The 141,642-nt window shown below is 53.7% G+C and overlaps 4 protein-coding genes across 4 annotated transcripts in view; 1 reads left to right on the forward strand and 3 right to left on the reverse strand.

Moving 5' to 3' along the window:
• The window catches only part of RECQL4 (RecQ like helicase 4), an 8,650-nt gene extending 6,127 nt beyond the window's left edge, over positions 1-2,523 (reverse strand). Inside the window, exons 1-5 of the mRNA XM_086466037.1 lie at positions 2,440-2,523; positions 1,419-1,452; positions 1,087-1,175; positions 284-427; positions 184-205 (exon numbers count right to left, since the gene is read on the reverse strand). Coding sequence (XP_086322163.1) covers positions 184-205; positions 284-427; positions 1,087-1,175; positions 1,419-1,452; positions 2,440-2,523 — 373 coding nt within the window. The remainder of the gene's footprint in view (positions 1-183; positions 206-283; positions 428-1,086; positions 1,176-1,418; positions 1,453-2,439) is intronic.
• Positions 2,524-3,828: 1,305 nt separating this feature from the next.
• Positions 3,829-7,068, forward strand: LRRC14 (leucine rich repeat containing 14). Its single transcript, XM_086465887.1, is given in 4 exon segments — positions 3,829-3,836; positions 4,551-4,614; positions 4,616-5,199; positions 6,376-7,068. Coding segments are annotated over 3 exon segments (1,164 nt in total). The 5' UTR covers positions 3,829-3,836; positions 4,551-4,581; the 3' UTR covers positions 6,923-7,068.
• A 336-nt stretch (positions 7,069-7,404) lies between these two features.
• On the reverse strand, positions 7,405-8,971 carry C5H8orf82 (chromosome 5 C8orf82 homolog). Its single transcript, XM_086465895.1, has 3 exons — positions 8,852-8,971; positions 8,653-8,701; positions 7,405-7,904 (listed from the first exon to the last, which is right to left on the reverse strand). Exons 1-3 carry the CDS (start codon positions 8,969-8,971, stop codon positions 7,423-7,425), a joined length of 651 nt encoding a protein of 216 aa, XP_086322021.1. The 3' UTR covers positions 7,405-7,422.
• Positions 8,972-13,690: 4,719 nt separating this feature from the next.
• ARHGAP39 (Rho GTPase activating protein 39) lies at positions 13,691-74,997 on the reverse strand. Its single transcript, XM_086466038.1, has 12 exons — positions 74,820-74,997; positions 74,308-74,372; positions 73,693-74,165; positions 49,373-49,453; positions 28,956-30,363; positions 22,341-22,902; positions 19,655-19,747; positions 16,916-16,989; positions 15,309-15,508; positions 14,746-14,837; positions 14,477-14,646; positions 13,691-13,885 (listed from the first exon to the last, which is right to left on the reverse strand). The coding sequence occupies exons 1-12, from the start codon at positions 74,995-74,997 to the stop codon at positions 13,691-13,693; spliced, it is 3,591 nt and encodes a 1,196-aa protein (XP_086322164.1).
• Positions 74,998-141,642: the final 66,645 nt, after the last annotated feature.

Raw genomic sequence — 141,642 nt, forward strand, 5'->3', positions numbered from 1 at the left:
GAATTTGGGGAGCGTTGGGGTCCTCCTGGGGGTGGGGGTCCTCCGTGGGGTCAGGGGGGGCTCCTGGGGACGGCGGGGGGGTCACATCGTCCCCCAAAACTCTGCGCCCCCCCCCCGGATGAAATGGGGGGGGTTGGGGGTGCCCCCCACCCCCCAGCTCCCCCCTCTGGGAAGAGCGAGGGGGGTCGGGGATTTGGGGGGGGCTCTGGCAGGAGGGGGATGGGATTTGGGGGGTGGAATTTGGGGGAGGAGGGGGGGAAGGGGGTCACCAGTGGGGCCTGACCTTGCCGGTGGCTCCCAGGTGGGCTTTGAGCTTCAGGCCGTAGGAGTGCGCCGAGGGGGCCGGCACGGCGCCGGCGCGGCGGGTCAGCGCCGGGGTCTGGGGCCGGCGGTTCAGGTGGGCGCCCCAACAGCCCGAGTCCGGCACCTGCCGCGGCACCGCGCGCCGGGAAATCCGCCCGTTACAGCCCGAAAATGCGGCAAAACCAAAGCTTTCGGGCCCCAAACGCGCCAAACCCGAAGCTTTCAGGCCCCCAAAATTGTTCAATCTGAACTCTTGAATCCCCAAACTTGTCAAATCTGAAATTCTAAATCCCCAAACTTGTTAAATTCAAACTTTTCAAGCCCCAAACCTGTTAAATCTGAAGCTTTCAAGCCTCAAATGTGCCAAACCCCAACCTTTCCAGCCCCAAACGCGCCAAATCCGAACCTTTCCAGCCCCAAACTTGTTCAATCCAAAGCTTCCAGTCCCCAAAAATAGTTAAATACAAATTTTTAAATCCCCAAATTTGTCACATCTGAACTTCTAAATCCCCAAATGCGCCAAACCTGAACATTGACCCCCAAAACTCGCCCAACCCCAACTTTTCCAGCCCCAAACTCGCCAAACCCCAACTTTCCAGCCCAAATCTTGCCTAACCCCAACTTTATTCCTCCGCTAAGCCCCAAAATCGGCATTTTCTGGGGCCAACTCACCAATTCCCCTTGCTCAACTCAACCAATCCCCCAAAACCAGGGGGGACCCCCAGGGCTTGGGCAGCCCCAAAGCCCCAACCACGACCCCCCCGCTCCCCAAAACGCCCGAACCTCGGGGGGCTCCTCGGGTCCCCGCTCCGCCGGTGGGGGCTCCGCCGCCTCGCCCCGCCGCTTCAGTGCCTGGTACTCCCGGTAGAGCCCTGCCAGGGCCGCGGTTTGGTTTGGCATCACCGGGACTTACCGGGAAACCCCAAGAGACACCAGGAACCGTCACCAGATCCCCCCCCAAACCAACCTGGTGACGCCCCCCCCAGCTCTGGCCGCCCGTGGGGGGAACCCAGCGCCACTTGGCCCCCTCGAACCCCCCCTAGGGTCCTCTGAACCGCCCTGAACCCCCCCCGGGGTGGAGGAGGGGTTGGGGGGGCGAGGGGAGGGGCACTTACGTCTGATGTCCTCCGGAGCCGCCCGGACATCGGCCTGTAAAGGGAAGGGGGGGAGAGACCGACCCCCCCCCCCAATTAGTTTTGGCGCCCGCAGGACAGAGAGGGCCTCCGACGGGCCGTGATTTGGGGTTTTTTGGGCTGTTTTTTTTTTTTTAAATATATTTTTTAAATAAAGTTAAAGTTTAAATTTGCAGTTGGGACAAGGAGCTCGGGGGGGGGAGGAGAAGCGGGGGGGGGGGAGGAGAAGCGGGGGGGGGGGGAGGAGAAGCGGGGGGGGGGGAGGAGAAGCGGGGGGGGGGAGGAGAAGCTGGGAGGGGGGGGAGGAGAAGCTGGGGGGGGAGAGGAGAAGCTGGGGGGGGAGAGGAGAAGCGGGGGGGGGGAGAGGAGAAGCGGGGGGGGGGGGGAGGAGAAGCGGGGGGGGGGAGGAGAAGCGGGGGGGGGGGAGGAGAAGCTGGGGGGGGGGGAGGAGAAGCGGGGGGGGGGGAGGAGAAGCGGGGGGGGGGAGGAGAAGCGGGGGGGGGGAGGAGAAGCGGGGGGGGGAGGAGAAGCGGGGGGGGGGAGGAGAAGCGGGGGGGGGGGAGGAGAAGCGGGGGGGGGGAGGAGAAGCGGGGGGGGGGAGGAGAAGCGGGGGGGGGGAGGAGAAGCGGGGGGGGGGAGGAGAAGCGGGGGGGGGGAGGAGAAGCGGGGGGGGGGAGGAGAAGCTGGGGGGGGGGGGGAGGAGAAGCTGGGGGGGGGGGGGAGGAGAAGCTGGGGGGGGGGAGGAGAAGCTGGAGGGGGGGGGGGGGGAAGAGCTTGTGGGGGCAGCCCGAGAGGAGCCTCTCTTGGCTTTCACTTTGTGGAGAACAGACCCCCCTTTAAGCAGGGCCACGGCTGGGACACCCCCGCCCCAGCAGTACTGGGACCCCCGGGGACGGCGGCAAACGGGGCTCCCGGTGAAGGGACAACCCCCGGGAGGTTCCCCCAGCCCACCCGGCTGCAGGCCGGAGCCCCTCCGCCATAGGCCTCGACCCCCCCCCGGCACCTGGCTGGGCTTCTTCCGCCGCTCCCGGAAGAAATCCGCCTCCCACTGCTTCAGCAGGGCCTTCACCTCCCCCTGCCGCTCCATGGCGGCCCCGGGGCCGGTTCCCGGGGGGTCTCGTTGACCCAAAAGCCGCCCGGGGTGGGGAGACCCGGGGGTCTCCCTCAGAGCGGCGGGAGAGCGAACTTCCCGCTCCCGCAGCGCCTCAGCCAATGGGAAGGGAAGGAGCACTGACGGGCAGCGGCAGGAACCAATGGAAAGGGAGGAGGGCGGGAGTCGCCGACGGACAGCGCACGAACCCGCCTCCTCCGGTGGGCTTCGCGCTCTGATTGGCGAAGGGAGGTGCTGGGCGTCACCGCGCATGGCCGGAAGCGTGGCCGGAGCGGGACAGTGGAGGGTCCTGGCGGAGAGTGAGGGGCTGGGGGCGCGAGGTGAGGGGGCGGGGCCGGGGGGGCGTGTCCTGTCATGGGGGGGTCCCTGTAATGGGGGGGACTGGGGTGGTGTATCCCTGTGATGGGGGGACTGGGCTGGGGGGGGGGTGTGGGGGGTCCTTGTGATGGGGGGGGACTGGGCTGGGGGGGAGGTGTGGGGGGGTTCCTGTGATGGGGGAGACTGGGGTAGTGTGTCCCTGTGATGGGGGGACTGGGCTGGGGGGGAGGTGTGGGGGGGTCCCTGTGATGGGGGGACTGGGTTCGGGGGGATCCCTGTGACGGGGGAGCTGGATTAGGGGTGATGTGGGGGGTCGGGGGGGGGGGGGGCTATCCCTGTGATGGGGGCACTGGGTTCGGGGGGGGCTGTGGAGGGTCCTTGTGATTGGGGGGACTGGGTAGGGGGGCTGTGGGGGATCCCTGTAATGGGGGGGACTGTCCCTGTGATGGGGGGACTGACCTGGGGGGGGATGTGTGGGGGGGGTGGGCTGTGGGGTGCCCCCTCCGCCACAGCCTGACCCCCTCACCGCCACCACGGCACCAACCCGGCACAGAACAAGTTGGGGGGCTGGGGGGGGGGGCGTGTCCCAGCGTGTGTGTGTGTGTCCGTCCCCCCCATCCCGCAGCCCCCCTCGCTGCCGATGCCACCCTCGTCCCCTCCCTCGCCTTCCTCTGCGCCCGCCGCCTCCTGGCCCACCGCCCCGGCGCCCGCCGCGCCCTCGCCCGCCTCCCCGCCGAGCTCTACCCGCTCCTCTTCCGCGCCGCCTGCCTCGACGCCCGCCCGCTGGCCCTCGCCGACCTGGTGGCCACCTGGCCCTTCCCCCTCCTCGCCTTCCGCCGCCTCTTGGGCCACCCCGACCCCCACCGCCACCGGCCCCCGCCGCAACCCACCAAACCCTGCGTCCAGGCCGTCATCCTGGCCGTCGTGGCGCACCTCCGCCGGGCGCTGGACGAGCCCCGCCACGATCCGAGGTGGGTGCCGGGACGGGCGGGAGCCGTCGTCTTCCTCCTCCTCGCCGAGACGGAAGGGATGGCGCCGCGTTGGCGGCAAGGCGGGGAGGCCACCGGGACCCCCCCCGCCCTCGCCGCGCGCCGGAGCTGGAGCGAGTTGCCACGGCCGGGACCGCCGTCGGTTTTGGTTCCCGGCTCCGTGACTCACCGTTTTTGTTCTGTTTTTGTCCTATTTGGCTCCCTGCTTGGGTGATTCCCCGTTTTGGCTCCGTTTTGGTTCCATTCTGGTTCCCAGCTCGGTGATTCACTGTTTTTGGTTCCGCTTTGGTTCCGTTCTGGTTCCGTTTTGGTTCCCAGTTCAGTTACTCACCGGTTTGGCTCCGTTTTGGTTTCTGGCTCCATGATTCACCGCTTTGTTCCGTTTTGGTTCCCAGTTCAGTTTCCACTGTTTTGGTTCTGTTTTGGTTCCCGGCTCCGTGATTCCCTGTTTTGGTTCCATTTTGGTCCCGTTTTGGCTCCGTTTTGGCTCCTGCTCAGTGATTCACTGTCTTGGTTCCATTTTGGTTCCTGCTCCGTGATTCCCTGTTTTGGTTCCATTTTGGTCCCCGTTTTGGTTCCGTTTTGGCTCCCTGCTCAGTGATTCACTGTCTTGGTTCCATTTTGGTTCCCAGTTCAGTTATTCACCGTTTTGGTTCCCTGCTCCGTGATTCACCGTTTTTTGGTTGTTTTGCCCAGCGAGCGCCGGTGCCGCCTGCGGGTGCTGGACATGACAGGTCTCCAAGACGCCGCCCCCACCCGCGGGCCCCGAGGGGATGAGCCTGTGGTCCGGCACCGTGGCGTTAGCCAAAGCCTGCCTCGAGGTCTCCCGCACCAAAACGACGGCCCCCACCGCCGCTCCAAACGCCGCAGAGGCCCCCTCCGGCGCCCCGGCGGCCCGCCGCCGCCCAGCCGGCGTGGAGATCCGCGCCGACCTCTTTGTCAACGCCACGTCCTACGGTGTCGTGCGGGACGCCCTGCGCGCCGGAGCCGCCGCCGGCGCCGCCTTGCGCCTCAAATGCCGGGATTTCCACGCCGAGGAGCTCTCGGCCGGCGGCACCGTGAGCTTGCTGGAGGCCCTGGCGCCCGCCGGCGTGCGGCGGGTGGAGCTGCGCTTCAACAACCTGGGGCTGGAGGGGCTCGGCGCCGTTTTGCCGCGCCTCGCCGCCTTCCCCGACCTCCTCAGCCTCCGGCTGCCCTACAGCAACGTGGACGTGCGCCGGGGCCTGGCGGCGGGGCCGGACGGCGGCCTGGGGGGTCTCGCCGCGCAGCTGGGGGGGCTGCCGCGCCTCCGGGAGCTCAACCTGGGCTCCTCCAGGCTGTCGGGGAAACTGAGGCAGCTGCTCGGGTAAGTGCTGGGGGGGGGGGGAGGCGGGCGGCGAGGCGTCAGCCTGCTCTTAGTGGGGTGGGGAGTGGGGGGTTTAGGGGTCCTGGGGGCGGTTTAGGGATCCTGGGGGGGGGTTTAGGGGTCCCACAAGGGGGGTTTAGGGGTTCCTGGGGGGGGGGAATTTAGGGGTCCACTGGGGGGGATGGCTAGGGGTCCCGGGCTGGGGGGGGCTTTAGGGACCGCACCCGGTCAGGTCCTGATTAAGGGTGAGAGGCCAATTAAGGATGAGATCCTGATTAGGGATCCGATCCTGATTGAGATCCCCATTAAGGATGAGGTCCCCATTAAGGATCCGATCCTGATTGAGACCGTGCTTAAGGATAAGGTCCCAATTAAGGCTCTAATCCTGATTAAGGATCAGATCCTGATTAAGGATGAAACACTGCTTAAGGATCCGATCCTGACTGAGATCCCAGTTAAGGCTGAGGTCCCAATTAAGGATGAGACCCTGCTTAAGGATCTAATCCTGATTAAGGACAAGACTCCAATTAAGGATGAGATTCCAGTAAAAGATCTAATCCTGATTAAGGGCAAGACCTCACTTAAGCATGAGATCCCAATTAAGGATCCAATCCTGCTTAAGGATGAGACCCCAATTAAGACCCCAATTAAGGATTTAATCCTGATTAAGGCTAAAACCCCATGTAAGGGTGAGACCCCAATTAAGGATCTAATCCTGATTCAAGATGAGACCCTGCTTAGGCCTGAGCTCCCAGTTAAGGATGAGACCCCAATTAAGGATGAGACCCCAATTAAGGATGAGACCCCAATTAAGGATCTAATCCCGATTAAGGGTGAGACCCCAATCAAAGATCTAATCCTGATTAAGGATATGACCCCAATTAAGGGTGAGGCCCCAATTAAGGATCTAATCCCAATTAAGGGTGAGGCCCCAATTAAGGATCTAATCCAAATTAAGGGTGAGACCCCAATTAAGGGTGAGACCCCAATTAAGGGTGAGACCCCAATTAAGGATCTAAACCTGATTCAAGATGAGACCTGACTTAGGCCTGAGCCCCCAGTTAAGGACCCAATCCTGATTAAGGCCGAGACCCCAATTAAGGCCGGGCCCCCAATTAAGGCCAGGACCTTAATTATGGCCGGGCCCCCGTGGCTGACTCCGGCGCCGCCGCGCAGCGCCCTGCCGGCTCCCCTGGAGAGCCTGGAGCTGCCCTTCTGCTCCCTCCTCCCCGCCGACCTCGCCTTCCTCGCCCGAAGCCCCCACGCGCCAGCGCTCCGCCGCTTGGACCTCAGCGGCCACGACTGCGCCGAAACCCTCCTCCAGCCCCTCCGGCACCTCCTGGCCGAGGCCTCGGCCTCCCTCCTCCACCTGGACCTCATGGAGTGCCGCCTCACCGACGCCCGCCTCGAGGCCCTGCTGCCGGCGCTCTGCCGCTGCTCTCGCCTCCGCTGCCTCGGCCTTTTCGGCAACCCCCTCGCCACGCCGGGGCTCGAGGCCTTGCTCCGGCGAACCGCGGCGCTGCCGGAGTTGCGCCTCGTCGGCTACCCCTGCCCCACCGACTGCTACCGCCGGCAGCCGCCCGCCGAGGAGGCGGTGGACGAGGAGCGGTTGGCCGCCGTCGCCGCCGAGCTGCGCCGGGGGCTGGTGAGCTCCGGCAGAGCCGACGCCGTCTGGACCACCAGCCTCTGCCGTTACGGCGCCCTCGACTGTTTCGCCTTGTAGCTCCGGCGGAGCTCGCCGCCCGCCGCGGCCTCACCACCGTCCCCCAACCGCCACCTTCCTCCCCGAATTCGGTGTTTTCTGGCGCTTTTCCCACCATCACCGCGCCGCGGGGGATCCCGGTGCAAGCGTTGCCAGCGCACCGTGCTGGCACATCCCCCTCCCATTCATTACCGCCGGGAGACCGGTTAATCGGGAGACCGGTTAATAAAGAGACGCCGCTCGGCGACGTTACGGCACAGACCGCAACCGCGGTGCCGCTGGCAGACCCGACGGTAACTCCGCATGCAGCACCCCCAACCCCCACCCTGCCCCGGACCCCACGTCCCTGGGGGGGCTCAAAAACAGCACCGTTTGGTTTAAGGGTTGAGTTTTTTTTTCCACACGCTTAACGGGGGTCGCGGCGGGAGCCCCCCATGCCGCGGTGGTAGCCGCCACACCGCGGTGCTGAGCCCCACCGCCCCTTTCCGCCACCGGCACGGGGGCCAGCGGGCCTCCCCGCCTCACCCTTGCCGCGGTGAGCCGGTCATCACCGGCAATTCCCTGGCGCCGCCACCCAGCAACGGCACCAACTCCTCGGTGAGCCGGTAGCGCCGCCCTTCCCAGCTGAAATGGGTGGGGTGCCGTGCCGGTCCCGCGCCGTACTCAAAGCCGGCGCTCCACTCCAGCGCCAAGGCCGAGCGCACCAACCCCACGCCGCCCACCTTGGCCGGCGCCGTGTGGTAAAGCCGCCCGCTCTCCGGCGCCACCGCCAAGCTCTCGGGGCGGAAGGGGACGGTGAGGCGGTCGGCGCCGCCGCAGTAGGACAGGAACCACCGGCTCTCACCGGAGCCCGCCAGGAGGTGGGTGAAGACGATGGGGCGGTCGTCGCACCGGAGGAAGTTCCGCTCCCGGCCGCACAGCGAGACGAAGGGGAATTCGGCCTCGTAGCGCCTGCTCCGGTTCGGCTCCAGGCGCTGGAAGAAGAAGGTGAGGAACCCGACGTCTGCCGGGACCCCCATCAGCCTCATTAACCTCCAGAGGATTAATTAACACCCTCCCCCCCCGGCGTGGTAATTAACGGGGTGGGTTGGTCAGGGGAAGGGAGGGGGTTGGTCAAGGGCCGCCATGGTGGAGGTGCAGGAGGACCAGCCCCACTGGGAAGCTGCTTCATGGATAATTAAGAGCGGGCGCTGCTTAATGAAGGAGGTAATTAATATGCAAATGAGGCCCGGTGGGTGCTTGGCCACCTGCAAAGGTGTGGGAGCTGGGGGGGGGGGGGTGTCCCCCCACTGCTGAGGGTGCAGCACCCCTGGTTGAGGATGAGACCTCAATTAGGGATCTAATCCCAATTAAAGAGCCAATCCTAATTAAGGCCCAGACCCTGCTTAAGGACCAGGTCCCAATTAAGGATCAGATTCCAATTAAGGCCCAGGTCCCCATTAAAGCCCAGACCCCCCCCCCCCCCCGCATTAAGGATTAGATCCCAATTAGGAATTAAATCCCAATTAAGGCCCAGACCCCCCCCAATTAAGGATTAGATCCCAATTAAAGCCCAGGCCCCAATTAAGGATTAGATTTCAATTAGGAATTATATCCCATTCCAGGCCCATGTCCCAATTAAGGATTAGATCCCAATTAAGGATTAGATCCCAATTAAGGCCCAGCCCCCCCCCATTAAGGATTATGTCCCAGTTAAGCCGCCGAAGCGCTTTTGGGGCAATTTCCCGTGGTTTCGGGGGCGCCCCCGGTACCTTTGAAGCAGGTGATGAAATTCTTCACTTTGGTGTCGTCCAGGAAAAGCTGGAAAAAAAAAAAACCAACCGGAAAAAACCCCAAGTGAACCCCCCCCCCCAAATCCCGTTAAATCGCCCCGGGGCCTGCCCGGGGGGGGGGGGTGGAAGGGGGGAGGGCGGTCCGAGCCCCCCCCCCCTCGCCCCGGTTCTCCGGTACCTGCCCGTGGTGGTCGAGGTAATAGAAATACTCGCGGGTGCGGGGCCCCGGGCGCTGCCCCTGCCGGTAACCGGGCCCGGGCCCGCGGCCGCAGCAGCGCAGCGCCGGGTGCAGCCGCATCGCGGCGCCGCCGGAACCGGAAGTGGCGCCGCCGGGAGCGCGCGCCGGGCGGGAAAGCGGGACCCGGCGCCGGAGGGGCCGGCAGCGGGGGGGGGGGGGGAACAGAGACCCCCCCATAGGGAACCGCTCCCTCCGATAGGCACCCGCACCCCTATAGGCACTCACGCTCCTATAGGGACCCGCACCCCCTATAGGCACCCACCCCCCTATAAGGACACGCAGCCCCTATAGGCACCCACCCCCCTATAGGGACACGCAGCCCGATAGGGACACGCAGGGCTATAGGCACCCACACCCCGATAGGGACCCGCACCCCCGTAGGCACGTGGACCCCCTATAGCCACTCATCCCCTCGATAGGCACCCGCACGCCCTATAGGCACCCCCCCCCCCCCATAGGGACACGCAGCCCCTATAGGCACCGGCACCCCCTATAGTCACCCATCCCCCCCTATAGGCACTCACGCTCCTATAGGGACATGCAGCCCCTATAGGCACCCACATTCCGATAGGGACACGCACTCTATAGGGACACACAGCCCCTATAGGCACCCGCAGACCTATAGGCACTCAGCCCCTGGTAGTCACCCGCACGCCCTCTAGGCGCCCTATAGGCACCCACACCCCGATAGACACGCAGCCCCTATAGGCACCTGCATCCTATAGGCACCCGCAGCCCTATAGGTACCTGCACCCCTATAGGCACCTACCCCACCCCGTGGGCACCTGTAGCCCCTGCAGACCCCTATACTATCCATATGCACCCACCCACCCCTATAGGCACCCATGCAGCCCTATTCACAGCCACCCCCCCCCGCACCCCATATAACTCTGCCCACCTCTATAGGCACCCATACCCCCTACAGACACCCGCCTACCCCTATAAATCCCCATATCCCCCCCCAACCGCCCCTATACACCTCACCCCTATAGAAATCCCCCCTATAGACACTCAGACCCCCTATAGACACCCCCGTGCCCCTATATACACACATACACCCCTATATGCGCCCCTGCACGCCCTGGGTGCCCCTATACACCGCTTGTGCACCCTATACACCCCCCCCAATCCCCTGTGCACCCCATACACCCCCACATGCCCCTATAGACACCCATATAGACACCCCTATAGAAACCCCCTACACGCCCCCCCCCCTCCCCCCCGGGCACCTTTACAAACCCCTATATATGACCCTGCGCAGCTTTTGGTACCCCTGGGGGTGCTTATATACCCCTATGGACCCCACATACACCCCTGGGGAGGTACATATACACCCCATACCCGCCCACCCCTGGGGAGGGGCACATACACTGCCCCATGCACCCTATAGCGCCTGGTGCACGCTATAGTGCCTGCAAGGGGAGCCCTATACAACCTGCGTGACCGTATACGCCCCTATAGCCTGGGCGGGGCTTATATAGAACCCTCTGCAGCTCCCATGGGCCCCTTGATCCGCTCCAGAGTGAACGAGCAGCCCCGTGGCTCTCTCCATACGTGGCTTTACTCACACGACGGGGCGGCGCCTCTATACGTCCACCCCGGGGGGTGCAGCCGGGCCCGTCCCTCCCCCCCTATAGTCCCTCTGTGCCCCCCAAACCCGCCTCCCAGCCATTGATCCGCTCCAGAGTGAACGAGCAGCCCCGCGGCTCTCTCCATACGTAGCTTTATTCACACGACGGGGCGGCGCCTCTATACGTCCACACGCCCCAATGACAGAGTTCGGCAGCCCAGGGGACACCCCCAAACCCCTCCCTCCCCCCCCCAATAAACCACACCCCTCCTCCCCCCCCCCGCCCGGGGGGAGGGTCCCGCAGCGGCCGGGCTGGGTTTGTCCCTTGGGTTTGGGGGGGTTTTGTGTTTTTTTAATAATTTTCTCATTTTTAATAATAAATAAAACTTAAAAAAAAAAAAGAAAAAAAAGGGGGGGGAGGGGCCACACACGCACACAAAAAAAAGGAAAAATGAAGAAAAATAAACCCCCAAAATTTAAGATAGAAAAAGAAAAATTAATTCAACGGAAGAGGAGGAAGAGGGGGGGGACACCCCTCCCCCCTCCCTCCGCTCTCCCCACCCCCCCACCCCTCCCCCCGGCAGTGAGCAGAGCTGGGAGGTAGCGCTGGGTGCGCCCCCCACCCTGGGGACCCCCCCCCCTCCCCCTCCCCCCCCCCCCCCCCGGGGACGCCCCGCCCCCCCCCTCCCCCCCTCGAGAAAATAGCATCTGGCTTGAAAATTAGGGGGTTCTAATTAATAATTCTCTTTATAGACCTATATACTCTGGGGGGGGTGCCCCCCCACGGTGGGTGCCCCTCCCCCACCCCGGTGGGTGCCCCTCTCCCCACGGTGGGTGCCCCTCCCCCCCCCGCTGTGGTCCTGCTTTGCCCCGAAGGCACTTGGGGGGCGGCTGTGGGGTGGGGGGGAGGGGGGGGGTGTGAGGAGACCCTTCAGGTGCGGCGGTGGGGGATGGGGGTACACAAGGGTGGCCAAGGTGGGTCCAGGAGGAGATGGGGGGGGGGGTGTCAAAGGGGGGGGTTGGGTGGGACCAAGGGGAGATGATGGGCACCAAGGTGGGTCCAGGAAGAGCAGATGGTGGGCACCAAGGTGGGTTGGGTAGGACCAGGAGGAGATGATGGGCACCAAGATGGGTCCAGGAGGAGCAGGAGGAGATGATGGGTGCCAAGGTGGGTCCAGGAGAAGCAAGAGATGATGGGCACCAAGATGGGTCCAGGAGGAGCAGGAGATGATGAGTGCCAAGGGAGGTTGGGTAGAACCAGGAGCTGACGGGTGCCAAGGTGGGTCCAGCAGGAGATGGGCGCCAAGATCGGTTGAGCAGGACCAAGAGGAGATGATGGGCACCAAGATGGGTCCAAGAGAAGCAAGAGATGATGGGTGCCAAGATGGGTCCAGGAGGAGCAGGAGATGGGTGCCAAGGTGGGTTGGGTGGGTGGGACCAGGAGATGATGGGCACGGGGATGGCTCCAGGAGGAGAAGGAGATGGGTGCCAAGATCGGTTGAGCAGGAGCAAGAGGAGATGACGGGCAATAAGATGGGTCCAGGAGAAGTAAGAGATGATGGGCACCAAGATGGGTCCAGGAGGAGCAGGAGATGGGCACCAAGGTGGGTCCAGGAGGAACAGATGGTGGGTGCCAAGGTGGGTTGGGTAGGACCAGGAGGAGATGACAGGCACCAAGATGGGTCCAGGAGGAGCAGGAGGAGATGATGTGTGCCAAGGTGGGTCCAGAAGGAGCAGGAGATGGGTGCCAAGGTGAGTTGGGTAGGACCAGGAGGAGATGACGGGCACCAAGATGGATTCAGGAGGAGCAGGAGATGATGATGGGTTGGGCAGGCACCAAGATGGGTCCAGGAGGTGCAGATGATGGGTGCCAAGATGGCTTGGACAGGAGCAGGAGAAGATGATGGGCACCAAGATGAGCAGAGGGGCAGAACCAGGAGGAGAAGACAGGCACCAAGATGGGTGGAGGAGAAGCAGAAAATGATGGGTGCCAAGATGTGTCCAGCAAGTTCAGAGATGACAGGCACCAAGATTGGTTGGGCAGGACCAGGAGAAGATGATGGGCACCAAGATGGGTCCAGGAGGACCAGGAGAAGATGATGGGCACCAAGATGGGTCCAGAGAAGCAGGAGGAGATGAAGGGCACCAAGATGGGTCCAGAGAAGCAGGAGGAGATGAAGGGCACCAAGATGGGTCCAGAGAAGCAGGAGGAGATGATGGGCACCAAGATGGGTCCAGAGAAGCAGGAGATGATGGGCACCAAGATGAGTCCAGGAGAACCAGGAGGAGATGATGGGCACCAAGATGGGTCCAGGAGAAGCAGGAGGAGATGATGGGCACCAAGATGGGTCCAGAGAAGCAGGAGGACATGACGGGCACCAAGATGAGTCCAGGAGGACCAATCAGAGTTGATGGGCACCAAGACGGTTTGGGCAGGGCCAGGAGCAGGTGATGGTCCCGTGCTGGGTCCAGCAGGGCCAAGTAGCCGTGGTGGGTGCCCAGACAGGTCCTTTGGGGCCCGGTGTGGCAAGACGGTGCCGGTGCTCTGCCAGAGATGGGCACCGCGACCCCTCCGGCAGCCACCTGCCCGCCCAGCTCCTCCAGCACGCCGGGACGGGCAACCGGCCACAAGGAGCCACCCAAAGGGATGCCCCCTCCCCCACCCCAGCACCCATCCTTGGGTGCACCCCGGTGGTGCCCACCACCTCCTTCCCTGCATGTTGGGACTCTCCCGGCGCGGCGGACGCTTGTCACCCCGGTCCCCAACGTGCCACCTTCTCCGGGTGCTCAGCTCGGCACCAAGTGGCTTCTCCTGGCCCTAGTGGTCCTCCCTGCCCCACGGCCGCCCCATGGCCACCCCACGGCTCTGCTCGCAACCAGAGAAGCCCCAACCCCAACGGCGACGTGAGGGCTTCCCCCTCCCCCGTTCCCCAGGTCCCCGCGGCCACGCCGCAAACGCCGCCGGTCCCCACGGAGCCGGGAGGCCTCTCGTAGGTGCTGCCGACCCCCGGGGGTGGGGGGACGCCCCCGCTTTGGCCGGGGTTTGAGGAACCATCCCGTGTCCCACTGCAGGACGGCGCGCGGCGTTGGGGGGGACACCACCGCGAGCCACCCGGCACCCTTGCGGTCCTCGGCCGAGCGGGGTGGGAGGGGAGGGGGCTCGTGGTGGCGGCGGTGGCGGTGGCGGGGGGGTGTCTGGGTGGCGGCTGCTATAGGATGCCCTCCATGAAGCTGGTGTCGAGGTGCTGGATGAGCACCCGGAGGAAGGACATCTCCTTGCGGGTGTTCTCGAAGATGATCCGCGGGTCGTCCGACTGGCAGCGCAGGCAGTTGGGGGCCATCACCATGGCCAGGTTATTGACGTCCATCTTGGTGACGGCCACGTTGGCTGGCTGCACGAACACCTGCGGCGGGAGGAGGAGGAGGAAGAAGGTGGCGGTGGATGGGGCGGCGGGAGATGGGTGGAGGAACCATGTGGACCTCTTGGATCTTCACAAGAGGGCGGGGGGAGGTGGTGGTGGATGGGGCAGTGGGAGACGGGTGGAGGAACCGTGTGGACCTCTTGGATCTTGGATGAGAGAGTGGGGGGAGGTGGTGGTGGATGGGGTGGTGGGAGATGGGTGGAGGAACCGTGTGGACCTCTTGGATCTTGGATGAGAGAGTGGGGGGAGGTGGTGGTGGATGGGGTGTTGGGAGACGGGTGGAGGAACCGCCTGGACCTCTTGGATCTTGGATGAAGAGGGTGGTCGGAGATGGGTGGAGGAACCGCATGGACCTCTTGAGTCTTGGACAAGAGGGCGCGGGGAGGTGGTGGTGGATGGGGCAGTGGGAGACGGGTGGAGGAACCACGTGGACCTCTTGGATCTTGGACGAGAGGGCAGCGGCGGGGAGGTCACCACGTGGGGAACCCCACGGCGACTCAGGGGAACCCGAAGCCACCTCCAGACGGGAGGTGGCCGCCAGAGGAGGGGAGGCGGAGAGGGGCCCGGCCGTACCTGTAGGAAGCGGATGAGGTAGCACAGCACCATTTTGTTGATCCTGGGCAGGGAGTGGACGACGGCGATGGCCGCCTCGGGGTTCTCGTAGTGGGTGATGCACTGCTCGTAGAACTCGTGGGGGATCAACGGCTCCTCCAGCTCCCGGTACCAGAGCTTCAGCAGGGAGGCTGCGGTGAGAGAAGATGGGGAGATGTGAGACCTGGTTGGGTGAAGGACCTGATTCTGCACCCCCTCCCACAGCGCCCTGGGGGGGCGGGGGGCCTTACCGGGAACATGAGGGTCCTCCAAGCCAGTGGGGATCTTCCACTGGTCCACCTGCAGCTTGAGGGCGTTGACCTCGTCGATGTCACCGGGGACTCTGTGAGGGGGAAGAGAAGTTGGTCCCCAAGCAAGATGTGGGGACCCACCAGTGTAATACCCGCCCCCCCCCCCCCCCCCCCCGGCTTTGGGGGTCCCCCAGGGGGCGTGCGGGGCTCAAGGCGAGCCAAGAGGGGACATCAGCTGGCCACAGAGCCATTTTGGGACCCCCGTTGCTGCCCCGCGGGGACGTGGCCTCCTGCCGCGCTGTGGGGCTTCGGTTGGGGGTTGTGCGTGGACCCCAAGACCCTGACACGACTCTGGGGGGCCACCAGAGAACGGGCATGACCCATCCTCATGGCCTTGGAGCAAAGGAGAAGTTGGGGGGCTGCTCTCAAGGAGAAAGGCACCCGTGGGGACGCGGGGAACGGGAGAGCTGCCCCATAACGAGGTGGTTCATGGCTTCCCCCATGAGAAGGTCCAGGTTGCCACCATCCTGGGGGTTCTCCCCGCAGCCGTAGGTAGTTTTTACCTGAAGATGCCCTCGGTCTGGTCCCCGTTGAGCGCCAGGACCTCCTCGGAGAGGCGGGTCTGCACCCAGGGCAGCTGCCGGTCGGGGTACCGCTCCTTCTGCATGTTGATGATGTCCTGCAAGGAGCTGCCGAACATGGAAGGGTTGAAGACGGCATTCTTGGCGTGACGGATCTCCTCAATGTTCGGTTTCTTCAGGCCCTGCGAGAGAGAGAGAGGCCACCGGTGCCGTCAGCAGCCGCAACCGGTGTTGCCGCAGCCAGGACGGGCACAGGGGGTCCTGCTCAATCCCAGCACCCCATGGCTGAGCTCCAGGGTGGACACGTCCAGAGCCTGAGCCCACCTCATGATGGGGAGGGTGGATGAAGCCATGGATGAACTCCAGCCAACCCAGCTGAGGTCTCTGGTGGTGCCTGGCGCCAGAAGCTCGGTGCCGAAATGCGGCACACACCATCTTGATTCAAAAGCGAATCCGGCCCTGGGGACTCTCCCCCGTGGTGGTTGGTGGGACCCCCATGCTCTGCCGTGGGGCCACGGCGACGCTGGAGCACCAACGAGCCACGTAGGGAGGGGGACGAGCCACGGCTCTGGAAAGCAGAGCGCTGGCACCGTGGTTGGTTTATCCGTGGCTGCTTGAAGCCGGGGTGCCATCACCGTCACCGGCTCCTGCGCGGTGCGGGGCCAGGGGAAACCTCTGGGTCCCAGAAGGGAACTGCTGGTCTTCCCACCATGCAGGGGACACGAGCGGCCGCGGCTGAAGGGATGGACGGAGCAGATGTTTGCGTGGTGGGATGGAGGGAGCGGACGTGTGCGTGGTGGGATGGAGGGGAGGAGATGGATGGAGCGGACATGTGTGGGGTGGGATGGAGAGGAGATGGATGGAGTGGACATGTGCATGGTGGGATGCAGCAGAGGAGATGGACATGTGCATGGTGGGATGGAGAAGAGGTGGATGCAGCAGCCACGAGCATGGTGGGATGCAGAAGAGACGGACACAGTGGAGGTGTGCATGGTGGGATGGAGGAGATGGACGGAGCGGACGTGTGTGTGGTGGGATGCAGCAGAGGAGATGGACGCAGTGGAGGTGTGCGTGGTGGGATGGAGAGGAGATGGAGGTAGTGGAGGTGTGTGTGGTGGGATGGAGAGGAGAAGATGGATGCGGCTCCCCACAAGCTGGGTCTGGCCCAGCATCTCTTCTCCAGATGCCGGATGGAGCCACCCCAGCTGCGCCTCGTGCCGCTGGTGGGGTCCAGGACCTCAATCGCTCCCATCTCCGCCTTGCCCGGAAGCCGGGGAGCTGGGAGCCGCTGGAGCCTCCCTTCCAACCCTCGGCATGCTTCCGCTCCTGGCATCGCTAACCTTGGTGACCGGCAGGTTTGGGGTGGACCTGGGGGACCCTAGAACATCCCCAGAAGGATAAACCACGCTGGAGATGCCTGCGGCACCCTCACCACGCACCTGGCACGAGCCGCCGCGCCGTGTCCACCTCTCTCCAGCTTCATCCCTTCTCCTCCTCCTCCAGACCCCATCCTCAAACCCCAGCAGCAACCCCCCAGGGTGGTCCTGGCCCCACCGCTGCCCTCCCCACGCCCAACGGTCGGACGATACCTTCTTGGCTCCCGTCAGAGCTGCCTTCTGCAGCTTGTTGTAGCAGTATTTGGCGTAAGTGCTTATTGCCACCCCTGCAAGACAAGACAGAGAGTGGGGGGATGTCACCGGGGGTGGGGGGTGGGGTCATGGGTCATGGTGGGGGCGGGGGGAGGCAGTGGGGGGGGGGTCTGTCCCCTGCTGGGGCCGGGGTGAAGGTCACCCCAGCTCCAAGAGGGTGTCAAGGTCCCCTCCAGGATGGGGTGCTGCTCCATCTCTATTCCCATCACTGCTCCTGGTGGGACAGGGAGGGGGGGATTTGAGGAGGACGAGGTGGCACCCCCCTGCCCCGGCCCCCCCCAGACCCTTCTTGCAGGGAGGGTCCCCCACAACTCAACCTGCTCCAGACCTTGGAGAAGCCACGTCCTCGTACCCACCAAACGTGGAGCCCTGGAGCCCCCTCAGCTCCAGCCTCTCCTTGCTCACTCTGGTGGCCTCGTGCGGGGACTTCCCGGCTTTTGGGGCTGATTTTTCAACCCGCAGCCATCGCTTCCACTGTCACCCCCCCTGCCCCCTACACTGTCCATCCTCTCCTCCTGATGCCACCACTTCTACCCTCATCCCCCTCTGCACCATCCATCCCCTCTTCTTGATCGGCTTCAACAAGGAGATGGCACCCTCAACCCTTGGAGCATCCCCCAGCTGCCAATGGGCTCATCCCAAGGGAGATGCTCCAACATCCCACACCCGAGATCCCCCAGCACCTGGTGGTAGCTTCTGGACCCTCCCCCAGAAGACACTGGCAGCCCCATAAATTCTTCCAAAAGCTTCAAAATAGGCAAATTGAACAAAAATTTCCATCATCTGGGACCTTCTCTGCTGTGGTGGCTTTGAAACCACGATGCCAGCACCCGTCCTGCCATGGCCGTGGCTTTTGTGCCACCGGAGCCTCACACCCTGGTGCATCCTGACCCAGTCACACCGGTGAGAAGCCGTCCCGAAGGAGGGGGCTTGGCGGATGTCCTGGACTAGGTGACCTCAAATCTGGTGCCCGTTGATAGAATCATGGAATGGTTTGGGTTGGGAGGGACCTTTGAAGGTCATCTAGTTCCAACCAAGTCCTTCTCCACTCTCCATCCCCCCATCCCGGGCGGATACCGGGGGTTGTCCCCACCCATGTGCAGGACCTTGCCCTTGGCCTTGGTTGAACCTCACGAGGTTCACATGGGCCCCACATCTCCAGCTTGTCCAGGTCCCTCAGGAGGGTCAACCCCACCACTCAGCTTGGTGTCACCTCCAGGCTGGCTGAGGGTGCGCCCGGTCCCACCGCCTGCGTCGGTGATGAAGACCTTCAACAGTCACCTCCACTCCTTGGGTGCCTCCACCCACCCCCCCAGCTCCAGGTCCCAGCCCCACCATTGCCAGGCCTCCAGGTTGACGTCTCTCATCTGGTGCCGGCAACCTCTCGGTATCATCCGGGATGCTGAGCCTTCACCGGCGTCCCGCGCCGGTCGGCGAGTTCCCGGCAAACCCCGCCCAAAACCCAGCGGGGTGCCGGGAAAAGCGGGGCTCAGCACACGTCCCCGCCTCGCCCCGCCGGTGGTGGCCGCGGCACCACGGATGCTCGTGCCCAGCTGGGGGTCACCCGGCCAGAAAACCCACTGGCACCTCCAGAGGGACTCCGCTCCGTGAAGTTCCTACCTTCCCCCTCTCGTTAATGACTATCGAGTTAGTGGTATATTAGATACTTAGATATAATGTATTATATTGTATTATAGTTATTATATTATATCTATATTATGTATAGAATAGATATAATATATATTATATATAACATTATATGTTTATAGATAACATTATAGATAAGGTTATATATTTATCTATAAAGGTATACATAATATTATGTATTTGTACACTATTTATATAATATTAAAAATATTGTATTTGTAGAAAATATTCCATGTTATATATCTATATTTACTGATAGTGTTGGGGATAATATTCTATATTTATCCACTAGATTTATCTATTATCTATTATTAATGTTATATTCACATTAAGGAATTCATTGTATATTTAATCTATAGCATTATATATAATATAGAAAATACGGTATATAATATATTACAGTGGATATTATAGATAATATTATATATAATATCTATATATTATATATTATTTTATATATTATATCTACACATTATAGAATAATACAGTATATATCACAATGTTATATATATATTATAGTTCTATATTATATAATTGTGTATTGTTACACATTATGCAATTATATACATTATATAATTACATAATATAAGAATTTATAGTCTATAATATAAAATTTAGTATATTTCTCATATTATATTAGAGTATATTATAGTATATTATAGCGTCATATGATATATATATAATATATATAGAATATACCACAATATACTATATTATAATTATAGTATTATTATAACATAGTACATTACAGTATATTTCTTATAGTGTAGTATATTATGATATATCACAGTATATTCTATAAAAACACGTGGGCGTATCTCTACAGCCGTGATCTTTATGGGCCGGACGCGGCGTCAGCCGCCCGCCACGCCCTGCCTCCGCCACCCCACGGCCGACACTGGCCGCCCGGGGCCGCCCCGTCCTCCCCGCACCCTCCGTGTCCGGCGGCGGCAGCAGCAGCAGAGCCGGGGTGCGGGGTCGGGGGGGTCGGGGGGCTGCGGGGGAGACGCCCCGAGCGGTGTCGGGCCCTACCATGGCGCTCCGCGGCGCAGGGCCTGGCCGCCCGTCGCAATTTGGGTTTCTTCTTATTGGTCCTTTCCAGGAGCTCTGTAATGTGCTGGGTCACTGGGGAGCAAAGAGAGCGATGAGGTGGGAGGGGAGCGGGAGGGGGACGGACCGGGGGCGGCGGGAAGGTGAGCGGGGGCGGGAAACGGGGACGGAAGCGGGAATGGGGAGAGTGGAGCGTGGAGGAAGGCCGTGGGGTGGGAGTGAGAGCGGGACGATGAGGTGGCAACAGGAGGAGGAGCGAAGGAACCGGGGATGAAGATTGAACCGAAGGACGATGGAAGGTGGAAGGACATTTGAAAATGACAACGCAAAGTCTGGCTCTGCTTCATAAACGGGGTGTAAAACGGCAAATAAAAATAAACACAACGGAAATGAAACTGAAACCGAAACGGAAATTTAAAGAAAAGAAAAATGAAGTAAATTTAAAGAAAAGAAAATAAAAATGACACAGAAAAGAAAAATGAAAAGTAAAAAACCAGCAACGGAAATACAAAAAGAAATAAAACAGAAATGAAACCGAAACAAAAAACAAAACTGCAAATAAAAATAATCATAAAAAAGCAAGTAAAATAAAAACCAAAAATAGAAATAAAAATGAAAATAAAAATTAAATAAATACAGAAAATAGAAATGAAACTGAAGATAGAACTGAAAATTCAGGAAAATAAAAATAATAATGCAAGTAAAATAAAAAATGAAAATAGAAATGAAAAATACATAAAATGGGACTGAAAAGAAATCTGAAAATAAAATAAAAATAAACGAAAATGGAAACAAAAAATATATAAAATAGAAATGAAACTGAAAAGGAAAAGGAAAATAAAAATAATTTTGAACGAAAACAAATTTTAAATGAACACAAATGAAAATACAAAATAAGTAAAATAGAAGTGGAACTGAAAATAAAAATGAGATAAATGAAAATAAATATATGAAATACCAACGAACCTGAAAATCAAACTGAAACTGAAACTGAAATAAAGGAAATCAAACGTAAACGTGCAAGTGAAATAAAAAAGGAAAACAGAAAAAAAATGGAAAATGAATAAAATGAAACTGCAACTGAAGCTGAAAACAAAATAAAACTAAAGGGAAAATAAAAATAAACTAGAAATGAAACTGAAAATAAAAATAAAATAGAAATGAAACTGCAAATAAAAATAACAGGAAATGAAAACAAAAATGAAAATAAAATCAGAAATTAAAAGAAAAAAGAAAACGAAATAAAACGGCAGCGAAAGAACCTGGAAATGGACCTAAACGGGAAATGAAAAAACAGCAAATGAGGCGTCGGTCACGTGAGGAGGGACACAAACCTGACCACAAACACACTACAATGGCCATGGGGGGAAGCCGAAACTGAGCCCCAAGTGCCGGTGACCACAACGAAGAAGACCCAGTCGGTGCGGCGGCGGGCGGCGGCGCGGGGCCGGAGCGGAGCGCGGGCTCGCTGCTGGCGGGGGGCGCAGGGGGCAACCTCGGGCCGGCGGAGCGCCGGGTTTCACCACCGGCGCACCAAATCCAGCGTGAGGGTGGTGAGGACGCGCGGTTGACACCTCTGCTGCGGGCGGCGGCACAGGCAGCCCCCAGCCCCGGCTGCGGCACCCACCGTGTGCCGGCCCCAACCCGGCATGACGGCACCGCGGCCGGCTGCCCATCCCGCCCTCGCACGCGGAGCTTCCCCAGCCACCCTACGGCTTTCCCTGTGGAGACCTTGGTTGGGTCCATCTCCTCCCGGTCCCAAGCTGGGCAGATCCACCACAGCTCCGGTGTCCCCGAGACGTCCCCTGGGAAGCCGAAGGGCACCCAAAAACTACCGGAGCGATTCCAGCTCCATCTCCCGAGGCTGCCTGGCCAACGGTGAAAACCTGGGGCCTCCCCCCCACCCTGGGGCCTCCATCTCTGCCTCATCCACCACCCACTGCGAGACAACACCCACCCATGGGACGTGGGGACGCCCAACCCTCCAGCCGTGCCGTGGGTGGCCAGCAGGCAGCACGTCCTCCTGCCAGACTGGATCCCACCACCCGCGAGATGATACCAGCAGTGAAGGAGCGGGTTCGGCCAAGCCCACGACTGGAGAGGGGCTCCTACAATCCCCACCTGTTTGGGGTCAAACACCCCAAATTTATGTCTCTTCTATCTGCCGTGACCAAAAACTATGCTGGGAACTGGGAATAGAGCTGGGTGTTTCTTTCCAGCATGGGGGTTTTTTGTTTGGTCCAAAGCTACTTGAGAAGCCAGAAGAAGCATCTGGAGATGGTGAAATCACAGAATCCTGTAATGGTTTGGTTTGGGTTGGAGGGGACACCTAAAAGTGTCCCCACGGGTGAGGAGAAGTCCCAGGAGCTCTCGCTGACGGCCACCCCCAGCGGAGGCGACGCCGAGCCCGCAGCAAAGGTGTCAAAGCTCGTTTTGTGTTGGGTCTCAACGCTGGATTTCCGTGCGCCGGCGAGAAAAAGCCGGCGGTAAAGGCACCGCCGGGCTCGCTGCACCGCCGGGAGGGCTGTTGGAGGAGTTCCTCGCCCACCTTTTCAACGAGGAGACTCCCGAATGCGAAGGGGAAAGGAACCAATTAATAATAATAATAAGCAAACGGGTTGCAACGTCAGCAGGGACCGAAGCCACCGGGCAGTGGTTTCTCTCTTACCTTTCGTGTCATTCACCGGATCCATGTGCCTGTAAATATATCCTTCTAGGTAGGAATGAAATTTGGGGGTGGGTGGGAAAAAGGCCAAACAAATGGCCATGAGCTCCCAGCCCCGGGCCAGGCTCTCGTAACGGAAGTTCTCGGTGGTCTGCCGGCACAGCTGGATGTAGAGCTCGTCTCTCAGACCCTGCATGCTCCAGCCTTTGGTGGCGATCTCCAAGGCCACGTTGAGCTGGTCCGTCTTGGCCCGCCGGTCCCCCATGTACATCTGAATCAGTTTAAAGATCTCGCACGCCTCTTTCTTGACGTTGCGGTCGTTGGTCATGATCATGGGTTTCTTGATGGACTCGCTGCTCCAGGCCAGCATGTTGGCGATGGACACCTTCCTGCGGAAGAGCCCTTGGGTGTGCTTGTTGAAGTGCTTGGAGGCCCAGTTCTCAATGTCCGTCTCTGAGGAGGGCTTCCGCAGGTTGAAGGTGGGGAAGACACAGCTGGCGCTAGGCATCATGTTCCTGGTCTGCCTGCTGCTCTCGAACTGGGCGCAGGCACCGAGGTCCTCCGACTAGGAGACAACAGGCAGACAAGTCAATGTTACCAACGGCACGGCCACGCCACCAAAGCAACCAACCAGGCAACCAACGGACCAAGCAAGCAAGCAAGCAACCAACCAACCAACCAAGCAACAAATCAACCAACAAACCAACCAACCAAACAAGCAACAAATCAACCAACCAATAAACCAATCAAACCACCCAGCCATCCACCCAACCATCAAACCAACAAACCAACGAATCAACAAATCAACAAACCAATCAAGCAACCAACAAACCAACCATCAAACCAACCAACCAAGCAACCAACCAAGCAACCACCCAACAAATCAACCAATAAACCAACCATCAAACCAACCAACCAACCAATCAACAAACCAACCAACCAACCAACCATCAAACCAACGAACCAATCAAGAAACCAGCAAACCAACCATCAGAGCAAGCAAGCAATCAACCAAAAAACCAACCAACCAACCAACCGTTGCAGCATTAAGAGGTCGCCTCACGCTCGCACCGAAAGCTACGTCCTCTCCAAGGAGCTGCTCCTCAATCTCATCATGGGCCAGCAAAGCTGGCCTGGTGCCAGCGGCCAAGGTGGGTCATGGCACCAATCAGCATCAGGAAGGAGGGGACCAGTGGGTGGATAAGCAAAGCCACCCAAAAGCCGACGTGCTGGCTCCCTTCATGCCCAGCACCCTGGTCACTCGGGCTCTGTAGTCACGGAAAGAAGAAGCTGGTGGCTGTCAATGACGTGGGGGAAGCAAAGGGCAAGTGGCTTCAGGCTCCACCCGTCCTTTGGGCACACCACGGAGGGGACACACTCACCTGTAACCAGCCCCGCCCCCCCCCCCCCTCTCCCCAAAGTCACATTCGACCACGGTTCTCCAGCGGCCACGTACCCAGGAGGAGGCTGGTGGCTCCTCCAAGCCATGAGCAACACGGATATTGTTTCTTTAGATCCCATGTGCAGAGGGACACAAGCTGCCCAGGGTCCAACCTCGCCTGTGGAGCACCCAGCTGGGTAGGACCTCTACCCCTGAAGACCAGTGTCCTTCTACTACTGCAACCAGCCCAGCTTGTGGATCTCACCCCAGGAGACGGAGGGACACCAAAACAGCTGATGGCCAGCGTGGAGAAAGGCAAACAAGGACACTTGGGATGGACTTCGCCCTGGTCCTGCTGCCAGGCAATGTGGCTTCATCGTCTGTCACCTCCCTCTTCCGCAAGTGCAATGTCCGGGCCAGCATCACCTGGGTTTGGTGGCCCTGGGGAGGTGGCCTGTGGGCAAGCAGGCAGCGAGCCCTTCCCAGGGACCGTGTGCAAGGTGACTGCAGTGGTGCTGCGGCCTTGGGAGTGGGTTTTAGACGAGGAACAGATGAAGAAAACCAGGAGGCAGAACCAAGGTGGAAAGAGCCAGGGCCACGTGGAGGTGGCAAGTCCAGGAGGGGACAAGGAAGCCACCCAAAGAGTCACCAGAGCTGCTGATGGATGACTGAGCTTCTGCCGCGGTGATGACGTCAGGGATGTGGCCACGGGGACACGACAGCTTCACCCCTCGAGGGACCCAGCCCCACCATTCCTACAGAGGCCACATCACCCAAAAAGTCCTTCAGTGTCCTCCAACCCGCTGGTCAGCTGAAGGCACGTGGGGCTTCCTGGGTGGAAGGAGATGGAGCATTTCCTCCGAGGCTTCTTGCTCAGCGGCCATCGCTGCCGCGGCTCTTCCAAAAACTGGTCCACGAGCTGGGCCACAGTCACGCTGTTCATCCAGGGCACCCGGGGAGAAGCTAAGGACCACGTTGCCTGGGGACATCAGCCTTCTCCAGCCATGTCCGCTCCATCGGACGGCGTGGACAGGCTGGGGAGTGACGCAGGCAGCAAAATGTGATGGATTTGGGCTGCTCGTGCGACCGTAAAATTCGTTTCGGCCCTAATTAGCACAGTCCTAAATGAACTTGGGGGAAGCCAAGGCCTACAACAAGGCGATAACCAATCGGGCGTCATGGGCAGCTGGCCGTGACCTCCTGGCAGGGCGCTGGGAGGAGACAGCCTCGTGGGGTGACCCTCCTTTCATCTCAGGGATTAGGGGGACCCTCAAACCCAGAAGGAAACTCAAGCACGCTGTGGGGGGAAGGAGGTCCTGGTGCCATCGGACGCACCCCAGCGCATGGCCACCGTGGGGACGCGCCATCGGTGACACTGGGCACATCGCAGTCGCGTGTGCCGCCGCGTCAACATCTCCTGTGTGTTCCTCTCCTCTGGCAGGTCTTTGTATCTCCCCACACGTCACCCCCAGCATCATTTTGCTCTGGTTTTCTCCGTTTCTGTCACATCTTGCTGTGGTGGACACCACGATAACCCTCTGCACAAAGCTCCTCACCAAGGCCGGCCACCGCGAGAGGCTTCTGCTTCAACCAACGTTAGAGGTTCCCCAGCTGATGGGGGGTGGGTAGGAAACCGAATGAAAACCACGTGATAATCTTAGATGTGATCATTGAGTGGTTTGGGTTGGGAGGGATCTTCAAAGATCATCTGGTTCCAACCCCCCTGCCATGGGCAAGGACATTTCCCACTACATCAGGTTGCTCAGAGCCCCGTCCAACTTGACCTTGAACGCTTCCAGGGATGGGGCACTCACAACTTCTCTGGGCAACAGGGTCCAGTGTCCCACCACGTTGGCTGGGAATTTGCTCTTCTTGGATCGGGCGTCCCTGAGCTGGAGGACATCAAACAGGGTCAACCAGACAGAAAAACCCAGGCAGCGCAGAAGAGTCCCACCGCGTCCCCAGTCCCAGGCAGAAGACACAGGATCACTAATGGTGGCAGCTATTCCTCTTGGCCACCGCGAGCAGCCAAAGCGGATTTGGAGCTCTCCAGTCTTGGGTTTGAACCTCCTCGGGCAGCACCGAGTGCTCGGGGACACTTGGGCGCGGGGAAGTTTCTTCTGCTGCCTTTGGATGCGGCGCCCCACCGACCTCCTGACACACTCCCATTGGCAAAAAAGCATTTTCCAGATTATTTGCTCCCTTCCCAGGTCCACGTCCACGGTCTCTCTCCTTGCTGATACCAAGCTCCACCCTCCAGGCAGTTTTCCAGAGTAACTATCCCCCCACACATGGCGTCGTCATCCATTGTAGCCTTTCCTGGCCTTACCTCAACCCTCGATGCATCCAAAAGCAAGTGGTCTTCCTCCAGAAACCCTCCTCTTCACCTCCCCACCTCTGCAGCCCATCTCTGGGCTCCTCTGGCTGTGGGCAGTGTCACTGTCCTTGCCCAGCGTGGGGCACTACAGGCCAGAGGGGCAGATTTTTGGGTGCTGGAGGGGAGAAAGGACATGAGAGCTGAAAAGCCAGAAGCCAGGAGCTGCTGATGGGAAACATCTGATGGGCTGGAAGATGGGCACAGGGGATGCACCAGCTCCAGTAGGTCCAGGCCAACGGGGGGCTACCAGCAGCAGGAGGGCTACACCATCATCAGAGTGGTCTATGGCAGCCCCAGGAGCTACTCTGAGATGGGAGCAGGAGGGGTCTGCAGGATCAGGATGAGGGCAGCTCAGTCCCAGGGAGGGAACAGGCAGCTCAGAGCCCTGGGAAGCCGATTCTGGAAAGCTGGTGTGCTTGTGGCTTATTTCATCCCAAGGTTTTGAGGGACCAGCTTGCCAAGGAGCAACTTCTTTGATGGACCAATTTGCTAAGGATCAAACTCTTTGAGGGACCAATTTGCTAAGGACCAACTTCTTTGATGGACCAATTTGCTAAGGACTAAATTCTTTGAGGGACCAATTTGCTAAGGACCAACTTCTTTGATGGACCAATTTGCTAAGGACCAACTACTTTGAGGGACCAGCTTGCTAAGGACCAGCTTCTATGAGAAAGCAAATCTGGCAGCCAGGTCGTCAGTGCTATCAATCTCGATGTGCCAGGGAGGAGACGGAGGCAGGACCTGCGCAGGGTGCTGCCTGAGCTCCTGCAGGACAAGCCTGCACCGAAGCTCCTCGACTTACTTTCAGTCCTCACCGGGAAAAACTCCTGGAGATTGCCTCGGAGTTACTGGTGGGTCTGGTGATGGGTTCAGACCCACCACTTGGCTGGCTGGCGCTGGGGTGGTGGGTCAAGACCCCAGCTCAGATGTGGCACTGCCCATTCCTGCTCACTGTGAAAGCTGAGGGCCAGCGGCGCTGCTCCACCACCTTGAACCGCTACGGCTGGGAACAGTCTTGGATAAGATTCCTTATCCAACAGCCTTGGATCAGGAATTGGCTGGATGGTCGCACTCGAAGAGCCACGGTCAACGGCTCAATGTCCAAGCGGAGACCAGTGACCAGTGGCATTCCTCAGAGGTCGGTACCGGGACCGGCGCTGTTGAACACCTTTGCTGGCGATGAGGACAGCGGGACCGAGCGCGCCCTCGGCAAGTTCCCCGCCAACACCACGCTGTGCGGCACGGCCGACGCACCAGAGGGAAGGGAGGCCATCCGGAGGGACCTGGACGGGCTGGAGAGGTGGGTCCGTGCCGACCTCGTGGAGCTCAGCAAGGCCAAGTGCGAGGTCCTGCGCGTGGGCGGGGGCAACCCCCAGCACAGACAGGGGCTGGGTGATGGGTGGGTGGGGAGCAGCCCTGAGGGGAAGGACTTGGGGGTGTTGGTTGATGAGAAGCTCAACATGACCCGTCAACGTGTGCGCGCAGCCCAGGAAGCCAGTGGCATCCTGGGCTGCATCCCGAGCAGCGTGGCCAGCAGGGCGAGGGAGGGGATTGTCCCCCTCTGCTCCGCTCTGGTGAGACCCCCCCTGCAGGGCTGCCTCCAGCTCTGGGGGCCCCCAGCACAAGACAGACATGGGCCTGCTCAAGCGGGTCCAGAGGAGGCCATGAAGATGCTCAGGGGCTGGAGCACCTCTGCTGTGAGGACAGGCTGAGAGAGTTGGGGTTGTTCAGCCTGGAGAGGAGAAGGCTCCGGGGAGACCTTAGAGCGGCCTTCCAGTGCTGAAAGGGGGCTGCAGGAGAGGTGGGGAGGGGCTCTTGATCTGGGATGAGGGGTAACGGTTTCAAACTGAAAGAGGGGAGATTGGGATGAGATATTAGGAAGAAATTCTTCACCATGACGGTGGTGAGACCCTGGCATAGGTTGCCTAGAGAAGCTGTGGCTGCCCCCTCCCTGGCAGTGCTCAAGGCCAGGCTGGACGGGGCTGGGAGCAACCTGGTCTGGTGGGAGACGTCCCTGCCCATGGCAGTGGGTTGGAACAGGATGATCTTTGAAGGTCCCTTCCAACCCAAACCGTTCTGTGGTTCGATGATTCTGTGAATCTGGTGAGAACCCCCCCATTTCTGGCCAAGAACCCCTCTGAAAACGGAAGCAGGCGGGGAGAGCACAAAAGGGCTGATTTTCTCGATGCCGTTTACACGCCCTGGCCATCTCCCCTCGCTCAACAGAAGGGACATCCCTGCTCACGCGCTGGCTGGGGACCAGAGGTGGTGTTTTGGGTGTCCCCAGAATCCAGTGCTCTTGGAAGATGCTGCAAAACCCGGGTTGAGCCACCGCAGGATAGAAATCTCCTGCACCACCGCTGCCCTCCGACGGTGCCGTGCCACGAAACGCCAGGAGACGGATTACCGCACAGCACGCGAGCCCCGTGCGTGTGCCAGGAGCACCGAGCACAGCTGGGGACGGGTGCTCGGGGATCCCCTGGGAGCCAGGTGGGTGCTCGGGGTCCAGGAGCTGGCTCCCACCGAGGGAGGAGAAGCAGCGCCTGAAGCCACGGCACAGGGCTGAGGCCGCCACGGTGCAGAGGTGCCCGTGCCGGCGCTCGGCGGCTACGAAGGCGCGGGATCGCCCCGGGGACCATCCCGCCAGCTCTGCAGCGGAGGCGGGGATTGAAACCGGCTTTACCAGAAGAAGGAGCTTTAACCAAGAGGGCGGCAGGGACGCCGCGCCCGCCCCGTGGCGTGGTCTGCCCAACCTTGAGCGGCCCCCGAGGAGATGCCGCGCGGCGGGCGAGGGTTGGCGGCGCGGGGCACACGGTGAAGCCCCCCCCCCAAACGCCAAGGAGATCCCTGAGGACATTACCTGAGATGGATGCAGGTAGGGCTCGGGGGAGGCCAGGTTGGTCTGCACGGAGACGCTCTTCTCCAGGAGGATCTGGGGGAAGCCCAGCTTCTCGAAGGTGTTCCTCTTCCAGTGCTTGTTCTCCTGCTGCGCCAACGCCTCGTCCTCGCTGAAGGCTCGCACCACCGGACCCGGCATGGGCAAAGGGAGGGCACCGTCGCTCTCATAGCCCGAACCGTCCTTTTGGGAATCCCAACTGCTCCGTTGTTTCATGTGGTAGTGGGCTTGCTGGGCTTCCCAAGCCAGGCGCGCCTGGGCCAGGAAGGGCTCGGGGAAGCCCCGCGCCGCCTCCGCCTCCACCGCCTTGCTCTCCGTCCGGTTCATCGGGGACCTGTTGGGTCCCGGGGTGGCTCGTTCCTCACCCAGCATCTGCTCGCCCAACACCTCTCGGTCCCCTGAGCCATCCGTGGAGGAGGCGTTGGGGTCGTGGGATAAGGAAGGCTTTCGGCTTTTCCTCTTTCTGGTGGAGGGTGAGTAGCCGGTGGAGGACAAGGTGTCCTGTTGGCTGGACCACGACATGGAGTCCTCGCCCTGGGCCACCTGGCCACCCGTTGGGCCAGGGCAGAAGTCGGGTCCCTCCATGCTGCTGTAGTCACCCGATTTGATCTCCAAGCGTTGGTCCCGGACCAGGCAGGGGCTGTGCTGCAGTGAGTAGGAGCCGCCGATGGGGTTGGGGGAATATTTGTGCCTCAAACCCGTCTTCATCTTGGGGCTGGAGCCTGACTGCTCGACGTAGACCAGTTGCCTGACGTACTCCTTGCCGGCGGGGCTGTACTCCAGGCTCATGAACCGGTCGGGACACTTCTGTTTGGTGAGCACCAGCTGCTGGTAGGGCGAGTTGGAGCCTTGCTTGGGCGACTGCAGGAAGGGGTGAGGTTTACGGATGGGCGATTTCTGCGGTGAGCCGGCTTTGTAGCTCCCGCTGGCTTCGTACTGCATGTCCACGGGGGGTTCATCGTAGATGGGTGCCTGGTACTCCATGGGGGGTTCTTCGTAGAGGGGGGGCTCGTAGGCGTAGCGGGGCGAGGAGGGTTGCGACTCGCTGGAGTGCTTGCGGTGCTGGGCTTGGAGCGGGGAGCAGAAGGAGTCCCCCCGGCCGAGCAGCGGCGAGCAGCTGCCCACGTGCTCAGCCCTCTTCAAGAAAGGCGACTGCTTCCTCTCCGGGAAGAAAACGGAGTTGTCGGCGTCGGGGGCGAAAGTTTGCAGGTTGGGCGACTGTTGGCCCCCCGAGGGTCGCCGCGAACGGGTGCCCGGTGGGTTTTCGGGCGTGTAGCCGTTGCCTTGGTGCATGAGGAAGCTGGGCTCGCGGTCGGTCACCTTGATCAGCATCCGCTCCTTGGTGCCGGCGTTCCATCGCAGGGACGACGTCCTGCGGGGAGAAACACAGCGCCGCCATCAGCGAGCGAAGCCCCCCCCCCCCCGTCGTGCCCACGGGCAGACAGACGCCCCCGTACCGCTGCCCTTGGGACCCCCCCAGACCCTCGGCCGCAGCAGAGCCCAAAGGATGGACATGCCCAAGCCCCCCAAGCCTCTCCCATCAGGCGAAGAGCACGTTGGTGTTGGAGAGACCACGGCATCGCCACCGTCCCAAGCATAGTGGCACTGACCCGCAGCCCTCCTCGGCTCCCAGAGACCTCCGCAACCCCCAGGGTGCACGAAGGACACGCAGGCTGGAAAGCCAAGCCCCGAAAAGCGATGACACCCCTGGAAGCAGATGTCTCTAGGACATCAGCCCTCCCTGCTCATGTCTTGGTGATTCCCAGAGCCGAACGGCGATGGAGGAGTGAGCACGGCCGCCCGCGGGGGACAAGCCCTGGAGTAGACGTACGTTGGGCGACAGTTTCATGGGTGTTTGGGAACGCAGCCCTCGCAGGGAGCGGGGACTGACCCCATCACGTTCCCCAACTTGGACAGGCCCCTTGCTGGGATCTCCCATCCCAGGGTGAGAAGGAGAAGCCACCTACGCAGAGCCCCATCTCTCTCACCTCTTCTCGCTTTCCATTCCTTGCAGCACCCAGAATTAACCCATCCCAGCGCCCTGCTTGGGATTAACACCCTCCTCTGGTTCCCAGCCGAAGCCAGGTTACATTAAAACCAGGAAAAAAAAATAATAATCCCAAGAATCGTTTAAAAAGAAGTTGAAGGGAAACCCCTTGAAAACACAACCCTGACCTGCGCAGAGATGTCCCAGCCCCATGAAACGGGAACCCCCATTGCCTCGTATCCCAAGCTACCTCTGGCAGCACCGAACTGGCGTACAGGTGCTGCAGAAATCACCAGATTTAGGATTTTAGGATACTGCTTAGAAGTCCCCTTACTTTTCCCATCTTGATTTGAATATCAAGAATTTTAATCAGTGGATATTAGTAGGAGAGACCAATGGTTATATTGGGAAAACAAGTCTAAAATGGAATAAATGATCAAACATAAAATAAAATCTGCATTGATTTGCAACACCGGTACGCCAGGGCAGGGAGGGGCGGGACATCTGAGCCGACTGCCTAAACCCGCATGATGTATGGACACCTCGGTCTCCAAAGGGATGGAGCACCAGCACCACAGGAGGTGAGAGCAGTAGTTGCCCTCCATCCTCTTCATCATCCAAACCCCCCCCCCCCCAGGGCCATCCCTGGATGGGATGAGCGTCTCAGTGTGGCTGCGAGGATGCGCAAGATGCACACGGAGAAGCGAGCAAGCGCTGGAGCAGCGGTGGGGGACGCCCACGGCTTCCCTTCTCGGTGCTGAAGCTCCCCGCATCCCTCAGCCACCTCGCAGCCCGCACCGTGCTGACGCCCTGCATGCTCCCACCGAACGTTCTTTCAACGTGGAGCATCCTACAGCGACTTGCCGTGGCGTGACTTGAGGACACCGTACCTGCCCACCCCAAACCCGCGTGGCATCGGGCGGGGAACTGCCTGGTGGAGCCCGTTTCTGTACACACAACATGCCCAGGCGAGCAAGCGCCAACGGGGATCTTCTGAATTCGGAGATGGGTCCCCAAACCGTCACCCAACGGGCAGCTTCCTGGTGCGAACAGGGGTGAAAGCTCAGCCGGGCAACGCGCCGAGCACGCCAGGAGCTCACCCGAGCGGGGTTCAGGGGAGACCAACCCACCCACAAGTGAAAAACGCCTGGAGCCTCCCACCAGAGGCAGGAGGAGACCTCCTTCACCTCTCCCTGAAGTCCACCTTCTTGTTAAGGCATCTGATAGTCCTGGTGGGTAACATCTCCTCCAAACGATGACGTGTCTCACAACGCTGGGTCTCCCATCACTGATGCTCCAGCAGCTCATCTGCAGGTTCTCCATTTCCACCCTAATTGCAATTTGCAATGAATCAAAGAGAGTGTTGTTTTTTTTTTCCCCTCTTTATTAATAATTCATGGGCAGAAATAATTATAAACTCAGCCCTGCAGGATTAACTCCTCGGGACTGGGTTGCAGGGAGCTGTGCAACCTGGGCTCCAGCTGGGCTGGTCAAACCTTCCCCTCGGGGCTGCTCAGTGTCCTGGGGTGCACAAGAAAGCCCAAGGGGTGGGGAGCAGCTCAACCCTTCTCAAATGGATCCACCTCTCCTGGGGCAACTCTGAGCTGGCAGATCATCCACGGTGGACAAACTGTCCCTCTACGGGAGGGTGGACATCAAGGCTTGGACCAACTCACAACCTGAAGTTACCACCTCCTCCCAAAAAAGGTATCAAATACTCAGAGGAGCAAAACTTCAGCCAAGCTTGGGCTTCAGCCTTAGACATGTCTACGCTGCTCCAGCTTCAGAGGCAATTATCACTTCGTTTGGGACGCTGCCCACCACCTTGCCAGGGTGCTGCTGCCAGATGGGAAGTAGGAGAAAATAGTTTCATCACATCATCACAAACTCGGGCAAAAACCAGGAAACAAATCTCCCAGCAGTAGGATGGAGCTGGACAGAGATGTCTCCATCCCCGTCACTCCCCAAACCGCAGGCACACCAGGGATGTGGTTTGCACCTTGTTCTCCCCAAAATGTTGGGTGACCTTCGGGAACCGACCCTTCTGGGCTCCACGGAGCCCGTTGGTGGGAAATGTGTCCGTCGGGAAGGGCAGCAGCTGGACACCACCGGCTGCAGCCTTGTCACCCGGCTCAGGTTTGGTCTCCAGGGCTGTCCCAACCATGGCGTCTCCAATGAGGGACAACAGTGACCTCACACCATGAAGAGTTGGCCCAAGAGTTGGCTCACGCCTCCACTCCCATCCACATGAAGCAGTCAACAGCATGATACTCTGAGTTACTGCCAACTCCACGCTGGATCTCTTGAACCCAGTGCCCCACAGCTTTCATCGATGACAGGTCACTGGAGCCTCTTCTCACGATGAAATCCCAGAGATGAGGGAGGTCGACGCCCAGCAGAAGAAGTCCTTCCCACTCCTTTTTGGCAGCACGCCCCATCTCCAGACGCCCCACCGCCAGCACAGCTCTCAGAGGTCACACCGAACAACCCACCAGCCTTGGCTCTGGTTCCGGCGCCAAAACACCCCCTTTGACATCTTGCCCAATGAACGCTTCTCACCACCCACCGCTCTTGGCGGACCTCATGGATCCTGAGAGTTGGAGGCAGCTCTTCTTACGCCAAGTTACTGCATGAAATAAGAATGAAACCTTCTCCCCTGCTTTTGTGGAAGCACGTCTACAGTGAGACCGTCTGCATCGTGTTCTGAAGGTTGAAGATGGCTCCTTGTTTCTTCCAGAGGGCAACGGAGCCACCAGCTCTGGCCAGCTCACGCTGCCTTCCCCACTTCTACCTGCTTAACACCATGTTTTGATTTCCCTCTTCGCTACCTCAGGTCCCTCCAGTCTTTTCCACCTTGTCCGAAAGATTTCATGGCCACTGGCTGGAGGGTTCTGCAAGAAGAGGCTCATCTGCCCCTGCACGACCCCACGCAGTGGGGTGACACCTGGATCACCCCAACTAACAGAGGTTTCTCATCTGCTCAATCCATAATTCAAGTCCTTGGGAGATGCCCGCCTGGCAGGGGACAGTCAGGAGGAAGAGCAGAGGTGGTTTTTATGGAGGTGCCGAAAGCACCGCCCGTCTCGCAGGAGGGATCTGAGCTGGAGTTTGCTGCTGTCTCTGGAGCACAGAGGAAGCACATCGTGTTACCAGTTCCTTGCTGAGTCCTGTGCTGGCACAGGAGCTGCCGGAGGCACCGTCTGCGACACGTCTGGGAGCACCGGCTGCTCCCCCAGTTCGTTCCTCTCTCATTCTCCGTTATTTTTTTGCAGCCACTTGTCCTTTCTGCCCTTCAGATAAAGGTGGAGTGAGTCCAATCACGGAGCTCTACAGAAAAATGCCCACAAAGAGGCATATATAAATATCTCCCTGCATGAGGCTCCACCATCTCCCGGCACCCTGCTCATTGCTTGCCCACGACTTTGTCCTCGCTCCAGGGGGTGTGGGGAACAATTTCTTCCTTCCCTTTCCGTAGCAGCCTCCTGAGCTCATGAGGACTTGAGCTCCCTGCCAGCTTCTTGCTGTTGAAGACCTGCATGAGTTTGGGTCCCTCCAGACTGGTTGTTGGATCTTAACCACTCATCAAGCCCTTCCAGACCCCCAAAACTCCCTCCACAACCATAGCAGCATGCCCTGAACGGCACAAGCCATCGGGGCACGCTGATGAGGGAAAGCCTTGCTGGGTCAGAAACGCCAAAAAACGTTCGGCTGCATCGCCCAGCATCAACAAGCTAAAATGATGAGTGAGGTGAGAAGACAGATCCGCTATGGAGATCACCAAGGACTGACTTCATCCCTGTCCCATTCTGTCATTAACAGGCAGATTTCCCACCAGCGCTGGGGGTGGTGATTCCGGAGGCAACACGATGCCAGCGGGTGAGAAGGGATTATGGACCCACCAGCAATGAACCACCATCCCGCTGCGCAATGGGTGTTAACCGAGCTCCTCTCTTCCTTCATCCATCATCCGACCCCAGAGGACACTCGTTTATTGTCACCATGGTTACTAACTGCAGTAATTACAGCCTGGGTCACCGGCCTGCCCTTCAAACTCTTCAGCCACCACCGCTGGCGGCGTGCCACCTCCGTGGACATCGTCCTGCCACCGAATTAGTGAGCTCAAGGTCTGGTCTTCACGTTGGGAAGCCCAAGGTACTATTGCAAGGATGGAGCTGGCTGCTTCACCCACCCTGCGCTACCCAGCGTCACCTCCCCTCTGGCTCACACCGCTGGTCAGGACCACGGTTGAGCAGCCACCAGGACGGACGGGGACTTGCACCTTGAGGATGATGAACTAGAAGGAGGGATGGATAATCGGACCGAGGCTGGGCAGGAGCCAGGGAACCAGACCCGGAGCGATGTGGTGGAGCTGCAGGACTGAGACACTTCTGCTCATCCCACGGGGGCTGCGGGGCACCAGTCCTGCATTTCTCACATGCTTTTTGACGCTTTCAGTGCTGGCTTTCCCACTAAGCAGAGGCATATATATGACTGGTGGTTGGGCTCCGTGTTTTGGAGGAACTCGAGCATCTTCCCCCAGTCCCTGCATTCTGCTTTTATCAGATCCAACTTCTTCAGCATTCAGACTACCAAAGCTAAAACCCTCCAGCTTGATTTCCAGCTAATGTAAATGGAAAACAGCCTCTTGCTCTGCTCCTTGTGCTGCTTTTTCTACCCAGACCCCGTGCAAGGGTCTTGGCCAAGGGTCTTGGCCAGCCTGGCATCAGCTGGGGCTTTTGGGAAGGACCCAGGGCAGCGCGGCCGAGCCCTGGGATATGCCGTGTGGCTTCTCTGATGGTTAATGCACACGGATGCCGCTGCTCACTGCCAAGGATCTAATGGACCCTGTAAACATAGAGGCAAAACCCCAAGGTGGTGGTGGCACCCCAGTCTGGAGTATCTGCGGGAGGGTGCGTTGTCTGCAGAAGCTCTTCGCTCTTCCTACAATCACCCACAAAACCCAACGAGGCAGAACTTGGCTTCATGTGAAGAAAAAAAAAAACCCAAACAAACCAAGAACCACCCTCGGCTGCAGGAACGTACGTGCTTCTGATGGTTAAAATGCCTTTTTTTTGAGATGAAGTAGAAGTGCAAGTTCTATCAAGAGTCTAGTTGTGAACTCAGGTTTATATGTGCCGCTCCTTTGCTGCAGAAGGCAGCTTCTGCAGGGGTCTCCTACACTAAAAGGGCTCCGTGAGCCCTCGGTCGCTCCCTGTTTCTTCTGCTTTTCCTCCTCTACCCAACCTAAGGTCATTAATCTTCATTAATAAGCTGCTTTTTACACACAGACCCCAAAGTTTTTGAGGCAAGGAAGCAGAAGAGCCAGCGAGGATTGCCAGCAGAGCCAGGCAGCGCGTCCCACCCAGAGCCGCTTGCGCCGGGGGTCCTGCCGTGAGCACCAGCCGCCTTCGGGTTTCTTAATCATTTGCAAGCAAAGTTCACAACCCGCTCCTTGGGTCGCCAAGCGATGGACCGTATCTTCTGCTCGTTCACTTGGGGTTGGTATCCACCACCACCACTTGCACGGTCCAGCTTTGGCACCGCCAAGGCGGCCCACCCGGTACAGTGGAAATTATCATCAGGTTTTCTGCTTCCCACGGGCTGGATCTTGCACCATTGCCCACATAACTAACCCATGTCTGTGCCAGACACGTTCCCCGAGAGCAGAGGACGCCGTCTGCAGACATCTCCAAATATTTTGCCACCCTAGACCAAACCTCATGGCTCCTCTCACCACCTCCTTGCATCCTCCATTGGCTTTCAACGGCAAGACTTGTCCCACGAGGGGAGGATAAACAACGTTATGGAGCTTGTGATGGGGTGGGACCAAGCAAGTTGTTCTCCTGGCAGCTAGTTCCTTCTCTGCAGCGGGTGAATAAATAGTTTTTGGTCTCGAGCGCGACCACAAGCCACGAGCACCAGCACCCACCTCCCGCTACTGCTCAGAAACAAGTTTCCCCAATTAATTCTCCAACCTAGGATGAGACTGTACCGGCTCGTTAGTGATCTGCAGCGCACCACAGAGGACGAGGATGCTCCAGGTGCCTCCTTGGGGTCCCCCCAGACCTCATGGGTGGATGGCTGGGAGCCGAGGTCCTCGCTGTCTGCTGCAGGGCCACCTGAGTCCTCGTTACCGCTCTCCTTTCTGACACTTCTTCCCCCCATGTGTTCCTATTACCCACAGACAAGTAATTTAAACTCCAGCCATGTCCACGGGTGCTTTGTTTTTGGAGATGAGGTTGAGGCTCTTCCTTGCTTTTAAGCATGAAGTCCCAGCGCAGCAGAAGGAGTCATTAAAGGCTGTAACGCCCAGGAGTGATTAATAGCCATTGCCTTAAAAATATCAGCAGCCTTGGAAAGCCTCTGCGACACGTGGCCCTCACGCTACTCAGCAAAGCCGTGCTGCCAGAGCGGCACAAGGGCAGGGCACGCAGAAAGTGTCCCCAAAGCCCCCCAGCTGCACCAAGGTGGCACCAGCTGGACCACAAAGGCCAGAGGATGATGGGGATGCGCGGTGATTCTCCGGCATCGGCAGATTTATTTGCAAAACAGCAAGACTCCTCGTCTGGCACGGACATTCATCCCGTTCTTGCAACCACCCGTGGGTTTTTTGGCCGGCTTTGCGGGCATCCCTGCCTGCAGACCCAGCAGAGGAGCACTGAGGAGAAGGAGGGATTGCTGCAAATGAAGAGCAGCTCCGTATGGACGAGCTCTCCAGTCTGAGGCCCTTTTCCCACCAATCTCCCAGCTACAAACCCGGGTACCACAAAGCAGTAAGAGCTGAGCACCAAGTGATGCTCTGCATCCACGCTTCAGCTCTTTCACCGCCCCCCAAATGGCCAGGAATCCATCCTAAGGCCAGGTGTTTTAACTCAAACCCGGTGAAAGCACCTCTTAATTCCCAGATTTGCAGCTCTCATTAATATTTCAGAGAGCAGCCTGCATCTGGCAACAGCGGAGCCGAACAAAAATCCCCGCGAAGCAGCCCTGCCCGTCAAATCATCTAGCCAAGGTAGAGCTTTCAATCAAAATATTAAGTAACAGCAACCAATAAACCTGAAAGCTCCAGTGGACTGCCCTGGATTATCGCTAAAACACCCGAAAGCATCGCTACAGACTAAATTCAATTTGCTGCCTGCAAAAGGGATCCTGCGAAGGGCCTTTTTTTTTGCAGCGAAGTCGCTGCAGCCGCCGTGCCCAGGAGGAGCTCGGTCATCCCAATAAATGAAAAGTGATGCTGCTAGAGAGGAGAGCGAGCCCCACCGAGGCTTGTCACCCTCCTGGCACGGGAGCTCCTCCAGAAATTCAAGGTATTTCTGCTATTTCTGGCTTGGCACGGCGCTCCCTTTGCTGTTTTCTCCTCGTGAGGAAGGCAAGATTTTACTTACGACTCCTGAGTACATTTCCATGACAATCTACTTCCCAAATCCCTCTAATCTTCTATCGGCGAAATCAATTTCTTTGCAAATTTGCATAATTTCCGGAGATGGAAACATTGCATTTGTTCAGGGGAGGATTTTTCCAAAGCACTCAAGCGACTTAGGCTCTTAAACCTCCCTCCCTGCTCAAACACCCCCCTCCACATCTTCTCCCAGCCTTCGGAAAGTCAACAACAGAGGTGAGAGGAGAAATCTCCGGGCTGCTGGGCTCTGCGCTCTCTCTGCACGCTCCGCGCACGCTACCCAGCTCCCTCGCCCAGGAATATCTTCGCTTCCAGTTGCTTTGGCTGGAGAAACACAAGCCACCCTCACCCTGCACCGCGTCTCTGCTGCGGGCAGGCAGGCACCGTCCCCAACACTTAAACAGAATTATTTATTCTGCGATAATTAAGACCATCCACAGCTCTATTTACCTTAAAGACAGCCCCGACCACCCAAATTTACCTTAAAGACAGCCACGACAACCTAAATTATTTTCTACATTAGTGATTTCTATCGCGATGCCTTTACTGTAGGCGATTGGCAGCGACATTAAATCGACGCGGGAGTAGGAAATAAAAGCACAGGTCACAGATGGGCTGAAGTGCAATCATTTTAACAGCATCGTTCTGGCTTTTAAACGAACGATACCGCCGACACCGCTCCCAAGGAGATTTGAAAAGCAAGAATATTCACAAGACCTACCCAAATACGCACATTTTTTCAAGATACGTTTGCTCGTCCTGGCGTCCTTCGGACTTTGCAGGTGAAGATCATCATTTAGAGCCAAGATTAAACAGGTTTTCCCCTCTCGACGAGGGGGGAAAAAAAACCACCTTAATTTGAATGATTAATTCAAATATATTGCTTTCCAGCACGCTGAGGATGCATTGGGGCTCGCATCCGCTGGAAAAGCACAATGTCCCCGGGCGCCCCGCCACCGCCCCGCCACGCAACCGGGTCCTTGTGCCATCCCCAGGCTGTTCCCACCGTTCCCCGCGCCTTCGCTCGTCCTCACCTTCCTCCCCCGGCCGCAGGAGCCGGGAGCATCTCCTCCCTGCGACTTTTCGCTCACTTTTCCTGAGCTTAATGCCTTTAAGATCCCCCTCACGCCCCCCCCAACCGGTGTCAAACTGGAACCAACTGCAATCTGCCAGGGATGGGGATGAGGGATGCAGTCCAGCCCCCCTCTCCCCCCAGCTGGGTACCGCCGGCACAGCCGGCGATGGGTGGCCGCCGCGCCGAGCCCGTCCCGCTGCGAAACCCGGGGTCAGCGATGAGCCGACGGCAGAAAACCTCCCCGTGCCTGGCACGCTGCCCGGCGACACAAATATCTGCCTGCAAACGCAGGCGAAGGTGGGCAGCTGGGCAGAGCCTGCCTGCTCTCTGCAGCAAGCCTAGAAGATGGCTGGGCTTTGGACCAAAGCCTCCGATGATCCCTCCTAAATTTTCTACTGAGGACACTGTCCTTAGGGCAGCCATCCGGCCTCTTCTAAGCATGCAAAAGCCACCAGAAACCCCAGCTTTTTACTAATTTATACCTAAATCAGGTGATAGGAAGACAGGCAAAAATCCCCCATCCCTAAGATTTCGTTGCTTTTCATCTGTGAGTATTGCTGTTCCCCAAAATTTGTATGTACAGAATTACACGCTTACAGCGTACGTAAATACCCCAGAGCTTAGATTGTACCTGGAATTTTAAATTCCTGCTCAAGCCCTCGTTGCTTACAGCTTTTAGGAGCTTAGGGGTGCCTGCAACCTCACTGTGGTCTCTCCAACCCTTCTTCTACACTTGCAGTCTCTCTACATCTTTACCTACGTGCCTGGAAATCTCACGTCCTCCTCGGACTTCGTTTTTTTAAGGAACCTGCAGATATGGCCAAAACCAATTCCCGCGGAAACCAGTGCGAGCCGGATGAAATTTGCACCATTTGGGCCACAAAACGGTTATTTGGAGGGAAGTGTGAGCGCTGGGCTCGAGTTTCCCAACCCCTGTGCGGAGCTTGGTGATGCTAAACTGGTTTTGGTGTTCAAATCCAGACTGGGCCATGTCCTAGCAATGGTCTGAGTGGGGCAGGACAGAGCTGAGCCACGGCTTGGGCTGAGCTCTCCTGGTTAGGCTGCAGCCGGTATCCAAAGCCGGTGTAAAACCGGCCTGGCACAGCAGGGAGCACCCTCGAGCTGGCGTTTTGTCGTGTGTTTCTCATCCTTCAAGCTTCTCCTTTCCTCCTTGCCTTCATTTACGGTGCCCGTGGGTCTCCCTCGCTCGTCCTCCTTCAGCTTGGGTTGGGATGAGCTGACACATCTCTCCGATGGGGACAACCAAGAGGAATCACCATTTTAACTGGTTTTATACTTGTCGGGATCAGGAGGAGACGGACCGATCTCGCTGCCAGTATTCATGGACACCAGGCGTCACCCACCGCTCCCGGTGGGACAACGTGGTGGGGGCTAGCAGCTCCGGATGGAGACCAGCTCCATGACCCACCAACCTCTTCCCAGGCTGATCTGGGACTTGTTCTTTGCTCTGGACAGGATCCCCCTGTCCGTGGAGGAACCTTGGAGAAGGTGCAGCATCGCTACCAACCCGATGGCGTCACAGCTGCCCTCTGGCTTTCTGCCTCCTGCGGGACCACGAGGACCATCTGATGGGTGCAACATGAGCTTATGGGGTGGCCTGGAAGCTGAATATCAGGCTCAGTCTTGTTGGGGGACATTCAAAGCGATGGGAAGGCTGAAGCCCAACCTTCAGCCCACCTCTGTGGACTGCAAAGCTTGGTTTGAAAGGTGTCTAAGGTCGCACAAGGCTCCTCTGCACGCGATGATTTCATTCTCCAACTAAACTATTCCTGAACGGTTGATACCCGTGACCAAGGCAAGGAAAAGCCACCCTGTCAAAATGCTGGCTTTTTAAAATCCATATGTTTTTTTTAATGAAAGGAGGCTACAACACTCAGGGATTGTCCAATCCCTTGTCTCTGGACGGCGCTATCCGATCGCTTTTAGCTTCAGGCCCCCAACACCACATCTCGACGTGAAACATCTCCCACGTTCGCTGCCCGAGCGCCGCTAGCTCCTCCTCTCTCCGAAAAGCTGCTCCCATGGCATCCGCTCTAATTAGCAGCAGCGGAAGCTGAATCAAGACAAGAGGGAGATAACGAGCCTTCCCGTTCCCCCCACCCCCCCCACCCCATTCAATAGCACAGAATTCTTCACCCACTCTTTTTTGCAGCAGCGAGGGGGAAAGCTGAGCTCCGAGATACAGCCGAGACGATGAAACCCCCCCAGTTTGCTGGTGGAACAGCAGCAGTTTCTGAACACCGCGCTGAGGTGGAGCACGGTGTGCTGGAGCCCACCCTGCAGCCCCGACGCTGGAGGCCACGGATCTATAGGAAAGGGATTTTTTTTTTTTTGTGGGCTGCAGCTGCGAAGCAAACGCTGAAACGAGCTCGGATGGTTGTCCCTGGTAGAGCTGGTAGCTCATGGCTGAAGGCCAGGTTGACCTTGCCGAAGGTCTGCGGTAGCTCCGCTCACCCGCCATACCCGGTTCTCTTGGTGTGCGATCCGCAAGATCTCACGCTACGTGGGGGCAAGCCATGGTGACCGGGGCGGGGGTTTCTCTGGTGAGCCCCCAGCCCCCCGGTGTCAGTCTCATTAGGAACCAACCAGGAGGAAACACAAGATGAGGGTCTGCCAAACCGGCAGGTCCGTCACACAACCCGTCCTGGCAGCCGGGGCAGGCGCGGCATGCCAGGCGCCGCGCATGGATGCCCGCGGGAAGCCAAACTGCCAGATCCCCAGGAGGCCGTCAGGGCTGCTCTCCCCATCTCAGATGGATGATTAAACCAATCGTCACCCAAAATAGCCTGTTTTCTGAAACCCAAATGTCACTGAAACAAGACGAGGTTTCTTCTTTCTTTTTGAGAGGGAGGAGGGAACACGGAGAAGGGAGCACAGAGAAGCCTTTATCATTAAGAGGAATTAGCTGCAAAATACAAAGAGACCAGAAGTGACATTTCCTTAAATAGCAGATCAATAGGGGATCTGCTCTCTTCGTCTCCGTCAGCAGGACAACAAGTTCCTACAACGGTGATTTTCAGCTCTTGCCTCCCCCGAGCAGATTTCACGCGCCCCGTGGCGCAGCCCTCCCCGTTCGCTACGCTGAAGCCCTTCACCCTCTTGATATTTCCAACCTGAATCATTCACCCCTGCTACGAACACCCGCAGGCTCAGTCTGTAGCTCGGTGCCACCTCCCCCAGCTTGGTGCCACCTCCCCCAGCTTGGTGCCACCTCCCCCACCTCTTCCCCACCTCTCCTGTCTCTTTGACCAGGCTCTGGGACATGATCCTATCAAGGACTCCAACAAGACCCGTCTCCAAGCCTGGAAGCTGGGTGAGGTACCAGACCATTCCTCCTCCCACAGGCTCACCTCCACCCATCCCAGGAGATGGGTGACTTTGAAGCTGCTGATTGCTACCACGGCTGTGGCAAAGGTTGATTGAGGAGCTTCTTCTCTCAGAGAAGAGCTTTTGGCCACGGAGCCAAGCTGGACCTGCTGCCCCGGTTTGTGTGCGAGCCACCAGATACCGCCATCAGCAGCACGTCAGCTTTGAAGAACAGGTCCTGGAAGCTGGAGCTCAGCTGTTTGCTGGGGGCCCTTCGGCAGAATGAGTTGCTCATGGCTTCGAGGGACACCACAGGTCCATCACTTGGGCACCACAGACGCACATTGGAGATAAGTTACTCGGCTCGTGCTGAGGATGAGGACAGTGGCTCACTTTTCAAAGCAAGATTGGCGTTTAGCTGAGCATGGAAAAAGTGCAAGGCTGCGGCAAAGAGCGTGGAGAAGTCCCAGCTCCACAGTCTGGGCTCCAAGTCACATTCAAGAAGGATGCTCCAGCTCTCCAAAAATGAAGCCATCAGACAGATGGACTCTGCGCTTCAGTTGCATGGGGAGAAGAGACGGGGTTTGCCTCCCTTCTGCCCCACGGAGGCTCCGACTTGGGGCAGAGGTCGCAGCCCATGAGGTTACACCACAGAACAGTGATGGACCCTCCAAAACACTCTCCAGTTTCCTTCCAACATACGGGTGGGGGTGGTTTTTAACCTCATGGCTCTCCAAGGAATCATTTGCATGAGGTCTGCGCCTCTTCTAAAGAAACCAGGCGACAGATTTACCTTTAAATATCGGGAACGGGCATGTTTATTTACAGAGGAGCCTTAAGCTGTGGCTTTAACTCACAGTCCTGAACGATGAAGCCTAAGCAGAACGAGGCGGCAGATAAATCGAGCAGCTGGCAGGAGCACGTGTCCCCGCGCGGGACAGCTGGGACGGCCACCGCACCGCTTCTGCTGGGCAGGTGTCTCCTCGGTCAGCAAATATCACGGGCGCACTTGAGACACGCGTCTTCATCGTCGTTGGAAGGGGAACGTGGCCCTGCCGCCGCCTCGGCTAAAATTGACATCAGCAGTGAAGGAATGTTCAGCCCAGAGCTGCTGAGCTTCCATCCCCAGGATGGCTCCGGGGCATGGGCTTCCTTGGGAAGCTCGGATGAATTCAGAGCTTGCAACTAAAAAGGGATGGAGATCTCCTCCCTGGTGTCGTGGCTGTGTTTGTTCTCACGTACCCAGTGCACGGCCAGCTGGCAGGAGCCGCGTTCAACGCCTGGTGTGGTGGCTCCGCGCCTTAGTCCCAGGCTTCTTCCAAGCTCCTACAAGTCTCCTCCTGAATTTGGTACCTGGCTTTGGTTACCTCTTTGCCAACAGGGCAAATCAAACCCATTCCCTGCACCCCTGTGAAGGCACTATGGCACCAACAACTGTCTCGTTTGCGCCCAGACGGAGAAGGGCTGAACATAGTCAGTGCAACAGTTGGACCCTGAACACTCCCACAGCTGCAGAATGGATCTAGCAACACCTGGAGCACACAACCCGTGTGAGAGCCAAGAGATGAAGACGGCCATCAAAAGTTGGCAAACTGCAGCCACATCTCAAGGCAGAGGTTGCCCAGCAGACAGACACACCACCACCTCCTAAACCTCAGGTGGCCAGTGGGCCACACGAGGCTCTGTGGAGCTATCAGAGAGATGGTGCCAGGTCTTTTGGAAGCCAACCCCAATTCTCTCCTGACTTGCTTTGCTAGATGGCAAGCTATGAAGTGGCTCCCGTTGACCACGAGATGTTGAAAACCACCAAGAAGATCAAAGACCTCTTTAAACTCTCCTGACTGGGAAGGTCCAGCACAAACTGAGGAAGACCATGCCAAGAGTGTTACAAGGATCCCATGCAGATGAAGCAGTTGCTGTCCTGCTCTCCTAACATGCCCCCCGCAGAAACAGGATCCACTCCTCCCTGCTCATGGGTTGGACATCTCACCTCTCTACCAAAGAGACGAAGCCAGGGCGAGTGAGAGGGCAGAGCTGCAGATACAACAAGGCACCGACACGAGCTGCGGTGGGTGACCACAGCTCCTCCAGTTCTGAAGCACAGAACAAGGGTTTCACCACAGCTTTGAAGCACGCAAGATCTGAAGACCACCTCTAGCAGCCTTGGACCCTCCACCCAGGGACTGGCCAACACAAGCACGGGCCAACGATGGACACCTGGGATTTTTGTCACAAACAAACAGACTTCTCGACAAAAAACACCGCGTGGATCAGCAAAGAGTTCAACCCTCTCAAGGGAACTATAGGAGGAAAAATGAGGATGTTGGGCTCCAGGGACCGCAAACCAGAAGGAATAAAGAGGAAAGGGTTAAGAATAGTTATCGTAATTGCCCGTCTCGATGGGATTTGGATGCAAGGGCTTTCCTACAAATGCCTTCTAGACAGACGGAGCAAGACGTCATCCTCTTAACGACACCCACTAATCTTCATTATATTAGAAAATCTCTCATGGCAATTGTTGGCCAGGAGCATCGAGCCAGCGCTGTCAAGGAAGCAGAAAAATCCTTGCCTGCTCCTGAGGATGCTGCTGCTGCAGCCCCTGAGGTGACCCAGGCAGCTGAACCCCAAAGCTGCACTTGGGGATGACGATGCCATGGATGAGGGGGGTCTCCCAACTAGAGACTTCTCCCCTGACAGCCAGCCTTCACGTGAGGACAGCTGTCCCCTTGCAAGCCACCTTGCTCCCACACTTTGTCCCAACGTCTGTAAGTCCTCTAGCTTCTCCTCTCCCAGCCAAGAGGGGAGGAGGTGATGACGGAGGCATGAGCAGAAGGGAGCAAGCCACAGCCTAGGTCTCACCAAGCTTCCTCAGCCACCAGAGACCTACAGACACATTGTGTAACTCAATCCTCTGTCCCTCTGCCAAGTCCACCATCTGCCCATCTCTTATCTCGACCTTCAAAAGAGGCAACTTGCACCTACCAAGGCTTTGAGAAAAACCTGTGGGACTAACGTAAGGCTTGGTGAGCAGGAGAGGGTTGGAAGGCCCCGCGAAGGCTGTTGGGCTGAAGACCTGATCTCCCACCTGACTCTGAAGCCTCCAGGATCGTTTCACAAATGGCATTTGGAAATGGCTGGATCCCAGGGCTGGATCTAGAGGAACTGAGGCAGCATTGCTCCAGTGGAAGTGCTCGAGGGCTCAGCCCACTCCATGATGGAGTCTTTAAAGCTCTGGTTGGGTGCCAGCCCATTTTGCTGGGAAAGACCAGAGATTCCCCCATCCCTTTGCAACCTGGCCAAGGGTGCTGGAGCACCAGCCTTTCCCCAAAACCTGTCCCCAAGCACCAGGAATACACGTCTGGACTGCAGTCCCCCCCACTCAGGTCTCGGCCACTTCAGGCAGAGGTACCTCAAGGGTCTTCTCATTCGCATGAGGGGCCACGTGCGCATCCCTCTGAGCCATCCAGAGGTAGACGCCAACATTGGCCTCCCAGGTGGCCTCTCCCGTGCCATGGGTGCTGCCCACCACTGTCCCCTCCCAGCAACACCCTTTGCACCCTCTGGGATCTGCCCAGCCTTGCTCCATCCAAGGAAGAGCTGCCAGCTCAGCTTTGGAGAAGCTGAAACCAAGATGCCTTCGTGCAAGGGTGATTTTTTAGAACGCGCCATGCACCCTTCCCCTGAAAATTAACCCCGTTGGGATGAAATCATCCCTGCCATCGCCAGGGAGGGCCGGTGAGCTTTGATTTCAGCTTTCACGAGCGCCAGAGCAGTGGCGTGTGGCACTCACACGGTTAAAAAGAAACCCACCCCAGGCTGTGTCAGCTCCTCTCTCCATCTCGCTTGGCAGCCCCCAGACAGAGGGCACTTGAGACCCATTCTTCCAGAAGGAAGTCCACTCTCAGCTAATTAAGCAAAGCTGCTAATTAGCTTCCCGCCTGGAAGCGGTGGGAGGTGGGGGGGGAGGGAGGGAGAGGGCGGGTAAAGGGCTGTCCGTGGGTTTTTCCAGGCGGTAAAGTTGGGGTCGGGAAGATGGAGGCATCTCCCGCAGCAAAGCGCAGGCTGATGCAAACAGGTCATCTGTGCAAACCGCAGTGAAATTAAATCGTTTAATTGCTTGGGCGGCCACGGGCATCCGCCAGCTGGTGGGTGGGGACCCCTGTCCCTAAAACCCGCATTGTCCCTTGTCTCCGATCGCAGCTCGTATCGGCACCGCCACCCAGCTGGCGGCGGGTCGGAGCCGAGCCGTGCCGAATCACCAACCCTGTTGGCAGCAAAAACTGCTCATGGATAGAGACTGGCGTGTCCCCGTCCCCGCTCTGTGTCCCTGCCACCGCCCTGTGTCCCCGTCACTGGTCCATCTCGCTCGGCTGCACCCCTGGATGCCAACTCCCACCGAAGCGCGCTCGACGCCGAGCAGCAGAGCAGCGGGAGGCACCTGCAAAGCCCGTTTCCAAACCAAACAGCGGAGCCAGGCCTGCCAAATCCCACCCTGCTCCACTCTTCCTCGCTCCTCCTGCCTACAGACAGGGAACCGCACGCAGAAGGGACGTTTTCGGGGTCAAGCTGCCCAGGGGCAGGTCTCTGAGCTCACTCAAGGACAGCGTTCTGCTGATGAGGATCAACACCAGACACCATGACCCTCTTTGTTTCCCCTCCTAGAAAGCCTGTTTTTCCCTGCTCTTGCTTAAGTGGCAATTAATTCTGACGCTCCTAGGAGGTCACGGCAGCAGCAGTGAATTACAGGGCAGGCAAGATGGCACACGGCCAGCGCCACTGGGTGATTTTCCACTCGCGTGTGTCTCGAACCGGGACGGAGATCGCTGCAAACCACGCCACCGTGGACCGGCTCGTCAGCCCGTGCCCTCACGGGGCAGCAGGGAAGGGAAGGCAGAGCATCGCGCCAGGGAAGGGAACGCAGAGCATCGCACCCTCCTGGTCCCCACTGCCAGCACGGAAAGCAAAGCAAGAGCTCGAGGGGCTTCAGATCAGCTGCATCTCCAGAAAAAACACAGAAACTGGTGGTATTTGTCAAAGCCCAGCGCAACCACGCAGGCATCAACTCCAAAACTTCCCAAATCCGACCGTAGTCTACAGACCTGCCGTCTTAAAGGTAGGAATTGGGATGAAGGTGGTGTTACAGAGAAAGGCTTCAGGCCACCCCTTGTTTGCAGGTCTGTGTCAGCAAACACCACCCAGGGCAGGTGTTTTATCCTCCCTGTTCCCACTTGATTTGAACTGGACGATGCCAGCAGGTACCACACAACCCTACCTGCGCAGGGTGGGATGGGGCCAGGGCAAGATGGGTCCGTCTGGGTCCATAGAGAAGTCCCAGAGTTTGCAGAGCCTCACCATCACCTCCATCCTGGCAGGTGGTGACCAAGGGGGACATCTCCCAAACGCTCTGGGGCAGGATAAGGTGGGTCAGCTAAAAGATGCCTCCCTTAGCCACTGAGCAAGCCAAGGAGCCGTCTGGGCTGTATCAAGAACCATTTCTCAGCCCTCCCCCCGCCCCCCCCCCCATCCATGCCTGCTCACAGTGCTTTGGGTTTTGAAGGCAAAAAGCTCGTTTCAAAAGCGGTGATGCAGGCGCTGGGCCAGGCTCCAGGAGCCCAGCAAAAACGTTCTACCATCTTTGATCACCTACTCAGACACACTGAATTCTGGTGATTTTTTTTTGCCCATGTCTGAGGCATTAGTCCACATCAGTACCAGTGAGAAGTCACAACATTCGTCCACCTGAACCCCTTGTCCAAAATCTAAGAGGGGATTTTGAGCGGTGACAAAGACGGGCACGATACCGTGTTATTTTCTAGCAACATAAATCCATGAAAGCTGGAGGTGGTGGTTTTGTTTGGCACCCGAAATCCTGATCTGAGCAAGAGAAAGCTCGTAGCTGTCTCACAAACGGACTCGGAAAGCAGTTGGACCCACAGGCTAGAAGAGACGGTTCATTTCTCAGGAGGCTTTCCGACCTCCGTGGCCCTACGGAGACAGCGCACCGAATCAGCCAGGCTTGTTGTGGTGACGGATTCAATCAAAACCCACATGAACCTGCTGATAGTCGATGTAAAAATCCTAGGAAAGAGCCCAGAAACCGGTTCCAGCGTGGAGAGATATTCAAGCCACCACCCACTGGTGATGGCAGGTGTTGGGGTGCCTCAGCAGCACCGGATGAGTCCTGTCCTGATGGCGGAGCCTAACGAAACCCAACAGACCAGGAGCTCACCCTGAGGTGTGACCCCACCACCGGACAGCCCTGGTGTTCCCCTCGTGTCCTACTCCAGTTTCTGGTCATGGGTAGAAGCCACTCGAACAAAGACCACCGCATAAAGGGGATGGGTGGTCCCTGCTCCAAAACCCATCAAAATATATCTTAATGTTTACTTAAGGGTGGTAGTAAAGCTCAAATCCGCAGCACGTGAAGGGAAGGGGATGGGGAGGAGGATCAGAAGAGCACAGAGAAAACATGGGTGTCACTCACTGCCCCGTCCCCGCACGTAGCACACAGGCTGTCCCACATCCCCACCTCGCCACCGAGGCCACGTTGCAGACCCCAACCCCGATACCGGAGGGAAATTTTTGGCTACCTGTAGTGGAGGAGTTGACCTTCCGCACTGTAATCCCGATAAATGTCATATTCTTTCTCAAACACTCCGGAAGGCGACGAACTGCAATACAGTAACAGTGAACAAGGAGTTACCAACGGTGACTGCGACGCGCGCGCGCCCTCATCAAAGTCTCCTTCACTGCAGGATTAACGAAGACGAAGCCACAGAGGTGGGCTCCCAGTCCCTGTCAGTCTGGGCTCTGCACTCGGGACCTAATCCCACCTCTTCTGAGCTTGGAGTCATTAATCAGTCATTGAGCAGATGACGACCAAGCCCTCCATGGCTGGGGTCTCCAGCTGAATTTCAAATCCTGCAAACACCTCATTCTCCCTTAAACTACGCTTATTTGTGAAGAACCGCTGTCGACATGCTTGGGCGCATCCTAAACATCTCACAGCTTTGTCCCACCCATGATCCTTCCCAAGCGCGGCCCTTCCTCGTGCCTGGAGCGCCGCTCTCGCTCCCCACTCATCCCAGAGCCAATGCAGGCGGGGAGCTCCAGAAAAGCCCTTTTGGGCACATTTTCATCTACCATGCTGCAGCGGGTTACATCTGAGCCCACCTCGCTCCAAGAAGATGGATAAGGTCATGTCTACCAACATCTACCAACCCATTCCAAGAGACGCCTTACCTGAGCGCACTTGGAGAAACACAGAAAAAACCACGGGGAGGTGCAGGGTGGCACTTACACGCTACTTTTTGGACTATCCCCAGCTTAAAGTCTGTCCTACAAGAGCAAACTCACTCTTGCTCCACGTTCCCTTTGGCTTCACGCATCCCAGCAGCCTAGCATCCAGCCGAGACCCTCCAACACCTCCCAACGAGGCACGTGACCAGGTATGAGCCTTTGCCTGAAGGCCACACTTTCCAATATTGTTCGTCCTCGTTGCCAATATTCGCTCAATGAGCACAGGAAAGGTCTTTTATTTTGCCTTAACAGTCCTTCGCTGTGGGGACGTGCAAACCATCAGGCTCGTTCAGAAAGCGCAGGGCTCCGAGCAAATTATTAGGCGTTTGCTCTGCGTGGAAATGTAACGGCAAACATCTGGAGAAATAACTTTGTTTCGAGCCATTTACGAAGAACCAGCGTTACCCTCCCCGCCCCCCGTACATGTTAAAACGCTCGCGTTAATAAAATTCAGATCAGATGTTGGTTTCAGGAGAAGAAAAAAGGAAAAGAAACAAATCTTCTTAACAGGATAGACCTCAAGAATTTTATTCAGGCAAGAGGCAATAAAATTAAGCTTCTGTCAAGGCAAATTTTAATGAGACTTCTAAGCCCTGAAATTATGACTGTGGTGAATTGCTTAATCCCTTTTTCCTCTCGAGTGCATGTGAATGAGCGCTCCTCCTCCTCCGCGACACCCAGTGTCTTCGTGAGAGAAAGGCATCAGCTCTGACGTCTGGTGCTGTACCCAGATCCACAGCTCCAGGATCTCCTCCCCAGTGGGCAAAGCCCTGGATGGATGGGAATTAATGCTCCGGAAGCTTCCTAACAAAGAGCCCCACTGCTGGAAGAGGCCACACCTAATGTCTTCTCAAGAGAAAGGCAACGGACCTTGGGGAAAGACCTCTAGGAAGACCTCCTTCAGGCAAGTTCTTGTGATCAAAGCCAAGCAAGGGAAAGACCCTCATGGCCAACAGGTTTCTCTTCGGGTGAGACCACCCCTGACCAACCATGGCCTGGAGAACCTTCAAGGACTGTGTCACCTGCGCTGTTGGAGCTGAAAGGAGACTCCTCTTTTCTCCAGGTTTCCCCAGAAACCAAAGACTTCAGGACCACCTTAGCTTCCCTACACAAAAACTGTCCGTTTGTCCTACTTCATGGACATTTTGGAAAGATCTGCAAGGCAAGATGTGTCCTCCTGGGTCAGAGCAATGGTGTCTCCAGCCCAGTACTCTGCTTCAAACCATGGCAACAAGAGACGCCCCTTATGGAGACCTTATGACCCCAGTTGCTGCCTGTGGTCCTCGCTCTCAGGCCTCCTAGCACCCAGGCCCTGCGTTAGGGGGGACAGCAGGGAGATGTCCTCCAAGGCACTCACTTCAGAGATGTTTACGGACCGGTTGTCTTGAATTTATTTAATCCCTTCTTGAACATGCAGCAATATCAGCCTCCACAGCTTCCCACCACAACAAATTCCAGAAGTTTGTTACCCACTGGGCACCCCCTTCCTCTCAAAAAAAAAAAAAAAAAAAATTCACCTGATCACCAGCAGTTCCTTCTGGCCTCATATTTTTCAAAACACTTGCAAGAAAGGGCACCGAGCACGTCTCCTTGCATCTCAGGGTGAACCTTCCCTGCTAAAGGCAATGGGAATCTGGGAGCAAGGAGGAGATGAAGTCTCCTGTGGGTGCTGGCTCCCAAAAATCTCCATGTCTTCTCACACCCAACTGACAGAGAAGATCTGGGGAGCGCAGAGCAGCACCGCAAGCATCCGGCCAGGCGGTTACCAGAAAACGAGCCGACCGTAAATTCCCAACAACGATGTCGGCCAACGCGCAGCTGCTGGAATTTCAGCCACTTCCGTGCGAAGGTTCTTCCAAACATGGCAAAGGCTGTTGAAGAGGCCACAGAGTGACGTGGCTTTTAATATTCTGGCCCGTGCCAGCTGGATGCAGGAGGTGAAGGACGTGTGAGCTCATAGGTGAACAGAGGTTATTCACATCTGCCTTCAAAACCTGGATGAAATATCTAAGGAGGGAGATCCTGCTCCCCGTTGGGCATTTCATGCAGCACACAGCACAGCACAACCCTTGTCTTAACACAAGTCCTTCTGCACTTTCTATCCCGAGATGCATTTGAAACTGGAGCTCCACAACATGCCCAGGAGCAGGGAGAGACAACCCACGAGGCTGGTGAGATGAAACAGCGTAACACGGTTTGCTCTCAAACACACATGCTGACTCGGCATACTTTAACACCTCGTAATCTTCAAAGGAAGTTCTCTTAGGCTGCCACCTCCTCCTTTTGAGATAAATCGATTAAAACCTCAGACTACAAGCAAGGTCTCGCTGATGTATGATCCACTGCGTGGTCCAAACATGCCAGGTGAAGCACTAAGATCGAGATCAACTGGAGAAGTTCAAACCTATCCCACCAGCAGAACCCGATCAGGAGTAAAACTGGTGCTGGCACACTGTGGGTGGTCTTGATCCTCATTCAGGTACTGATGAGTCAGACTTGGCTTCGTTACCGTTGCAATCGGCTCTTACCAGCGAAGCTGCAAATGAGATTAATGGCAAGGATCGCATCCACCTGCAACATCACGAGCTGCAAGACTCAAGGTCAGGATGAACCCAGCAATGCAACACCTGGGACATCCCCTCTGCTCTTCTGCATCTTACAGGAGACGAAAACTCACCCCTCCAATACCACTGCTAAGGTCCCACTGGTTATTTTCAGGGTGATTTTAGCAAGTTCTGGACAAAAAGATGCCACGAGGTCACAGCACGTGGACTGCCAAGACTAAAAAAAGGCCCAGCTAGCTGACCTGTGTCCCTAAAACCGGAGGTCTGGCTAACGTTGGAAAGAAATATCATGCCACGAGTAGGAGACAACCAGGGAACTGGTGATGGGCTTCCACCAGATAACCCCTTCTGGAGGAAAAAGGAGCTGAGGAACGCTGAAGTTCATAGACATCAAATTGTGATGGTTTGTTTCATCTTTGACGACTGGAAGACATGTTGGAGACCCACGTTTGGTTCTGGGTCTCAAGGTTACTGATGTTTGAGACACAGAGATCTGCTCCATCTCTACTGGGAGCCATGGGCAGGATGGACCAGGCCTCTCCACACCTTCTCTGTTGAACAGAGCAGCAGGCAGAGTCCCTTCACCTTCCAGGGGAGATTTTGGGGGGCAATTAAAAGAAGCTTTCCAGAACAAAAAGTCATCTCCAAGGTAAGCACTGTCCTAGTTTGTCTCGAGGCCAGGAGGTGAAGCAGCTGGTGCACGTGGTGCCCAGACTAGACCCTGCCTGGAAACATGGAAGCTCAACGTGATGGTGGTCAGGGAGCTGCCAGAGGCGACGCCGCGTCCATTGGGGAAACGACGAAGCACCGAGGCGAGCGTGACACGTGCGTTGTCACCAAAAAGCATGGAGACGACAGGCTGTGACCCTGCATGATGTCATTTTACGATTGCTGAAGGTGCCTCTCCCTGAAGCTGCAATGTCTCGAGGGACACAAGTGTCAAAGACGCCACCACCCCGGCCTGAGACCAGATGAGGGAGGGGATTGCTTCTGCAGCGAGGGTCCCTGCCCCCAGGAGGTGGAAGGAGCAGTTCCCTATCCTGGTTGGACTCAACAAGTTGAGCCTCAGCTTGTAGAGCCAAAATTTAAACCTTGGTCTTGCCAATAAATCAATCCAGTCTCCTCTGTCTGTTCATCTTCCAGCTGAAACCTGGAGCCTGGTGTGCAGAAGGAGCTCTGCAAGAAGCTGAGGGTGCTGCCTGGAGCAGGTTGGAGGGCTGCGACATCTGTCCAGCCTACAGAACCAACAGTAGCTCAAGAACTTGCCCTGCCAGGCCAGGTTAGTTGGGGAGAGTTGGCTCGGATTTGGGAAATCTTAACCCCAGGCAGCAAACCTCCCTGGGGAAGCAAGTGCTTTTGTCCAACCTGAGCAAAAATACCACGTTCCTTCTGCTGCAGGAACGTGAAAACCTGTCAAACCAGGCGCACTCTCGGCAATGAGACTCAGACCCACAAAAGCAAAGATACTGGGCTGGAGACACCATTGCACTGACCCAGGAGGACACATCTTACCTTGCAGATCTTTCCAAAATGTCCATGAAGTAGGACAAATGGACAGTTTTTGTGTAGGGAAGCTGAGGTGGTCCTGAAGTCTTTGGTTCCTGGGGAAACCTGGAGAAAAGCGGAGTCTCCTTTCAGCTCCAACAGCACTAGGGATCTGCGCAGGTGACACAGTCCTTGAAGGTTCTCCAGGCCATGGTTGGGCAGGAATGCTACCGTCAGAAGAGAAACCTGTTGGCCATGAGGGTCTTTCCCTTGCTTGGCTTTGATCACAAGAACTTGCCTGAAGGAGGTCTTCCTAGAGGTCTTTCCCCAGGGTCCTTGCCTTTCTCTTGAGAAGACATTAGGTGTGGCCTCTTCCAGCAGCGGGGCTCTGCAGACAAAGGTCCTCCTGGCGACCTAGACTCGGATGTGCCATCACCTATGGCATGAAAGCCCCACGAGCACGAGATGGCACGTGAAGAACGGCACGGATGGCTACCCAGACTTTGCTTAGGCCTTGCTTTAGCCTCATCAAATTCCCACTTCAGTCTAATCCTGGGTAATCCCGGCCTGGAAAAGCCCTGCTTGAAGATACCAACCCTGGTTCAGAGGCACAGCACGCTGTGCAGGGCGCAGGCAGACTGACTGCGTTACTCTTTAGATTAACGAAGGACCTTTGACCATCCCACCAACTTCAGCCAGACCAACCACGAAAGCCACCCTACCGCCGATGCCCGTGCACGCCACGCTGCGTTCAAGCACAGGTCGGATTTGCGCCAGGCGGCAAAATCCCACCAGCAAAACCCTTTCATTGCTTCGTTCCCGCAATGGCGGGGTCACGGCGGAGAAAAGCACGAGTCAACTCTGCTCCACCACCTCTGGCTAGCTAACAGGCATGAAAAGCAGCAGCCCCAAGTCACTGGGTAGAGACAGCTATTGCAGAAAACACCTTAATCATTGAATCATGGAATGGTTTGGGTTGGAAGGGAACTTAAAGGCCATCCAGTCCAACCCCTCTGCCATGAGCAGGGACATCTTCAACTCAATCTGGTTGCTCAGAGCCCCGTCCAACCTAACCTTGAGTGTTTCCAGGGATGGGGCATTGACCACCTCTCTGGGTATCCTGGGCCAGCGTTTCACCACCCTCATTGTAAAAAATTTCTTCCTTAATTAATCAATCCACTTAATCCACTGGCTCTGTTGGTCTGACCTTTGCCAAGCACAATTCATAAGGTGTTGGCTTAAAAATCTTGAAAAAAACAGCTCACTTGGGGGAAAGGGTAGGGGACCAGCGCTCCATTACATCGCTGCCCAGGGGAAGCTGGGCTAGCAGGAGTCTAACAAGGCTGCTGCTTAAATATCAACTAGCTGGCAAGCCTGCCCCCGGCTCTCCAGCACGCTCCACGCCTGCTGCTTCCAGCAGCTATTCATTTAGGCTGAAACCTCAGCGAGTGACTTTGAATGACATCCATCCCCCCACCCCCTGCCCCCGAAATTCAGCTTGTCTTGGAGAAGCAAGCGCAGCTGGCTCGGCCCCCCCCAGCGTTTGTGCAACCACCGCCTCGTCCTCCTGCAGATCCCCGCGGAGATCCCCACCGTGCTGCCCCCCCCCCGGGGCATTGGCATCGGCTCCAGCCCCAAATCTTTGCTCTCCCTGTCTCTATCTCGAGGGGTGCGCGGAGGGACGGGCTCGCTCAGCCGTTGACTCCGTCTGCGCCGAAACCTCGGCGGAGACGGTCCAGGCGTGCCAGAGGATGCCAAGGTGGCGTGGAAAGGGGATAATTGCTGCTGATGGGAAGCGAAACCTGTCGGGTTCGAGGCGAAGGCAAGTTATGAAATGGAAGTCGGAGCTGGGGCGGGGGGATCGCTGCTCTCCCCAGCGGCGCCCGCCCCCTCCCATGAGCCAGCGCGATGCTGGGCACGGCGGATGGGTCGCGGCAGAGAGATGCAGATGCCTTAGCCCACGCTGTTTGCACGGATAACAAACGGATCCCTCGCTCGTCTACCCTATCCATGGAAAAAATCCAGGGAGAACGGGTGAAGGAAGGGGCCTCGCAAGTGCCAGAAAAGCATCTCTGCCCAAATACCCCAGTGACTCTGGCCACAAAGGAGCTGGAGCAGCTGTGAAAGCTCTTCTGGATCATCCCACTTGCACCCAGGTAAAGCTCACCCCGTCTAAACGTGGGCTGAGATCGGCGTTCACACCCACCGGCTTGAAGCTCACCACTTTGGTCTTTTAGCAGTGGAGAAGTGACCCCAAACGTCCATCCTGCTGGGAGAAGAGCGACCATCACTCTACTCCCACAGCGTGCACCCGTATTTGGGTATATTCCACCATAGCTGGGGTAAAACAGGAGCCAAGAGTCTGCCCCATCCATGGAAACGCTCAAGGCCAGGTTGGATGCAGCTCTGAGCAAACAGGTCTAGTGGGAGGTGTCCCCGCCCATGGCAGGGGGGTTGGACTAGATGGTCTTTAAGGGTCCCTTCCAACCCAAACCATTTGATGAAAATGCACTTTTCTGAGGTTAAAATACTTTTCCCCTATCAAGGGGTCCTCCTGATGCCGGAACAGCCCATCTCAATCCCTGCTGGATGCCAGCATCTCCAGCGCTCCCCGTGGTGGTGGGGACAGTCAGACAACACTGATTATTTTTTTTGGGGGGGTGGGGGGGAGAAAAAGCACCTTCCACATCTTGTTGTTAAGTCCAATCCGGGAAATGAGGCTCTATGAGACGTGAAGCTGGGCACAGCTCGGTGCTGCCCACTGAGCCATCGCCAGTCCTTCGAAGCCTTCTGCTCGCGGCAGCGGGAGGAAGGGTGGCGGGAAACCTGCTCTGCCTGGAACCCACCTCCAGGTACGTGGTGGGACGAGAGGGAAGGTCAGAGCGAGCGAAAGGGGAGGATAAAAGCCACATCTGCACAAAACACATGTGGAAAGACTCGGGGAAATAAGCCCTGCAACTGCTGTGAATCGCTGTCCCTTGAAGAACTGAAAACGGGGTTTTTATGGGCAAAGCTGACACCTATTTATCGTTTCGCCGGCTCACCGTGCTCCGAGCTGGGAGCGGATTGGAGGCTGTTTTTGGCAAGATCTCTGTAGCAACAGCTCCATCAGCTGCGGCTGCAAACGGCTCCCGGGTGCTTTTCGCCTGGCACGGGCGCGTTGCCAAAACCACCCGTCCTCGGAGCCTGCCAAAACAACCGAAGGGGTGGAGGAGTGTCCAAAAAAGGGGCATGTGGAGCTTGATCCTGGCACCTGGAAACAGAGGGAATAAGCCAGCAGCAATCGCTGCCCGATGGTTTCAGCTTCTTTAGGGGGGACTAAGCGGGTGTTCGTGGGACAGCGCAGGAGGGAGGGTGACGCTTCAGAGGGGTGAGGGGTCCCTGAGCCACAATCTGCCGATGCACACCCCTTCCGTCCCTCCTCCTGCTCCTTGGACATCCCAACCACAGCCCTCCTGATGCTGCAAGGCTGAATCCTCCCCGAGCGGAGCATCAACTGGGCGGCTGGAAACCCTCGAGCATCCCCGGAGGGTACCTGCTCGCTCCCAGCGCCACGGCGCCGTGCGGGAATCCTGCTGCTGCCCCCCGCACGCTCAGCTGGAGATTTTTTGGGTTTGCATTTTCCTGTGACATTCACCCCCTCCCAGGAGACCTGAGGTATTCCCGCAGCTCCCTGGGGGCGGGCAGAGCCAGAGAAAAGGGCAGGATTACCCGCACGCCCACCCCCTGGCCCAGGAAGGTTCTCCGAGCATCTTTGCTACTTCAAAAAATACAAGCGCGACCTCCTGAAACGTTATCCCTCGAGTAAACCCCGAGCGTGGGAGCACACTCCTTACCAGGAGATAAATTAGGAAGATGAAGGACTTTTCTTTCTATTCCTGCCCCTGAAGCCAGCAGTGCCCTGCCCAGGGTGGGTGCAGCGGTACCCTCCATCCTGGGGGGGTTGAGGATGCGCAGAAGACATTATAAGCACTAGTTTTAGCAGTCCCAAAGCCCAGGACAGGCAGCAGTCCCGCACTCCTGATTTCACTTCAAGCTTACTCCGACAATTTCAGCTCCAATCAAGTTTGCATCGAAGAGGACGAAGCCCTCAGAGCAATTTTTCTCAGGCTTCAAGGAGCTGACCCACTGCTGGCCGTACTCCCTCCAGCCTAACCTTCTCTGCAGAAAGAAAACCGGCGTTCCTACAGGCAAAGAAACCTCCTGCAGATAAGCAAATGATCCCGTTTTAGTTCATCATGACCATTGCCTGCCTTCACGCCGCTCAAACGGGATGCAAACAGGGTTTTTTTTGTCACAGCAAAAGCCCCTACAAAACGCCCGTGCTTGCCCCGGGCTTGACAGAAGTAAAGGCTCCGCGCTGATTTTGGGAAGAGGACAAACGCTTCTCCAAGCCCACGTCTTTGCCTTCAGAGCTCTGGTGTCTGCTCTGGCTGTCGCAGTGCTCACCAGCCTGGGCTTTCCCAAGGAGATGGTCTTCTCCTTGGTGCCCAGCGCCTCTGCGCACGGGAACAGCCTGCTCTGCGGTGGCAGGGCGTTGCAGAGATGTACAGCAGCATCCCTGGGGGAAGTCTGGTAGGAACGTTAAGAGCTTCCTTCTGGAAACTCAACTGGAGGCAGGTCACTGCCAAAATAGGACCATCAAACCCAACAGGTGAAGGCTGGATTCTCTGCAGCCTTGTGAGATGGACCAACAGCTTCTTCCACTGCCATCGGCGAGGTCTACGTACCTCCAGAAGTTAAGTCCTACTCCTTCAGACCCCAGGCTTCGTGGATATAGAGGGTTTTCAGCTCTGCGTGGCTCTCTGGGACTGGGGGTCACAGCACCAATGTGCATCAAGCCTCAAACGCAGACGCCGGGCTGCTGCCACAACAGCACCACCACACCTGGACCACACATGTCCCAGCTGCGAACGGACTCTCAGCTATTTTTTATAGCCGATATCCAACCAGCAATCTGTAAAATCTGTGTAAAACAGAGGAGGAGCTGCCTGGCTGGCCACCATCGTAGGGTGGAGCAGAGCTGGCAAACCGAACCGAGTGTCGGTGAAGACACAGGCTGCAAATGCAAGAGAGGAGAAGAAAAACTGCAACGGCCACCCTGGAGCCAAGTCTCCTCCCTCTGCTGCTTCCAACAGCAACAACGAGAAAGCAAGAGCCCACAAAAAGCAAGACTTTGTTGGGCCACCACCACGGGCACTCAAACTCCCCAAACTACGTACCCAATGGGACGTGTGATGTTCAAGCCACCACCACCGAGACGCCCCATCCTGGCACAACCAGCCGCCCTCTTTCAGCAGTGCACCTCCACGCTCACTCCAGTGATCTTGCCAAGAAAACTGGGGAACTAGACACTTGGAAGCTGCTACCTCGACCAGAAAAGAAACGGAAGGTGGCTCTTGCTGCAGTTTTCAGCATCTGGATTTACGGGGGATGCCGGCAGCAAGGAAGCGAAGTGACGGTCACGAAGGTTCTGCAACACCTGGGGAAGCCACAGGTATGTTGGGAGCTGTAGGACAACCTACATGAAAATAGTCACGTCAGTGGTTGTACTGACAGCACCTCTCAATGCTGGGCGCAAAGAGGGAGCAATGAGGTCCTCCTCCTTCACCAATTGAGTTAACGTAGCACCAAAGGCCTCTTGCTCGGCTTTAAAGGAGCCTCAATCAACGATGGGCCAGTCTGAGTGAAAAAGGAAGCAGGGCAATCAAAGAAAAACTCATCTTCCCAGGTGGATTTCCTATGATGTCCCCACCACACTTCACCAGGGTGGGCTGAGAGCTTCAACCGACCTCAGCCCGAAAAAGGATGGAGCAGAAAGGAGTGTACACTCGTTCCTCAGCAGCCCCTGCTTGCTTACACTGTTCAAATCAAGACTCATCCAGCTGCAAACTGAGCTGCCAGCACAGGTACACGTTGCTCTTCTGCCCCGGCTGCAGAGAGACGTGGGTACCGAACCACCACCACGCGTTGCCCGTGAACATCTGCAGAAGTGCTACTAGATAAAAGCAACACCTTAAGCCGCCCCCCTGGACTCTGCTGGTATGGGGATAATCTAGAAAGCTCAACTCAAATTAGTTTCTGAAGTGGAGGAGGGAGATGACATTAAGGGCTTGCACAGACACGGGTCTAGTGTGACCCAGAAGTCCTGATGGGTAAAATCATACCCAGAAATCGGCAAGAAGCTGATCACAGAAAGCAAAACCTGCTCTAATCAAAAGGCTGAGGGGTCCTGCTACAGCTGCGCTGCTTCAGTATTGGAAGGGTGCCCTGAGGCCTCCCCAGAAACCTTCTCTTCTCTAGGCTGTCAGTCCAGCTCCCTCATCTTCTCCTCACGCATCAAGTGCTCCAGCCCCTGACCATCCTGGTGGCTTTCCACTGGACTTGCTCAAGTTGATCAAGTTTTTGTTGTCCTGGAGAGCCCAAACCTACACGCAGTCGCCCAGCTGTGGTTTAATGAAGAATAATTGCTTCCCTTGACCTACCAGCTATGGGCCTGGTGCTACAGCCCAGGATGCCACCAGCCTCCCTTGCTACCAGTGCGCGCTGCTCACCTGCACTGAGCACAGAGCTCTCCAGGATTCCTGTGTCCTCAGCAGAACTCTAACCCAGCCAGCCACTGCCCACAGAGGCTTAATCCATCCCGACTGCTACATCTGGCCTTGCTGAGCTTCACGAGGTTCTTCCCGGCCTATCCTCACTCTTCCAGGTCCCTCTGAACGTCAGCCCTGCCCTCAAGCAGAGCAGCTTGCCTGCAGACCTGATGAGGGTGACTTCTGGCTCCTCCGCAGGTTATTGATAAGGGTACGGAACAGGATAGGTCCCAGGATGGGCCTGGGAGGAGCTTCCCTTGCAGCCAACCATCCGGTTGGGTACAAACCATTAACCACCACCCTCTGAGCCTGACGATCCAGTTTTTTCACCCACCTAAGTAGTGTCCCTGTCTAGACTCCAGTGTCCCAACTTGGACATAAGCATGCCATGTGGGATACATCAGAAACCTTGCTAGAGTCAAGGCAGATGCTCCCATTATGTAGTCACATCATCACAGATGGCAATCAGGTTGGTCAAGCATGATTTATCCTTGGCAAATCCATGCTGGCCACTCCCAACCACCTTTCCATCATCCTCGTCCACAGAAATGGCTTCCAAGAGGACTTGCTCCACAATGAAGGTAGTACTGGCCAACCTTTAACTCGTTAGGGCTGTGGGCGGGTTGATTGTCCCTTGGCTGCCAGCCCTGCAGATGCCACCATGCTCCTGCTAACGCCACCCTCAGCGTGGCATTGAGTAGCCTCTTCCTTCCCAACCCAACCACTTCTTGCCTACGCCCTCACTTGCCTTCTATTTAAAAAACCCCGGTGAACACGGCCAAAACCTGCGCCTCTGCAGGAACCAAGACCGAAAAAGGCATTGGGAGATGCATTTAAATCAAGATGAGCACTAGTTCATCACAACTTGAGACAACTGGCGAGACCAGACGGAGCCCACCTCTCCACAGCAGCAAGGTTGTACGTTGTCTGTGCCCCAGGCCACACTACATCTTCCTCCACATGCTCTTCCTTCCACGGAAAGGAGACGAAACCATGGTGGGGCTGGTGCAAACCAGCAACATCCCTTTCTCTTTTGTAGGTGGACAAACAGCTGAAGCAACATCCTTACCCAAGACAGTGTGTTTCAAGTGCTTTCAACAGATTTCCCTTTCCTCCAGCTTCTGCTGGGAGGTTAAGCAGGACTAAGGCTCTGTACCCAAAACCCAGTCCTGTTAAAGTTGTACTAAATGATGTACTTAGCTTTCCAGGAACTAGATGGTCTTTAAGGTCCCTTCCAGCCCAAACTGTTCGATGACTCGAAGATTCCACCATTTGCACTAGACTAAGATGCAACGAAAACACTATATGTGTTATGCTAAATGCAAACAAACCAGTTATACCTCAATAAACGTCGATTTGAATGCTTCTTCCAGGAAAAGGAGGCCTTGTGACATGTCAGTCTACTTTGAGAGACAATAAACACCAGCACAGCCTTCTTACTGCGACGGGAAGAGATCTTCCCACTCACCTCAGATCTCTTCAAGGGAGCCCGAGGCTGCAGCTCAGAAATCTTAACGTTTGGATACTGGAGCTACTCAGAACAACCTCGTGCACCGACGAGCCTGGTGCTCGTACCAGGCTCCAGAAAAACTCGCAGCTCCAGCCCACGTTGCCTGCACCAGGCACGTGACGGACGTGAAGAGCTGGAGGGTGCTCACAGCCTCAACAGTTACTCCTGAGCCTGACGCTGCCCTGACTGAGGGAATTAAGGCAGCTTAATAAGAGGGGGGGGGGGGGGGGGGAAGTGGGGAGAAATCAAATTAAAATGCCACAAGATGAGCGGCTCCCGTCCTCCTGTACCGACCCCCACATCACCTGCCCAAACGCCTAATCCCCTCTTTGACTAACGGGATCTTGTACGAGCCAAATTATGCCGGAGCCAGATTCCAAACATGATGGCCAAATGTCTTTCATGACCATCGCCAAGACGGATGCTCGGGCGAGGTTTTCCATGCTGAGGTACAGCAGGTGCTGAAAGCTCCCAGCGTTCGCTGCCCGGTGAGGCCGCGCTGCTTCAAGCCCACGTGCAACGCCCGCGACTCCCCGGCGTGGTGCCGGCGCAACCCGTTGGTGGGCACAAAAAGGAGCGACCGGGGCAGTTGCAGAGACACCAACCCGGGAGCACGAAACGCCAGTAGCTGCTTCTGTACCGCGAAGGAGCAGCACATCTGGAGGAGCGGCACATCTGGAGGAGCGGCACATCTGGAAACGTCTCTCACCCCCTGCCTCACACGGAGCCGGCGGCATTTGCATTTTTTTTTCATGGTGGGAGCTCTCTCCCGGCATGGACCTTCTCCCCGCTGGGGTGGAGGACACTTCACGGCTGATTTTTTCCATTAATACCCTAAACTGGGGATTGCAAAGGCTCCGGTACAGGCACAAGTTTGCTTCTGTCAGCTTTAGCATGGGAACCTCTGGCAGAACATGGAACATCTAATACATTAAAAAACCCCCAACAAATGAAGCATTTTTTCCCCCCCCTCGAACGGGAAGTGGCACCATTTCCCAGCGGCTCGGAGAGCAGCATTGCTTTTATTTTTAAAATAAGGGAAAGTGACTTGACTGAAATAGCACAGCTCGATGGCAAAGCCTGGAATAGAAATAAAATCCCAGTGCCTAATCCTCTGTTCTAATCATTGGCCTGCAAGGCTTCATACTCTTAATTACAGCTACTGCTTCTAATAAAAGTTAAAAGATGGTTTTCTTTGCAGTTATGTAAAACTGTATTTTGGGTCCGATGATCTACGTCAGCACTTGGCTGCATTAGACAAATATCCGTCTAATCCGGAGTTGTGCTTTGCAGCGGGCGGTGCAGAATTCAAGGAGAGGATATTAAAAAGAAACAGGATGGAGCGCTTCGTCCCTGATTTCATCTCCCACCCTGGCTTAGGGCAAGAAATGCAAGATATGAACATTTTTCTCTAAAATATTTGAGACTGGTATGAGGAAGGGGAGCTAAACCTTGAGATGCTGTTAGCTTTAGACCAGAAATGCGTTTTCTGCTCACAGTCGTCTCCAAATACCCCCGTACTTTTTCAGATGGTTTATCACCCAAGAGCTTGGCTTGCCTCGTTACCGCTTTGACGGCAAGAAGCGCGTGGGAGCACGGTGAGCGAACGCCAATTAACGAAGGAGCCTGTGACACCCGACGAGCCCAGAAGACGGGTTTCTGAACAGCATCGTGTTGAACATTTCATCTGGTGCAGAGCCCACCCAGCCCGGTGGGGCGAGACCCGGCACGGCCAGCACCCGAGCGCCTGTGGCACTGGCAAGGGGCAAAGAAAATGGAAGCCAAAAGGCATCAAATGAGTCTTGCGGCCGGGGAAATCAAATATCCAGACAAAACGGGGACGCTGAGAGATCCCAGCTGGAGAAAGGGTATGCCTGCAGAGATGTCCGTCATGCTCCAGCTGACCAAGGGCGTCGCTGCTCCCCGTCGGGTAATGCCCCATCGCTGGAAACATTCCAGGTCAGGCTGGACAGGGCTCTGAGCAACCTGATCGAGTTGAGGATGTCCCTGCTCAGGGCAGGGGGGCTGGACTAGATGGGCTTTAAATGTCCCTTCCAGCCCAAACCACTCCATGATTCCACGAACTTCCCTAGACCCCTGGCCAGAGGAGCCAACACCAACCACGAAGCCCACCCAGAAGCGGCTCAACACTCGAGTTTCTCATCACGAGGTGAGCAGAAGCATCTGTGAAACCATTAAATCTTCTTTTGATACTCAAGAGAAGGCGGCGCCGGTGGGCGACGCACAGCAGGTGATCACGAGAGGTCAGTCACCCAACACCCACACGGGCACCCAGCAGCAGAAACGCAGGTCAACCCTGTTGACCTCCATGATCCTCATGCCCTGCTTAGAAGGACCACGAGAAGAATTCCTCTTGGAAGGGACCTACAACGGCCATCTAGTCCAACTGAGTTGCTCTTTGACCAACTGTGCTCATTAGGAGAAATCCATGGCGATGCCTCAGCAGATGCCAAGAAAACCAGGAGAAATCCATGCCAAGCATCAGCAGATGAGAATCTCACTTGCAGAGCAAGACTGCTGGGCTTTTGTCATGATATGGGTGGGAATGACCCCGGCTGAGTCGATAACAGGGATAAAACAAGAGAAAGAGACGTTGGAAGACAGTGACTTTGGGAGCTCGGCTTTGTGTGCAGCCTCCGTGCAACGCGCAATCTGCTTGCAGCATGTGAAAGCGACGGAGAAAGACGCATGACCTGGAAAGTGATTTCCTGCAGAGAGCTCCCGGCTTTAATTACAGTCTGAAAGCCCGTTCCCACCCTGCCTCCCACGCTGCAGATGAAGCTGCCTGTCTCCCTCCAACCCTGATGGTTCCAATTAGCATCCTCCCCAGCATCGGGCTTTATGAGGTTTTTGCAATTTAGGACCTCTTGGAACCAGTAGAAGAGTAGGAAGCCGGGGAGCTGCCTGGTAATCATTAAACCAAAAAAACACCCCACCCCAACCTTCAGAGTAACTCAGCTGTGATGGATTCAGCTGTTTGAAATGGACTGCCTGAAGGAAAAAGGAGTTTGTTGGGTGGAAAAAGGAGTCTGAGCCCCAGCCCTGCTCACCTGGATGCTGTCCTGAGGACATGAATCCTTTTATTGGGCAAGGCGTGTCCAACAGAAGGCGAAAATGGGAAGTGAGAAGACACGGGAGAGCAAACACGCCCTGCACTTATTAGCAAAACCATATCGACCTTCTTCCGCGCTCCGTCGGCGAGGCCAAAGCAACAGCAGTCTGGAGCAGCTCTACGGAAAAGCCCTCGAGGTGGCCCTGGAAGCCCACGCCATGGTCTGCCTGTGCGTCCCCGGCAGCAGGTCAAGGCTGTGGTGAAAGTGGCATCCGTTGAAGGTCACCGCCTCGGATCTCACTGGGTTCGTTCGACAAGGTGGGATCTCACGACTGCTGAAAAATAACCCAGTGTCCTCTTCTGCAAGGCTTACGGTGGCAGGGGGAGGGAAGAAAGAAATGCGCACGGCAAGAGAAACAGCAGGGATGTGGCTGTTCTGCTACAGGCAGCAAAAGAGAGGGAAAATATATCTCCATTTCAATAATATCTACAATTTCCTCCACCATTCCCTTCCCCAGCATCCCTGCAGCGGCGAGCGGGACTCCCCTGAGCCTGCTCTAAGGGCAGGCAGAGACTGTGCTGGATCTCCCGGAGCTGGGACACACACACCTCGGTCCCCCAACCTCCTGCTCTGCCCGCTGGCTGTACGCACAAACGCTTGCACAAAACACCCCGCGGGTAAAACACCACGAGGAAAAGGATTTGCCGCGGTACGCCGCGGGCTGGGTATGGGATGATGTCCCCGCAGCGCTGGGGACCGGCAGGGTAGAGGGCTTCTGGACCATCCTCTTCGCCCTTCAGTGATGGGAGGCACGATGCAGCCCTTCGGGGACGGTCTAGATCGGCGTGACGCAGACAATCCGATGCGGTAACAGCAGCCGGGGAGCGGACTCCAGGCTTCAGCAAATTCCTCCTATTTTTTTGTTCCTGTAGCGGAGCGAAAGCTTCATCGAATCATAGAACGGTTTGGGCTGGAAGGGCCCTTCGATGATCATCTAGTCCAACCCCCCCTTGCAAGGGCAGGGACATCTTTCACCAGACCAGGTTGCTCAAAGCTCCGACCAGCCTCACCTTGAACGCTTCCAGCGATGGGGCATCCACAGCTTCTCTGGACAACCTGGCCCAGTCTCTCACCACCTTCATCGTAGACCATTTCTTCCTCGTGTCCAACCTAAATCTACTCTCTTTCAGCTTAACACTGTTGCCCTTTGTCCTGGTAAAACGTCTCTCGCCATCTTTAAGCCCCCTTTAAGTACTGAAAGGCCGCAGTAAGGTCTCTTTCTCTTCTTCAGGCTCAACAACCCCAATTCTCTCAGCCTTTCTCCATAGCAGAGGTGTTCCAGCCCTCTGATCTTCACCCAGAAGAAGCTCCTGACTCCAGGCCTTCACTCCAAGGGCCGGTCAGGAGCACATATCACAAAGGAGCAGGTCGATATGGCCATCGAGAATCCAGCACATCCTTTGGAAAACTCTTACCATGGTTAGTTAACTCAACATTAAATATTGACCAAGCTTTACGGACCTAACCCACGAAAACATCGTTTAAGCCACCGGTGGGTGGCCCTGTTCCAGCCTCGGGACATTGGGCAGTACCAAGACGCCCATTTCTAGGTGAACACACCACGGAGGTGTCAAAGACACCAAATGCTGTTTCAGAACAAGTCCTTCCGTGGCAGCATGCAGAGGAGAATGTTGTGCTTGCGGAGTTCACTTGTGGAGGGTTTTCTAGACCTTGGGAGCGGCCACTCAGGAAGCAGAAATGTTCAGCCCTCCGGTACCACCAGATGGAGAAGGTGACAGGGAGCGGAGCTGATTTGTTGGCAGTTTCAGAAATGCCAAAACGGTGTTTCTGGAGCTACGTGGGTTGGACACACCCTTCTCCTCTGTGGGAAGCACTTGGGTTCATCCCCTGGAAGGGGACAAGGGGCACCTTAGTTGCCCCCTCCAGCGGTGGTGGTCACATCCCTCCTCTGCCTGAGCTGCCCACGCCAAGGCACCGAAACCACCCTTCTCTGACCTCATAGCAGAACAGTTTGTCAGGTTTTTAAGAGATGGCAACCCAGAAGAAAGTCCATCCTACAAACCCTCCCTGAACCCACGCCGAGGCTGGGTCCACGCATGAGCTGGCGGCCTGTGCAACCACTGGCAGCTTTCTGCCCCGGGTGGGGTACTCCTAAATCGAGGAGAACCACTTGCTCTTGGCACAGTGATGCAGCGGGCTTGTGCTCCCCTTCCCACCACGCAGCTGGTCTGCTGGCACGACGTTGACCCACCTGCAGGAGAAGAGCTCCTCGACACCCAAGCCCTGAGATGGAAAGGAACACGCCTAATGCAGCCAGCACCTGCAGCATCCTCACACCAGCCGTGGAGATGTCACCCAGGCGGGAAAATCAAACCTTCAGGTGAGGAAACGCTCTGAATTTCATGCATTACTGCTGGAGGCAAGACGTTGGGATGGAAGGTCTTTGGGATCTGCTTGATGCTGCAGCCCTGCTGCACGGCTTTCTGAAGCACCTCCATGTCCTTCCTGGGTTTCTCTTTGCAGCAGAGGCTTTTTTGGAGGAGGGCTGAGAATATCTGCAGGGATCCAGAAAATCCCCGTGCAGCAGATGCTGCGGAGACTTACGTCATTGATCCACCTGCGCTCCAAACCCGAGCACGGCAGGTCTTCCCGATGCTTTCAGAATATAAACCGAGAGGATTGCAAACAAAACCGTGGTTTTGTTCACTTGAGGCACTGAGAAACGGCTCCCCGGACACTCAAACCACACATTTTCTAGGTTGGAGCCATCTTTTCAATGGCAAAGCTGCTTTTTTTGGGGGATCTTGCAGTCAGAAAATGGCTGCTGCCCGCACCAGGGAGAAGAGTTTGTGTTTTAAAGCCGTGCGTTTACCTGCAGCCACCCTGCTCTGCCCGAGGCACCCGACAGGACCCATTACCATCACGCCTTGACCCCAGACAGCTCCGGCGCGTCTCAGGGATTGGTTTGTAAGGGAATACCCCTCAGCTACTTCAGCTCAGCCACACTTAATCCAGGAAGATTTAAGTGCTGCATTTTATCTTCTCCGATATCACAACGCCTTCAGAATCCGGTGGAGACCTGTGAGAAAAGTGCAAATTTTGAGAGAAATAACTTGGGCACCATTTCCCAGCAGATGGGACGTCGGTAAGGACTCCCTGTTCTCAAAGAGTCCCGCGCGGTGGTCCGAGGAAAGCGCTCCTGATCGTCACAGAAGATCTACCTGCTTGTCCTTCAAGCCTCCACTTGTCAACCCTCGCTGGTGAAGCAGAGGCAGAGGTGCTGCTCGCCGGTGGCACAGCCCGCGTCTTCCGTGGGTGACAGCATGAGCTCCAAGGAGAAGGTCCTCTCTGCCCCTGCCCCCCAAAGGCTCCTCCAAGGATTTTGAGCAACAGGAAGCCTCCGCACGGACCAGTAACCACAGACACTTTCAGACAGCGCAGAAAAACCCAGTGACCTGACATAAAACTCAGCCGACGTGCCGGCTGCAGCCTGCTTGGAGATTTCACGGCTGTCAGGTTACGCTTGGTAGAAAAGGTACCATTTTAAGACAAGCAAGGCGCAGTCTAGGGCAAGACAGCAATACGCAAGGAATTCCTGCTGGGAAGCGCTCTACCTTTGCTGACCACCAAGACAAAACCTGCTATTGAGATCCCGAAGAGGAGCAGACGCCGGCTCACCGAGTCGAGCCAACGCAGCAGCCCTTCCTAACCGCAGTCTCCGGAGCTGGATCCAGCTGCTAATTATAGCGCCGTGCAAATCCCACCTCGTTACGGCAGCGTAAGGCAAGTCCGGCGAGACCCAAGCGCTCGGCAGCAGCGCGTTCCCGGCGGATGCAGGGGCTGACGGCATCCCCGACCCGCACGTGGGCGATGGGACCGGCCCCAACTTGGTCCACCGCCACACTGAGGATACGAGGAATGGACTCAGAGCAGCCTCCACCATCACCTACCAAACCAGACGCTCTGGTTCCTCAGCCCTCCTGTCGCCGCAGGGTGTGGGGCACCTCCGAGTGCAAACTCCAACGAGATTAGTTGCTGACGACTTGCCCGCTTCCCCTAACCTCCCTTTTAAGACCAGACAAGTTCAGAAGGGAAATACTCAGCCAGAAACCTTGCTGAAATGATTCTAAGGCTTAACGTTATGAAACTTGGAGCAGGAGGTTCCACCAGGTGACCTCCAGAGCTCCCTTCCAGCCTTGGTTCTTCTACAAGAAACAGAACCAGGAGCTGGAGGAATATTTTTTTTCAATTGTCCTACCAAGGGGACTTCAACCATGTCTCTGGTTGAAGGTGATTACTCAACCTGGCCCACACCACCCTGTTTTCTAGATCCACCCCCTCCCCAGCCTCACAAATAATCCCCATCCGTTTCCTCCTTTTGATGCAAAACAAAGTATTTCCAGTCATCTTCTCCACGTGGTGCCCAGATCCATCCTCATCTCAGGGTCAAGGCTTAGAAACACCAACCACCCCACGCAGAGGTGACCTCGAATAAGTGTCCCCGCCCCAATATTGCACATACCTGCCCCATCTCAGGCTCCCTCCTTGGCTGCCCGGGGACAGCAAGGCTCAGATGCAGCCCTGGGAGATCAGTGGTCCCAGGAGGGATCTCCAACACCCTGGAGCCCCGCAAAGCGCTCAAGCAGTACCCAGCAGGTCTGGCCTTGCCAAAATCAGCCCTCGAAGGTCATCCATCCCTGGAAACATTCAAGGTCAGCTTGGACGGGGCTCTGAGCAACCTGATCTAGTGGAAGATGTCCCTGCTCATGGTAGGGGCATTGGACAAGATCTTTGAAGGTCTCCTTCAACCCGAACCATTCTACGACTCTATGATCCCCACAGCAAGGGGCTGGAGCAGTGCTCTTCACCGAGGAAGACTGAAATAAAGCAGTTTGACCCCCACCTCCCAGGGCTAGCTTATATACCCACCAGGTCACTTCGGTGGGCAGCCAGCCACGCAGCGTCAGAGATGCCACCGAAAACAGGGTTGGAGGCATCTTGAAAGATCACATAAGCTCAAGACCTGGCTCACTCTCAATTACAACCTCACCTCTGCTCACCCAGGGCACCCATGGTGGTATATACTTTGGCACTTACAAGTGAAAAATGAGGGGAAAACCAAAAAAGCTTCATCCACGGGGTCACTGAGAGCCAGCAACCATCTGATTTCCACCGAGACGCTTCCTACTCATGCCTCAGGTATAAAGAGGCATGGCACTGGCCGCCGCCTTCTGCAGACATTTTCATGTCTTCAGACATTTTAAGGCCCACAAGAAATGCCTGGTTTGTCTGCGCTGTAATGCTCCTCGCCTGAAGCAGCTTTCCTAAGTTTTAAACCTCGGACAGGTACAGAACAAGAATATTGTATAGAAAAATGTATTTTTTCAGCTTTTGCCTGGAAGTTGCTCATGGCTAGAAACCAACACTGAAACACAGCGATACCCCGAATGCTGAGCAGCTCGAGGCACAAGCGCCTGAACTGGCTCTGCCCTTTGCAGCCGCTATCGCCGCACTCAAAAATCAATTTTTAATTTGCACGGCTCGCGTTCCGCTTATCTGTCCTGGGCCTGGGAGCATCGGCCACTTCTGGAGATGAAATCTCTGCGTCCCTGGAAGCTTTCCTGCAGATCAGCATAGGGAAGCCCTCCTTCTTCAGCTGCGCTTCGCTACAGAAATCAGAGCTGGATAAAACCCGCTCTGGTCGTCCAGCTACAGGCCGTCCCCGGGGCCGTGGAGCAAACACTCCATCACAGCATCCCCACGCCAGCCTGTGCTTTACCCACTTCCCCACCCCTTCCACAGGGATTTAACCATTTGCTGGCACTACACCAATGTTTCTGCAGTTTCCCATCCGCCCCGTCCCTGCTAGAAGTGTCCCACCTACCGGGCTCAACCACATCTCCCCTTCCCTTGAGTCAGCTGCAGCAAAAACCATCCCATTTCTGGTGGGAATAAAGATGTTTTCGCAGGCAGGGCTCCCTCGTGGCAAGAGCTGCGAGTATGCACAGCGACGGACCACGCTGCAGCATCCTCAACCCCTCTAAGGGCTCCTCGATGTTCAGGTCTCTCCCCCTTAATGGGTCCCAGTGACCTTGAGGTCTCGGCAAAGCTTCCCCAGAGGGGAAGGTCAACGAGGGAATGTGATTTTTATTCCGGCTAGGACATGAGGGTCAAGCGACTTCAGCGTGCTTCCCCCAGAGCGGGACGTTTGGCTGAGCTGAAGGGACAGGACCGTTGTGTCACCTCCAGGGATGCAGGTGGAAACTGTCCACCGAGTAGGAATATCTGCTCCCTCTAGTGGCATCTGATTTTTTAAAAAAATTTTATTTCATTTTTAAAGCTAGGAGACCCAGTGCCTGCTCTGTGTCAGCCCCCATCAAGGCCAAGACCACGAATTGCTGGGGCTGAAAGGACCCTTCAGCAGCCAGGAGCAAACCCACCCCACGGCTGACTCGCTCTTCTCTGCTAGCAGGAGGTTTCCACGGGTTAACCCTTTCTGTTTGACAGCCCAAGTGCACTCCTCCCTCCTCCCACCCTACCCAGCAGCTTTGCATCCCTTAATACACCGGCCCAGCCCAAGCACTCAAAAAGGAGAGAGAACGTGTGGGTGGAGGACACGAAGGATTAGTGACCTGCAGTGTCCACAGGAGCTTCTGCGGTCCCTACCGGGGAACGGACCTTCCCCCAGGAAGCCACTGATCCTGCAGCAAAGCCCACGGGGATTAAAACCCATCCACTCCATCCCTGTTAACCCTTCATGCTGCTTCGGGAACGAGCTCCCGCTTCACCAACTGTATCCTGGGCTGCATCCCAGCAGGTTGAAGAAGAAGATTCTCCCCCTCTGCTCCACTCTGGTGAGATTCCACCTGGAGTGCTGCCTCCAGCTCTGGGGTCCCCAGCACAAGACAGACATGGACCTGCTTGAGCAGGTCCAGAGGAGGCCACGAAGATGCTCAGGGGGCTGGAGCAGCTCCCCTGTGAGGACAGGCTGAGAGAGTTGGGGGTGTTCAGCCTGGAGAAGAGGAAGCTCCAGGGAGACCTTCTAGTGGCCTTCCAGTGCTGAAAGGGGGCTACAGGGAAGGTGGGAACAGACGTTTAGCAGGTCCTGCTGCGATAGGACAAGCATTAATGGTTTTAAACTAAAAGAGGGCAGATTCAGACTAGATCTAAGGAAGAATTTTTTCACAGGGAGGGTAGTGAAACACTAGCCCAGGTTGCCCAGAGAGGTGGTTGATGGCCCCTCCCTGGAAACATGCCAGGTCAGGCTGGACGGGGCTCTGATGGAGTTGAAGATACCTCCACCCATTCATTGGACTAGATGACCTTGTCTGAATCTACCCTCTTGTAGCCTAAAACCATCACCCCTTGTCCTATCGAAGGTCAGCGCTTGATATTTTAGGGGATGGGCAAGCAAAGACTGGCTCAAATAGCCATCAGCGTACCCCGAACAGACCCAGCTAGACCTGGCCACCATGGGCAGCTGTGTGACGGGCCAGACGCGGGGAGGCAAGGCTGCGCCCGAGGTCCCACATGAAAGCACCCGCTGAGCCGGGAGTTCCTGTTCCCGTCCTCTGCGTGGCCGTGAGATCACCCAGCCGCCGTTTCTGGGCGCCAGCTGCGAGGAAGCAGGATGGGTGGCGAGCAGAGACGGCGCTGCCGGTGGCTCGCCGGTGACACCGTTGGGTTATTTGACGTTGTAAGAGGGGCCGTTTAAAGGGAATACAAATAGATTAAGTAACGAGCCGCCTGATTCGCAGCTTGCAAGCCACAAAAGCATGAAACAGAGCGCGCAGAGCAGCAACACAGACACCTCAGTACGTCGTCCCTGTGTGTCTGGAGCTTAGAAAATGAACTAAGTCACTGCTGAGTTTGAAGCTTCTCCTTTACAGGAGGAATCGTCTCTGCTAGGAGCTCCACGGACCAGTGGGACAGCCCATGGTTGCAGCATGAATCACGCTGCCTCCTTAGGGAGATCTTATCCGGGGAAACCATTTAAAACCACGTCACTCTCTGAAAACATGTCCTTCAGAGGACAAGAAATGATTTCTCTAACATACCTTTCCAGAGGGAACATCTAAGTTGCCCCTAATGAGGGGAAACACCTCTCACAGACACTTTCACATCTTCCTCCTGTGATTATTTAATGGAAGCCTCTAAGACTCGGTGCAGAGACCCACGAGCAATCTACCTGGAGGAGCCATCCCTAAAATACCTCTGCACAAGGACAAGGGCTCTGCTCTCTGCTCTTCCACAGCGCTGGGAGGCTACCAGGCTACCTGAACTCGCAATTTCATGGCACCAACCCATCACCGAGCCCTGTCGCACCCGCCTGCAACGTGCCGGCAGAGCCAGCTTTGCTTTTACCTTTCCGTTTCTTCTTTCACCACGGCATACTGGGCGGACTGACGGCTCGACCTCTGCTCCTGCACCTTCTCGCTGCCCTCCAGCTCCTGCTCCAGGGAGGAGCTGGTGCTGCCCTCCCTGCTGACATTGCTGCTCCTCCCGGGGCTGTTCTCCGTGGAAGCCCTGGGCGACTCTGTGTTCTGCTTCAGGGTCTGCAGCTTGGCCAGAGGGATGATATCGCAGTTCTGCGGCCGGTGCCACACCGTCCTCTGCGTGGTGGCATTGTAGTAGTAGAAACGGGAGGTGTTGGGGTCGAAGAGCTCCCACCACTGGTTTTCATTCGTGCGTTTGATCCGCACCCCGGCGGGGGGGTCCCACACGCACTCCCCCGTGATGAGGTTGGCGTACATGCGCTCCCGGGTTCGAGGCTCGATGATTTCCACCCATTCCAGCCTGAAGGAGAACAAACAGAGAGAGAGAGAAAGAGACTTCAACTAGGATGATCCTTGAAGCTCCCTTCCAACCCACGCACCTGCAGCATCTCGGGGGGCAGGACGGAGAAGAAGAGCAGCTCGGGTGAGGACAGCAACTCTTTCTTCCTCCCCCATTGCCGCCGAGTCCCGCAGCACTATTTACGCTAAACAGAGCATTGGGGAAGGGCTGCAAACCAGGCTTCCAGCTCCCAGGGGAATCCGGCAAGTCTGCAAGGCAGCCAAAAACACGCGCCTGGGTTACAGCACCCCAGCCTTCGCCCCAGCTCACGGCTCGTTTGACGGTCGGAACTCTTCGGGGCCGCAGACGTCGTGCTCCACGCGACGTCGGCGCTGAAGGGCAGGGGGGAAGGCGAGAGACCGGAGGGAACGGAGCCCAGTTGGAGGAGGCACCAACCTGGTGGAGGAACTTACTTCTTCTGCAAGACCACCCCGCAGCTCTGTGCTGCCGCCCAGACAACCAAGCCCGGCAGCATTTGCCCACGGAAGACTTGAAGACGACGGCTTCAACCCCCTTCAGCCCCAGCTGGAGCAGAGCGTGTCTCCAACCCCGGCACAAACCCCGGTGTGCTGACGCCGGGGTTCCTGTGTGGCTCTGCCAACACCCCTTCCCTCCGTCTCGATTTCAACACCGGGCAAAGGCGCCGGCTCTCCCACCTCCAGCACCTTCCTCAAACCGCCCGCCCCGACACACCTCGCCGCCGCGATGACCACAGGCTGCATCAACGCCGAAACCCGGCGGTGGGAGGGACGGAGCCAGCGAGGACCGAACAGACCCAACCGTGTCCTGGGCTCCGTGCGGAGGAGTAGGATAGACGAGACCAGACCACACCATTTCAGTTGGAAGGGACCTACAATGCCCCTCTAGTCCAACTGCCTGACCACTTCAGGGCTGACCAAAAGTTAAAGCATGTTATTAAGGGCATTGTTTTTCCAAATGCCGCTTAAACACTGACAGGCTTGGGGCATCGACCACCTCTCCAGGAAGCCCGTTCCAGCGTTTGACCACCCTCTCGGTAAAGAAATGCTTCCTCATGGCCACTCTAAACCTCCCCTGATGCAGCTTTGAACCATTCCCAGGCGTCCTGTCCCTGAATCCCACGGAGACACGCTGCTCCGTGTCCTCTGTTATTAAATGAGGAGTCGGTCTCACGTTGGTTTTTGCACAGAGCATGGAGCTCATCACCAAAATACGGAGCAGAAAATGTGGTTTAACCTCCCTCCCATCACCCCATCCCCTGCTGAGCTCAGGGCCAGGCACCATCAGCCCAACACCGCGCGACCCAGCTCACTCAGAAACGCAGCGAAGGGGGGGGGTTATTGAAATCATAAAGCAGTAAGCGGAGCTTAGAAATGCCAAAGAGGATTAAAAGAAGTCGTAATCCCAAAGAACAGACAATAGAAGCGATTTTTCAGATTACCCCAAACACTGCAGGTGTCACCTCCCGCTCATCTGGGGGACACCCGGGGCTTACAGGCAGCCGCATCTTATTCAGATTCTTCATTTTCGCGTGGGCTTATGCAAAAAGATGCACGAGACGTTCGCATTAACAAAAATTTCTTACTTGGAATTTGTCCCCGTCTGCATTTACAAGCCTGTTAAGAAAGGTATAGAAATAGATAAGGAGAAAAAAAAACCCAAAGAGCCTCCAGCGTGCTAAGCGGAGCTTATCAAACGAGGTGGCATTTAAAAGTGACACGTTCAGTGAGTCAGACAAGTGACGGATGGCACCGCGCCGCCTTTTACTGGGAGCGAGTCCCCTCGGGGGGGTTTTCAGAAATGCCCAATTTGCTCAAGTGCTTTCTTGAGCTCAAGTCCTCAGCGGGGTGGGGAGGGGGCAGCACTAACCTGCCCCTCGGCAGCTGGCGGCACTGGCAGCCTGGCCCCGAGCCCTCTGACTGGTCTAGCTCACCTTCCAGCTCGATTTAAACCGCTGGGTTGAAAGAAAAGAGTGGGCTTTTCAGGTGCCAGAGGCTCCCAGATTTGAACAAACACACCTCAACGAGGAAAACGTCTCCACCTCTGCTTGGCGCAGAGGGAAAAAGCCGCAGTTAAGCCTTTTCTAGCAGAACAGAGACTAAAACCACGCGGGGAAGTGTAAATCTTACACCAAGCCTCGTCTCATTCCGCAAAACTCAGACCTAACGAGCAGCCTTAATGCAGTACGATGGCCAACTTGAGCTCTGCAGAGTTTTCTCCAGGTTTCCACCGAAGGCTTTAACTCGGAGCGCGCTGGACCGACCCAGCATTTTCCATTTTAAGGGATTCTGGCCCTAGAGTGACACCAGTGCTCGGCTCCCAGCTTTAATGCTTCTCTTTGACCACCTTGGGTTAAAATAACCTCCACGGGGTTAAGGGCAGCGGCTTCAGCAGAGCTTGGGATCATCCTGCCAGGACGATATGGGGTTACCGGCATCAGGGAGGAATAAAAGGTCCTTTGTCCGGGGCTCCTCCAGGGGGAAACGAGAGCTTAAGTGCTCCAGGGTTAGCACGGGGAAGCAAAAATGGATTGGACTGGACTGGACTGGACTAAATGGGATAGGAGATAGGATAGGGTGGGATAGGATGGGATAGGAGATAGGATGGGATGGGATGGGATGGGATGGGATGGGATAGGATAGGGGATAGGATGGGATGGGATAGGATAGGATGGAATGGGATGGGATAGGGTGGGATAGAATGGGATGGGATGGGATAGGATGGGATAGGATAGGATGGAATCGGATAGGATAGGAGATAGGATAGGATGGGATGGGATGGGATGGGATAGAATAGGATGCAATAGGATAGGAGATGGGACGGGATAGGATAGGATAGGATAGGATAGGATAGGATAGGATAGGATAGGATAGGATGGGATGGGATGGGATAAAAATAGCCCCATGGAGCTTGAGAAAGACGAACGTCCGTTTGGACCCAGCAGATCATCGCGGCCTATAAACCAGCCAAGGTAAAAACCTGCAGCACCTCAACAGAAAACATCAGCACGTTAAGGAAATGTCGGACCTTTTGTCCTCAAGCCCTTAATTTCCTCTTGGTTCCTCCTGTGAATTATCAGCTTAATAACACCGGGCAGCGTCTGGGCTACAGGTCCTCTCCCTCGGCATCATTATTTTCCCTGCTGTTGGAGAAGAAGAAATTTAGCGTTCGCACTTCTCCTTCCTCCCCAATCTTTTAATTTACTGGGGTAATCCATCAACTCAAGCGGCTCGATGCACCGCACCTTCGCAAAGCAGGGGATCGATAGCCAAGGGCCACCCTCCTCAGCCCCGCGCTGGGCAGCAGAAAGGGAGAACAACAAACATCGTCCATCAGACACACAAATCTGAGATTCATCTGCCTGAAAGTCAAACAAAACCCACGTGTCTGGTGCGGCCGGACCTGTGGCACAGACAGGGAAGCTGATGTACCCGTGCGATAGCGAATCTGGAGAGGAAAAACCCATGGGACTAAGAGGCAGGGCTCTGATAAAGGCACGGCTTATTCCACATCCTGCCTTTAAGTTTTGCAAGAATTTCCCCAGAAATGCAAACCTCAGGGCTCAAATTCCCAAGTATTTGCCCAAAACAGGTTCCACACAGAGGTTTTTCCCAGGTGCGAGTGGGGATAACAGGTAGGTGTGCAACGTGCTGCTGCTGTAGGTTCAGCACAACTAATCTGGGTACCAGATGCAGCCTTGGCCCAGAATTACTATCGTTATTTACCGCATCACCCAAAAAAACCTCCTTGATGGGTAGTAGAGAAGTCTGCTGCAAGCTCCGGTAGCCAAATCGACTCAGACTTATCTCACCATAGCACTGCCCAGTGCAGATATCTAAATTTAAATAGCCCGTTGAGTACAGTCCAGGATAGTGCAGACCTTATGGCTGTTGGGTTAAAGGGATTTGTAACTGATGCAGGAGAGTGGAAGGTGCCCAGGGAGCCTCAGACTCACGGTGCTGTCTAGAAAACCACCTCATCATAAAGGAAAAGCTCCAAAAAGTCTCAAGACTCACCCAAAATCTCTTTTTTTTTTCCCTGCGCTGCCCAGAAAAGGAGCCTCAGAGTCATGGTGCTGTCTAGAAAACCACCTCATCGTAAAGGAAATGCTCTAAAAAGCCCCGAGACTCACCCAAAATCTGTTTTTTTATCCCTGCGCTGCCCAGAAAAGGAGCCCAGATTAGATTTCTGGAAATGCCAAGCCAGTTGAAATGAACCCTGACCTTAGTTTAACTTCATAACTTTATTCAAAACCCACAAGAATCCACTGAAATTCAAGTTGCAGGTGCCTTATTTTTGCAATTTAAGAGAGGATCCTCACCCTGCGCTTCCCCAGGAAGGAGATTTGGTCCTGCAGCGATGATGCTACATATTCCCTCCTCCACCCCAGAGCAATACGGGATCGGAGATGCGGCGAGAAAGCCGGGAGAGGACAAATACCCGCTTCGCCTCGGCGGTGTAGAAACCCTGCAAGGACGTTCCCGCTGGTCTGGTCCTCAGACTCACCTTTGTCAGTTGTTTCCACCAGCGCCCCACCGGTTTAATGGTCACGGCACCAGTCGCTGTGTGTTTAACGCACGGCAGCGCCAACTCCTTGGCAACCCTTCGGGCCTAACATAGGGAATGCCCAAGGGATGCTCGGGGGACGCTGTCGGTCACCTCCCCACGCAAAGAGCATCGCCCTGACGGACCGTGGGCGCGTGAGGGATGAGGAACCTCCCGCGCCTGCGAGGTTCAGGCTGCGATGATGGTTTGCAACCACAACCCCAAGGCGCGGGGGCCACCAGAGAGCTCACAGCGCTTGTGTTGTGATAGAAGTTGGGTTTTACCGAGCCAGAATTTGTCTCGGTAGGGTTAACGTGGCCTCAGAGAGCCACGGAGGCTCTTGGGCAACTTGGGTGCTGCTTGCTGAGTGACCCAACGCTCAGTCTCACCCGTGCCTCCTCCAGACATCACTCCAGCAAGCCTCCTCCGCATCCCGCCTGATACCACGGCAACTAACGCCAGGACCTAACCCGATTAGGAGAAGCTGAAATTTCGAAGTATTTTACACTTAAAATGACTCGGAATTTATTGATAACTGCAGTTACCAGGGGGAAAATAGCCGAGCAAGCATCTTTCTGTCTCGGAGTGTAATGGGGTCAGAAGCCCGCATCGATCCGGCGGGCGTCTCGGTCAGAAAGAAACATCTCAGAGCAAGGACCTCGTGTGTAACCGGAGGGAGAAGAATCTGGTTTTTTGTTGTTTTTTTTTTTTTTAACTCTTGAATGCTCTAAGAAGGAACAAACTATGCCCAGGAGGATCAAACACCATCAGCTTTCCCTGGACATGAAGCTTCAGATTAACAGAGCAACAGCAATTCAGATTCCCCCTCCTCGGCGAGGTTTTGGAGACCGGCCGAAGGCTACCCCAGAAAAGCGAGAGCCAGGCGCTTGGAAGCAGCTCCACAGCACTTGAGGTGCTCTGCTCCCCACGTCTCTCACCCTTGGGTGATCGCTTCAGCAGCCCAAACATGCCCAAGAACCCAAAATCCCCCCATTAGTACATAATCCAACAAAGACGATGATTCCCATCTCCTTCCCACCCTTCAAACTTAAAAAAAAAAATTAAAAAAATCAAACAAACCATAGAACCACAGAATGGTTTGGGCTGGAAGTGACCTTTCAAGGCCATCTAGTCCAACCCCCTGCCACGGGACATCTTCAACTCGATCAGGTTGCTCAAAGCCCCGTCCAACCTGACCTTGAATGTCTCCAGGGATGGTCTATAATCTATAATATAATCTATACCACATTGCTTTGATTCTTAAACGCCCTGACTTTGAGTGGAACAGTTTGGTTTATTATGCACCTTATTTTCTTTATTATGCACGTTCTTTTGCAGGAAGATTTTACTTAAAAAAAAATTGATTTTACCCACCAGAAAAACGTAGTTCCTTGGTGCCAAGCCTTAGAAAGCCCAGGCTGATGAAGGCAGGCACAGAATCGCTGAGCATCAGCAATAAAACAGTATTAACTGTGGGCAGGTAATAGTTAGCAGAATATCAAAGCGTTTGGGAGCTGGGGCTTTTTTCTGCGCTAGTAATTTCAGTGCCAACGAACATTTTTACCAAAGTACATCATTAACCTGAAAGGTGTAATACTTCTTCGCTAACTGGCCTGACAGATGCAGGCAGCTTGAAAAAAAATATCAGGGCAGGCTACCAAAGGAGCAGAGCTTCTTGCTCCGGCAGCTGGAGCTGGCAGAAAAGCTTTGAGTGGGATGGAGCTACTCCAAAAAAAAACCCCGAATCCAGCCTTTCCCACCGAGCAGGAGTTACCAGCTCAGGGTGCAGATGCCGAGCCGGGGTGTTGGTAAATGGAGAAGCAACATGCCATGAGGGCTGGTGGACGCGTGGATCCTTCGCCAGCCCGCAGAGACCAGACAAAACGGCTTCTGCTTCTCCGCTCTTTGCTCCCCTGGAAAGCCAAACCGTGAAACCGCTGTGCTGCCCAGGCACGTCGGTCCTCGCCCTCCCTCCTCCTGCCTGGGGCGTCGTGCTGAGAGATGAGCCCCAAAACTGGCGATGCTTCCCCCCCCCCCCCCCCCCCCCCAAAATCCCAAGACAACTATGTGGTGGCTTGACTCCAGTTGTCCTGCATCCACCACACCACAGCAACGGTCCTTGGGTAAAACCCTTCTGTGATGGTCACTAAATAGTTTCAGTTCACCTCCCTGGCAGGTGAGGTCACCACACCTTCTACAAGGGGGGAGAAGAGCTCAGTGGGCACAGAACCATTGAATTGTGGTTTGGGTTGGGAGGAACCTTCAAAGATCATCTAGTCCAACCCTCCTGCCCTGGGCAGGGACACCTTCCACCAGACCAGGTTGCTCCCAGCCCCATCCAGCCTGGCCTTGAGCACTGCCAGGGAGGGGGCAGCCACAGCTTCTCTGGGCAACCTCTTCCCATGTCTCACCACCCTCCCAGGGAAGAATTTCTTCCTTAGATCTAGTTTGACTCTACCCTCTTTCAGTTTAAAACCATCACCCCTTGTCCCATATAGCGATATGTCCCGCTAAAAAGTCCCTCCCCACCTCTCCTGTAGCCCCCTTCAAGCACTGGAAGGCCGCTCTAAGGCCTCCTTGGAGCCTTCTCCTCTCCAGGCTGAACACCCCCAACTCTCTCAGCCTGTCCTCACAGCAGAGCTGCTCCAGCCCCCTGAGCATCTTCGTGGCCTCCTCTGGACCCGCTCGAGCAGGTCCGTGTCTGTCTTGTGCTGGGGGCCCCAGAGCTGGACGCGGTGCTCCAGGTGGGGTCTCACCAGTGCGGAGCAGAGGGGGACAATCCCCTCCCTCGACCTGCTGGCCACGCTGCTCGTGTGGTTGCCTTTCTGGGCTGCAAGTGCACATCACCGGCTCATGTCCAGCTTTTCATCCCCCGGCACCCCCAAGTCCTTTCTCCACGGCGCTCCTCACCCAGCCTGCGCTGGGACTGGGGATTGCCCCGACCCAGGTGCATGAAGGAGTTCATGTGCATCAAAATCCAGAATCCACCACTTCTGGGTGGCGACCATGGTTTTGGTGCTACGAAATCAGGCATTAACGGCTCAAGAAACCACGGTGACAACGCTCTTCTGCACCGGGGGAAGAGGCAGCTCTCACTGAGGACCTTTGAACTTCATTAATGAACCTCTTTCCCTTTTTAAACATATTAACATCTCCCCTTTCTGCACTGCCCAGCACAGACCCTGGTCTCTGCCCATCCCCGGAGGGGCTGGCCCACCAGCATGCTCCACGTAGATCCAGGTTCTCCAGATCTCTCCGTGCACAGGCACCATCCGGCGACCATCACCAAACTTGCAGCTGTTTAAGGAGACCACGGAACCATCCCCTAATGCTCCTGCTGTCCCCATCCCTCTGCACAAGCTTCCGTCGGGCTGTGCAGCTGGATCGGCTCCCGCTCAGCGCTCTGCACAGTCCTCTATCGGGGCACGATGGATTTTTTGACGTAGCTCAGATGCACAAGCTCCTCACGCACCCACCGCTCGATATATGCCACGTGGTCCCTGGGTCACCGCCCTGCAAACTGCTGAGCAAGGCAGGGAGGAAGCTCATCATCACAAACGGCACCCGGAGAAAGGCTCTTCTGTTCGCTCGGCCTTCGGAGCGTCTCCTCCGGACAAAGAAGCTGCTTGTGTGAATGATGCTCTTGGAGGAACAACACCAACCGGCCACGGCTTGGGAGACAACTGGAGTTTTGCTGCTTTTTTTCCATGCTAATGAGTTCACGGAAGTCTTGTAGACTCATTGAAGGGTCTGGGTTGGAAGGGACCTTTCAAGGTCATCTAGACCATGAGCAGGGACATCTTCAACTACAGCCAGGTGGCTCAGAGCCACGTCCAACCTGACCTGGAGTGTTTCCAGGGATGGGGCATCCACCACCTCTCTGGCCAACCTGGGCCAGCGTTTCACCACCCTCAGCGTAACAAATGTCTTATTTCTTATCACTCCTGGAGACCGTGGGTGCATCAGCCCCGCAGACAGCACCTCCACTCCATTTCCCTCCCAAACAAAAGTTTTCCTTCTCTCTTTCCAAGCCATAAGGTTCAAGATCCTGCTCTCCCACCGGACACCCCCCTCTACCCGCAACCCCACACCTATTAACTTCTCCTGACAGCCTCACCCCGCGCCCCGAGCCCTGACGCTCCTGCCGTCCACTGGTGCTGCGATAGCTACATCACGGCTGCTCCGGGCCGCGCCAGCCCGCTAACCTTCCCCTGACATTGCAAAGGAAGTCAGGTCCCTTCCCCATCAAAGCACCGCGGCGTTAACGCACGCAGCCGACGGCTCTTCCCTGCCAGAGCAGGATTTTCCTTTTCTCCCCCCCCCCCCCCATTTATTATTTATTTGATTTTATTTGAAAGGGATGAGCAAAGGCTCAGGCCAACAGACAACTGATTCGCTTTGATAGGAAAGTTTATTATTTCCTAAGGTGGCTTCAGAGTTCAGTCTCTGCCTTGTCAGCACTTTCCCCTTCGCTGAAATTACTGCAGATACGTGTCAGGACAGAGCAGAGGTCTTTGTTTTCTCCCCCTGTCCTGAAATAGCTTTGCCTAGCAGGGGATGCAGCGCTGCTGGCAGTCACGTGCGGGATTTCTTTCCAGCTCCTTACACGCTGGAAGGTTCGGGGTATTTGTGTAGTTACAGATCAAGGCCAGGAGCTGCTAGACTCTCAGGCTGGGTCCTGAGCTCTGATTTTGCCTGATGTTCCCCCCCTCTCCTCATATGGATGGATGAAAAACGGGACATGACCCAGCAATGGGTGCTCGCAGCTCGGAAAGCCGACGGCATCCTGGGCTGCATCCTGGGCAGCGTGGCCAGCAGGGCGAGGGAGGGGATTGTCCCCCTCTGCTCTGATGTGCTGAGACCCCACCTGGAGCACCACGTCCAGCTCTGGGGTCCTCAGTACAAGATGGACGGGTTGGAGTGGGTCCAGAGGAGGCCACGAAGATGATCCAGGGGCTGGAGCAGCTCCGCTGTGAGGACAGGCTGAGAGAGTAGGGGTTGTCCAGCCTGGAGAGGAGAAGGCTCTTGGGGGACCTCCTTGCAGCCTTCCAGTACTTAAAGGGGGCTACAGGAGAGGTGGGGAGGGGCTTTTTAGCAGGACCTGTAGCAACAGGACACGGGGTGATGGTTTTAAACTCAAAGAGGGTAGAGCCAGACTGGATTAAGGATGAAATTTTTTATGCTGAGGGTGGTGAAACACTAGCACAGGCTGCCCAGAGAGGTGGTGGATGCCCCATCCCTGGAATCATTCAAGGTCAGGTTGGATGGGGCTCTGAGCAACCTGATGGAGTTGAAGATGTCCCTGCCCATGGCCATGGGGTGGGACTAGATGGCCTTGAAAGGTCCCTTCCAACCCAAACCATTCTGTGCTTCAATGATCCCACGGGCAGACTAAAACGTACCCGCTGCACCCAGAGATCTCCAAAGGCAGCAGCAGAACCTACCCACTGAAGTCTGAAGAGGTGCAGGAGGGGTGGGTGAGCGCAGCTAGGGGTGACGGTTCTCACCTGGCCTGCTTTATGCATCAAACAAGTTCAAAAGCTGCGCGCTTTCGCATTCAGGGAATCAAACCGCTGCTTTCAGGGGATTGATTTTTGTTTTAGAAACATCAATTACACAGAAACTGTTTCCTACACTTTACAGCTTTGGCACCTCAGGGATGGCTCTCAAAAAACCAATGTGACTTTTCCAGATCAGTCCTCTGAACATCATCAGTAAACCTCAAAATTTCAATTTTTTTCCACGCAACCATGGCCTCGAGGGCTTACTCGCTGCTCCCAGCATCTCCAGATTCAAACCATATCATTTTCTATGAAAAATCATTTCTAATTTGCCTGAGTAGGTAGGATGGAAGGGAACCATGGGGAAAAAAAAAAAAAAAGGCATAAAAGCAAGAAATACCAGAAATTTCAAGCTCATTTAAGAAACGGTGAAACACAGAGAAGAACCAAGATCACAGGGACATGATGGGGAACACAGAGCTCACTCCAGACCATGGCCGAATGTTGAAGGCCACCACAAGGATGCTCAGGAGCAATTAAGGAGAAGCAGGAGCTCAGATGCCGTCTCAGACTACCTGTATCATCCATAATCATGTCCCAACACGGTCCCAACCACACTGCCACCGCTCTACCTCCAGTGGAACCTCTTTTGTGGGATAAAGACTGGCGCAAAGTAAACTTTCCCAGGGTAAGTCTCTCCTACCCTCCCAGCTGACCACTGCAAGCACAAGGTTGATCACTCTCCTCCCTGCCACCCACCATCTCCTTCTAGACCAGATGATGAGCTTCAGGAGGACGCGCTAAGGAAGACTTTCGCACGAGTGCCACAGCCTACTCCACTCAACGCGATCTTCAGACGTTTGATATTTATTTGATTGGAAGTCAGGTTGGTTTTAAGGTGGTTTTTCTTAGATTTGAGCTACACTGGGCACACATTGACGCGCCCCGAAGTATTTCGTCACTCTCCGACACGTTCGGCGTCTGCAGGGCATTGCGCCCTTCCGCTGGAGTTGTCACCTTCAGTCTTGGGAGTCACCGTGCCCAAACTACCCCAAATTACTTCTCACCTTTGGGAAAGCGCCAGGATTTACACCAAGAAGTGCTGACCCTCACGAAGAAGCATCGCCCCCCTCCACGCGCACACACCCTTCCCCTTCAGAGGAAGCTTCGAGCAATTAGTGCCATGACAGAGGCTCGTTAACGAGCGTGACGTAGTGAGTCCTGATCCCACCCACGGGTTTTTGGGACTGTTTGTATGAAGGAGAGGCGTTCCCTGAGCAGTGGGATGCCGCCGATAACACAGCTTCGTGTGCCAACCTCCACAAACCCCACGTCTCCTACGTCTCCGGCCGTCTGCACACCCCTGCTGAAAAATTACTGCCCTTGAAGATATTTTTGGGTCCAAAGCCAGGGTGATCAATGTCTTGGAAAGACGTGAAAGAGAAGATGAAACTCTTGCCCCCAGGCTCCTAAGTCTAACGCGGCACCTCCAGCTTTTGTTTCTGGTAATAAAATGAACAAAAAAAAAAAAGACATTCCAGGAAGAAATGGAGCTGCAGTTCTCTGCCCACAGCCGCGCTGGAGGAGGAAAGCACACTGCGAGATAGGGACAGGGTACAGAAATGTATAAATAACTTCTCCGAGTTGCACAACAACCACCTACTCTGTTCAGAAATTAAAAAAAAAAAAAAAAAGTATATATATAAAAAACATCTCATGCTCCCTCACTGGCAGCGCGGTTCGACTCGCACCAGAAAAAGGACCGAGAAAATGAGCGTAAATGAGTGATTCCCCGGCAAGCCCGGACTTTTTCTCCTTCATGCCCTCCAGCGAACGTGGGCAGCTCCAGGGATCGAACGAAGCGAGACAGAGCTGGGGAGCCCAAGCTCGGGAGAAGATGAGGTGCCAGCCAGCAAGCAAGCCTGAGAAAAATGATTTTCAGTTAAACGGCGCTGAATAGCTGTATTTCACAGAATTATGGAATGGTTTGGGTTGGAAAGGGACCTTTGAAGGTTACCTAGACCAACCCCCCTGCCACGAGCAGGGACATGTTCAACTCCATCAGGTTGCCCAGAGCCCCGACCAACCTGACCTTGAGTGTTTCCAGGGATGGGGCACTGACCACCTCTCTGGGCAACCTGGGCCAGCGTTTCACCACCCTCATTGTAAAAAATTTATTCCTTATATCTTGCCTGAACCTATTCCTTTTTTTTTTTAGTCTAAAACCTCCAGCCTTTAAACGAGGAGGATCTTTTTCTTTCCAACAACCAGCCTGCCACACCGTACGCTGAAAGAGCTTTGAGGGTCCTTTCCCCCGCTGCGTTGGGGGGCGCCGAAAGGCACCTCGAAACACCTTTCTCTCAGCGCTGCCTCATCCCCAGCCATCCCCTTCGCCGTCTAAAGCCCCACGACAGCGCTGCGTGGGAAACCGCCGGGTATTTCCGTCGTCTGGAGGGAATCCGGCGGCTGAAAAGCCAGCGGCAGGACGCCTCAGACCGCTTGCTCTTCTGTAGGCCACCAGCGAGGCAGAAGGGCGAGGGGCTGCTTTGGAGACCCCCCCCGCTCACAAAGCGGCTGCTCTGGCACGCGTGGAGGGGCAAGGCGGCACAACAGAACCGACAGCGTCGGCGCTAAACTTCCCCCAAGTCACCTGGCGCTTTTTTTTTGATCTGCTGGAGGTATGAACACGAGATTTGCAACTCAGGAGTGATCTGCAATCTAAATTACACACCGTAAGTCATTCCTGGCCCCGGTTAAACTGGGGCAACACGTATTTAGATACGCCGGTGCCGCAGGGAGGGTTCGCTTGAAATGCTTTCTGAGAAAGCTCCTGGGCCACTTGCTCCCAGCTAGCCAGGCTCTTCCTCAGCACTTCTGGAAGCCAAACCACGGAGGAGGATTTTTGCATAGGGCTAAGCCTCCTAGCTCTCTCTGCCAGCTTGACACCGGGAACTACAGCTCTTGCCAGCTCCTTTCTTTTCTGAAGAAATAGATATCTGGATAACCTGGAACGCCGCTTTTAAATATTAATATTACAATCACTATGGGAACTGCAGAGACCTCGCTTCTTTGCGAAGGTCTGCTCAAGCCACAAAGGGTGAGTGCAAATAAAATTAAGTCTTCCCTAATCACGGGCGAGCTGCGAGGAAAAACTTTGTAAAAACACCAAAGGAACCAACCGAAGCGCCGCCGTTGGTTCGAGGCAGAGGCCGCCTTGCCCACGCAGGGCAGGGGGAACGCGCGTCTCCCGCCGATCAAGGGGGAGCGTCGTTTCAATGTGCCGCCTCCTCCCCTCCGTGAGCTGACTCCATCAGGGACTCAGGAGCTGAGACCCAAGAGGGACGTCTGGTGCTCTCCAGACCGCCACCTTGGGGCTCCCTAACGAGACAACCCACCCCCTGCTGCAATACCCCGCTGGGAATCAAAATCCCTGAAATTTGGGATGAGGTTCACCACCGGAGAAGAGCAAAGAACAGTCCCTAGGAGGGCAGGAGGCTGCCTCGCAGGTATTTCTGCTCGCAGGCACTCCCAGAGAGGTTTCCCAGCCTTTTTGCCCCCGAGTGTAGACAAAGCAGCACATAACAACGCCGCGTTGTAACCCACCGCCCGGTCTAACCCCACCGCTTGCTCACACAAGACCCGTTGGGCGAAGCCAAGCAGCCCCCTGAACTTCAGCCTCTCTCAGCTACGGCACTGTATACACCAAATACGTGTTCCAGCAGGAAGACAAGAGTAGGTAGCTTCCATTTCCATCTTTGTCTCTGTTCCCATAGAAACTAAACTAAAATGGAGACGGTAAGAGAAAATTAAAGCTTCAATGGACTAGGAATTGGCATGTGAGCGGGTGTGGGGAATAGCTGATGGATAAACAAGGAGAGAAAAAAGCAACCAAAAATAAGGCCATAGCAGGCAGACGAAATACAAATAGGAGGGGCGTTCCCACGTTACAGTCTGTCTTATCTGAGGATAAAACTGAATGAATAAACCATGTCCAACTGAGATGTCAGAAGAAGAAGCTTGAAGATGTCAACAGATGAAATGAACCATAACGAGATGGCATCCGGGCACGAGTTTAGGGTCTCTGTGCCTGAGGGGTAAGACGGTGCTGAGGGTCAGCCAGGAGCCTGGAGGAATCCCAACGCGCCGTCACGTGCCGCCTTCCCTACCCCAGGTGTCAGGAATCACCGGGACGGAACAAACAGAACAGAGACGGCTTCATCGGGCGAGTCCACCAAGAAGTGCTCATGTTTGTGCCATTGCAGTCTTTTAAAAATAAATAAATAAACAAATAAATAAATAAATATATATATATATATATCTCCTAGACCTAGGAAAGGGTAGCCAGGACAGTCTGGAATGTCGAAGTCCCAAAGGAACGTCAAACACAGCCAAAGATTATTTTAGCTCGGCAGAGACATTGCTGAAAATCCAGTTTCACGTTATGTTTAAAGAGTAACGCAGGGAAGAGGACTAGGAAATGACTACTCTTTTTTTTTTTTTTTTTCCCAGGATGCGTTTTATTGGTTGCTCCGGAGTTATCAGGCAGTAGGTTTAAAAGACAACTAAAGGAAATTACTTTTCATAGCACATAATTAAGCTGTGGAATGCATTCAGCAACGCAGCCAAACCCCATAAATAGGTTCAAAGGAGAATTAGACGAGTTCAAGGAGGACAAGCCCATCGGTAGCTATTAAATAGGATATTCCAAGGTTAGGAAATCCCCAGAAGCAGCAAGGTACTGGGGTGGGGGTGGGGAGGAAGAATCACCCTGCTCTGCCCCAGACATTTTTCCCCCTTCCCAGGGAAATTTTTGCCACAGAGCGCGGCGTCAAGGCCGTGAGAAGCTTTTCCACCCCTCCCATCGCCCGACGTCCCATTTTGCCTCGCTGGCTTTGGCATTGTTACATCCCTTCTGGCCTAGAGGACACAGGGATAAGACACCAGCTCAAACACACGCACGCAAAAAAACACCCCCACGCCTTCAAAGGGCAGCTTCAGAAAGAGGATAGGATGGATCCGATTTCTCTCCCTCTTATCGGAGCAAGTTTGACCGCTTTCCCGCGACTACGGCTGCTCCCAATCCAAACTTCACAGCGTGAGCGTTAGCTATGCATTATCTCCTTTAAACCCCACAAAAAAAAAAAAAAAAAAAGGAGTCTAGAAGGCTGCCAGAAAGCAGATAACACCAACAGGCAGAGATGAATCAAGTATCTGCATGAAAGTCGCAAATTCGCCGGGTTGACCTCAAGCTTCTCAAAGTAGCTCCAGCATTTTAGCCGGAGGCTTATGTGATCCTGTATCGCTCCGTGCACCAGCTAATAACTTTTTTAGCCTGTCGGCTTGTTTCAATCAAGTGGGAGAGGGTCAAGGTCTTGAGGATATCAGCCTCTGAGAAGTTCCGTTTCAAAGGGAAGAGGATGGCTGAGGACAGAAGGACACAAATTGCCTCTTGGCTGAGGGCTGGAGAGCTCAGCCCATGCAGTGTGGGAGAGGCAGCGGCGCCGGCCGAGTTGTTCGCTGCCATTGCCGGTGGCGGGAGAGCTGGAGGGTATCAGGGGATGAGCTAGAGAGGGCAAGAGCAGGCACAGTTCCCAGAGAAGTGGCTGGGACACGCAGGATACCCCTCCGTGTAGCCAGGTATGCAGCCAGCATCCTCTCCGGGATGCTAAGGCTGCATCCCAAAAGCAACCGTGCATCGCTTTCTAGGAAACCTTCCATTTACTGAAGGCATTTCCACTCATCACAGACCTCCACTGAACACCCAAAAGATCCACCAGCCCAGCAGAAAAGCTTTATTATGAAAGTATCCAGTACTTTTTTTTTTTTTAAATCCCTAAGACCATGTGGGTTTCCAGCCAAACCAGAGCCAAACCAGTGGATCCAAACCACATCTTTCCAGCCAGACCAACTAGCAAGACACCTTACACTGACTTGTCTTACACCTTAGTCACTCGGAAAGGCCCCGGCACTGGGGTTTGCAGGGCAGTTTTGGGATAGAATTGGTTTTCCAGGGTGGCTCTAGCCCAACCTCCAAGGTGGGACCGAGGTGGGCGCCGGCTGAAGCTGCATCTCCTCAAAGCAACGTGGCAGATGGTTTCCACCTTGAAGATGGATCGTTCTGGATGGTGCCTTCATCTGTGCTGGCACTCCAAGAACACGCCATATGTGTCTCCCCAAATCAGGTCTAGACATTAGTACAACTTCAGTGTCAGTGTTGTATTCACAAACCCAAATTTTCAGTGCTGAAGTTTCTCAAAAATCAGACTGAAGATTACCCGAGCACTGGGACTTGCCAACGCTGACTGTAATGCTTCTTAAAAAATAAATAAATCTTATTTTGCTTTTTTCCAATCAAAATCTTCAGAGGGAAGATGATTAATGTGTTATTAATAGCAATAATCTCTTTGCAATACTGGAAGTGTGAAATACTGAGTGGAATGCTTTGAACTTCAAGCCATTTGCCAAAAAACCTACGAACAAGCAAAAACCTGCAGCAATTCAAGAAAAATCAGGAGCGATCAGAATGGAAGGCAGAAACTTACCCCCCCCACCCCCCTCCCCCCAAATTTCCGCAGAAAAAGGATTCTGCAAATCTCAGGAGCCCCCATTTCAATCCCCAGACCATGAAAACAAGCACATGAGGGGCCGTATATCAACCACCACAGAGCCCAGCTCCCAGCCAGCAAAGTCTATAAAAATATTGGCAAGCATTTTATTATTTTTTCTCCCCCCCCCCGCCCCAAATTCTCCGTGGCTGTGTGCCCGGCTGCGCCGCTGCCCTGGCAGAGAGGCTCGTGCAGGCAGAGCCGAGGGAGAGACGGGTCCTTGCTGCAGCTCAGCTAAGCTGGGTCTTTCTTTCTTGCCCATTTTTTGCATGGCTTACCCCACCACCACGATGCTTTCTACGTGCTTCAAAGCTCAAGTTGGGATGTCCCTTGTTTGTTAACGGTTTGATCCCAGAGCGCAGTAATCCTGCCCTGTCTCAGCCCGGGGAGATCTGCTAAGCTAAACCTAAAAGTTGTCTTTTAAAGTTGGGGAAAAAAAAACCCCAAACCCAAACTTGCTTCAGGACAAACAGAATCACAGAATGGTTTGGGTTGGAAAGGACCTTGAAGCTCATCTGGTTCCAATTACCCCGCCATGGGCAGGGGCACCTTCCACCACACCAGGTTGCGCGAGTGGGACAAGCTCCAAGACACACAGCGTGGTTGGAGGACTGAGAAGGAAGAAATTTGTTACGCTGAGGGTGGCGAAACGCTGGCCAGGGTTGCCCAGAGAGGTGGTGGATGCCCCATCCCTGGAAACACTCAAGGTCAGGTTGGACGGGGCTCTGAGCAACCTGATTGAGTTGAAGACATCCCTGCTCATGGACTAGATGACCTTCAAAGGTCCCTTCCAACCCAAACCGTTCGACAATTCTCTGATTCTACGACAGACATCCTCGAGCTCCGGGGACAGCAGGATCAGCAACCCCAAGGATAGGGGCTGATCCTATTTAGGGGGAAAAAAAGCCAAGTTAGGGGCAGCGGCAGAGCTCTTGTCTGGCAGCTGGGCAGGCAGCAGCGAGGGAAAGGAGCAGGCAGGCATTCCAGCACGGACGGTCGCAGCTGCTGAATCCTGACCCTCCTCACCACGTGTGCACCCTTTCCTTGAACTACCATTTTTTTTAACCCGTTGATTAAGAAAAGCTTCATTTCGTTGCAGCCTGTAATTCCGATTCGACCTAATCCTGAAGGACAAAGACTTAATTTACTGCTGCAAAACTCAACAAGGTAAAGCCTAGATGGAAAAAGGCCCAAGTGTGGGTGGGGATAGCAAGCCCAAGTGACAGCCTGACATCGGGGACAATGTCACAGACCATAAACGAGCAGGAAATTTATGACCGTGAGCTGCCCGGAGTGCTCTAACGTGTCCCGCGGCAAAGCCAGTGCCGCTGCGGGGTCCTCAAAGTCATCGGGGTCTGAAGGCAGCAGGAAAAGGACAAAAATTCCATCAAAAGAGTAAAATCTCACACCTCCTCTTTGCGAATTCAAGGGGTATCAGAGCAGAGGAGGTTAACACCATTGTACAGCTGTAACGTGGGGGAGTTAAAGCCGTTGACAACACAGGATTTCAGTCCTGTAAATACCCTTAAATACTTCACTTCCAGCTGTGGTATACCAGGTTGGCCTCCGGTGCCAAGTTTGTCCTTTCACGAGAGTTCCCACGACTGGGAGGAAAAGGAGAACTTTTAATAACGCCGGAGAACAAAGAATAATCCACAACAAACTAATTTTATCTTCAGCGCCGACGAGCACCGCGCGGCTGCGTGGAAAAGGCTGGTTTTCACAGATCTGCTAAACCCGACGGTGAGTTGGGGAAAGCAAGCCTGAAAGAACACCCTGTGCTTTTGAACTCCGAAATATTTAAGAAGCTGGACATCTGCGGAAGACCGGGGGAACGACGAACACCAGATCTGACACACAGAGAAAAATATGCCTCCTCCCCAGAGCGAGATTAAACCTTGGCACGGCTCCGCGGGGGTCAAGCGCCTGCCTTGCAAATACCGAGCAGGGTCTCGGGGGTGTTTTTTGCTTAGGGCAAAGCAGAAGGATCTTGTCCTAACTCCGAGCACGAGCCTCAGTGGTGGCGGGGCAGGGCTGGAAGCGGCGGCAGCTGCCGGCGAGCAGGTGATTCGCCCCGTTTTGAGGCCAAAAAGCGGCCACCTGTCACGGTCCTGCCATCGCTTGATTTCCCATCACGGCTGGGGACAGCGGGAGGAACCAAGGAGGAGGAGGAGGAGGAGGAGGAGGAGGAGGAGGAGGAGGAGGGACAGTGACTTGCGATGACTCATGCCAAGCGAAAGCCCGGGGGGTGAAAACAAGCAACCCTTGTTCCCAAGGCCCTTAACTCCATTTAACCGTTGCAGTTGCTGCATCCCGTAAACGCAGAGCTCGACCCTCAAAATCCTGGCGATGACTGGAGCAATTAAGAGCCTGTAAGACAAGATGACCTTTCCGAACAACGGCAGAGATTACCAGCTCCCACCTCAGTATCAGATAACCTCTCAGTCCTACTCTGATAGGAGGAAAACACTAGGAAGCAGCACTCCCCCCTCTTCCCGACAGTGATGCGGTGATATTTATAGGACTAGGAGATAACGCTGTAAAACACGAAGTGCTCGTCGCTTCAAAGCACCAGGACGGTAGCCCCAGACAGCAAATCTCATTGAGCCCTCCCAGGCAGGAGCTTGCTGCACGCAGGCTGACCCCGCACAAAAATCCCTCCGTCCTTTGCAGAAAGTCAGGAGCAAATTTACAACCACGCACCGGATCCGTGAGAAAAAGCGGAGTTTCTGCCCCTCACCACCACCCGCCTAAGCCCCTTCCTTCCCCACCCGCCAAGCGCTGTATTTCGCTACCAGAACAAGCAGGGGGAAAAAAAAAAGCAGCTTGGATTGTTCCTCCAAATGCAAAGACGGACAAAAACCAGAGGCAAAGCGGAGGGGAAACGCCTGCTGCCCGCACTGAAACCTGTCCATATGTTCCGCGATTATAAATCACTCCGATATAGCACGCCTCGTGCCCGGGTGCAGAATCCAATCGTTCGGCACAGTTGGTGTGAAATCTGTCATTCAGACTGCCAGGATGATTTAAAAGTGACTTAGAAAAGCAGGTTGTTGTGTGTGTGTCGTCCCCCCCATCTCCTCCTCCCCTCAAACCTTCTCCCCATCTAGAAGAAATATGGGTCCACAGCTTCCCGGCAGAGCCCCGAGCATCCAGCCGTGATTCCTTACGTTAGCCCTTCCCCTGCCCTCCCCAGGACCATTCCTGCTCCCGAGGGGATGCAAATGCCTCGCATTTCAAGAGTTAAGTTTAAAATTCTCCGGGTGGTTGCACAAACTTTGTGACCACTTGAAGGAGACGTCTCGTGAGATCGGCTTCTCCCCCGTGCCATCGTTATGCCAGCTAGAATTAACGCAGGAGCAGAAGGGCACCCCAAAAAGAAAAGGATCTGTGCTATGCAAGTCAGAAAAGCCCAGACAGCGAGAAGAAAGCCACCGCTGGTGGTCACCAAAACACAGGCGTGGAGAAAAACACAGCAGAACCAACAGGCTCACGTGAAGCTCATGAGGTTCAATCAGGCCAAGTGCAAGGTCCTGCACCTGGGTTGGGGCAAACTGAGAGGCTGGGGGGGATGAAGGGGTGGAGAGGAGACCTGCTGAGAAGGACTTGGGGGTGCTGGGGGATGAAAAGTTGGACATGACCCAGCAATATGTGCTCAGAGCCCAGAAAGCCAACCGCATCCTGGGCTGCATCCCAAGCAGCGTGGCCAGCAGGGCGAGGGAGGGGATTATCCCCCTCTGCTCCGCCTTGGTGAGACCCCACCTGGAGCACCACGTCCAGCTCTGGGGTCCCCAGTACAAGACAGACACAGAGCAGCTCGAGCGGGTCTAGAGGAGGGTCATGAAGATGCTGAGGGGGCTGGAGCAGCTCCCCTGTGAGGACAGGCTGAGAGAGTTGGGGTTGTTCAGCCTGGAGAAGAGAAGGCTCTGGGGGGACCTTAGAGCGGCCTTCAGTGCTGAAAGGGGGCTGATAAGAAAGATGGGGACGGACTTTACCACAGCCTGGAGTGACAGAAGAAAGGGTAACAGTTTTAAACTGAAAGAGGGTAGGTTTAGGTTGGATATAAAGAAGAAATTACGTTACGCTGAGGGTGGTGAAACACCGGCCCAGGTTGCCCAGAGAGACGGTGGATGCCCCCTCCCTGGAAACACTCAAGGTCAGGTTGGACGGGGCTCTGAGCAACCTGATCGAGTTGAAGATGTCCCTGCCCATGGCAGGGGGGTTGGACTAGATGGCCTTCAAAGGTCCCTTCCAACCCAAACCATTCGATGATTCTATGATTCAACAATTTGAGGATTCGATGATTCTGTGCCACTGGTAAATCAGCACTTTAAGCATCCAGAGCCCCTTCACTTCCGTGCTTTGAGAGCCACCGATGGATCTATCCTCCACGAACACACGGTGCGCGCTGAGCCAGTTCCCCCCAGGATGCTGCAGAAACCACCCCTCTAAGTATCAACTGTGGAGCTCAAAGGGTTCACCCGGGCACTAATGACAGCTTCTTCCAAAGGTTCAAAGGCTGTTTGAGTACGCCTAGCCCAGGACTAGACCAGTCTATGATCTAAGGACAAGATGCCACAGATGCACACGGGAGGGAAGACAGAGGTATCAGGAAGAATCAAAGAAACCAAGCGTTTCTGCTCAGTCTAGAAATCCAATTTGCTCCTTCTGATAGGATAAAAGCATACGAGAAAAGCAGCCCAACTTAGGACACGTTTAACCTGTTTGGGTGAAAGATTGAATCACAGAATCACAGAATAGTCAAGATGGTGCCAAACAGTCTTGGGTTCCCACCTCCAGTGCGTGTACCTTCTCATGCCCTATCACAAAGGCCCTGTGTGGGGAAATAACTGGGCACGGCACTGGGAAACTATTATTTCATTATTTAGACAAGCTGAAAAGCGAGGGTCTCCTTCTGCACCTTGTTTCCCAAGCTTCTCACCTTTTCTACCAACCCCATGTGTGGCCATCATGCTTCTAGATAACGTAAACTACCCCCAAAAAAGTGCTGGAGCAATGCAGACTGTTTTCAGTTTTCAAAGACTTTCCATGAGTGCTCTCGGGTGAGATGACAAAGTCAATTTTTATGAGGTGCAGGCAGCAAAGCCTGTGAGCAAAACTGCATTCTCCTTTCTCTCAGAGAAGAAAAACCAGCGGATAAACTGAACAATTGCAAGATAGGCCTAAATAGCCTTGAAACTTGAAAAAAAAAGAAGGCCAGAGATAAATGTTTTGGGTTTTTTTTCCCGTCTGTGGACAAAAACTTGGATATTTACCTTTGAGAAATAAATCAGGGATGTCAATAAGTAACATTTCACCTAAAAGGGCTACTTTTATACACAAACCACGTTAACCGAACGCAGCGAAACGAAACGCTTCCATGTCTTGCCGATCCTTGGAAGAAACTTCGTAACAAGGAAACCTGGCCAAAGAGCAAAATGCCATCCCAAACTGAACAACCCACCACGAGAGAGTGACTTGGCAGGTGTGGGAGCATTTGCTGTTCCCAGAGACTCCTCTGGCAGGAGCAGCGGATTCCTGAGGCTCACACCCTTCGGCAGGCGAACGCGGCAACTCGAGGATAGTCTTCAAAACTTGGCCTGGAGGGTCAGCTAGGACGAGGGAGGCTGCTCCCCGCTGTAAATCTCAGATACTTATATCACAGTAGCTTCCCAGCGGTCCCTATACATGAGAGAAAAGGAAACCTCTGCGTCCCAGCTGGAGCAAGGCTGTGAGAAAAGGAGGAAGAAATTGAAGACAACAGTGCAGCAAGTTTTCTGCAACTAGGGAAAAGAGTGTGCATCTGCCAAAAAAAAACACCCCAAAATGAGCAGGGACACAACCCGCTCCCCACCTTCCCAAGGTCTCAGTCCTTATTCTAGATGGGAGATGGAAAGCTTGCAGCACAGGAGTTACAACCTAACGTCACGTTTCCCTGGTTTTATAATATTTTTAGGCCGGAGCGGACCTCTGGAGGTCACCTGGGCCACCTTCCCTTCCTCCCCTGAGTACAGTTAACTTTGAAGTTATCCTACTCCGGGCCTTTTTCAGTCAAATCCTGAAAAATCTCCAAGGACGGACATCTCACAGCCTTTCTTGGTGACCACCCCCAGGCAAAGACTTTGCAAATGACCGAGTTGAGAGCTCGCCACGCTGCGGCTGTGCATCGCCTCTCGCCCTTCCCCTGTACGCCATCCCTGGAAGACCCTGGTTCTGTCTTCCCTATCACCCCATGAGGGAGGTGGAGATGACAGTTGGATCCACTCTCCAGGCTGAAGAAGCCCACCTCTCGTTAAATGCTCACATTAACACGATGCCCTCTAAGACGACGCAGCCGACGCATCTGGTCCTTGGCGAGGAAGAGGCTCCCCGCCCCCTCCACCAATTATTCAACGGTTGGGACGACATTCCTGGAATGATCAGGCTGCAGCACCATCTGTTCAGCTACGCTGCGCTGTCTGGTGCAGGGGTAAAGCTTCGTTTCTGCACGGCAGCGCTTTCCACAGCCTGGTCCGATGCTTCCTTGCGGAAGAGCTGGAGAGATCTCAAAGATCTCGTTGCTTTTCCGCTCCAAGCACCGCAGGTACCTTCCCGTGCTATATTTGTTAAGAACCAGCAGTACCGCACAGACCTCTGCTACCCAAAGACTTGGCAGCGTTGGGTTAGCGGTTGGACTCGATGATCTTAAAGGTCTTTTCCAACCTAAATGATCCCGCAATTCTGTTCCGTAGGTAATTCTGTTGTCCCAGCCCACTCCAGCAGAGAGAAAAGGAAGGAAAAAAAAACCCCAGCAGCGACATCACTTCATGGTGCCTTGGAAAGCGCCCAGATTGCACAACAACGCGGGGCGGCACAGGAAGCCTGACCAAAGACGCCAACAGCCCCGGCGTGCTTCACGCTCTTGGGCTCATGCATTGGCCTTCTTTCCCATTTCACTGAGCGTTTTGTGGGCAAGAATCCCAATTTGAGGATTAGAGCTGCTGTCCTCTGCTGCTTCCAAGTCCAGACAAATTGGGCTTCCCCCCACCCCCAACCCTCTCATTTCTCCAGTGTTTAAGGTAGTACCTAGCTGGCCAACCGGAGAAGAGTTGAGGTGACTTGCCGTGGGCACAACTGCCAAGGACTGCATGAGGTTGGATGAGCCCACCTTAGTTATCACAGGGAACCACAGAATGGGTTGGGTTGGGAGGGACCTTCAAAGATCACCCAGTTCCAACCCCCTGTGCCATGGGCAGGGACACCTCCCACCAGACGAGGTTGCTCCAAGTCCTATCCAGCCTGGCCTTGAGCACTGCCAGGGAGGGGGCAGCCACAGCTTCTCTGTGTCTCACCAGCCTCACAGTGAAGAATTTCTTCCTTATATCTCATCTCAATCTCCCCTCTTCCAGTTTGAAACCATCACCCCTCATCCTATCACCACATCCCTTGATCCAGAGTCCCTCCCCACCTCTCCTGCAGCCCCCTTTCAGCACTGGAAGCTGCTCTAAGGTCTCCCCGGAGCCTTCTCCTCTCCAGGCTGAACAATCCCAGCTCTCTCAGCCTGTTGTCATGGGAGAGGTGCTCCAGCCCCTGGATCATCTCCATGGCCTCCTCCGGACCCACTTGAGCAGGTCCATGTCTTTCTTAGGCTGAAAAGGGATGCTCTGCAGCTTCTGGAGCAAGGCAGGAGGAGAGGTTAATGTGTTTCAGTTCTAACCACCTTAAACCTCATGCATCCATGAAGTCTCAAGACCCAAGAAAGGGGCTGCAGCCTCCTCGGGTGAGCACAGATGTAGGTGTTTGGTCAGAGCTGTGCCCTCAATCCCAGCTGTTTATGCCATTTATGGAGATTTTGCGTTCATCCTATTGAAAAGCGCTCCCTGAATCGACAGGGCACATAAAACATTTAGTGTTTGACAGCTCTAAGGATCAAAATTCTTCAGAGGACTCGCTGTATGATTTCCAATTGGGGAAAAGTGCAGAAACCTGCCATTAAATCCTGTTCTCCGGGGTCTGAAGGTGGGCTGTGCATTACCATAACTACATGCCTATTTGTCAACAGCCACACACTGGTTTCAAAATGACATATTGCTAGCGGCTTCCTTTTGTTCCTCCTCCTCCCCCAAATTCTAGAAGAGCTACAGCCGTGCACAGAAATAAAAGAGTGTCGTTTGCTAATTTGGTACTAAAACAAAAGGCAAAAAAAAATAATAATAATAATACAGAGGGCTCAAACCTCCCAGCTTTTTCATTCAGCTTGAGCTATTCAAGGCTTTTAGTGCACTGCCAGCTCTGCCTGCTGCTGGGCACCCTCGGAGAAAAGCACTCCCCATACGCTCCCGAGCAAAACCGATGCCTACATCACCGCAGACCCGAAAATTAGCGCCGCAGCCAGCCGTGCACGGAGTGGCAGCGTCTCCTCCCTTGCCATCGCATCTCCCGGGGCAACTCACGCTCCTGCTGGGGCTGTCCTGGCTGCACGAGAACTGCTCTTGGGTTTCTTTTTCAGAAGATGGAGGCTATCTCTATTTTCTTCCAAGAGGGGATCAGCAGCACTTGGTGAATTGCGTCGACCCTAAATGTTAAAAAAAATACCAACCAAACCCGACCAACCCCGCTACGAAGCCTTGACTCCGTGCTGCAGCATTGAAGGCAAACGCTTCTGAACCATAAAACCTGGGGGTTTGATCCTACTGTGGCACCGAAGGGCGAAAAAACGACGTTGCGCTGCCTCTACCATGATAATCATCACCTTTGGTGGGCCCCGATTTGTTACAGTGAGGTCACGGATAAGAAGGGCCCCGTGGCAGGACACGTTATCATGTTAGCTATTAACGATAACAACATTTAATTACCTTAATCCATTTAATAACACATTTTACTAAAATTAGCCAGATAAATTGCTCCGATAGTACTGTTGGAGCTGAGTTACGCTCCGATTCCCGGTCTTTAACCCACTTCCCTGGGTATCTGAATGCAGAGCATAGCTGCTTGGGGTGGGAACGCGGAGGAATGCTTCTTCTGCAGCATCTGTAGGTCGGCGAGGCGCTCTTCTAATCTCCTGAAGACTGTTCCAAACATTCCCTGGTCACTAACAACTGGTTTTGTTCTTTGGAAAGACCAAACGAGAAGAGTAAGCCCGCGCCAAGTTTCATTTGCTCGGGACTAGGAGCTAAACAAGCGTTGATGAAGCGCCACACAACAACAACCCCTGCTTTTGTTTACACAGCGCATACTGGCCAGTCCGCAGGAATAGATGGAGCGTCTGCGCTCGCTTTCCAGCGGGAACAGATTGGTCTGAAAAACATTCCAGCGCTGGGTTTTCCTTCGCCAGCGAAGGCTCTTGAAGCACAGGGCGTGGAGGTTAGCCAGCTCCCCCAGACAGACGACTTGGGCAGCTGCCAGAGCATCTCTCCGCACCCCATCGCCAATATTCTGGTTTTTCCCAGGTCGTTCCCCCTTCGCTGGGGTCCCTTGGTGGTCCTACCTAGGTTGCATCCAAAGAGGCGCGCACGGAGCTCTGCCGCAAGGTAAAGAACATCGATCTGTTTTTCCTTGGTGGGGAGTGACAAAAAGCGAGCCAGGAAAACCTAGCTTAAATCCTTGCAGCTTCATGAAATTCCCCTATCTTAGCAGGATAAGCCTAGGTCTGAGCAGCAAGGACTCTGCCATGCAGGTGACCCTGGTTTCACCACCTGGAAGCTGGACCAAAGCGGGCGTTAAGCTCTTAAACAGATCTCACATCGTTGCGAGTCTATTTTTCTCGGCCATAAGACAGCGAATTGAGGATGTTAAGTGAGGAAATAACCCAGAAGATGATCGGCGTGACAAGATCTGGCTGAACACCCGCTCCCGGTCACCGTGAGATGAGCCAGAGCTGCCGAAGCCCCGGATGTTTTCAGCCTGCGGAGCTATTCGGAGGCAGGCACAGCTCCCGGCTTGAACTCAGTCCATGCCCAGCAGGCGGGCAGTCCAAAGAAGCTGAAACACCGTGTCCTACTGCCTGTTCCCAGCATCTTGTACTGACTTGTAAGGCTTCCCCCACAATTTATTCATCCTCTTCGCCATCACGTCAAAGCCACAGTCTTCCAGTTCACATTTAACTCTTTAGGAATCACACGGTGGGGTGTGCAAACGGGCACACAGCTACATTTCAGAGGGATCTTTCTAGCAGAGCACTGCTAGAACTTTAACACTCAAAGTCACAGAGTTTTCCCTCAGACTCCTCATTTGGAAATAAGTCCTGTATCCCCGTCGCACCCTTCCCCGCAGCACCTTTTTCAGACAGCCCGTGGGAAGGCAGCTTTGCTCTGACAAAGGTCTAGCCAGGAAGGCACACTTCCCTGCTCCGCCTTCCCAACACTCCCGTTCGTTACAGCGCTGGATTTTTCAGACAGTGCCATCGTTTTATCGTGCATTTGCCCTAGCCCTACCACAGCAGGCACAAATCTGCAGCCAGGTGGTCAAGTCCATAGAATGACAGAAGGTTTGGGTTGGAAGGGACATTTAGAGGCCGGTTGGAAGGGACCATTGAAGGCCATCTAGTCCAACCTCCCTGCCATGGGCAGGGACATTTTCAACTCAATCAGGTTGCTCAGAGCCCCGTCCAACCTGACCTTGAGTGTTTCCAGGGATGGGGCATCCACCACCTCTCTGGGCAACCTGGGCCAGTGTTTCACCACCCTCAGTGTAACAAATTTCTTCCTTATATCCAACCTAAACCTACCCTCTTTTTATATCTAGTCTGAATCTCCCCTCCTTTAGTTTAAAACCATTACCCTTTGTTCTGTCACCCCAGGCCGTGGCAAAGTCCCTCCCCATCTTTCTTATCAGCCCCCTTTCAGCACTGAAGGCCACTAGAAGGTCTCCCTGGAGCCTTCTCTTCTCCAGGATGAACAACCCCAACCCCACCCTTCTCCTCAGCAAAGGTGTTCCATCCCTCTGGTGATTTTCATGGCCAAATAACCCCATCCCTGTGTCTATCCTGAAATAACGGTGGTGTCCGCTGGCAGAGGTGGTAAGCACATGTAACAACATTCATTCATACAGAAGTGATCAGGCCTGGCGCCACGTCATCTAAACTCGTGGGCCAGACAGAACGAGCTCCCAAATCTCACGAGTGGAATGACACGACTGCGGTAGAGGGTAAGCTGTCCACTCTCGACCAGGAGGCTGGGCGAGGCTGAACTAACACCAGCACAAAACAGACTTTATACATTTTTCTCGGACAATTCCAACATGGGGAGGAAAAACAGGTGACGTGAAGACATGCAAGGAAAGTGGCAATGGTAGCTGAAGGTGGTTTACATTAATTGTATCACAAAAATAACCATATCCAACCACCCTGCTTGCCGCTGAACAAAACCACTGAAGACGGAGAAAGAAGTGGTTTGTTCAAATGCTGAGAAAAAAAATAATAAATCTGTTGCATAGGAATGCAAACTGATACAAACGAAGTTTTTCCCACTTATGTGATGAGCCGTTTGTCCCTGGCAGTAGGAGAATGGAAAAATACTTTCATATTTCACAAGGAAATATCTTTCCTGATAACAGTCAAGCGTTGCAAAAGGGGCCCCGTGAGGCTGCCGGGAGGTTTTCAAGACCCAACTGCACAAAGCCCTGTGAAGCCCAGATGAATTCAACACTGACCTTGCTTTGAGCAGAGGTTCAGGCCGTCCAACCTGAACAATTCCGAGTCCACAACACACGGACGGTCTTTGGAAGGGGAAACGAGCCACCACGCAGAGAAACAGGAGAGCGCAGCAGCCGCTGCCGGTGAAGATGATGTTCAAGCAGGAAGGGTTGAGGGTGAGGAACTGTACAATCATAGAAGGGTTTGGGTGGGAAGGGACCTTAAAGACCATCTGGTTCCAACCCCCTGTGCCATGGCAAGGGACACCTTCCACCCGACCAGGTTTCTCTAAGCCCCATCCATCCCCGGCCTTGAGCACTGCCAGGGAGGGGGCAGCCACAGCTTCTCTGGGCAACCCCTGCCAGGGTCTCACCACCCTGACAGTGAAGAATTTCTTCCTAACATCTACTCTCAATCTCCCCTCTTTCAGTTTGAAACTGTCACCCCTCGCCCTATCACTCCCCTCCCTGATCCACAGTCCCTCCCCACCTCTCCTGCAGCCCCCTTCAAGCCCTGGAAGGCTGTTCTAAGGTCTCCCCAGAGCCTTCTCTTCTCCAGGATGAACATCCCCAACGTGGTCCAGGCAGAAAGCGTGACCCGTCTCTGGGAAGGAGCCTCTGAACTGGCAGCAGTGAGTGCCACAGCACGCCAGCAAGTGTTACGGTAACCAGTGTTTCCAGAACAATTTCTGGAGCCTTTGGATTACGGTAGCTCTCATACCCTGGTAAACTTCCAGGCCTCGTAATGTTCTTTAATCCCTAATTTTCTGCAGCTTCATTATGCAACCACATGCAAATCGCTTCCTTTTTTTTTTTTGTCTCCGTTTCCCTCTGCTTTTTGTGGTTTAGCAAACGGCAGGAAGCGTACCAAAGACCTGACCGGGCTCACACCCTGGTGTCTGTCAGCTACACGGCCAAGGAAAGCCCATTCACCTCTGTGTCAAGCCCAGGCATGAAATACATCCTCCCAAATTAATTAAAAATGCCCACAGAGCTACACTTAAGACACTGGTACATCTTCAGGGTGCGTACGTAGTTTATTATGATAAACTGCTGAATTCTTTCTCATCACGTCAGGCAGCAGCAAGTGCCTGAAATACTCAGAAACCAGAGAAAGTCTGGGTGTGCTCATGACCCCGTTTTATCTACCGCTCTTCCTTCTGTGGCTGCAACAGGGATGCAAAGCAACAGGCTTAGCAGCAGACAGAGAAAGCTAAAGTCCACAGCAAGTGTTTTTGCCATGGTTTTCTGCCAGGAAAGGCAACATCGAGCCAGAGTCCTTCCCATGATGGTCCTTCAGCTACCCAGATTCAAAACAGCCACGTCAAGGAGTTTCTTTTGCCTTTGAAAAAAAAAAAAAGGCATCTCAACATCTCAACTAGGTACAACCAGTAACCACAGAGCAGCATTTTTACGGAGATGCAGCTAAGGCAGCAGTCGTCAGGTACTTGGGAACAAGCAAACCCCTGTAGCAAGCTTTTCAAGTTGTCCTTCGGGGTTTTTTAGGTTATACATCCCACAAGCTGCATGTTCCAGTGTGTAAGGGGACAGTTAGAAACCAGTAACTTCTGGAGAAGATGACAGCAGGGCACAGCTGAAAGTGAAGGTTGGCTGAACGTGATCGTTTGCTCCTGCGATCCCAAGGCTGGAACCAGAGGTGGGGAAGAAGCAGCTACAGGGACAACGTATAGAGTCTTCGGTGCAACTCGGAGGAACCAGTTCCTGTTCTTCACTTCTCCCAATTAGTGGGTATTAGCATAGCACTAACTACTTCAGAATAGCTCTATTAGGGGATGTCAACATGTCTTAAGGCAGCACACCACCTCTTCCCATTCCCACGTAGCTTTTCTGCTGCATGCAGTGGTGCTCGACACCGCTTTTCAGAGCCCTAGAGCTTCTCAGGGCACTTCGGCCCACCTACACAAAGCCCAGTCAGTCCCCAAACGCTTCAGCGGCCTATAAACCCAAATAGGAAGAGACCACCCCATTGCTGGGGTGTTCCTCCAGCTTTGCCACACCACTTAAGGCATGTCAAACCCCCCCCGGACCTGCTCTTGTCTAAATAAAGCCACTATGTACAGCGTGAAGCATGGCAGAGGTCCAGGCTGAAGCTGTGCACCCAAGCAGGAGATGTCACAGCCAAATCTAGACCTCGCACAGGAGCCAGTAAGCAGAGGAGGGATCAGCAGCAGGTACATCTCGTGTCCCTTAGTTCCCTTCCATCGTTCCTCACTGGTCCTACAAGGAAGCCACAATACCACACGTCGCAGTGACGTGCCTGGTACCAGACCGAAGTCTATCTCATCATCGCGGATGCTGCAGGAGGAGAAACTGGGTTAACCAGATCTCAGAGGAAAACAGCTAGCAGCTGCCAGCGAAATGAATATTTTAAAAAAAAAAGTGATCTCACGTGCCACAACTGAAAACTTAAAGCTTCTCTCTTAGTCCGACCTTTTGGATAGCAGAGGCCCTCAGACTGCCCTGAAGTAGTTTTAACTTTAAAAGAGAAACATGGCTGTTTAAAGGGCTTTTCTTAGGAAAGTATTTCTTCCCTTTTAGAATTTGCTAGTGAAGAGTATCTGGCTCCAAAAATCAGCGCCCAGTTTCTAGTTCAGATATTCTAGTCTCAATATTCGGACCCGGGTGGCCACCAGACCAGCAGAGCAGAGCACCACGGCCATCGGATAACCACCGGGGTTCCAGCAAGCCCGATTCGAAGCGTGAGGCACAGAAAGTCATGAAAAACCTAGTCCACAGAAGAGAAACTGCTTCTCCAGTTCCCCAAGTCCTGCCACCACCACCAGCAGTTTACCCCGTGATCCAGGCCCAGTTTATTCCCTTGATTATTCACCGTTCACCTTCAGTCCTCCCGGAATTAAAACGATCATCTTCCGTGTATCTGCCAGAATCGGAGGCCGACACGACCCATAATCCACGCGCTCATGCTAATGGACCTCACAGTGCCATTAAACCTTTAATAATTGTTTTTCTACCAGCCCACACAATTGTTTTTCCCCAAACAGCAGGTTGCCAGGACAGTTACCTGGATTTTTCTGTTTGCCTTTTTATTTTGGCACAATATTAGCTTTTAATTAGACCTTCTGCTTTCCTCAGTTTCCAAGACTCACTGAAAAACGATGGTCTGGAGAGCTATTCCTACGGTTATCTGGTCCCAGCAAAGGTCGAACCAGGTGATCTTTTGCAGTCCCTTCCAACCTGGGCTATTCTATGATTCTATTTGCCATAAATGACGTGATTTTCTTTAAAAAATGCATCTAAGCTTTACCCTCAGCTCCATTTTCCAAACACCAGCAGGTTCAATCACATTAGAAGGAGGCTGAGCTCTTCTCCATTTTCGGCACTACCCACAAGTCCATCCCTTGCACCAAATAACAGGCCCGTACCGTGGTTAAGAACAAGTTTTGCCCGCGTTGGCTGGCCGCAAAGCTAGCTTCTCAGCACTCATTTCTCCCTCCCATTTTGATCTCCTGAGTCAGTCTCTAGCCGATAATTCCGCCCTATCATTTTTTCCCTTCTTCCTGACCCTTCCTTAGCCAACCTTCGTTTACTACTGCAATTAGTGTGGCTGTTTTCCTTCTACGTCGCACTGGTCTTCATTCTCGCAGATTTGTCTTCTAAAGCTTTAAACCCAATTTTTTTCCCATTTGAACAGTCATCTGACTGAAAACAAACCTGCTGCCAGTTGGGTTTGTCCACCAAATACCTGAGCAGCCCTTGATGACCTGCACCCAAGCAACTCCTCGTTAACCAATCAGTTCCTGCCTCATTATCCATCATCCCGAGGAAGTCTTGCAGGATTCCCAAGGACTAACAGGGTAATTTAGCTATAATTTAGATATTCTAAGGATAGCGAGATGCCTTCGGCATGTCCTAGGGGATGTGGCAACAGAGGCTCTTCACCTGAGTGCCGTGGACAGAACAGGCGTCTCCGGAGGCACCGAACCTCATGCAAGGCAGCAGTCCAGCAGACAAGCAAACGCTCTGTTAGGACACTTGCCCGCCTGTAGATGCCAACATCTGCGGTCAAATGAACCAACCCCCTTTTCAACGCTTGCTGCAAGTCTTCTTAAATTTGCTACTGCAATTAAAGCAGCAACCACTACCCCCAGGGGAACGATGGAGGCGACTTTAAACCCAGTTGGCAAAACCAGCTCCTAAAGAAAGTTGCGCCCAGCTCCTGAGAGTGGTTTGCTTTATTTTTGGCTGTTTATTTGTTTTCAAAGGAGGGGGCTGGGGGATACCCTTCCTCCCCCAACATGCTTTGCTCCCTGCCGCTTGCTGTCTCCCATGCTTAGCTCAGCAGGCAGCTCCCAAACTCCTGCTGGGGCACAGAGGCGGAGGCAGCATTCTTCTGGCTCCCTAGCCTCACCCATGGGGCTAATTAATATTCCTTAAGCACCACACCCCTAATTACAATAGACTAAGCGAGCACAAAAGTGCTTTGGTCTCAAAAGTTTGACTTGCGTTTTTCCTGGGAATTTACATTCCACAGAATACCCATTAAGTTCATGTTTTTAATTACGGCATCAAAACCTCTTGATTAGAGTACAAAACCCCATCGACTCTGAAATTAGAGCACAAAAAAAGCTCATTCCCTGAGCCCTAGTTCACCAAGAAAACATTTCTAGCCGAAGCAAAGGATGCCCCATCCCAGACAGTGACACACACACGCAGCCCCGCAGTGAAAGAGCCTGGATACGAGATGAAAGCTCGCCTTATTAGAATAAATTAGGATCGAGCAGATTTAGCAACGCCAGGCAGACCTGGGGCAGCTCTTGATGTTACAGGCTGCACTCTAAGAGCTGGCCGGAGCTGGGTAGCCTTTTCCAGAAGATCACGTGCGACGGGCTTACGCCGTCCCAACGCCTCCGGGACCGTCCCCGTGCGCCCCGCGCTCGCACAGACCGTGGCCCTTGACCGCATCCGCCGTCTACGCAGGCCGTGGGATGGGAACAGAGCCGGCAGTGTTCCTCCAAGCCCTTTTTTGAGAGCTTCCACGCAGCCGCAGCAAGCGAGGCTGGAAAAGAGCAGTAAAGGGCAAGGCTGTGCCCCCCGCCAGGGAACGCTTGCTCTCCGCAGTCCTCAACCACTTCAGCTCGCCTTTGCCGGCGACAGTTGTCGTATACAGGAGCCGGCCACGTGAGCGCGAGCGTGTAATAGGCAGCAAGGTGGGCGAAGGAGTACTTGACATTCTGTTACTTCACTTTAAGCACAAAACCCCAAACTGCGAACCTAATCAAAACACCGAAAAAAAAGGAAAAAAAAACCCCACGGAAACCAGATAATCGGCAACAGCAGGCAACTCTTGCTTCTGCGAGAGTTTAAGCACGGCAGTGAAGCTCAGTCCAGAAGCCCATCAGCCTCCGCTGTCAAAACTGCTGACAGATCTCCATCTGCCCAGGAAAGGAGACTCTGGATGTCCCCTCCCTCCACCGTCCCTGCTCTTCCCAAGGCTTTACAGCTCGGTCGTTGGCAGCTTCAAAGAGGGAAGCCCGTGAGTTGCAGCCGCTCTGGCCACAAACAGCATGGCACCAGGTAGCCTTTGGGGCAGCACAAACCCAAGAGAAGACCAGTTTCAACAGGATATTTTTTTTATTATCTAAGTTTTCGCCTCTGAGCCCAGCGAAAGCGAAAGAAAGTCACGTTCACAAAGCGCATTCAACGCCAAACCTGCCGCTAGTGCCACCAGCGCCGCACGGCTGCAGTATCTACCAGCCTGGTGCCCACCTCCTTCCACAGAGAAGTCCCGTCATCCCCTCATCTGCCATCTCACAGCATCCCTCCGGGCTGCTCAGGAGACGAGTCTTCAGGGCGACCTTCTCCTTCCTTTCGGTTGACGACGTATCCACCCAAAGGGTCTAATTTGGGGCGCTCGTTGCAGACGGGCTGCGAAAGCAAGTCGTCGCAGGCCTCCCCGAGGAGAGCGAGTGGGCAGGCTATCTCCAGAGGGCCTGGCAGAGAGCCCTCCCCTCCGAAGCCGTGTGGGTGATGGCACTGCCCTCCCAACCCAGCCTCCCCCGGGGTTTTGCAACAGAAAGAACCACAGAGGAGCTGTTTGCTGGAGCCAGACGGCTCTTTCAGAAGAGCTTAATTAGTTGGGCTCCTAAATACGTGACGCTTAGATGGGAAACAAGGGGTTGCTTTTTTTTTTTTTTGTGGTTGTTGTCGTTGTTTAGGCTTTTCTTTATATTCCCCCCCCCCAAAAAAAGTTTGCGATCTACCCACTGCAGAGCCCGTTCACAATACGCCTGCTCCAAGAACCTGAACAGAGGAATTATAAACAGGAGGAAAGTGCCCAGCAGTCACACAAGTTATTCCCCATACCCTTACAGAGCCCTGATCCTGATGCTTTAAGACAACAGGACCTACCTCAGATCTGCCTTATTTCAGAAAAAAAAAAAAGGAAATTAAAAAAAGAAAAAAAAAAAGGAAGCCTGACCTCACTGTATATTCGTTTCGGACTCAGAGCTGCAGCAGACGGCTTGCAAAGGGGATGAAGAATAGGCTCTGATTACAAAAGCAAGAGAAAAAGAGACCTGACACGACACGAGGTCCTTCTGCCAAGCCAGAAGCTTAAATCGGGACACGGTAAAAACCCCATTTTGCCCAAGCAGAAGCAGTTTGGAGAAGACCTAGACAGGCTCAGAGCCATGGTGCAATCACCACAAGATCTGGGCTTTAAATCCTACATATTTAATATCTCAGGCAAGTAGTCAAGAAATGACACTAATCCATTTTTAATGCTCCATATTCTTCTCCCCGATGTCACCTTCCGCCTAAAAAATTTCCTGAGCAACAATTTATCCTGAGTAGTTTCATATTAAAGTAAAATTACAAAAGAGGAAGGGTTCTGAGCGTAATGATTCTCCCAGCCAGAAGTACCCATTTCATAAATGAGTTATTTTCCACTGATTGCTTTAGGACTGCTGAAAGAGGCTCTTTTATCCTTGCAGGTCAGAGGCATGCTGGGATGTCGACACCAGCCTGCGTTAAGGCACCGTGGCCCGGCAGCTACTCTTTAAAACCCACTGCTTTGTTCTCCCCTTCCCACTCAAGGACATCCCTCCACCCTACCTCACCCCCACTCTGCCCCCATCAAACTGGACAACGACCACCAAGCCGCTGTCATTCAAACCAACCTCCTCCTCCTCCTAAATTCAATCCATCTTAATCATTGTTTTAGCAGGGCCTGTAGCGAGGGGACAAGGGTTAATGGTTCCAAACTCAAAGAGGGGAGACTCAGACCAGATCTAAGGAAGGATTTTTTTACATTGAGGGTGGTGAGGCGCTGGCCCAGGTTGCCCAGAGAGGTGGTCAATGGCCCATCCCTGGAAACACTCAAGGTCAGGCTGGACGGGGCTCTGGGCCACCTGATCTAGGCGAAGATGTCCCTGCTCGTGGCAGAGGGGTTGGACTAGATGAGCTTTGAAGGTCTCTTCCAGCCTAAAACGTTCTGTGATCCTATGATTATCCACACACCAGGATCCTACGAGCTGACTCTGTAAAGAGCAGCTTATTAGCAGCCAACTCTTCTGAGCCTCAAGTTTATTTGCTGTCATACGAACACGGTGATGCTCCTGCCTTGCCGCTTCTTCCACTGTGATCAGGCAACAAAACCCCAACCCAACAGTGGCGGCACAACTACTACAGCTTTTCAACCTGCTTCCTCCTACGAGAAGCATCAGAGGGCATTTTCAAGGGCTTAAAATGCCAGGGGGTGAGTTTGTCTCATTTGATGCAGCACCAGTTGCCCACCCTTTACTCCTTTCAGACCACATCTCAGATCCTGCAGCTCCTCCTACCTTGCAGAATTCAGGAACGTGCCATTTACTTTGCCAGGTTTCGCCAAGATTTATTTCACTTGGGCTCTGATTAGGCCAAATGACTTATCATCACTCGAAGACTAGCCTTGAACTAATGCTTGAAACCACTATTGTGCTTCCAGTTGTCTTCAACTCACCAAGCAACTTGGAGAAAGTCGCTCTGAATAATGTCTCCGTTTCCCAAACCGTACAACTGGGAAAACCCTGACCTACTTGGCAGGAGCGTGGAGAGCCTGTGCTCATTTTTTTTTTTTTTTTTTTTTTTTCTTCTTCTTTTTAATGATTTAAGACAACCCAAATGTGAGGCACTGGAGAGATGGGAATTCCACCAAGTCATTAACACAGCACCAGAGGGACAGCTTGAAGGCTATTTATCAGTATTTTTCCTGTAATCTAAAATCCCTCTATCAATTTGCCAAAAGCCTAATCAAACAATCTTTATGTCGTGCTTTGACCGTTGCCAAACTGAGGCTTGTAGATGAGGAGAGGGCTCCCAATGAAAGGGGCTACCGCAACCAGCAGCAAAGGCAGGATGAATATTTGCTAGCCAACATGACACAAACCTAGAAGAAAGCAGCCACCTTTTCAGATTGAAGGTCACAGATCCTGAACTGAATCACGCTGGGAAATGCAGATGGAGCCTCATGGCACTCCTCTCATCACAGTCTTACACATCCCGAACTAGCTGAAGTGTCCAGAGACCTTCAAGTGCGACAAATATAGATTGTACCTTTATGGAGCTACCACAAAAAGTGCATGTGCACGGCAGACTGCCCCAGGGTAAGAAGAAAGAGAGGAGGCTGTTCCTTTTTGGTCCTTCCTAAACCACTGAAGGGAAGCAGGGAGAAGAGAAGAAGAGAGGAGAGGAGAGGAGAGAAAAGAGAAGACAGAAGAGAAGAGAGAGGAGAGGAGAGGAGAGGAGAGGAGAGGAGAGGAGAGGAGAGGAGAGGAGAAGAGAAGAGAAGAGAAGAGAAGAGAAGAGAAGAGAAGAGAAGAGAAGAGAAGAGAAGAGAAGAGAAGAGAAGAGAAGAGAAGAGAAGAGAAGAGAAGAGAAGAGAAGAGAAGAGAAGAGAAGAGAAGAGAAGAGAAGAGAAGAGAAGAGAAGAGAAAAGAGAAGAGAAGAGAGAAGAGAGAAGAGAGAAGAGAGAAGAGAGAAGAGAGAGAAGAGAGAAGAGAGAAGAGAGAAGAGAGAAGAGAGAGAAGAGAGAAGAGAGAGAAGAGAGAAGAGAGAAAAGAGAAGAGAGAAGAGAGAAGAGAGAGAAGAGAGAAGAGAGAGAAGAGAGAAGAGGGAAGAGAGAAGAGAGAAGAGAGAAGAGAGAAGAGAGAAGAGAGAAGAGAGAAAAGAGAGAAGAGAGGAGAAGGTTGGAAGGGACCTACAATGATCACCTAGCCCAAATAAATCACAGCTAGAGAGCAGCACTGAATTCATGCAAGGTGAAGCCTGTTCCTACCATAGGGATGGAGAACTCCATGAAGGTCTTCTGCTCTTTCCTCAAAAGCAGAGCTAAGCCTCCTCGCTCAACGCATCGAGATTTAGCTTTGCCCCATCTCACCTACCACCGGAGGCTCCTCTCCCTCGAGAAAAAGGGCTGCTTGTTCCCACAGAGCGATGGCATTCGGCTTCAGGGCTGGACCCTCTCCGCAGGGATAGGGGCAGACAAAGGCTGAGCCAAGGCCCTCAGCTCGTCGCTGATGCCCACGCAACGATGTTACAGACTGACCCTGTTCTGGAGAACGGCAGCAAGTTCGTGCTCCCGTGACTTAGAAAGTTCACTGCGCTGAACATCTGCCTGATGTACGCTTTCATGGGGGGGCAAAAAAAAGCCAACAAGTGGGAGAGGATTTCAGGCATCCAGCTCTGACTCTTGTTCAACCTTCTTCACCCTTTGAGAAAATACAAAAGCTCTGGGGACAAGGACTCTCGCCATAGGTTTGTCAACTTCTACTGCAACAGATTTCATCCTCTACCGGTACCTACTTAATTGCTGAAGAATAATGGACACATTAAAGTTCACTCAGAGGGAGCTTTGCTGTCTGAGCTTTGCTGAGAAGTGGTTCTGCGTTTGTTTGCCACCATTTATTCATCCATAAAACAACACCACTCCCTACGACCTAAGAAGACCATGAGAGATAAGTCACAAAATCCTCTAGCTGAAGGTCAGAAGCATGGTCCAGAGTCTCTCTGTGCTCAAAACTGGCTATGAGCTGAACCAAGGAGCATCACAGCTCAGTGACAAAACCTTTGCTGATGAACAAAGCCAAGCCACGCTGCTCAGATTCACTGGCCCTCCCAGAAAGGTCAACTGTCACCTGATTTTCCCATCCTGCCCCATTCCACTCAAGGCTACAACCCCCACAGCGGAGCTGGGAAGGAACTCCCATCCCAACCTCAACCCCTACCACCCCAAGCCTGGGGTGGCTTGAACCAACAAGGACAGGGAGGATTTGGGCAAAGACACTGAGTTGTGAATTAGCCATTAACGAGCTGAGACTCAGGTACCCCTTCCCTCCCGAAAACTGTTCAAAGCCAGGTAAAGCAACGTCTTGGAGGTCAGCAGCTCCTAGCCGTGTTGGTCACATGCCACGTGGACCTTAGGTGGTGCCTCATATTCCCCTTGAGCAAATGTCCATTCAACAGCCTCTCCACCCACCTTCACGGGGCCTGGTGGCACATCCAATACGCTGTAGAGCAGCAGATGGCTCCTGTGCTGAGGAACTCATGGCTTGAATAGAGAGGGTCAAGCAAGTGGAGATAAACTGAGCCAAATGACTAACATGGTTGGAGCTATCGTGTCCTCTGGGATGCTTGTCTTGGTAAATCCACCTGGTAGAGTCCACCCACCTTCACGGGGCTTGGGACGAGTCACAGCGTCCACCCAGCGCTCTGGCAAATTGGAGAGCTGAAGGATGGCTAACAACTCTGCCCCTTTGCAGGTGGAAGTGGATCAGGGACTTGGCCACTGACCAGCAGCGGAGTTTTGGCAAGTTGGGCGCACACTGCCTTCCAGCTCCTTGACCCACTTCCAGCCCTGCTAGGACACCTGCTGCCTTCCGTACCTTCACGTTTCCCTCAGCAGCTCACGTACAGCCACCGGAACACCATTATGGGCCAGAACAACCGTATGGGCTGCAAATAAATATGCTGTTCTTTTGAGAGATTTTTAAATTTTTTTTTGTTTTTAATAAGAGACCTTTTCCAAGCAATGTTCTACAACCTCAGATTCAGCTGACAAATCCAGAACTCCCTGACATCTCTGTAATTAGCTGCAGACAGCTGACTTGCACTCTGACAAACGGTGCTATATTTGCTCCGAACGGCTGCGCTCCGCGTTGCCATTTAGCGTTATTCATTTTGAAGTACAATCCTTCACCCCGGAAGCTCAAGACACGCAGGCACCAGAAAGATTCCTGCACGGCGCAGGATGGGGTCAGCACTTTGCAATTTCCTCGTCTTTTATTTCAGCTCTCCGAGCACACGCCAGCGAGAGGCGGCAGGATCCAAAGCTCTCCCCGACCGTTCACCACGCTCAAGCCAAGGACTGCACCGCATGATTAGTTTACTGGAGGAAACCAGTTTCCCAGCAGGCATCTGATTGCGACAAGCCAGAGTCTCCAGGGAGAAGGCTCTCCGGGGAGCAGACTCTTGTTTAAGCATCTCTGTTTATCCCCCTGCGCAACACACCCCTGCTCAGCAGGCAGCGGTGCACCGATCACCCCCTCCCTTCCCATTCACAATTAAGGGGTATAACTTCATTTACGTGACCTATTTGCATGCCAAAGCCGTACGTGTGCTGTAGCTGTACGTGATTAGTTACTGGCCCTGATCCCATTTTTATGGACAACCAGGATGGGGTTACTTCTTCCCCGCCCCTGCCACCACGTGAACGTCACAGTGGCAGCGAAGGCAGGGATGTGGTGGGATCATTGAATGGTTTGGGTTGGAAGGGACCATTAAAGGCCATCTAGTCCAACCCCCCTGCCATGAGCAGGGACATCTTCAACTCCATCAGGTTGCTCAGAGCCACGTTCAACCTGACCTTGAATGATTCCAGCGATGGGGCATCGACCACCTCTCTGGGCAGTCTGGGCCAGTGTTTCACCACCCTCAGCATAAACAATTTCTTCCTTAGATCTAGTCTGAATCTCCCCTCCCTTAGTTCAAAACCATCACCCCTTGGCCCATTGCTGCAGGCCCTGCTAAAAAGTCCCTCCCCACCTCTCCTGCAGCCCCCTTTTTCAGCACTGGAAGGCCGCTGTAAGATCTCCTCGGATCCTTCTTTTCTCCAGGCTGAACAACCCCAACTCTCTCAGCCTGGCCTCACAGGGGAGCTGTTCCAGCCCTCTGACCATTTTTGTGGCCTCCTCTGGACCTGCTCCAACAGGTCTACGTCTGCCTTGTGCTGGAGGCCCCAGAGCTGGACGCAGTGCTCCAGGGGGGTCACACCAGAGTGCAGCAGAGGGGCAGAATCCCCTCCCTTGACCTGCTGCCCATGCTGCTTTGGAGGCAAACGCTCTGCCCTAGCACCTGGGTGACAGCAGATAACCGCTGGACCTCCATCTGCCCGGGATTATCACCAACGAATCAAACACCAGGAACCTCAGTGCTTGGTATCACTCGCAGAAGCAAGGTAAGACCAACAGCAGCAATCGGTCAAAAGCCTGCTGTTTTAGTTCTGTCAACACTTACCAACTCAGCGTTCAGGATCATGATGCCACTCCACTTCACTGCGGTCTAAAATATTTAAGCACAGCTGAGTCCACACCTGAATCCTCATGACCTTCCTCCCATCTACGCGTTCACTCAGATCACTTCAAGTATTTCATACTTCTGCTTGATTGCCAGAGAAGATATTCGCTGCGTAACCTACGCTTTCCGATCCAAAGCACCGAGCACAGATTTGGGTCAGAGATACGCCCAAGTTCCTTCTACTCTCCAGGTACAGCCATTACTCAGCTGGCCAGCATCCGCGTGAGTAACGTGCGTTTCCTTCCCACAGGCTACTACTGGAAAAGGCCATAAGAAATCACAGATTAATAGGAAAAGAAGAAAACCAGGAAAAACAAACGAACCTTCTGATATGAGAGGCACTGGGTACGAATGTAGAGAGCACCCTCACTTCTAAAATGCCAACTGCAAGAGATTGGACTTGCTGGTGGTACAAGTTTTCCTACTCCAACTATGCCACTCAGAATTGGTGGGTCAAGGAAAGGGTCAGAATTGCTTCCAGAACTTTTATATAATGATTTTAAACAAGGCAATAAACATTCTCAAGAGTATCCAAAGATCCAATCCATTTTTTTTTAAAAAGATTAGGAATTTTTCCAAAGCCTAACAATATTCTCTAGCAACAAATTCGCTGTTTTCCTCATATAGTCAGCGTGCCTAAATCAACACACCTTAAAGAGATTTTGTTCTTGAACCAGCTTATGTCCTTGGCGTAGCATTTGAAGTCAACCATTAAAAAAAAAAAAGTGAGAGTTGTTCCGAACAGCTTTTTCCCTTTTACATAATATTTACGGCGCAGGACTGGAAGTAGGAGAGGTCAGGAAGCGCTGGGCCACCCAAATGGAGCGGATTTTATTCATGCCCTTTACATGATGTACTTCAGACTTTGGTGGTTGTAGAGCACGGTTCCCCGCAGAAGTTCTTAGGAAAAACTGTATTCACAGATGGCACAGCCCCTGAGGAAAACAATCTTTTTTTAACACCCATAACAGCGTCAGCGAGTGCATCTTTTAAGCTTTATTATGCAAGAATGCATCATACTCTAATACCACAGGGGTTAGGTTCTCCACAGCAGAGTTTACCAGTTCCATAATTTTATTTACGACTCAGCAAGAGGAATTAAAACACGTACTGCATTCTGAGGATGGAGAAATCAGGGCAAAGAGTTGAAAGATGAACCCAAACAGTAACTAAGCCTGAGGAACCCCAAGTCTGAGGAACCCCAAGCTTTTCCTGCAAGTCAGCGTGACCTTCCTGCAGCAAAGCAAGCCCAGCCCAGCCACCAGCAGCAGGGCTATCAGGTTATAATTACAAATATAGGTATGTTCTCTGTGAATACACAGATTTTTTTCCCTGGATTTGCTGTTTCTCGATCGTAAGGAAGCCCCGGCTTCGTTGGATGATGCAAAGAGGGAGAAAACAGCGCCAGCCATGCTCCTGGCACACAGCCCACACACTTTGGTTTCCTACATAACAGGAATCTGCATCTATTGCAGAAGAGCTACGCTGACATTAGGTTTAAGGTGGAGGTGAGATGGTTCCTCTCTAGGTTCACGAAGCCAGCAAGCAGCTCAGACCCCCAGCTAGCCAAGCAAGCAGGAGATGTACTGAAGACAGGCCTGTTCTCAGCAAAAACGGCTGCTTTGGGTTGACCTCAGCATTCAAAGAAAGCAGCCGACAACCGAAGCGCTAAAAGCAGGAAAATCTCCGCAGTGACATTTCTGACCACGCACCTCCAGCGGCGAGTGGCGGCTCTCCGGCTGTTTCAACAGGTCCTGGTGCTACCGGGGATTCAAATCTCTACAGAGGGTTTGCACAATCTTGATTCCCTTCTCCGGCTTTGGTCTGGCAGGGGAATTACAGGGATCTTGCAAACACCTAATCCTTAAATGAACTCGACTCCAGTTTTAGCTTCCCGCAGAGCCTGGCGGGTGCCTCTCAGAAAGTGCTCTCTGCTACGGCAATCAGCGGAGGAGCCGGCCGTATCACCTCGTGCCGGCAATGCCGAGACGTAGACAAGTGGTCAGCAAAAAACCCCAACAAAGCAACAAATAACCCAAGCTGATGGCATCAAGCTATCAACCGCTCAACGCGATCTGAAAGCCAGGAATACAAAATGGAAGTGCCGGCGCACAATCCCAGCCCTCGTGCAGGCAGGTGATTATCAAAACCCAAAGCTGCCAGACAGGAACCACGTCCCAGTTCCAGTCTTTAACGAAGAGGCAGGGAGGGCTAAAGCAACCCCATCCCGTTTTCTAGTGGCTCAGCAGGTCATTCCTAGCCCAAGTACACAAGCGTGGCAGTTTCAGCACTGCAGTAAGCCACAGACTTGTTTGGATGCGATAAATCCCTTGAAAGAAAGAAAAAAACAACTTCGTCTGGGAACTATTCTCCTTTGATAAGAATCAGCGTGGGAACTGGAAGCTCCAGTAACAACTAGTCAAAGTCTATTTATACAAGACATCCATGCCAGAGATCTATAGGAGAACTGACATTTGAAAGCATGCAGAGAGAAAAATCTCTGCTAATACATTTCAGTAAATGAAGATTTGAAAAGTACAGTTTCAGCTGTTTCACGAACCTCTGCCTCAAAACTGTTATCTCATATTATGTTTTTATCACTGAACTATGGCTTCCAGATTACAATGATCTCTGCAACGGTGAGGCTAACACCCGATTATTTGGAAATGGGACGAGTTTTGCAGCCAAGTCCAGGTCTCGCGCTGGGCGCCCATCCAAGGCTTTACCATGGGCTTGGGTGAACTCCAGGCACTCGCTACTTCATTTCCACACCTGTAAAGCAATGACATCCACCCTCCCATCACCCTCCCAACAGGGGCTCAGGCTGGAAATGCAACTTGTCAGGCCTTTCAAATTAAAACCAAGGGCAGAATATGAATCAGCAGCAGCTGGATGTCAGAACCCTCGCAGTCGGCTCATTGAGGAGACAGAAAACCAGCAGGAAAGAGTATAAGCATCTTCAAGGTTTGTAGGGTGACCATTGAAAAGGAAAAGCAGAGCTAGGTTTGAGTTTCTACATGAAGCAGCTGGGAGCTTGCTTCCAAAACCTGGCATTTTGCAGCGACAGTGGAACTGGAGCAAGAAATCCTCAACTCTTTTCCAGCCAGCACATGCTGTCACAAGCTTAAAGGGCATAGTCCTGCACGTCCTCAACTCTAACCATGGCTTTATCCTCCTGCACCTTTAACACCACGGGGACCATCTCTGTTCCCAGCACACACCACCTCCAGCCACGCATCTGCCACGCGCGGCAGTGCCTGGCCCCGCTGCTGTTCTACGCCCCGTCACAGAGCTTTCTGAAATGAGAAAAGCCACCCAGAAACTCCAGCCAGTTGGACCAGTCACAAGAATTACCTCAAGAGTCTTGCCTCTGGCTTTCAAGGACTGCCTGCTCCTTCGATTAGGCTTCCCCTGCCCACACTAATCCCTTTCTCCCACCATTTCTACTGCCTTGAGGTAGATTTACCAAGGCAGGCACCCCAAAGAACACAATAACTACAACTGTGTTAATCATTTTCCTGAGTTTATCTCCACTTTTCCAACCCTCTCAATTCAAGCCATAAGCCCGTCAGCTCAGGAGCCATCTACTGCTCTACAACGTCTTAGGTGTGCTGCGCTGAACCCCACACCCAGACACATCCATCACTGACACAGTTAACAGCAAGTACCTTCCACTGCGGCTCTTTGAATGTTATGAATAATAATTCAGATCATTCCTGAGGCAGACGATAATATTCCAGCTCTACCACCTGCAGCTCCACCGTGTATTTCATTAGCAACTCAAAACATCACCTGCCTCTGAGCCAATTACTTCAGCGTCAGTGGGAGCTTCATCTCCCTGCCTGGAGCTGAGCACACTTGAGGAGAACAGTCAAACTCAAATGGGTTCTTCAGTGCTATTATTTTCCCTTTTAGCAGCAAATTAAGAAATTGGACCTGATGAGACAAAGTCATCCACTGAAGAGCTGAGAGAGTTGGGGTTGTTCAGCCTGGAGAAGGCTCCAGGGAGACCTTACAGCGGCCTTCCAGTGCTGAAAGGGGGCTGATAAGAAAGATGGGGAGGGACTTTTTAGTAGGGCCTGTAGCGATGGGACAAGGGGTGAGGGTTTTAAACTAAAGGAGGGGAGATTCAGACCAGGTATAAGGAAGAAATTGTTTATAATGAGGGTGGTGAAACATTGGCCCAGGTTGCCCAGAGAGGTGGTTGATGGCCCATCCCTGGAAACGCTCAAGGTCAGGTTGGACTTGGCTCTGAGCAACCTGGTCTAGCTGAAGATGTCCCTGCTCAGGGCAGGGGGTGGGAATGAGATGGCCTTTAATGGTCCCTTCCAACCCAAACCATTCGATGATTCTGTCAGTGACTCTTGGTACCTGGAATCTTTTGGGAATCCCTGGAGTTTAGCACCAGCTCACGAGTTTAACTACTGAGTGGGCCAAGCTGGTCTGGAAGTGGATTTCCATCACTTTGATTTCTGAACCTCAGTACGGGACAGGATTTCCAGCAGTTCAGTCAACAGGACCAAAAAGGGTGAAGGTGGCAACGGGACATGGGTGTGAGGCGGCTGCAGGAGGCAGCGACTCCCCCAACAGACCACACTTTCCAGAAGGACTGACACACCCAAGCGGACATTACCTACAGCCCCCCACTTCGGGAACAAACACTCTTTTTGAACCACTTTTCGACTTAGAAGTCGACAGCAGGCCAGATTACAGAAGTTAGGTGCAGAGTCCGGACACCACAGCTGAGCTTTCACACCATCCACAAGGGTTTGAGCCCACTGCAAAGGACGGGTGGCTGGAGAAATTCTTTATACAAAGGGAAGAGACTTATAAATCGCAAAGGTGATGCGTAACAACCACAGCCGTTGTTTCTGGACACTTTTCAATTCTTTTCTACTGAAAAGCGGACAGAAAAATCACCTTTCACGACACATGAGCACCCTGCGTCCACACTCAAAAAAATGACTGATCTCCATCTGAATTTTAGGTATTTTTGACAAGAGTTCTATCCTGTCATAAATCAATTCCAGCTACTAATGATTCATCTTGCTATCCAGTAGCTACATCTTTGATGTTTTGTTATTCCCTACAAGCCTCACCACTCTTCTCCTGAGAAGCCGTAACTTTTTGATCAACAAATATATCAGAGGCGAGGTCACGTGCTTCTGGGTACAGAAGCGCCCTCAGGTCTAAAATACGAGCTCTATCTTTAGAGCCAAAAAGACGTTGAAAGTCGTAGACAACTTCAGGAGTCTCCAGTACCAGGTGTGTGTTGGGAAAAAAAGCGCTTCAGATTCCTACTCGGCATTTAGGCTTTTAAAATCAAAGTAAGATCCCACTTTGGGCACATTTTGATTTGGTGTTTTGGCCAGGGATGAGAAGACGGAGGAATCAGATCACTGAGACCCAGGCTCCCCTGCACGCTTTATGAGCTGGATCCATAATTCTCCTGAGCGAGGCTGGATCGAGCAGCTCCGCCGTATAAACTGCTGTTTATTTCCCTGTTAAGTTATGAATTCATAAACACTTTTTCCACTCTACCCCGATGCTGCAAATGCCAAGGGAGCTCCGCGGAATTAACAGGAAATGGGGTTTGGATTCAATAATAAAACTCAAATAATCAAATACAAGTTATGCAGCAGCATTTATTGTGAACTTAAAATTACCCTAGGCGTTCCTAAGCGACTGCTGTTTCAATGCTGCAGCATTTTCATCCTGGAGACACGAAAACTGGCTCTCTGCAGCGCTGCGCTTTTCACCCCGGCTATGGAACGTGTCCTCTCCCTCACCTGCTCCTCCGGTGCTGACCGTTGTATTTACGGGCACCCACCTTCTGTAGGCACCCAGTGTTGAAAAAGGACCTCAAATCAATCAGTACGGCCAATTAGATGGTATTTGGGTCTCAAAACAGAGGAAAATAGTTGTTGTGTGATTGTGTCAAAACACTATGGGACCCAAATTCAGTTTTTCACTCCAAGAGGTTACGTGGTAATTCTTGGAGAGCGCGATAAAACTGTATTCCCAAGTTAAAGGCACAACCAGATACTCAGCAGCTGCATCTCCTACAAACAAGGACAGCACCATCCTGTCAAGGAAGGCTGGAAGAAAACCAGGCTGAAGCGTGCCACCGTGGCACACGTGCTCAATATGCTCTGCTGCGCTCCCCGGGCTACGCGAGAGGAGGCACCGGAGGAAAAACTGCCACTGGATGTTCAATCAGGAAGAAGAGGCCACCAGACAAGCTGAAGCAGCAACAAACTACAAATTTAGGAAATGCCTAGGAAGGGGAAAGAAAGGAAAAAATCACCCCAAAAATCCTGTTTAATTTCCTGGTAACTTTAGCATGAGAAACGGACCCCCCGAGCACCTTACTACAGAGAAGCAGCAGCCAAAGCCCCCCGATGCATATGTAACACCTGAAGCACTAGGTATTTTTTTTCGATCCAAGTATCTTTCTGGCTCGTACAGATCCTGAGGGTCACCCCTGGCTTGGTCTATTCTGGAAACTCTTAACTCAAGTATCCACGTGGCCTCTCAAACGTGTTGATGTTCTTCACAGAAACGGAAACAAGAAATAAAATGAAGAAATGCAAGAAAAGCAATTTGAGCGCCAGCGTGGGCGCTGGATAGATCTGGTACATCCAATCTCTGGATTTCACTGGTGTATCGGTGAAGATGGGATACAACCCGTGGGGCCACACCAGCAGTCCTGCTCACCCTGTACTTTTCCATCAGGAGACGCCGTTGAAGCATGGCTTGGTCACCATCTCCATCCCCTTGTACTCCCCCCAGCCATTGCAAGGTTAGAGCAGGCGCCCCTGCCTGTTCCCACCGTCTCTAAATTCAAAACCCCATTTTGAACCTCCTGGTACTGCCTGTCTCCACAACCTTCTGCGGTGATAAAGGTCTAGAAATTCACTGCCCGCTCGGAGAGGTCCTCCCACCCACGCCAAACGCATCGCCTGCTAACTCCTGCGAGGTTCCCTTGGTTCCAGTGCTGTGGCGCACTGAGCAGCTCTGCATCCACCTTTCCACCACCCTCCCGAGTCCACAAACGTCACGTTTCCCACCACCACCACCACCCAGCTTCTCCGTAAGGGGAGAGCCTCCATAAGCGGAGCAGCCCCAGCCTTTTCACAGCCTCTTAAAGACAGCTTCATCATTCCCATTACCTTCCTCTGCACAGACAGATCTCTAGTAATTTGCCAAGAAAAGTGCAATTAAGCTGTTACCTGGATTCTTTATTGCATGAACATCCAGTACTTAAATGCATCTACCTTCTATTTGATTTCTTCTCTATTTCACCTAGAAACCAAACGTCATAAATAAATTCCAAACTCTGCCCACTGTGCAAAAGACACCTCCAGATAATCCCTTCCAGTGGATGCACACATGATGCACCGGGCACGTCCCAGGAGACAGAACAGGAGAGCTCCTGGCCAGGTAAGACCAGTTTGAAGAGCTCACGCACCCAAAAAGTAAAGTCCTGCACCCTAGAAGAGCTTTTTCACAGAATGACAGAACAGCCGAGGTTAGCACACACCTCTGGAGATGACCTAGTCCAACTCTCCTGCTCAAAGCAGGGCCAGCCAGAGCAGACTATGTCCTGTTTTGGTTTTGAACATCTCTGAGGATGGAGACTCCACAGCCTCTCTGAATTATCCGTGAACACCTTCCACCAGTTTCTCCACTGATGAGTAACAGAGACAGCGATTACATGAGAAAGACACGGACCTGCTCGAGCGGGTCCAGAGGAGGCCACGGAGATGCTGAGGGGGCTGGGGCAGCTCCCCTGTGAGGACAAGCTGGAGAGGAGAAGGCTCTAGGGAGACCTTAGAGCAGCCTTCCAGTGCTGAAAGGGGGCTACAGGAGAGGTGGGGAGGGACTTTTGATCAGGGAGGGCAGTGATGGGACGAGGGATAATGGTTTCAAACTGGAAGAGGGGAGATTGAGATGGTATCTTAGGAAGAAATGGTTTACGATGGGGGTGGTGAGGCACTGGCGCAGGTTGCCCAGAGCAGCTGTGGCTGCCCCCTCCCTGGCAGTGCTCAAGGCCGGGGATGGATGGGGCTGGGAGCAACCTGGTCTGGTGGGAGGTGCCCTTGCCCATGGCAGGGGGGTGGAACCAAATGGTCTTTAAGGTGCCTTCCCACCCAAACCGTGCTGTGACTCTATGACTTCACATCTGACAGCTTAAGTGTCAAAGCACCCGTAACAGCGTCACAGACGGACCTTCAAGACCAGGTTTGTGGGAAGGAGCGAATTGTTACATTGCTTGGCACCCCTATCACAGGTTTAGAACAACAAAAGCTGGAGGAAACTCATGAAGTGAATTTAGCTACGGAAATCCGAGACCAGACTTGGTACAAACCAAACATCTGTACCAAATATCAGCTTTTAAGGGTCTCAGAAATCCAACCCACGTAACATTTCCCCCCCATCAAGTCTCACAAAGACAACCGTAGTCAGAACTAGCTTTCCCTTCTTCTAGTCTCCACCTTGCACTTCTGACAGACGCAGGGTATTGATTCTCCCTTCCATAGAAATTCCACAGTTCAGAGACAGCCTGAATCCGCCTCCTTTTGTCCTGTTCTGGGACATCACTCCACCAATGGCAGCCACATCTACCACCACGAGCAGAGCTGCGCTGGATTTTGACGGGATCTCAGGCGCAGGAAATGAAAGGGCTATTGTCAAGGTCCCCGAAAACATCTGGCTGAGCACCCACTCCTTCAATGACCCTCTTGTTCAACCCGCCACATCATGCTCCACGGTCCAGGCTGCGTGACGAGCCATTCCAAGGGGGTGAGGCAACATCCGAGAGGTTCACAAGTTTCTGCTTCTGTGCCCTTCAGCCCTGCTGCCTTCTCGCCTCTCATCCGAGAAAGGCTTCTAAGCTTTCACTTTGCGGCTCGAGAGGTATTTCGAGACGCTCACTCAAGCGAGATCACCGCTAACATTTGAGCTGCAAATGTTAACCTTTCTCCAGTGCCTCCCAGAGAGTCTGAACAGGCTCTCAAGTAACGCCGCTTCCTCAGCCGAAGTTTCCTATTTGTTTTTGATCTCCACTTAACCTTTCGGTTGTAACAACAGAGAGGACAAGGAATCAAATATTCAGGGGTGCCTTTTGTCTCCTCCCTCCTGTCGCTGATCACTGTTAATCATCACCACACCAGTAAACATTGAAAGAAGTTGCCAAGGTCTCGTCTGTCCGTCAGCGGGGAAATACCACTTACATAAAAGGAGAGCTGGACCTCGGGCACGCTGGGGCTAGAGTTACTGCTGTTGCTTGGCACCAAGTCTTTATTTGGAGATAAACTGATTCAGACCTTTGTTTAAAGACATAGATGCACAGGGGGGGAATTAAAGAAGCACGCCGCTCTCTGGTTTCCCTCAACTCTGCCGGCAGCGAGAACGCGTCTCTCGTCGGACGGCGCCTCCAAATTCCCTCCGCGCTGCTCTCGCGTTTTGCTTCTCAACCACGTCTCAGCGCCCTTCTGCAGGTACCATCTGTGGTGATGCTGGTTAAAACAAACCCACTCAAGGGAATATTGGGCAGCCTTGGACCCAAATCCAGCTACCTGCCTCCAAAGCCCACACTTTACTCAAAAGCCTGCTCTCCCAGCAAGACCTCCGCCATCCTCGGGTCTTGCACCAAGCCTTTGTACCTCTTTACATCGTATGCAAAGCTTGGAAGGTGAAGCCAGCCAAATGCCAACTGCTGAACAGAGAGGAGATGCGACACGAACTTTCAGGCTGAACTTGATGCTACCGCACGCGGACCCGCAGTACGTCGTACCTAAGTCGGTGCCAGCTTAGGCCACCAGCCACAGGACTGACCGATATAGCAGACAGAGCTCAGAAGCAGGGAATATTTATCACCTGGCTGCTCCTACCAGTAAATTTCAGAGGTACCACCCAGAATCTAGATTACACGGACCATTAGGTTAGGAAATCTATTCAATTCCTCTCAACTTCTGCTGTATCTGCGTGCCCCAGAACGCATACGCACGCAGCAAATACCCAAGAGCGGGGCTCGGTCGCTAAACTCAAGGTCAGTCTGCACTGCGTGTGCTTGGGGCATGGATCTGGAGCAGAAGGGTTTAGCGATGTCACCATTGGAGCGGTCTCTCCATCTCTCTGAAGGATTCCTTCCTCCTTCCAACTTACTGGCTTTAAATATCAGCCGTGCAGCACCATGACATCATCTCGGCAGGTCACCGGCCAAGCTCCCCGTCTCCGTCCAGCAAGCAGCGCTACCATACCGCTTTAGAGAACCGAAGCGGGACAGGAAGGATAATAAAACCGTACGGGATCGTTTCTGCTCTTCCACGCCGACGATGAGGACCACCTCTCAGTTGCACAGCCCACCGCAAGTCAAAAGCAGCGTTTGCAAATGTATAAGCTCAGGATAAACGAGGCTACAAACCTGCTGACTAAAGCAGATTTTGGCTTTCAAGAATAGTTTGCAAAGGTGCAATTTAGGTACCAAAGGACTCGGAGATAAGGGCATGTCTCCGCAGAAGCACATGATGCTTTCACCACTGCCGATACCGAGGTTTTACCGAGGCTTATGCAACGAGATTCTCGATACTGAGCACCGCCACAAGCCACCAAGGGTGGAAAGGAGGTTTCCATAGAAAGGAAGGTTCTGCTTATACAACAGGAGCAACTGAAATAATTGTTTGAGTTGAAGGCATCTTGCAGAAAATAAGGTGGACTCCCAGCATTTTGGATTATAACTCGTTTTCCCTGTGGTCAGATACCTTTACCCCACTGCGGGAGGGGGAACTACTACGCAATAAATAATTATATTTTAAATAAAAAATAATAAAAAAGTAATAGTCCTCAGTAGTGACCCGCTCCTTAGGTATGCTTGTGACCATAAAGCAAATTTCCAACCTGAAGGGTTTCTCACAAAATAGCAGGTCACGGGAACCACGACAGCTTGCAGATGACAAATCCTTGTTTCAAACGTGTTCCTTCAGCTGTGCCCGCTTGGCTCCTCGCAAAACTGTGATGCCAGCGACAAGGGTTTAACTATGCTAATACCGCACACAGGAAAGCGTGCTCGTATTTTTAGAAAGCACACGAGGACGTCAACACTTCTTCTTTTTTTTTTTTTTTTTTAATTTTAAACTTCAGTTCACCCAAGCGAAGGCACAGCTAAGAGATGCTACTCCACAGAAGTTTGTATGCACGCAGTATGGCATGGGTGGGTTGTGAAAGCATTATTGCAAGCACCACAGATTTACAGCATTACTCACAAAGGACAGAAACCCAAGTGATTCATGCTCATCTTTCTAGAAAAGCAGCTTAAGTTTCCTTCCCATCCTCACATGTCTAGGACAACATGTTCATGAAGATCTCACTGCTTAACTCTTCCTGCAGCGCTCGTCATCACTTCCGTCCAAAATGTTGGACTGTGTTTTCTGGTGGAGCTATGAGTTCCTCAAAGAATCAGTCTCTCAAAAAAGTTAGATGCTACCGAAGAAGAGGTCAATCACATTAGAAAAGCAGCCTCATATTCCCCGTTGTCCTTCAAAGCAAATGCACTCAACTTCGTTTCGCAAGATGTTGAGCCCTTACTGAAACACCAGCCCCACAAGAGCGGCCCCAGTGCTGAAGAGAGGGGTGCTGGCAGGTTTTCAGTGCTGCGAGTCTTCCCATTAAAGACACCCACCTTTGTTCCAGTCCTCACAACATCTGTTTGTCACCCTGCAGTATTCAGGCTTCTCTGACATCATACTGTGGGACATATGTCACCGGGAAAGGCAGGCAGCGTTGATAAAGGGACTATTCAAAGGTTGACAAGGCAGGAAACCAACTTGCTTGGTTGGTTCTGGGAAAGCGTAGGACAGCAGTGAAAATGTTAAAGTTTTTAGTCATGAATTTCATTTGTGGAGCCTGCTCCTTCTATAACAATAATAACTTGTCACGCTGCTTTTTAAAATTCACTGACCATTTCCCAGACTGGACTGAAATATTCTGGGTGAAGGTGGTAATTTTCGTTTGGTAAAATGCAGTTCGCTTCACCTACTCCAAATAAAAGCCAAAACAAAACACTTAAGTTCTATTAACTTAGAAGTCAACAGGAGATGACTCTGCCACACTCCACCAGCCCTTTCCTCTGTCATCCTCTGGGAGGGACGGCTTTGTAAATAAACTCTTAGTCAGAAAGAGACCCAAGTGCCTCACAAAACAGTATTACAAAAGCCATATGACAAAACCTCCCCAAAACCAGGGAGAGGAGTAATGCCCAGTCCGCAGGCAGGAGGGATACCGTGACTTCACTTATTCTGAGAGATTATTGTACACCCTTCTTAATTAGAATTAGCAGACTAAAGCCCTATTTCATAAAATCAGAGTTTATATTTCATTCTGTACCTCATAAAAAGGGTATTGGGGGAAGTTCCTTCCATCTGTGTAGGATCAAAATGGACGTGTAACTCCTGGACCTAAGGCCTGAGAGCACACCAGGTGTTTTGCGCACAGAATTGTCTTCAGCGGTTGGATTTTTCCTTAAAATCAAGGACAACCCATCAGGAAGCAGAAGTCCATGACAAAGACTTCTTCCAGCAACGGCAGAATCAGCAAAAGTGTCCTCAATCCTTACTTCAGTATCATCAGAAGAGACTTCACCCAGTCCTGAGACCTGTGATTTCCCACGGTCACTTCAAGCCAACAAACATTGGCCAACAGACGAGGAGTCTTGTTGTCTTCCTCTCCATATTCTCTTCATCACCAGGAGCCCCTTCTTACCCTGTCTCACCAGAGCATTAACAGCTTTTGTCTGTTATTTTTCAGCTGAATCACGTCCCCAGCAGATTTACTCCTTCCTACGCTAACACAAGCACAAGGGACTGCTCCCTGTCTGCCAAGCTCTCTAGGTCGGCTTCAAGAAGCCTTGAGGCCGCAGCTTTTGGAAAACCAGGTCAAGGAGATCAAAACTTCCAGCGAGCAAAGCCTGTATCGCTGGTGCCAGTACCTTCAAAGGAAAGAACATCGACCCAAAAACAAGATCCAAACTGTTTCGTAGCCTCTGAGGTCTGCAGTCAAGAACAAATGACTCGACGTGTTTAATATCTGTCCCCTTTCCACTATCCTTCCATAATAATAATAAAAAAATAATTCACAAGCTCCAGGGGCCCCAGCCTCCCACCCACCATCACCAGATGTTCACTCACAGCTGCACCGTCCCTCCCAGCAGCGTTGGCCATCACCAAGACAAAGAAGTTACAACCAAAATCCAGGGTCTCGATGGCTGTTGGGGAGTTTGGTGCAGTTACCGGCCATTTTGGTTAAAGCCTGCCTCACAGATGGCTCAGCAGTGAGGTTGGGCTGCTCTGGAGCTAACGAAGTACAACAATTCGTCGAGCTCTGATGGCCCAACTGTGCAAAATCCAACAGACATGGAGACTAACGCCTAGTCCACCAGCACACAGTCACTCTACCAGACATCTTCTCCTTCCGACACAGCTGCCGTGTCCCAAGCAGCAAACAAATGCAAGGGATGGTCACAAGCTGCTGGAGAGCAATTTTAATTATCTCCTAGTAATCTATTAGCAGTACATTAGGACAGCTGAACAACCTCCTTCCCTTTCAGGGCCACCTGGAGTCTCATACATTGAACCTATAGGTTCAAGAAAAGCCCAGACAACCCAGACCAGACTTCTCATCCCAAGCTTCAAACCAAATAGATCCTTGTTTGCCCAAGGTAGAAAACTATTATCTGCCCACCTTAAATATTAACTGACCTTTACAGTTGCCATGGCAGCTAGGTATTGAGAGTTAGGTCATATGCCATGGTGAGGGCAGTTGCTAGAAATAGTTCAGTATCATCAGTGTGTCAGATGCCTATTGCGGTTCTCGCGCTTTGCTCGGCGCACGGGAGCTCGTCATGGCACGACGGCCTCGGCCATCGGCCGAGTTTTAAACGCAGCAAACGTAGCCCAAGCGGTTCAGATCTCCTCAAGGCCATCCTAACACCAGCTCCACGTAATCCTCAAGAGAGTCACTGCTGCAGTGCTCCTCCTGACCTTGAATCTTGCAGAGACGTTCAGCAAGAACGGCAGCAGTATTTTGGTGACGAGACAGTTTGGCATCGTTATCCCCCCCCCACAAGACATCACCTAGCCTCTCCTCCCTCCACTGTCATTTAACTCCTCCAAAAAGCCATCAACAGAAGCCCTCAGGGAAATGCTGCTGTTGCAATTCAAGAGCAGCTTTTATTCAACCCAAACTTTTCAAAGAAAAACACGAATGCTCCAGCAGGAAGCAAGTCTGATGGCCACATCCCTTCACTCCACGACTGCATCGTCAGAAGCACGTTACAGCCGGGGAATTGCATCTCCCCCCGAGGGGAGGGAGCCCCTGCAGAAGCCTCTGCAGAAGTGACGGCGAGTCGTGCCTAAACCAAATCCCAAAGCCCTGAGAACTCACGTTTTTAGAGAAAGACTGGCAGAATGAAGAGGTTGGGGTAGCGATGTCAGAGCGCAGCCTGTTCACCTTGGCAGAAAGACTCTACAGAGAGTCATACCCGTTTCTTTCTGTGCCTCATTTGTTCAACTATGCAAAGCAGGATACTCTGTGCCTTTTCTTTTCTTTCCAATTTTTATTTTTACCTAGAAAGATTGCTTAAGAAACTGAGTTGAGAACCAGGGGAGGACTTCAGTACGCGCTCTCAACGGCATAAATCATCTTTCCATTTCCCTCAACTCATGTGCTACACAAGATGACTTTCTGAAGAGTGGCTGAACTCCTGCAGTCACTGCTTACAGGTGGAAAAAACAACAACATTGCGCAATTTCCCAGTTAAGACAGGGTCACCTTTCTAAGAAGCCATGCAAACACAAATTAAGACATTACGAGCAGTTAGATACCGCTCAGCGCTGTGTACAACACCAGGAGAGCCAGTAAAACAACTTCACTGACACAGAGACAAATTCACCCCCAAAAGAAGCGCTACCCAGTCCACAACGAGTCTTGCTTTCCATCTTCGTTCTTTAAGGTCGGATCTGCGACAGGCTAGGAGGGACGAAGAGGAAGGAGCGGGCCAAACGACAACATTCAGATGTAAGCACTCAAAGATTCGGACTGCGGAGACAGAGCTGAACACGCAGTTCTAGTCCTAGTGTCACAAACAAGAAAAAAGCATCACATCACGTTAAAAGACCGCGGCAGAGCAAACAGTTTAGGCTGCACTAGAAGCCACGAGGGACACTTGCCCAATCTAGCTTGGTTGGCGGTAGCCAGCCATCCCCGAGCTGAGGGGGGTGGTGGTGGTGGGATTGTATTTCCCTTCATCTCCAAGGTCAAGGGGATACTGCCCGAACGACCACGCTCCGCACGTGATCTCAGAAGGGCTTGAACCCTCGCCACCAGCGCTCTCGATCTCCGGGGAGGAACACAACCACCTGCATCGCCCGGCAGCGGGTTTCCGAAGTGGAGGACGTGGATGGCCATCTCCTACCACTCCGAGTCAGCAGGAAGCTTCCTGGCTGGTGACAACCCAAAGGATGAGGGAGGATGCTGGGACAATGCCAAGACAAACCACACATGGTTGCACAGGGGGTTGCTTAGAAACCTTTGAAAACGACGTTGAAAATTCAGATTTTGATGAAGAACGCCACAGTCCAACAAGCAGAAGTTCTGCTTTCAATCAGCCTTTCCCAGAGCCAAGTACATTGTCTCCACTGTCTTCTCCTTCCCCTCTACTCCTGCTGCTTTTACAGGCCACTTTTGGGCCTGAACGCTTCAAAGTTTTCACAAGCTCAGTCAGCAAGCACGACAGCTGGGTACCTGCCTACAGCAGTAAGCCTTTTAGATGGTCAAAAATCACCCAGCAGAATAATGTTTCAATAAAGATGGTGAGATATGGGAGGTACACGCTGAAAAGGAAAGGAATGAAGCTACTGTAGCACGGTGCAGCCCTGGCATCTAATCAGGGAGACAGATGAAGGCAGCAATCTGTCTCCTTAAGATATGCGCGCTGAATTTATTATTTATTTTTTATAAATTGCTGCGTAACTGTGTTTGAAGATGCTCAGAAAATGGCTGCAGCACGAGGGGGCTGCACCAAGGGCCGTCCCTCTGCAATCACGAGGGGAGGAATAAGAAATTCCATCGTTAGCAGTCTTTAATTGCCAGCAGCCAGAACACCCCTTCACGTCCATTATCAGCTTTGCAACGTACCTGTGGATGGGGAATCATAAAGCAGGTTTTGCTTCAGAGCTTAAAATCCTGCTGCAGCTGTCGTGGAGGGTGAGCTCAGTAAGTCACCTCTAATGTTACACGCCGACCCACCACAGCGCACGGCTTCTCTGCTCCCCGAAACACAGTTGACCATGTGGGACCCCACGCACGAGCCCATTTTAGCCCACCCCAAACAATCCTTCAGGTAACCTTCCGCACCAGAGCATTCCTCCTGGCTCGCAGTTGCACGACAGACTCTCCAAAAATCAATTAAATATATGGTAGCGGGGCAAAACAACGCTACCCATCAACATACCAGAAGCAAACAGGTAGCTCATCTTCAGGTTCAGTGCAAGAATCCAGGTTAAATTCCTCCCATCTTCAAGGCTCAAAGCGACTCCACACCAGCCTACACCGGTCTTCGCTCCCCATCACATCAAAATCCATCTCCTCCTACTCCATACTATTTATTTTGGTTTCCCAGCTGGCCCATCGGCTACCCAGCACGCTTCGCGTTCCCATCTCCATCGCATGGAGCTGCGTCTTCCCTGTATTAAAGCTCAGTTACTGAACAACCCAAGTCTGCTCCAACCTACCCGGTTCCCTCAAAAAACACCTCCCAAACGGTAAATTCCTCCACGGAGGGATTATGGTAGTATTTTTGCCCAAAGCAATCAGGATAGGCGCCCATGGACAGGAGTCATTTGCAATCATTCTAACAGGTAGGGGAACAGATATTCAGCAACAGCTTCTGCACGGGCGACTCAAAAACCTAACTGTGGACATAACAGCAGAGCAGCAGCAAAAAACTCGTGTTTTTAAGATACCGAGAAACCTCCACCTTCCACCCCACCACCAACATGCACGTAGAGACTCGCAGCTAAGAGAAAGCCTTCAAAATCCCCACTTTGAGGGCAGCTCAGCCAGCAGGGACAGAGCCTCAAACCACCCTCCCACGAAGCTCGGCACCGTGTCACTCTCGAGGCAGCAAGCTTACAGCAATCAAGGATTTTATCGTTCAATCACAATTTGTCACAACTGAGAGCCATCTTCCCGCGGCTCGAACGAAGATCAGAGGACATTCTTTGCATGGCTTATGTTTTCACCTCGTTTTTCCAAATCCCACCCCCTGGATTTTCGTTTCAGCCTCTTGTTAATGCTCACAGTGGTCAAACAACTCCCACGACCCACTAAAGCAGCCAGAAATTAATGCCTTTTTTTTTTTGTAAACAGGGATCGCTGCTAGCAGTAGCCTCCCAGCACGGTGGTTCACACCCATCAGGATGCAGCAGAGCTATATCAACGATATACCACCCGAAAGATGCAGCAAGGTACCAGCAGTACAAAGACGATGTAAATAAGTTTGCATAGGCAAGCATCAAAGACTCCTCAAGATGCTGAAGTGTGAAAACATCTTTCCCTTACAAGCTACCAAAGGAACGGTAGCGAGACCAACAGGGGTGGGAGGACAGGAGAAGAGGGGAAAAAAAAATAAAGACAAAAAGTGTGACTGTAGCAGCAGCTCAACAGTTGGAGAAAAATCAAGCTAAGAGAACAGCAGAAACAGCGCAAGGAAAGCAGCCACGCCAAGAGCATCGGGAAGAGCAATACTCAGGCACCTGCAGCAAGATGCAAGACAGAGGATGACCAGACAATGGTGGGAGGAGAAGCAAACCCACCATGGGGTCCCCGGGGAGGAGAACACAGGCCCCTCAAACTGCAAAATGAGAAGTGTCACGAAGCTCCTCATCTGCAGACGGAGTTAGCACACCTCTGCAGCGCCGCTGGATTCCAGCAGCTCCAGGAAAAGCAGCCAGAAAGGGTTTTTTTGTTGTTGTTGCTGTTGCTGCAGCTTTTTGCCAGGATACCAAGTCTTTCACACCAGGGATGAAGGCAGTTGAGGGGTTTCTGTTAGAGCTGAGAAGGAGGACGCGAAAGGCGTGAAAAAGCAAGCGAGTAGAACTGGAGCGGAAGAAAAAAGTGAGAAATAAAGGCAGAAGCGGGCAAATTTTCCAGCAAATCCCCCGCCCCGGCTGCCCAGGACATTTCTCACACCCCCCTGGCCCGCTCCAGCTACAGGGACAGCCCAGCAAATCCTGGCTTAGCGGCCGCAGGAGAAGGAGCAGAAACAGAGGTTGAGCGGAACGTTGTGTTTTAGAGCCTCACAAGGGGTAAGATGAAGCGGGGGGGAGGGGGAGGAACCAAGCCAAAACCAAACATAATGAGGCAGAGCAAGGTCTTCTGGGAGAAGCAGCCCAGCAACAGTAATGAGTTTAAGAAAATGGCATCACTGGTGGCATTTGTAACTCCATCTGCTGCTGGAGCAAGGCCGAGCCAACCTAGAGAAGCACCCATCCCTAGGAGCGCAATCCTTCACAGCGCCCGGATACGACAGTTTACTCTTTAAGGGTTTTCCACGCAACGCTGACCTTCAAGATGAGGGTCCCGTTCCACAGGCAGCAAAACCACGTCACAACGGACCTGCCGAGGTGGGAAGTCACCAAGAGAGACTCAAAAACCTTCCAAGAAAAGAGGGTATCAAAGCAGGGTCTAGTCATCTGCTGGGCTGGCTTTTTACACCAGGGGTAGATACAGACTGAACCTGAAGAATTGACCACCTTGAGAGCTTGACTGCAGCTGATCACGTCAAAAGATGGTAACGGAGCTGCAGGCAGGCGAACGGGTTGGGAATGGGGACCAAGGGAGTCACGGCGGAGTGGCTGACACACCGTGTGCTTCAACTCGCTCCGCTCCGCACGCACATTTCCAATAATAATCACCACAGAGCACTGACCTGCCAGACCCTCAGCCTAGCTCACCATACCTTAGATGCTTCTTGGGGCTGTGTCCCACCAGACACAAACAGGTCTAGGCGGCAGAAACACGCTGGCTAGAATCCAGCACTAGTTCCAGCCGTAGACACACAAGCTAGCTATGAAAGAGCCTCCAGCTCAACGAGAAAACGTTAAAACTCAGGTTGGTAGAGACTGCATGGATAGACAGAAGGTCCCAAGGAGTTTTCACTTCTCCCAGTTGAAAACACATGCCTAGGTCTGCTGTTCCAGCAAGGCAGGCTGGTCCCTGGGCACTTTTGCAAGCGTGGATTCTACTGGTCCAGCACAGCACCCGCACAGCAGGCAGCTAAAACACGCCGGAGAGCCAGTGAGTCTCCAGCTTTGTGAACGTGCAGAGGAGTAACACATACACAGACACTTCTAGATGTGTCCAGGGAATCCTGAGACCTAAAAATACAGCCCAACCATCATGGGGCATTTTTTACGTCAGGGCTTTACCTGGGCCATGGAGAGGAGAGATCACCAGCGTTGGAACCTCACGGAAAGGCGTGAGATACCTAAGACTGGTTGCAGTTACAAACAAATCCCTTCCTCGGACAGCCAGCCCTCATCTGAGCTTGCTGAGATGTCAAGTCCCTGGAAGAATAGCACTGGTCTGGCTAGGAGCCCGTCTAGCCTGGCACCCTACCGCCAAAAGCAGATGTCTACACACCAGTAAGACCAGTGGGAGCATACAGCAATTCTTTAACATATTACACTACTATTCTTTAACATATTACACTACATTAATGCAACAGAAAAAAAAAAAACATGGATAGGACCAAGTTTACAGTATGTGCACTGGAAAGGAAAGGACGAAGAAGAGCCGACTGGCTAAGGGGGACACAGTAAAATAAGATTTGGTCTTAAACCATTTAATAGCAGGTGCCCTGAAAGCCACCGCCTAGCTGTCAGTATGATTAATTGCTATTTATTCAGTGCCAAAGCAGGTAATGATTGCTGTGCTGGCAAGTGGGCGAAGAGGAGTTGCTGGCGGGGGGCGGGGGGGAAGAGAAATATCTGGAGCCAGCAGAGATGAGGAGCTGACTCAAAACTTTGGGATTTGTGGTTAGACTTACAGGCTGGAAGCTAGACTGTGGGAGAGACTGCTGTGGGATCACCAAGCTGTAAAGCAAGGCCAGTCATTGAAATACCTGCAGTACCAGTCAAGTCAGGAACTTCATTTCGCATAAGGCATATTTAAATACATATTTTTAAGCCTTTAGGACTCAAAGCAGATTTTTAAGCTAGGCTATGGCACTCTTTTAAGATGGCTCATCAGAGCAGAAAATTAAGTTGGCCAGCAGATTGCAGATTCGAGCTAATATCAAAGGTGCTGGTTAACTCAGTTCTTTGAAGGAAGAACAGGTTGACACCGAAGTCACCGTGGTCTCAGGTGCTCATGGAGAGGATCCATTAAACATAACACTTCTAGCAACTCCGGTAGTGCCAAGCTGCTCCACAGCAAAGCCACTGATCAACCTCCCAGTATAAAGCTCACTTCCCTCGCCCCCACTCCACTTAAAAGGGAATTATTCCCTACCCTGAAGCCAGTAACTTGGTTTTAAGGCAAAATCATTCCTGCCCCATTTTCCCAGGCTTTCTCAAACAACACCCCGAACCAAAAGCTCGAAGGTGCAAGAGGCCAAGCTCCACCACTCTGCAGAGCAAAACAGGAGAGAAGCCGCTATTGGAGTGGAAGAGTTTCAGCCAGCCCACCCACCGCCCCCACCTTTGAAGATGGGGAGCTCTGGACTCGAGAAACAGGGAAGTGATTGTTGGGAAAAATAATTCATTTTCTAGACTGTCATTTTTGGAATGACAGTATTGAAAATCGTTACCTGTTACAGCAATTTTGGTATAACCTGGCCAAGGACTGCTAGCAATTAGGATCCGTTTCTATTACGTAGGACTGACAAATGACCCAAGTCTCAACTCCCACACACTACACGTGGTGAGAAAGAAAGGACTACGGGCTACCAAATCCTTCTGATGAACCTGCTACCTTTTTATTCAAACCTTCCTAGCTCTTTGCAAGAGCCCTCAGCAACTCACAGCAGCATCCTCTTCCAATAATAGGTGCCTAGAACAAAGAACCAGAAAGCTTTGATTATATGAGCGACGCCTTTCGTGAGCAAATCAGACTTCTGTCCCCGTGGGAGAGCAAAAATTTCTCTTCTATCCACGTCATCCTGGCAGCAGGGATGGCCAGGGAAAACAGGGCAGAGGAAACGAAGGGATCCCTTTGAGAGGCCATGAAAAACCAGGTAACCAGGTTAAAAGGATGCTATGTAACGGCATTTTTCAGGATGACACGGGAGTTTGGACAGAACGGCGATATTTAACGTGATTATCGGTGCAGCGGTGGCTCAAGGTGGATGTTCCTACGCAGTGGCTAAGTCGCAGGGACTCTCCACGGAAAGGATCTTTCGCCCGCCACGATTCCAAGAGCCCAAGAAGCTTCCTGCGGTTCAACAAAGTCTGTTTCAGAAAGAAAAGAAAGCTTGCGTGCACGCTGCCGCAGCGCAGCTTTTACAGAGAAGCTACTTAAACCAGCAGCTATTGTGTGCCCGAGCCGTACGGTAAAGCCTTTAATCCAGTAATACCACCCTAAAAAAAAACCACCCAAGAATAAAAGTTTGGCAGCTTGCTTTAAAACGACAAAGCCAAGCAGGTCGCTTGAACCCAAACAGCAAGGCAGAAAGATAAGGCATGGTCTGCGGAATCAGCCAGCCCTGCAATTTGCTCGCTGATGAGATCCCTCGAGCGCAGCACAGCAGCAGGAAAACGAGGCAAATCATCGCCCAGACGCTACTTAGCCACTTGAAGGAAAGGGTGGGCTGTTCGCTGGCCTTTCAGGATAAGCGATCTCACCGCAACGTTTTCTGGAGCTTGGGGGACGACAGGGGTTATTGAGGCAGGGACAAGACGTCGTCGTCGTCTCCAGAACTTGCTCTGCCTGTCTTGCGCAGCACAGCTTTCAGAGGATGCTCGCAACTCACAATATCAAAGTGCTCTTTGCACACACCCCTCTCTCACAGTGCAGCAGAAACGTCTCCCACCAGAAACCATCAGGACTTCCACCAGTGTGAACTGCTCTGGATGTTCTCCAGCAAAGCGAGTTTATGTCAGTGTCTATAGAGAAGGTCTGTCATCAGCTTGACGGTGGCGACACAAAGGCCGTGTTTTTGGTTCTGAGATGTTTGAGAGGGAGGTTACATAACATGGAGGCAATCAAAGAATGTACCGCTCAGAAAAACAAGAAAGTGAAAAAACAGGTGCTGCCAGCCAACAATGAAAGGCAAAGTGAGTAACTGTAGACCTAAAAGGCTCTTCTGGAAAAAAAATGCAACCAAAAAACCCCTTTCAAGTCATGACACAGTCAAAAGTCCCTCCTGCTCTGCTATATTTTCATTCAAGCCTTGCACGACCTGGGCCTCCAGATCAGATCCTCAGCTTCTTTTATCAACTTGTTTCGCAACACCTAGAAGAGCAGATCACCACAAACAGGGCTAAACGGAGCATTCAGTTTGCAGCAAATCTTGTTATCCGCCCTCCACCAGCAGCTGAAGCGTCACCAGCATCAACAGCCTGACCAGTCACTAAGCACAACTTCATCAGAAGTAGCTGGAGCAGGAGACAGTCACAGAACCACTGAACGGTTTGGGTTGAAGGGACCTTGAAGATCATCTTGTTACAACCCCCCTGCCCTGGGCAGGGTCACCTTCCACCAGACCAGGTTGCTCCCAGCCCCATCCAGCCTGACCTTGAGCACTGCCAGGGAGGGGGCAGCCACATCACCTCTGGGCAACCCGTGCCAGTGTCTCACCACTCTCACAGTGAAGAATTTCTTCCCAATATCTCATCTAAATCTCCCCTCTTTCAGTTTAAAACCATTACCCCTCATCCTATCACTACACTCGGTGATAAAGGGTCCCAAAATCTGCAGAAACAGAACTTGATGGTAAAGTTACGTGCAAGGGGACACCCAAAAGTTGGTGAGGAGCCAGAAGCTTTGGCATATCTGAAGGGAGATCTGGTCTTGATGCGGTGGCACTGCTGCCCAAGACAGACCAACGTTAATCAACGAAGAGTCTTTCTTCGTTTGGTTTAAGGGACCGGTTCTATGCTGGGTGATGAGACTTTCCTTCTGGGTTCACCGATACAGCGTGGATGTTGACAGCCATCAGGAGGGCAGGACAGTGCTCAGACCGCGGTTCTTGTTCCAGGTCCCCCTCCAAAGCGAGCTCTACCACCAGCTGACATCTGCCTCTGTCTGCCTATCAAGAGACTGACTCCTTGGCCTGATCTGGGGGAGAAACAGCCCCTGAAGACACATTCAAGCGAGCAGAGTGCAGGTGCAGTGAACATGCAGGTACCCACCGATACAGGCAGAAGAGGCTATTTTGCCTCTCTGCCCTGAAGAGAACCTTTAGCGCCCCTCAGCACTGCTTAACACCACAGATATGCCCTGAAAAAGGGGAAAATGGCATTTTAGCAGCAATCCCAGAAGGGAAGGCAATGACAGCTTCCTTGTCAGGCAGTAATAAGCTACCAAGTGGCATCAGCTACGTTGTCCTTCAGAAGCTGGACCTCTCAGGCCCCGCCACCTTGCTGACCACCACCACAGACCGCTCTGTTGGTCCTCCACAAGCACATCGAACTTTTTGGCTGTGCCCTCTACCCCGTGGACTCTTTCAACAAGGTCCAGTGTTTTGAGGGAAAGGAAAACCAGTCCCAACCCTCAACACCACCACAGCTGAGATACCATAAAACTTGCGCAGAAAGAGAGTAAAAACTCATCAAGAACCAGGCAAGTCCCTGCTCACAAGTTGAAGCTAAGACTGCCGGACGGCACGGCGCTCCAAGCGCACGGAAGAGCTCTGCCTCAAGACAGATACCCGACAGTCCCACCTCTGCTGAACACGAGATCTCCAGTCCTGAGAACAGACAACTTCAGCAGGCTGGGCAACAAATTTCGAAGGGGTAATGGGAACTGTGAGAGACGCTGAACGTGGGTTGAAGGCGCTTTCTACACAGCTCTAAGCGATACCTCCACCGCGCTCGGTACCAGTCAGCGCTTCACCCAACATGCCCGCTCTGCTCAATTCAGCCTTTCTGGACACTAATTGCTCAGAGCAACATCAGAGCTGGAAGGAAGTTTGCCTGCCAATCTGAAATTCAATGGCCCGTGCTCTGAAAAGCCATGGTAGCTAAAAACGAGGCAAGATGATGAGTAGAGAAGAAGATTTCTTAAAACATCAAGGGCTTGTTGTTGTTGGTTTTTTTTTCCTAGCACATTCATAATTTATTGCTACTTAGGCTGATAAATGGCACTAGTACGGAGTGCCATAACCAGAGGCAAGCGTGAGACACGAATTTTGTATAAAATGTGCTTGTTCCCCGATAATCAGGCTAGAATTTGAGGTGGGAAGACAGGCAGCCATCCACTCAGATGTATCCTAAAGCAGGGGCCCCAAAGCGATCCTGCCTACTCCTCCATTTTTCTCTTTGCACTTGAAACATGAACGAGAAAGCCCCACAGTGCCTTTAAATAGAAATAGAATTTACACAGCGTTAACAGCCAAGGCACAACGCGAGAGCCAATAAGCAGCTCTACTACGGTCCAGCCGTTACTCCAAGCGCACTCTGTAGGTCCTCGGAAATTTATTTATAAAGCATTTTCTTTTTCCTCCCTCCTTGTGCAACGGACACAGAGCACGGCAGTTTTTAAATGACAAATCAATACAGAGAGCTCTGAAAACCAAATCGTATTACAACTGCATTAGAAATTTCCTTGGACTGTGGCTCATGAAGTATTGAATATTTTCAATTACTCTTCTTTCTCCTTCTCCAGCTGACATAAGAGTTCCAGAGTCGGATGTAAAAATCTGCTCCAAACATTTTCACCCTATGGAGCAGTTTAAGGCTTTTTTCTTTCTTCTTTAGCAGATAAAAGAAAATTTGTGAGTAATAAGTGAACCTAAAGCCATGAGGGCAGCAAGTGCATCACACGAAATTGGTAGACCAGGCTGGAAGAGTTTTCATTTAACAACATCTACACTCCATTTATCTCAGAGAATATGAAGAAAAGGCATCCCTAGAAATACACTTCAAAACAGCAGATTAAAGGGTTAGAAGCTAAACTGGAGCTCCTTCCTCCAATTTAAGGGCCAATCTGAGCTTAAAGAAGAGAGAGTTTCTTGATGCCATCAAGTACCTTGGCTCAGGAAGGCAAACCTGGGCTCGCCTCCCCAGCAACCACGAAAGCACCGCTCAGAGGGCGTGGATCAGACTCCACCAACAAAGCCATTTAAGCCCTATGTCATGATGGAAAGCGTCTCCTCTTCCTCCATCCCACATCTCACGTTAGCAGTCACCTCAGCGAGCTGGACACCCACAAGTTCATCTTTCCTCTCCCTGGAAACCTGTAGGGTTTCCAAGCTTTAGGCTATGAAAAGTATGAGAAGTAGCAACGGATTGTATTTTTTCATTTTTTTTAATTTTAATTTTTGTATTTTTAAATATACAGAGGCTCCTTAGAACCCTTCCCACCCCTTTTCTCATTTCTCTTCCAAGCTGCCCTGCCACCTCATCTCCCAAACCCTACAACAAAAGGAACGCTTGGCAGAAGATGGCTAGGAGATGAGATCCCCCACGCTTTGTCATTTCTATTTCTGTGTCCTGCCACACTTGGATTTTAACTCAGGTTCTTTGTGTCTTTTGATCTTCTGTATCAAATGGATTGCTGCGTTAAGACTTCATTATCTTTCCTAGCCAAAAATAACCCCAAGTATCTCAACAGCTCTGCTACGAAAGGCAGCGCTCAGCCTTCAGGAGAAGAGACTTTCAAGGGAAGGCGGTAGCGTACAGCTTCAGCTACAAGCAACATCAGGAGGGCTTTGTTTTAACCTTCCTCCCCCACAGATATCGGCCAGGATCGACACCCACAGTAGCAAGCGCCGAGCCCGGCTCAGAACGAGGTCTGCTTTGTCTATTTAAGTTTTATTCATTCGCCGTAGCAGCGCAATCACGGCAGGTTCAGTCCGACGGCTTTTCTAAAGTAACAGAGGTACTTAACCTCCAAACAATTCCCTTCACGTTACAGCCCTTTATTTCCCCTTCCTCGTTCATCCCTGCAAACCCTTCGGTCAATGCTGAAAAAAAACTCCACAACCCAATAAATCAGACAGCGCTGTGCATTGCTTCCCAGCGTTGTCTTCAAAATAACACCCCCCAACGGCAGGTAGCGTCTGATTTTTATCATGGAATACTAGCGCTGGATTTTTTCGTGGTGGTTGGTTACCATCGCTCTGCCGCTTCCCAAAAATCTCACGCCCAGCTTTGCACGCATCTAAAACATTTCTAGGCGACGCGTTGCTCTACAATACGAACTCCCACCCAGTGAGAAGGACCGGGAACATCTGCCTCTGTTGGGGGACACCCTCAGACCATCTTGGTGTACCTCGGTATGATCAGCCTCTCTCTGGCACCCTGCCCGTTAACGCACGGTTCGCTTCTCCCTCTCAACTCTTCAGGATGAATGACAACACCTCTTCCCAAACTCAAAGTTTTCGGTTCTGTGAAGCAGACAGAGCAAGAGCTACGAGATCCTCAAAT

The sequence above is a fragment of the Leptosomus discolor genome, chromosome 5 (assembly GCF_034619465.1).
Source record: "Leptosomus discolor isolate bLepDis1 chromosome 5, bLepDis1.hap2, whole genome shotgun sequence".
NCBI classification, from domain to species: Eukaryota; Metazoa; Chordata; class Aves; order Leptosomiformes; family Leptosomidae; genus Leptosomus; species Leptosomus discolor.

What these genes read in the sequence shown, in the direction of transcription:
- ARHGAP39 (XM_086466038.1), bottom strand. Translation starts at nt 74,997, where the DNA reads ATGGTGTGGTCTGGTCTCGTCTATCCTACTCCTCCGCACGGAGCCCAG. An exon ending in GGAGGACCCTCATGTTCCCG is followed by an intron (nt 14,647 to 14,745) that starts GTAAGGCCCCCC and finishes CTCTCACCGCAG; the next exon opens with CCTCCCTGCTGAAGCTCTGG. An exon ending in ACCTCATCCGCTTCCTACAG is followed by an intron (nt 13,886 to 14,476) that starts GTACGGCCGGGC and finishes CTCCCGCCGCAG; the next exon opens with GTGTTCGTGCAGCCAGCCAA.
- C5H8orf82 (XM_086465895.1), bottom strand. Translation starts at nt 8,971, where the DNA reads ATGCGGCTGCACCCGGCGCTGCGCTGCTGCGGCCGCGGGCCCGGGCCC. An exon ending in ACCTCGACCACCACGGGCAG is followed by an intron (nt 8,702 to 8,851) that starts GTACCGGAGAAC and finishes TTTTTTTTCCAG; the next exon opens with CTTTTCCTGGACGACACCAA. An exon ending in TTTCATCACCTGCTTCAAAG is followed by an intron (nt 7,905 to 8,652) that starts GTACCGGGGGCG and finishes GGGTCCCGGCAG; the next exon opens with ACGTCGGGTTCCTCACCTTC.